Source organism: Polypterus senegalus, chromosome 8 (assembly GCF_016835505.1).
Source record: "Polypterus senegalus isolate Bchr_013 chromosome 8, ASM1683550v1, whole genome shotgun sequence".
In the NCBI taxonomy this organism is placed as follows: domain Eukaryota; kingdom Metazoa; phylum Chordata; class Cladistia; order Polypteriformes; family Polypteridae; genus Polypterus; species Polypterus senegalus.
The window spans coordinates 36,672,359-36,816,537 of NC_053161.1; positions in this window are offsets into that span (position 1 = coordinate 36,672,359).

Below are 144,179 nucleotides of genomic sequence, written 5' to 3' on the forward strand. Positions count from 1 at the left end.
AGAGAACCGTTCTGATCGCCCCGATTTGCAAGCCGCCCAATGACGCTCCGCGATTTTGATTAGAGTATCCATGTCATCGAAGTTATGCTTCTGGACTTGCTGGGGAATATGCTCAGGGAGGTCATGCACAAAGATCTCACACGCAAGAAGCTCGGCCCTGGGTTCTCAGTGGCCTCTTTGGGTTAAACTGCCACTCCCTCCATTCTCTTGCCTGCTGCTCCAGGGATACGCCATAGCGTTTGAATACTTCCAGTTTTAGAGCATCATAATCAGCAGCCTGCTCCTCAGTTAAATTATAATAAGCCCTCTGCGCCGTTCCCTTCAGGTAGGGAGCCAGTTGGTACGCCCACTCCGACCTCGGCCATGCCTTCTGCTTAGCAGTACGCTCGAAGATCAAAAAATAGGTTTCAATGTCATCTGATTCTGTTAATGTCGTCATTGCAATGGGTGGTGACCGAGCAACCTCCGTCCGTACTCTAGCTGCAGCACGAGCCTCCAATTCGGCTAACTGGGTCTCTCCCATTTGAATTTTTAAAGTTTGTAGATCTCCCATTATTATGGAGAGAACAGTGTTCAGGTCTTGTTCCTCAGACATTGTGAACAACGATCCTGCCGGCTATGCCAGTTGTGGTAGAATAAACGTCACAAATAGTAAAAATAAAGTTTTGGGTACCGTTCCCGTATATTGTGGTCCAGACAATAAGATAAAAAATGAAGTGATTCAAAGCCTTGAAAGTACAATGAACGATTTTACTGATATAAAATGATGGTTATATAGCAGAACAAAACATGTGACAGGAAATGGTTGGCATATGGTGACGTTGCAACCGAACCTGGAAACAACATAATTCTGATGAGCTGGAAGTGAGGTGATTTGTGGGTGCCGGAAGTGACGTCATTAAGGTTGGCCAGAAGTGACGCCACCGTGGCCATTTTGGAACCCGGATTGTTTTTCTTCTTGTTTTCTGTTTGTGAAAGAGAGTTCTGGTAAACACCACGTGACAACCCCTTATCTTGCGATGTTTTACTCACCTTTAGGCTCAAAAATCGCACATGTGTGACAATATATATAATGTTTGTGAATAACTTTGAAAAACACCAAATAATCCTTTAAGTAATACTTAAAAAGCAATTAAACTTCTTTCACACAGAAGAACATTTTAGCTTTTTGTTTTTGAGAGGGTTCTCAATTCAGTTTCGAGAGGGTCCTTATGGCCACCTCCTTAATTAGAAGCCAATTACTGCCATAAATGAAACATACTTTGTTATCCTGAGTTTAATTAACTTGATTTTTAAATTTCTGAATCTCCAGATTCTTTATTAACTAACTGCTAGTTAGCAATAAGCACAGAGGTACTCAAGGTCAGAAAAACATTTAGATGATGATTTCAGAAATAGGAAATGAAAAATATTTGCAACGTTTGATATGTCCAAGTGAGTGCACTACTGGCTGAAGAGATTAAATAAAGTATATCATTAACAGCAAGCATTGACTTCTAATTATAAAACTGTTTGTAGTAAAAAGCTGACGCCATTACAACACTTGAGGAAATGAGATTGATACCCCTGGTCTATGATGTGCAAGGCCACAAGAAGACAAATTAGAAATGTATTAATTCAACAGGCTTAATTGCCCATTATTGAGCAATTGTTTTTAAGAATGTTGCCAATTAATTTTGACATACAAGAAAAGTGACTTGCAACATTTTGAACAAAGTGAATAGATTTGATATTTATTCCTTTTTAATAGTTTTATATCTGTTTTAGCAGTTAAGGGAGATTTTCTGGTATACAATATAGTAATAGATGATATACAGTGCAGTACAGTACAATATAGTAATCTTTGATATATATATATATATATATATATCACTATTGTACAAAGTATTGGTTCAAATAAAGGCCCATGTACAATCTATATGTAAGCACTTTGTTCGTCAAGGTATTGCACTGTAGTGTTTTTTCACATTCTAAAGATTTTTAGGTTAGATGGATAGGTAACTCCAAAACTGGCTGCTAATGATTGTGCCCAGTGATGATCTCGTGTTCCATCCTTAATTTGTTTCTAGCTTGTGTCCACTGCTGCTGGGATAGGCTCCATCCTCTGTGACCCTGTACTGGCAAAAGTATGTTAAGAAAATGCATAGATCATTGACAGTACTAATAAAAAATGAAAGTTATTTGCCGCTGTTTTGAACATATCTTTCACCTACAACACTTGATTTGCTTAAGCTCTTGATAGAATAAAAGAGTAATTTTTATTTAGTAATAATGGCATTTCATATTATCATCATCATCTCCTGTTTAAGGACCATTTTTTGTATTTACTCAGAGTAGACAATTGCACCGCAAATCATTCCCCTGAACTCTCCACCTTCCTGACCATCCTTTGAGGTGAGCCAATTCTTTCCTTCTCATCCAACATCACCTCAAACCACAACTTCCGTACCCTCCCTCTTTGACATCATCCTATCCACCTCTATCTTAGTACAACCCTCCACCCAATCAGCCAGTACCTTTCGCTCCACATGGCCAAATCACTTTTGTCTGTTTGTCCTCAACACAACTTGTCATATCCACACCAAGTCTTTCTCTTAACTCAAGACTCATCTGCGTCTTACTTCATAAATTTCCACACAGTCTTTCATAGCACTTTGCGCGATAATAATAAGCCAGGAAGCATATCGTTACAGAATTCAAATAAAAACCACTGAGTAATGTAAGTGAGATGAACACTTTAATAGCTTTTTAAAAATATTTGGATGAGATGTTTGGACAAATTAGTTCTTCACCGAGTAAATTAGCTTCATGAACTGAATGGATAACAGTTCTTGCCTGGTATGGGTTAATGTTATGAACAATCATTTATTGATTAATTTAGTCTTTTCATGATGTCTAGGCATCTTCAAGTTGCCATGTCTCACATTTTCAAATCTGCCCTTGTGAATTTACTCTAAAGATGCTTCCCTACCCATACTACCTCATGGACTCAGTGCTTGCTAAAATGAGTATGCCAAACCAAAGGGAAGGGATTGGTGCCCACCAGGAGTACAAGACTAGATGATGAATTTAGACTGACATTGCATTAAATTTATTTTGTTCTTTTGTTCAAATCTCATATGATATTGTCGTGTTTGTACACCTTTTTATTTTACATAAACACAGCATAAGAGAAAGTGTTGTAATGACTTAGCTTTTTCATTATATATTTGAAATACAGTTTGAAATTTATGAGCATTTCTGAGAGTTGAACAAAATCCTTGAATCTCTAATGAGAAGGTCTAACTGCTCTTCTTAGCAACACTCCATCAATTTAAAGTAGCTATGCACTTATCCTTAACTGACATTCCTAGCATATTTACTTCTGTAAAGTGAGCAATGATGTTGGTTTTGTTATTAAGAAGCTAGGATCAAAGAAGATCAATGTAACACCAGTGAGAATGATGACTGTGCAGAGAATGTTGCGTGACCTCCTGGGCCACATTTTAAAGTGTTTAACGTATTTGTACATTCTGTTGTATTTATTCTAATGCACAGAATAAGCAAAACAATGACTAAAACAGGGTACCTGGTCATTTAGCACATAGAGTGGATTCAGAAAGTATTCAGACCCCTTCACTTTCTGCACACTTACTTACAAACTTTTAAATTAATATATTTGTCATTTTTGCCCATCAATCTAAATTCAATAACCTATAATGACAAGGCGAAAACATGTTTTCGGTAAAATTCAAATTTATTAATAATCAAAAACTGAAATGTAAGTATTCAGACACTCTGCTGTGACATTTCATATTGTGGTCAGGGTCATCCATTTTGTTTTAATAATCCCGGAGACCTGTCTAAAACACAGTTGGAGTCCATCTATTGCAAATTGAATGGATTAAATGTAGTTTAGAAACTCTTTGTAGACCCCCACAATAAAAACGTAATGAAGCATAGATGAGGGCAATGGGCATAACAAAGGTTGTAAAGCTTTGGGTGTTCTCAGCAGCACAGTGGCTTCGATAATTGCTAAATGGAAGAAGTTTGAAACCGCCAGGACTCTTTATAGAGCTGGCCATTTGGCCAAACTGAGTAACCCAGGAGAGAAGTGCCTTAGTCAGAGTGGTGACCAGGAACCCAGTAGTCACTCTTCTGCAGTCAGAAGGATGAAAAGTATCACTTCATCAATCAGGCATGTATGGTACCTAAGCCAAACAGCATTTAAAGGTCTATAAGAGCATTAGGAAAAATGTTCTCTGGTCGGATGAGACAAAATTGAACTCTTTTGGCAGCACTCGGAACTCTGTGTCCGGCAAAGATCAGGTACTCCTCATCACCTGCCTAATACCATCCCTAAGCTGAAGCATGGTGGTTGGAGCATACATGCAAACAATTGTTAATAGTCTGCAACTGTGATTCCTCTTTAGGTGACCCTGCCATTCACCAGAGGAATCTCCAACTGTCATGAGTGTGAATCCTCACACCTAGTATGGGCCACTCCTGTTTACCACCTCCAGATTAGGGCAGACTGATCACTGTTGATTGAGAAATCTGCTTCCTCACTGACAAAGCCACTTCCAGGCCTGACTCATGGAGTGAGTCCTTGTATCCCTGTTTCAGGTGAGGCTTTCATAGATATAATGGGAATGTTGATTAGAAATAATAGGTAGTAAAAAAATGAGGTTTACAGGAAAGGACAAATAGGTCAATTATACAGATAAAAAAGGAAAGTGTGATTTACTAATAACAATCAATAGCAGGTTCAAAAAAGTCTGAAAACTATCACAGAATTTTGTGCAAAGAAAAGGGTGACATTCTAACAGGCAAGAACTACAGGGTCTTTTATTAATGAACTAAATGTCTGTTATTCAAGATTTTAAACCAGTGATTTCAGTGCAGAAAATGAACAAATAAGTGAGGTGGAGGCATTTTGGAAAAATTTCAGAAATGTTTCTGTGATGGGAGTTCACCATGGCTGAGGTGGATGTGTGTACGATCAAAATAAACAGAGCAGTCAGGCTTGATGATAAATCAGGATAGATCCTGAAATAATGTCAAGCAACTGTCTCCAGTTTTTCACTGGTTCTTGAGATGTGGAAACAGTCAATCATTACTCCATTTCCTAAGGTTACCAAGCCAGTTCTTCTGAATGACTATAGGCCAGTAGTGCTCACCTCCATAAAGAGGCAATGTTTTGAACTTATGGTGGGGAACTTCTTAATGCAAGATCTTATCTTCTTTAAATGATAACCAACATTATGCTTACCGTCCAGCCTGACAAACTTTATTAATTGACAAACTGAGTGACATAAATGTTTTTCTACATAATACATCATGGATTGAGGATTTTCCTCTTCAGAGTCTATACCTTGTTTCAAGGGGTGTTAGACCAAACACCATAGCTCTTCGAGGTGGTGTGCCGTGTCCTTTATTATTTACACCAAAATATCAGTGATCTGAAACAGAAGATTAATCTTTGTTTTATTATCAAGTATTCCGGTGATACTATGGTGATAGGATGCAGCTGGAAAGGATGAAACCCATTATTTTAATCAAGTGCACTGTTTAGTTGATGCTGTAATACATATCTTCTCCATCCATCCATCCTCTTCCGCTTATCCGAGGTCGGGTCGCGGCGGCAGCAGCTTAAGCAGAGTGGCCCAGACTTCCCTCTCCCCGGCCACTTCTTCCAGCTCTTCCGGAGAATCCCATGTTCCCGGGCCAGCCGGGAGACATAGTCCCTCCAGCGTGTCCTGGGTCTTCCCCGGGGCCTCCTCCCGGTTGGACGTGCCCGGAACACCTCACCAGGGAGGCGTCCAGGAGGCATCCTGATCAGATGCCCGAGCCACCTCATCTGACTCCTCTCGATGCGGAGGAGCAGCGGCTCTACTCTGAGCCCCTCTTGGATGACTGAGCTTCTCACCTTATCTTTAAGGGAAAGCCCAGACACCCTGCGGAGGAAGCTCATTTCAGCCGCTTGTATTCGCGATCTCGTTCTTTCGGTCACTACCCATAGCTCATGACCATAGGTGAGGGTAGGAGCGTAGATTGACTGGTAAATTGAGAGCTTTGCCTTACGGCTCAGCTCCTTTTTCACCACGACAGACCGATGCAGAGCCCGCATCACTGCGGATGCCGCACCGATCCGCCTGTCGATCTCACGCTCCATTCTTCCCTCACTTGAACAAGACCCCGAGATACTTGAACTCCTCCACTTGGGGCAGGATCTCTCCCCAACCCTGAGAGGGCACTCCACCCTTTTCCGCTGAGGACCATGCTCGGATTTGGAGGTGCTGATTCTCATCCCAGCCGCTTCACACTCAGCTGCGAACCGATCCAGAGAGCTGAAGATCACGGCCTGATGAAGCAAACAGGACAACATCATCTGCAAAAGCAGTGACCCAATCCTGAGTCCACCAAACCGACCCCTTCAACACCCTGGCTGCCCTAGAAATTCTGTCCATAAAAGTTATGAACAGAATGGTGACAAAGGGCAGCCCTGGCGGAGTCCAACTCTCACTGGAAGCGGGCTCGACTTACTGCGGCAATGCGGACCAAGCTCTGACACGGTTGTACAGGACCGAACAGCTCTTATCAGGGGTCCGGTACCCCATACTCCCGAGCACCCCCACAGGATTCCCGAGGGACACGGTCAATGCCTTTTCCAAGTCCACAAAACACATGTAGACCGGTCGGGCAAACTCCCATGCACCCTCCAGGACTCTGCTAAGGGTGAAGAGCTGGTCCACTGTTCCGCGACCAGGGCTAAAACCACACTGTTCCTCCTGAATCCGAGGTTCACTATCCGACGGACCCTCCTCTCCAGAACCCCGAATAGACTTTTCCAGGGAGGCTGAGGAGTGTGATCCCTCTATAGTTGGAACACACCCTCCGGTCCCCTTTTAAAGAGGGGACCACCACCCCGTCTGCCAATCCAGAGGCACTGTCCCGATGTCCATGCGATGTTGCAGAGGCGTGTCAACCAAGACAGTCCTACAACATCCAGAGCCTTAAGGAACTCGGTATCTCATCCACCCCGGGGCCCTGCCACCAAGGAGTTTTTGACCACCTCGGTGACTTCAGTCCCAGAGATGGGAGAGCCCACCTCAGAGTCCCCAGGCTCTGCTTCCTCGTGGAAGGCATGTTAGTGGGATTGAGGAGGTCTTGAAGTACTCCTCCCACCACCCCAACGTCCGAAGTGAGGTCAGCAGCGCACCATCCCCACCATATACGGTGTTGACACTGCACTGCTTCCCCTCCTGAGGCGCCGGACGGTGGACCAGAATCTCCTCGAAGCCGTCCAAAGTCGTTCTCCATGGCCTCTCCAAACTCCTCCCATGCCCGAGTTTTGCCTCAGCAACAACCGGCGCGTTCGCTTGGCCTGCCGGTACCTATCAGCTGCCTCCAGAGACCCACAGGACAAAAAGTTCTATAGGACTCCTTCTTCAGCTTGACGGCATCCCTCACCGCGCGTGTCCACCCGCGGGTTCGGGGATTGCCGCCACGACAGGCACCGACCACCTTGCGGCCACAGCTCCGGTCAGCCGCCTCAACAATAGAGGCACGGAACATGGCCCATTCGGACTCAATGTCCCCACCTCCCTCGGGGCGTGGTTGAAGTTCTGCGGAGGTGGGAGTTGAAGCTACTTCTGACAGGGGACTCTGCCAGCCGTTCCCAGCAGACCCTCACAACACGTTTGGGCCTACCAGGTCTTCCCCACCATCCCCACCAGCCAACTCACCACCAGGTGGTGATCAGTTGACAGCTCCCCCTCTCTCACCCAAGTGTCCAAGACATATGGCCGCAAGTCCACACACGACCACAAAGTCGATCATCGACCTGAGGCCTAGGGTGTCCTGGTGCCAAGTGCACATATGAACACCCTTATGCTTGAACATGGTGTTCGTTATGGACAATCCGTGACGAGCACAGAAGTCCAATAACAAAACACCGCCGGGTTCAGATCGGGGCCATTCCTCCCAATCACGCCCTTCCAGGTCTCACTGTCATTGCCCACGTGAGCATTGAAGTCTCCCAGCAAAACGAGGGAATCCCAGAAGGTATGCCCTCTAGCACCCCTCCAGAGACTCCAAAAAGGATGGATACTCCAAACTGCTGTCAGGACCCTTCCCCTAACCCCAAGGCGGAGGGAGGCCACCCTCTCGTCCACCGGGGTAAATAAGTATAATAATAAGTATGCCCACACCTGCTCGGTGCCTCTCAACGGGGGCAACTCCAGAGTGGTAGAGAGTCCAGCCCCTCTCAAGGAGATTGGTTCCAAAGTCCAAGCTGTGGGTCGAGGTGAGTCCGACTATATCTAGCGGAACCTCTCGACCTCGCCAAGCACTAGCTCAGGCTCCTTCCCCTTCAGAGAGGTGACATTCCACGTCCCAAGAGCCAGTTTCTGTAGCCGAGGATCAGACCGCCAAGGTCCCGCCTCGCCACCACCCAACTCACACTGCACCCAACCTCCTTGGCCCCTCCCATATGTGGTGAGCCCATGGGGAGGAGGACCCACGTTACCTCTTGGGCTGTGCCCGCCAGCCCCATGGGTGCAGGCCCGGCCACCAGGCTTCGCCATCGAGCCCCACCTCCAGGCCTGGCTCCAGAGGGGGGCCCCGGTTACCCGCGTCCGGGCAAGGGAAAACGTCGTCCAAGGTTTTTATTCTTCATCAGAGGTTTTTTGAACCGCTCTTTGTCTCATCCCTCACCTAGGACCACTTTGCCTTTGGTGGGCATAAAGCCCCGGACAACATAGCTCCTAGGATCATTGGGACACGCAAACCCCTCCACCACGATAAGGTGACGGTTCGGTGACGGTTCAAGGAGGGGACATATCTTCTCTTTTTTGACTTTTTTTTACATATCTTCTCTGAAAGTCAAAAAATAAGACAAGATATTTGAATTCTGTAGATGAAAAACTCTTTATTTAACCCACCCAGTATTAATATCTAAGAAATATTTTTAAATCAATAATATTCTAAACTGGAATATTAATATAAAATATCTGTTGCAAATTCGTCAAAAGGTGTGAGGCCTTGAAAACGATCTATAAATGAGGCCAGCACTGGTCCTTTCCTGCTAGAAATAGGCCTGTCCCCCAGCAGCCTGAACAGAAACCCTAGTTACTGGCTTTGGCCTGAAAAGAGTTTTTGCCTTCAGAAATTTAAAAATACCTTAAATTCCAAAATGTATTAAAATGCCTCTGAAAGGAAAAAAAAACCATAAAAATCTACCTTGTGAAACAAGTCAACAAAGAATCTTTATAAAAATGTATTTATTTGAAAATAATCAACGAGAGCAAAACTGGGCAGAAAACAGGAAAAAGAAGCAAAACAACAAGCAATTCCAATCCAAAATCCAGCCATCATAAACTCAAGATTAAAGCAAAATATTCAGAAACCAGATAATCAGTACTTACAAAAATATACACTGCAAATCACAATCAATGAACTACTAAAGGACCTGCTCCTCTGCCTCAAATATAAAGGTTGAGAACTGTCCCAACAGGGGTAACATAAGGGTGATGCCACCCCTAGAGGTTCCACACACAAAACGCAAGGACTTTAACAGAGCAACACAAAACACATAAAAGCTAAATAATAAATAAACAGAACATTAATAAAATTACATAATTAAAGAAATACAAATTTAAAAAATACATCAAAAATAAGAAAATGACAAAAGAAATTGAAATTAACATCCTGGCGGAAGCATAACAGACAACATATTTATGTTGTCATTTCATCTCTGTGTGAACTACTCTGTTGCCTCTTTCACCTTCATCACATACTTCATCAAAATGTAAAAAAGCTCTAAAAACTGGCAACCATATCTATTGGAGCCAATAATGATGACTTGTTCTGTGTGTACTTGGGGCAGAAGAAAGTGGAATTCATCTCAGCTGTCCTTCCATGCATCAGAGAGAATAGTTAACTAAACAACCTACACAAACCGCCTTTCTTCTTAGTTCCATATGAGAATGGATATATATATATGGTAAATGGTAAATGGCCTGTATTTGATATAGCGCCTAACTAGAGTTCAAGAACCCCTAGGCGCTTTACAACACAACAGTCATTCACCCATTCACACACACATTCATACACTGGTGATGATAAGCTACTATGTAGCCACAGCTGCCCTGGGGCACACTGACAGAAGTGAGGCTGCCGAACACTGGCGCCACCAATCCTTCCGACCACCACCAGCAGGCAAGGTAGGTATATATATATGTATATATATATATATTATATATATATATATATATACAGTATATGGTAATATTTATAAACATATATACCATGTTTACCATATACCTTTTGTCAGTAATATCATTTATCATGCTTTTATATTATGTAAATGTGCCTCACTTTTCGTAAAATTTAAACTGTTTTGTTTATTTTTTTTTTATATTTATGTCTTTGCGGATATGTTCTTTTTGTACAAGTGACTGAATAAAAGACCTTAAACTTAGTTTTCATGAAAGTCATTTATAGACTGGTCTTTGTCTAATCCCTTTCTCCTTTTAGACCAGTTTAATGTGAGTATCCCCATCATATCATTTAATATACCGCATATGTAAAGTTGTGCCCCATATTGCTTCTAATGCTTGCATTCATCTTAAATATTACTCTGTAGCTTTCTCTTAGTCTCCAACAGTGGCATTTTAATGTGAAAATTCTAATGAAGCCACACAATATGCACACAAAAAATGATTATGTAATCATACCATGAAATTATTTACTGAACTAAAACACACTCACAGAGTCAATAAACAAAGTAAAAGATTTCAGTACTATTTATGTCATGAGTGGTAAGAAGGCTGTGACCTTGAATGCAGAGATTGTCTAAAGGAGCAACAAATACTTTGAAGGTCCTTTTAACCCAGAGATGTGCTCTCCATGTGGAAGGAACTGCCAGAATTATTGGTTGTGATTTGTTTCATTTTTGTGAGGTCATTGAAAAACCCCATAGAGATAAGGCTACAGAAGTGAATGAGATCCCACAATACAAGCTGAAAAGCTGGATGTTGCTGTTGTTTAAAACTCTTTTTGAGCATTGTGAGATGGTGCTCACCATTTTTTAATAATAGACAAGGGAATCAACCAGAGGAATCATAAACTGAAGCCCTTATGCTGGTCTGGTGTACACAACTGGAGATTACTTTGAATGGTTGAATCTTAGATTTATCCAAAATAATATGAATTCCATCCTGGATATGGAACAGTGGACTAGATCTTTATCTTTGAGGTGTCACCAATCCAAATGTGTTTTGTGATTTTAGAAAATGAACCTACACTTCATAACATTTCTGCGAATGGGGTTTAAGGACCACTGGTACATGTTTTTTGTTTCCTACTGTATATTTATATAGTTGCGTTCAAACCCTTTGCATTGAGTCAAATTAATTTAAAGTACGTTTAGGACTTCAGCAGGAGTATGCCCGTATGCCCTGTTCTGTTTGTCACTTTTACTTACAGATTATTAGGGCACAGACAGCACCTACAGGGTATCTATTCTGGAAACCCCAGTGTTGTATTTCTGCTCACAGCTAAATGAAGCTGGGATGAAAACAACTAGCACTGTCAAATTGGAGGTCATGGCCCTTTCCCAAGAAGAGTGTGTCCTCCTTTTTCTGGGCTAATGGCGAGCAACTACACCAAAATGAGCAAAATATTCACAAACTAGGGAAAAGATGATTGTGATTTCAACCAGACGGTTTTGTAGAATGGTATACCAGACTGTTCTTATAAAGTGAGAGCTAAGTCCTTGGTCAAACCTTTCAGTTTACTAGTCAATCTGCATTCCTATTCCCCACCTAAGATCAAAAGCTTTTAGTAGAGAAGCAGCTGTGGTGAGGTTCCTGGGAGAGGACCTCAGAACAGAAGCACTGTTTTTCACATTGAGGTGGTACGGATATGTAGTCATTGCAATACAGCAATTTAAATGAAACCGAATGGATGTTCTATTCAGTTGAATTGATTTCTTAACCTGCTGTGTGACTTCCAGAGTCACAGTGGGCGGGAGACTATCCTGGCAAAACTGAATGAAGCAACAAAATGAAGTCTGACTGGGATTCCAGTGCCTGAAAGACCAAAAACTCATGATCACCTTTCACCAAATAGGATTTACCTGCATATCTTTGAGATTTGGAAGTAAAGTGGAGCACCTGTGGACGCAGCCTACTGGTACACAATTAGCTTAGTGGAGTTCCTAGTTTCTAAATTTGCTCCCATTTGTTAAATACAAATACATTGACTGTTGGTCTATAAAGAGGGACTGTGGATGTGTGCCTTGGGATGGGAGTTTCTGATAGAATGGGAATAACAATACAAACACAGCACGGACAATGGCCAGGCAGGGAATGAAATTAGTTACTTCAGCATGTTGGCCAGCGATGTACTAAAAGTAGATGATTGAATCAGAATTTACAGATAGGATGCTTGCAGGTTCCTGACATCTCAAAGACGTCGGAGAAAAACCATTTGACTTACATTGCCTCTGCTTCTGTTTCACCATGAAATTACAATACTGTAAATGGCACATTACAAATTATTTAAAAGAAATTATTTTTTCCTGCAGCATACTGTATCATGTCTGACCTGTTTACCAAATCAAGAACATAGAAATAAATTGTTGACAACCTTGAATTACAGATCAATTGTCTTGATTTTAAATGTTCGGGTAGCGCTTAGTGATGCATTATTTTTTTAAAGCTAGTAATAGCTCATTGATAAGGAATGTACTAATCATTCATTAATAGAAAGTGCAAAATGTTAAAGCATGTATAGATTAGGCCCTTTGGTTTTAACCTGCACCTTTTTAATTTTAGCCTAATGTAGTATCGATTCGTTGTTCCCTGTAGACAGCAAAAACAACAGAGTCATTACGGTAGAGCTCTGTATAATTTGGTGATTTGTAGCTGCAGTACTTCCTGTAAAACAGAAACCCTGAGATCCATTTGCAGTTCCTGTTATCACATTTTCTGGTGAAAAAATCACAACAGATGGAGCACAAAAGTTCAAAACAGTATTCTCAGCTGCTGGGCTATAAGTTGAACTCCTGTGTAGATGCCTTATTACAAGATGGTCACTAAATGAAGTTCAGAGACGGATGACTAGTTTTAATTTAATACTGAAAGGTATGAATTAAGAGGGAATTAATAAAGAAGCTGAATCTGGACAGACTGACTGAAGTAATTCAGATGATGCTGATGGATAAATTACTACTCAGAATGCAAAATATGCAGGGGCATTTGGAGAAGCCGGCTCCTGATCAGTTAAAGTAGGTTCAGTCATCAGAAATTAACCGAGAGCTCCTTGGCATTTTGTATGCCCGTCTTCTTGAACCGTGGTGCAACGAGGATACACAAACGACAAGAATGGAATGATGATGAACACAAGCACTTGTCATGGGAAACAAATCAGTTAATAAATAAATTAATCCATACGAGGGTTAAAATCAAATCTAAAACCTTGTGTCTTTCTCTGCTGGTTCTCCTCCAAGCTCAGTGCCTCTCTATTTCTTTCTCCCACTCACTGCTTACCCACTGGGTCTCCACAGTGGGCCCAAGACACTGGTAAGCACAGTCATCCTATAAATAGCTTGTTCCCCAAGTCACCTAAGCTAGTCACCTCTGGGGACACCGAACACCTGGCTCTGGGTCCCACTATTGTCCACAGACATAAAACCACAAAGCCCTTTGGCTGCTCTTGCTCCCTTTATTCTCAGAAGACGTCAGCCGCTTTCGGTACACCGTTCCTTTCACTCAAAATGGGGCCTCTTCCTGAACGCCTTGCCTCCCGTCCACTGCATTGACTTACACGCCTGATCTTTATTCCTTCTTTTATTAACAATCCTTCTCTCTTTATTTTCTCTCCTTCTCTCTCTCATACTCTTTCAATTCTCTTTTCCGCTCTCTATCCTACTTTGGTGCCTTATATCCCCAAACGACCCACGGAACTCAACTGAGGGACAGATGTGCTAACCGCCTTTGTGCAAGTTAGGTTCATTTAGCAAATTCCCTCATCAAAAACACTCCAGTCGTATACCTTGTATCATCACACTTTCACACTCAACAAGCCTGACATGCAACACTGTTTTTATTTAACATTCTTGCACCACCATGGACCCCTAACATGCATACCTTACATGCAAGGAATGCAAAGGCAAAAAAGTTTGCCAATTTATAAAAAGGCCACTGATGCAATTGTCCTCACTGTCAACTCAGTGTAACCAAAATGAAAAGAACTTGTCAGCTTTTTTTCTAATTGCTGTCATTTAAAATATTTTCACAAATAATCCTTTCAAGGAGCTCATCTTCTATGCTGAAAGGCTAAGCCATGGGCATAACTGAAACATGATTAAAAACGAATCATTTATCAAAAGATCAAAACCAATTTTATGCAGCTTGTTTTAACACAAAAGAAATAAATACAAAATACTGCATATGAAGGCAAAGAGGTACAAAGCAGTACCCTAGAGATCTTTTAGTCTATATTGTTTTAGAATCAGTTGGTGAATAACAACTGCTTGGTTATGTTGAGATGAATCACATGTAGTTGTGAACAGATTTTCTCAGGATTTGTGAAGTGGGTTAAGCAGACGAGGTTTGTATGTTAATACAACTTTCAACCAAAGCAGCCGTGAGTAATAGTTTTATATCTGTGTCTCATGGTACAAACACAATAAATGCTAGCACACTGTGGGGAATTTATTAAAATCTAACATACTGTAGCTGTGACAGATTTTATAAGCAAGTAGTGCAGGTCTGATGCTGTAACATTAAAGCAAATTCTAAACCAAACCTTCTATTATATCAATGAGAGGATACAAAATTATGAAACTCTGTGCTGAGCACTAATAGGTTATTTATATTTAGCTTATATACTGTCACTAGGTGTCCATGATTGCTTACTGCAGCACCCCAAGGTTTTATCTTGAAGTGGAACATCCTAGATGAATAAACTGTCACTAGTTGGCATGGTAAAGTAATGGACCCAAAACTGTGGAGACAAATTTTAAGAAAACTAGGGGGGCTTCGCTCGCCAACCCCCGTTTTTGTTTTTCCGGATACACACTTTTAAGATTTTTTTTCTTTGAATTGTTGCTATTTCATTAGTTTCACTTTTATTTCAGAACTTCTTTAAAAACAATATTTGGAATCATTTAAGTCCCAATATGATGAATCTTTTAAATGAGGTCAGTGAGACATGTTTAATGACTTTGTACCATAATTCAGGATAGGTTTCTCTGTTTGGAATTTCAGCACAGACAAAATGATCTACATCATCAGCAGTTAATAATTTATTTTACAAAGTAACCAATAAATGCATGTGAGGTAAACTCTGTTTTTGAAATTGTCTGACTTAAACTTCAAAGCCTTACAATATTTACATATTTCTGACATATCACCTACTGTATGTCCATATATTTGATCTCTATTCGCCTTTTCATTATTTTTCCGAGTAATAATTTCTCTTTGTTTGCGCTAATGTGATGTTTCCTTTCTTTGTTTTGACACTGTCGTTTTTTTTCTGCTTTCATATTCTGTATCTTGCTTTTGCATGTGTTTCGTGCCTACGTTTTTTTTTGAGTCTTTTGAATTCCAGTTTTCATTATCTCTAATCTGCTCTGCTTGTGTTTGGCCCCCTTGTTTTTTAACCTCTTTATGACGTTTTACTTTGTTTTCTACTCTACCTTTTATTTCTGACCTCGCTTTATCCTGCTTTTTTTTCAATGACACCAGGGGCCTCATGTATAATGGCGTGCTTAGAATTCGCACTATAACATGCCGTAAGCACAAAAGCCGAAATGTGCTTACGCACAGAAAAATCCAAATGCAGGAATCTGTGTGTACTCCAACTTCCATGTTCTTCCGCTACATAAATCCCTGTCAGTGTGAAAACTAACGCTCGTTCATGCGCCTTATGTTCCGCCCCAACTCCTCCCAGAACTACGCCTCTTTGAATATGCAAATCAATATAAATCACCCTTAAGCTCAGCCTTCTGTGAAAAGACAATGGGAAAAGCACAGGAGAAAATATAAGAATTTCAGCGAATACCAAGTGGAGGCAAAGGAAAAACTAATTGTTTAATGAAACCGTCGTATAATCAACAAAAGGAAGTTGATCGAGTGACATAGCGTGTTGGAGAAACTTGAAAGCTCACGTTCACAAAATCGCACAGTGCCGGAAATAAAAAAGAAGTCACATATCAAAGTCGCCGTGAAAAGGCGAGTCATAGCCCACGGTCTAAGTGTCATATGAATGCTTATTAGGGTACAGACGAAAAAAAAAATAGGCACACAGTGGGGAAAAAAGCACAAAATGTCAACTTCAATCTCGAAATTTCCACTTTAATCACGTAGTTTATTTTGTCATTAAAGTATAACATCATAAACGTCATCTTAAAATCATTTAATTAACCAGTTTTTCAAATCACATCGTAATTAAAGTAGCACGTTAAATGCTTTGTTTTGTATTTGATCTTCTATGTGCTCTATGTGTGTGAATCACTACTTGTTTCTTAAACCGGCTCTCTTCCTCCGACTGGACACAGAATCTATTACATTCGTGATATTACAGCTCACTGAATAACTAAAATACTGAGATGTATACGTGATATCATTTTCATGATGATAGGAGTTAAAGCACGTTATTAAACATGGGTTTCACGGCGCAGTGATTGTGTGCAACCTTCGATGAAATTATTTATTGCAGCAGTACTTATGGGCAGCTCTAGGCAGAGAAAGAATCGGTGGTCCCTTCGCCCACCAATGTCGATATGGTATCTTATGCACGGTGGATGGCCACGTCCGTTGCGGACACTGCATAGCCGCCTCGTGCTCATGACACAAGTGTTTAGCTGTGTCGTTATTTTGTCTTTCTATTTTGTATTAAAATGAACAAATGCAATATTTTGGAGTGAGGGATAAAGCAATATCACCTCATCTGCCACAAACTACAGTATAACTAAATTAATATCAATTACTATATGTGATATATACAGTAGGTCACATTAATGCCCTTTTTTTAAATATTATAATTTCAACTTGAACGCCATTTTTTATTTCAGTTCCATGTATGTTATTTAGATATTTGTTGAATTAGAATACAACTCTCCATTATTTCAGCACAATATATGAATAAAAATGCATATTTACCATTTTTAATGAACACATTCACAATTCTGGGTTGTTTGCATTGTTCTGCATGTGCACTCTTGGGACTTGGACTTCAGGCTGGCTCCTCATATACCTAAATGGACCTGTGTGATCGCCCATAAATGGGATAAACAATTTTTATTACAGGGAAAAGAAATTGAATTTACAGAAGAATTGTAAATCCTTCTAGCTTAAATGACTGTTGTTAAAAATGGTTATTTAAATAACAAAATAAAACTATTAGTTATTATACTGTGTATTATGGGGAGTTTGTTTTGTCTTTGTATTAAAACAGAATAATTGTTTGATTAACATTAATTTGCCCTAAAAGGGAGGAGACCAACAGTATACAGAGAACTGCTTGGGGAAAGAATGGAGTTTAGTGGGAGGTAACCTTTAATGTTGAGGTATGATAACACTCAAATATAATATATTGCTATATCTTATATAAATATTCTGTTTTGTTTTATTCTGTTCTTGTAAATAGAATGTGTACTCAAGTACTAGATTGACAAGGCCATATTTTTGAGAACTCAACAAAGAAAAATACTTAGGGTTTGGTGATATTACTAATTCTTTTTTCTCAAAATACAGTATGTTGCCATAACAATATGTCCAAACTTCGATGGTTCAACAATGTAACTGGTAAAAAATATTAATTGTTACTGACATTTTCATGGTGATGAATCTTATTCAATGATAGATCTTCAGTTATATCATTAATTAACTGATTTTGATGTAAAACAATGCTGTTATGATAGTACTTTTAATTTCTTTAGTGCCACTTTGTGGTTTTGATACCCCAGAAATTAAAGTCATTTGTTTTTAGTCTCATGGTAGTTTTTAATGCTGTTAAATAAGTTTTGTGTCTTTTCGTTGCCAAGAGGTGTTGGCTTGTTGCTAAGGGGTGTGGTCTTGGAGGCCATGACTTACCAGAGCAGCAGTATAAAAATCAGTGCAGTGTACTTCCTGGCCACCTGACATTTCAGAGAAAACCCTGAGAGTTAGTGAATGCTTTTCTTTTTTTGACATTTAGTGTAGTAATCTTGATCTTCGACTGTTGACAGCAAATGTTGGTTTTAGGTGAAAGTCAGGACAAATCTTTGGTTTAGAATATTGGCTTTTTTTTTCTTTATAGCATTTCATCTTCATGTTCTCATATATAACCACCTTCCTCCTGATTGTTTCTAGACAAGAAAAATACCTAAGTATTTATCTTTAAATTCAGGAAAAACAGAAGTTCTTTTAGTGGATCATAACTCTTTTAATAGCAAAGCAATTCTGAAAACTTTCAATGTATAAATCCTTGTGGTTGAAGCCATCCAAAAGTTTAGTGTTATCATGTAGTGGTTGCGCTAAACTTAGATTATGAAGGCCACAGTGCTCTTGGCAACTTTCAGTGCTGCTGGAAATTTTTTGTAGCCTTCCCCAGATCTGTCTTGACACAATCCTATGTCTAAGCGCCCCAGGTAATTCTTTCTACCACAAGGCTTGGTTTTGGCCCTGACAAGCACTGTCAACTGTTGGACCTTAAATGGACAGATGTCTGTCTTTTCTAATCATGTCCAATCAATTCAATTGACCACAGGTGGATGCTAAATAAGTTTTAGAAACATCTCAACAATGATCGATAGAAGAGTCATGACACAGAGTCAGAATACTTGTGTTAATTTGATATTTCAGTTTTCTATTTTTAATAAACTTTAATAAAAACTTTTTATGGGGTATTGAGTGTTGAATGATCTGGGGAAATGGGTGGCGCAGTGGTAGCGCTGCTGCCTTGCAATTAGGAGACCAGGATTCGTTTCCCAGGTCCTCCCTGTGTGCAGTTTGCATGTTCTCTCCGTGTCTGCGTGGGTTTCCTCCCAGAGTCCAACACGCAGGTTAGGTGCATTGGTGATCCTAAATTGTTCCTAGTATGTGCCCTACGGTGGGCTGGCGCCCTGTCCGGTGATTTGTTCCTGCCTTGAGCCCTCTGTTGGCTGGGATTGGCTCCAGCAGACCCGTGTGACCCTGTGTTAGGATATAATGGGTTGGATAATGACTGACTAACTGATCTGGGGAAGTAACACTAATTTATGATTTTAGTACAAAGGTGCAACATAGCAAAATGTAAAAAAAAAAGTGAAAGGTCTTAATCAACTGTAAATTTCTGTTGATAATGCTCAGATGTATTTTGAGATTATTATCTTACTGCATGACCCATGCTTTGTCAGTAACACATAACCACTGGAGGTTTTGATATGAAGACTTTTACAATTTAATGCCTAACAGCCCATATAACTGCAGGAGAACTTAAATACACAGAAATAAAGAAATTCTGTTAACTTAATGGCAGGTAAGCCATACTACTAATACTAATATATTAACCAAGAGTCTGAGATTTGTGTTTGTCAAACTACAGTAAGAATAACTGTGGAGACACATGAAAAATTCAAATAACTTTAAATCAAATTTTAGATCTGACAAATTACAACATACATCAGTGATTCGACTTGGCATATTCCTCTAAACAAAACTGTAAAAGTGTCCAATCAGCCAAAGTGAGCTGCCAACCATCATAGTACATGTTAGGTTCAGCATATTACAGACTCCACTAAAAAAATTCTAAACACTACCCGGTGTGACAGCATGTCGATCATATTGTCAACACTTTCTACTGAATGCACAGTATGTATATGGCTATATGCAGCAGAATGACTGCAGAATTTAATAAGCACAGTATAAAAGGCACAGAATGTAAAATAAAAGTGCATTGGCCAATTTTCTTTTCTAAATTATGCAATTTGTGTATTGCTAGTCTATGATGATGCATTTCATTTTTTGGAAAAATAAATATGAAGCTAAAAGGTTTTTTAATTTTTCAAATTGATCCTTTCATTAGTTTAAGGTCTCACAGACTACTCCTGTTAACAAGGAATCACTATTATCAGGTGGACACTATTTTTTATAAAGAAGTTTGCCCCACATTCATCACCCCCTCCTTCTTCTGGGTCATCAGTTATGTGATCATTGTCTATCTTCTTCTGGTCTCCAGCGATTGCCAAGTTTACATGTGTAAACTAAATACTCTCACAGAAATGACAGCTTTACATCACCATGCCTCTTGGAAGGAAAGCCAAGCTGTCTGGGCAACCAAAGAAGCATAAACTCTGAGCAGAGTGCAAATTCCATAATGCCCATAATGAAGCAAGCATGTTTAAAGGTAAAATAATTTAGTTAAACAATTCTGCAGTTAAAAAACAGATCGGAAGTCAAACACATATGTAATTTTCCAAAAAGCAGAACCCAAAGACAGGCGGTATCACATTCACGATATAAACTCTCTCTCACCGTGTGAGTTTTAGACACACTCAACAATAAAAATCTTCAGAAGAGAAAAGCATTAAATAGAATAAAACATTGGAAGAGATCATGATAACTGAATGATTAGGTTGTTCCCTTGCAGATACACAGCTGTAGACTGCAACCAGCCAGGAGACCCTGGAACACCTCATCAGGGAGGCAAGACTGGAGACTCCAGAACACCCGAGCTGTCAAGGCCTCAGCTGGAGACCCTAGAATGCCTCCTTCTAGAGAATTAACTGACAGCTCAGTAACTGGGAATTCTGGATCCACTAATCCTGCTGCTCCTTATGGATACAGTACCTTTGCAGCAAGTAGATCAAAAAGAGTAGCAGAGCTTGGCAAAGTACCAAGTTTGATCTTCCTTTACACAATAAAAAGCATTCTTTCTAGCCATTTCTGTAAAATAGCTAGAATGTACCCAGAGTAAACTCCTCACAAATGGAGCCTATGGCCCAGGATTCAAATCCAGTATTCCGTGGCTGTTAGACAGCAGCACTGATGTAGCCCCCTCCAATGCTATTGCCAAGTAAGTCTTCCCAAGTTCCTTCACTTTACACACATTGCACATGAGAGTACGCTGCAGAACAGTACTGAAGCCCAAGGAAATCGTGCTATATACATGAAGATACAGAAATACAGTTACTCCAAAGAACCACAATGTAAAAAAAATCACAGAAACTTTGTTGGACAAAAGCATAAGTAAACTTCAATTTGAAACATTTATAATAAAGACAAAAAAGGAAATGACAGCTCAACTTTGACCCTTTAACATTTCACACATTCTCGAGCCAACCTCCTCCTCTACCTTTCCAACTGCCACTTCTACCCCCATTTCTCTTGTCTCAGGTCATTCAGAGGATGGGCACTAGCAAGTACTGTTTTTTGTTTATATTTTTGATTGGTGAATCATCATACAATGGACACATATCTGGCCATCAAATGGCACATTTGTAGCAGATATTTAAGATACAGACTCCTGATGGGATGATAAACTAAGAGCTTATTGCTTTGCTCAACAGGTACTGTTTCTTGCACTTGTATCCGTCACAGAAACGCACAGTCACAACTTTGAGCTTGCTTTGGGAATCCAGTGGCTCATAAGCATCCACAAAGCTGTGTGTGTCCATGATGGATATGATTCACCAGTCAAAACTTAGTGCCCACTAGAGCCAACCCCCTCAACTTTGACAGGTCAAAATGACAGTTTTCATTTCAATGTATGTTTCAGGTTGTGCCTGGTGTCACTGGGAATTTTTGCCACACATCATCATCACATTTTGTGCAAGGCAATATAAACTAAATTCACTTCTAAATTAATTACAAATAACTAACAAAAAAAATTAAATAACAAATTCTTATAAATCAAAAACCCTAAAAAAGAAGAAGAGATAGGGTTCCAGCCAGAAACCCATTTTAATGATGGTCTTGCAGAATTTGCTTCAGTGAAGCACAAAAAAATGAGTTAGATAGTTGCCTTGTCTTTCTCGGAGCTCTGGAAGAAGCAAACAGTTGTGAGTTGTCTCTCGCCAAATGGTCCCTTGATTTCATGTTCTTTGTCCCTGCGCACTTGTATGAATAAGCTTGCTCTTGACATTTAATAATTATTCACCCTATTTGACAGAGGCACTTTTAGTAGATGTGTCATATAAAGAGAGTGACTGCCAGCTTTTCACTTCTGGAGACATTTTTTTTTTCTTTTATTGCTGAAGCTCCCTCAAGTCGGAAAGAAACAACTGATGGCAAACCATATTTTTGATTCCAACCACATATCACTAGTTTTATTGAGATCCAGGCTCTTCTGTCAGACAGCTAACTAGTTTTGCTTTCGGAAGACAATAAAGTAGTATTAGAAGATCAATCTTTTCCCAGATACCAGTTCTTTTGCAGACTGTGTAATTATTTTCTTTATGGTTTGCTGTCTCCCTCTATCTTCATGTCTTCAAGGCTTGGATAAAACGCCACACTCTTACAGAATGAAGCCAATTCCAACACTACTATGTCTCCCACTGTGGGCCAAAAGTAACACAATAACATCAGTTATAAATTTATTTGACCGTAAAATTCTTTACCATTTGGTCTCCATATGTGTTCTGAGAGAAAGCAGATATCTAGAGAAATGTGTTCAGGTATGGCTTATATTAAGCATTCTGAAGTGAACTTCAGTTTTGGGGAAACACCCAGGCAATACTGCATATTAGTATAATCTGCTGTGGGCCCCCCTCTTGATTTTGCTTTTTGGTTTTATTTTTTTTTTTGCTTTTTGTAGGTTAGTCTGTTCTTTTTTTGTTAAATTAACTTATTGATTATTCATTTATGTCCTTCTGGTATATTGGATTATTCCAGTTTGTCTTGTATTAATTGGATTATGGTGTTTGATAGTGAAGGAGTGACTCTTTGTTAAGTCATTATCATATTATGCAGCTTTTTGTCATGAGGCATGTCAGATTTGCTGATCGAAGATGATGATCTCATCTCTGCACCATGTCAGTTTAAACAGATGAAAATCGCATCCCATGTCACATTTGCTGAACGAGTGCTGACCTCTCAGCACAGCTGTGCTTGCCCCTTTTCTGGCTGCCAATAGCGTGCTGCGTGACAGAGCTAACACTGTGCAAAGGGTTAATAGCTGTTAACTACAGCAGCAATCTCTGCCCTTTAATTTTTTTTCCATTCTCTTTTAATACATAAAGCACAAGACATCAGACAGACAAGCTTGTCTTTTATTTGTGGGGTTCAAAACACGTGCATAAGTTATTCCTCGCCTCTACATTCTATGCATTGTACTTCCAGATTTGCATTGATTGGTTCATTTTCTTGCCAGCTCTCCTGAGTTTACAGTTTACCCTTTCATTAATGAGAAAATGAAACCCATTTGATTTTATCCTAGCCAGTCATTGAGCATATCATATTAGACAATGTTCTTTATTGGGGGATGCCGCCATCTGCCTCCGACTTGCTTAGATTATACTGTATAAATGAAGGCTATGACAGAAAATCGTGGAAAAAGTTGTCTAATGTGATATAGTCTTTAAAACAACAATGACAATTTATTTCTTGTATGCTCAAAATTACACAAGGAATGCCCCAATATGTTTTAACAGGCCCTGGTTTACGTGTAGGCCCTTTAGACACTGCATATTGGCAGCAGCTTTGCTTTTGGTTCCTTACTGTATTCTTCTGCTACTTTTTGCTTTTATGATTCTTCAAAGTTCTTCTGACCATTTCATTTTGCTGTTCTGATTTTAGATTAGTAGCTTTTGGTGTGTTATATTAATTGCAAGTTTTTATTTGCCTTTGCTTTCTTTGATTCTTGAATTTTGCACTTTAAACGTTTGGATTTTTTTTTCTTGGTTCTTGATTTTAATTTGTGATTAAAGCTTTGTTGGTCCTGCTGTTTGATGGTAACCCTTCTCTTTTTGGAATTCATTCTGGGCATTCTACTTAATAATACACATATACCATTTCTTCTTTTTCATCTGTGGAGGGCTGATTACTTAGATGTTATCAGAGACCTCTTGATGGCTACCCTTTTACCAGACCTATCTTAAAAGGACTGAAATTTTACTTTATGTTCCATATTTTTGAGATTGCACTTTACTGTGTTTTGATAGTTTTCTGGGATTTTTTTTATTCTGCTGATCAGTGATGTTATAAACCTTCTTTCTCCCTGATTTGTTTTTACTTAATATGAAGATTTTAGCGGCTGTATTAATCAGCTGTAGGACTCACTCTAGACAGGTATACTAACCTGAACCTTACCTGTGCACAAGTAGACTCCATTCACATAACTGCAAGCACAACTGGTAATAGCAGAGCCTGTTTAGGTGGGTCATGGTAAAGGGATGAGTACTTCTGGACAGAAGAGACATTTCTAGAGTTTCTATGTTGCTTACTTGACACAAAATCTAAATAAAATATTTTACTGCTCAGTATTGTAACAACAAATGGGCTCTAAGCATAAAACATGGAATACCTGGTTGCCCCCTAGGCATCTACTAAATAAAAGTTTAATTCTACAAATGGCTAGATTTTACTTTTATTTTTCTTCAGAATTTTGATCATATGTGTCTTGTTGTTCTATCAGTAACTCTCCTGTCTTAAGGCCCACTAAGATATTGCAAAAAATAAATCATATAAACTTTAGAGTGTATGTCTTTTCTTTTCTTTAGAATACTCTTCTTCTTTCGACTGCTCCCATTACAGGTTGCCACAGTTGATCATCCATCTTCATCTATCCCTGTCTTTTACATCATTTTTTGGTATTCCATCTGCTTTCATGTCCTCCCTCGCCACATCCATAAAACTCCTTTTTGGCCTTCCTCTTTTCTTCTTACCTGGCCATTTCATCCTCAACATTCTTATTCCAAAGTATCCCTCATCGGTGCCCAAACCATCTATAGAATACTTCACTTCTAATTATAAAAGACACCAGCCATAGTTTCATTTTCTAAGAAATGTGAAGGTAGCTAAACATTTTGAGATAAAATATACTTTTTTGAGACTGCATTCAGTTTTGCAAAGTATAAGGGCTGAGTAAAAAGTTTTCAGACTACAGCTGTCATTCCACATCTGAAGATTCCCTTGGAGTTATTGACCTTTTCATATTCAAAGCACCTTCCTTCACACTCTGCACTTTTGGCAGCACTTCAACACTTTCTCAAAGATACACGGCAGTGAATTTATTATCATTGCCCTAAAGGCAGAGACCACAGATTTTTCACTTCTTCATCAGATGAAAATTTCCTTCTCTGAAATCCTTCCACCACCTGTCCCCCTCATCTTCTCAGTTCTTTACTCTAGATTCAAAATTGTAAAAGTTGTAAGCAGTAAATCAGTAAAAGAGTGTAGGTGTAGCAATTCAAGGACTGAACAGAAAATTGTCCTACTACAAATGTGCTGTCCTAAGGCCTTGATCTTGGCTCCATCACCACAACTTCTGCAGTAAAGTAATTTCCAAAACTCTTGAATTGGCACTTACACTAGTGACAGTGAGATAATTACACCCATGTGATACACTAGAACCACACAATTCTTGCCCTTAAGCTTCTATTAAAAATACCTTCTGAAGGTCTTAAGCGCCATTAATCCAGCAGGTTTCCATAGCAGCTTCTTCCCATGTAGGTCTGTGAGGGGTCAGTGTCTATCCAAGCAAAAGATGACACAAGGCAAGAACCAGCCACTGATAGGTTTCCATTCCATTAAGTATTACAAATATACTCATTAATATCGGCAAGTCAGAAGTCACCAGTCCATGTAGTGGTATGTATTTAGAATGTGGAAGAAGACTGCAGTCATGGGAGCAAATCATAAGGAGAATACTCAAACTCTACAAACCCTAGCCCGGAAATGAAACAAATATCCAAACGCACTAAAGTAGCTTCTTTCTCACCTACCATCTTTACAATGTGGAGAGATTCTTCATGGCCAAAAGCTGTGCAGTCTGCTGCCAATATGCTAATGCAATCCTTCTGATCCTCCAAAATGTAATGCACTTGCAAATTTATTTATTTATTTATTTTTTGGTCCTATCAAACTTACCTTATGTAAGTGTGGATTTATTTTTTATGCCTTTTATTTTAATTATTATTATTATTGTTGTTTTACTTTTAACAATTTCTTAGACACTTTATAAAGCACATTGTATATATATGTATATTAGGTGTACTATACAGTACAGTATAAGTAACTGTTGGTGATGCTGTTCCTCCAGTATTTGAAGTTTGAGTAACAGACTTTTTCTTCTGTGTCTATCTGGATTTTCAGAGATCATTCCATGTCCCAAAGATGAGTGAGTAGATTGTTGTTGTTTTTTTGTTTTTAAATTGTCTTAAGATGTACTTGCATCTCCGCTGAGGATGAATCCTGCCTTTACTTGATGCACACAGGAGAGGTTCCGGCTCCTTGCAATTCTGTATTGGACTAAGCAGAATGAGTGTTTCTTAAGAGTCTCAATTCTTATTTCTTGTTTTCTTAAATTCCTGCCTGCCTATTAAAATAAGTGACAAAAATTGTACCCAAAAGTCATGTGGCCTGCTTGGTACCTTTTGCATACATGTTATTATAAAGGATGCATAAATAACATATTTAGAATGTATTGAGTAAAAAAGTGAAGAAATTAAGCTTACTAATCTACAATTTGGTTGAAGCTAACATGTACTTGTGGGGGGGTGGAGGTTTGGATTGAAAGGAGAACAGATTCAAGCCATCTAATTAAATGATGTGTTCTATAATAACAGCAAAAATAAGCTTTTATTAAAAAGTACTTGGGATAAAAACCTGCAGCAACTATAGTTCTTCACGCATACACTTGCCAAGCTCCATACTGCATTCTGCAAAGCAGAGAAAAGTCTACTATAAAGACTCAACTATAGAGAGAAAGAGACAGGCAGCTCCCAGAAATGTGTGGCTGTCTGCTTAGAAGCAAGAAAAAGAAGAAACATTGACAGATTTTCAGAAGGAAGAGCCCTTTTTCCTGAACAGACTCACCTTCCACCTCTCCAGTTTCCTCATTTTGAAGACAAGGAACTTTGTTGCAGGCTGCTCCACGAGCTTTAAAAGGCTGTTTTTCTTAGGACCACAAACCAGAGAATGAAAACGAGTCCCAGGAAGAGGAGGCACTTCTGAGGTGGACTGCTCAGGCTGGTATTAATCGCATACTGATATTTCTAAATGAACTTGCGTGAATGTTTATTGTATTCATACAATGATAAGTTATATACACTTATACAATTATTATTTTCATTTGATCTAGTTTCATGTATTAGAGAATTTAATTTATAGTCATGCTCACAAAGCTCCTTTAAAACTGAACCGAATATCTCTTATGTAAAAAGAGGGTAGTTAAATACATAAGTGCAACTTAAGGCTGAGATGTAGATAACACAAGTTAAAAGCTGTGAACATCCTGTAATAGTCAGCAAACAATGCCACCTTCTGGACAATGCTTCAAATTATAAGCACTGCTGTCGATAAAGCTGTGAATTTCTACATACAACTAAATCAAGTAGAACGTTCATACAATGACTATTTAATAGTGAATGGATCACATGCAAATTATCAAAAAGGTAAAAGACAATACTACAGGGAGCTACATGGAGATAACAAACTATTTCTTGGATTGATATTTTAAAAGCCTATAGATATTCTAGGACCATTTCTAGGTTCCCTTTTCCTTTGCAGTTAATTATTATAACTTCATATGGGTAAAAAAAAATATTTTAGCAATAAATAGCAGCAGATTAGTTGAATTTGGTTGCAATTCAGTTTGATTCATCATGAAGTAGCCAAAACTGATTTTTCAAAAACTGAATGCTGTTTAAATAAGTTTGATTTATAACATTAGTTTTTGCTGAAGCAAAACCACGTAGTGGTGACATTGAAGCAGGTAAAGCGACTTGTGTAGGATGAAGAATTTTTAAAGTTGTAGCCTTGTAGAGATTAAACCACCTGCTTATCAAAATGAACACGTCACTACTTTAAAGGGGTGAACTGTCCTTTTTGACCATGTAACACTTAACCGGGGTTTGTGGCAATACCCAGAACTGGTGTTACGTCTGTTCTTGGATTTTTAGGAAACCTTTAACCAAATTCTTAGCATGGGCTTACGTGAAGAAAAATGTCAGTTATTTATAATGCTATTAATGTTTCAAATGTCAGCAGTAGATTTGAAAAAAGAAAACTACTTGAAATGTCAACTGTTTTTTGTAACAAAGAAAGGCCTGCTTTTTGCCAGCATCTGTATACTATACAGTTTATTCTTCTCCTGCACTTTTCAGTTTAACAGGAGAGTTGAATAATGTGTGGCCTGTAGTGAGCATCGCAGAGCCCCAAACTCCAGACACAGCCACACAGACACAAATATGGGTACAGCCACTGTTTATTTTAAGCAATATATCTTAAACACTTGGCTTCCACAGTTCAAATTAGAATTGCAATTCTTTTCTTTTCTCCTGGGCTCCTCCCTGTTGTCCTTCTCCTCTCCTGACTTCAACTAGCCTCCTTAGGTGGAGCGGCTCCTTTTATGCCAGACCTGGCAATACCTCCAAGAGTGACAACATTGCACCCTTGAAGCGCTCCCAGGTCAGGCAGATCCTCCTTAAAATGGAGATGTTTTCCCCCAGCAAGGACCCAAGGAACCCAGCACAGCTGCAATTTGGGACTACAACTCTCATGCAGCCCTGTGGGTATGCACTTGGGACATCCACCAGAGTGATGCTACCATCTGTTGTGCTGGAGGAAACACATGCCCCCAGTTGGGAGTCTCCTTCCATCCTTCCATTATTTAGGCTTCCTTGTCAAATAAGGAACCACACATCCTTGTCGGGATGACAGCTATCCCTTGTCTTCTATGACAATTGTCACATTGATGTAACATTTTATACAACACTAGCTATGCTAATCATTTAAGACTGGTTGAAATCTACTGTAAGTAGACAGTGTAGGCCACAGCATATTCAGCGTTAATGTTTGTAGTGCATCATTTTTTGGAAAGCATTTTGTAGCGCACGTAGTAATAAAATGCACCGCATTTTTCATTCTAGCTGATGGCGTATCATAAGCATTAACACTGCTTTTACGAATCCGGGCACACTGATACACAGACACGCAGGTGTATTTACAGGAAATGTTAAATATGTCATTATTTAAATATGTCAAATATTGGAGAATATTCTAGATGAAACAGGAGAGGGGCATTTGTTTAATTTATTAAAGTGTATCTTCTTCATCAGGAAAGGAATATAAAAAGGGTGTGAAGTGTTGAGGCTAGTCTGCTGTTATAATAAATCCATATGTTGAAAAGTGCAAATTTCTCCTTTAAATAATGGTGTGGTGTAATTCGGAATTTTGGAGAGTATAACTAAATGAACTATCTACCAACCAGATGAATGAAGGCATATATGGTATGTCTTCAACAGATGGAATTTCTTTAAACCTTGATCTTTCAATTTGTTATAATATTTCTGTATTTTGTAAGCTTCTGTAAAAGCTCAGTTCATCTTGGGACAAATAAAGTTCTATCTATTGTTCCACACATGTGCATGAGAGGCAGTTAAAGGACTTAACACTAGAATTACCAGAGCCTATGAAAAAACTTGTAGATCCGTCCCACCTTAACTGAGGGTAAGATGTCATCTCGAAGGTTGATTTAGTGTACTGACCTCTCGTCATCTTCTTCTACAGATCCACTGTAATAAAGGAACAAAGACAGGTCAAGGTTTGGGTTTTCCGGCCCCATATACTGTAAGGAACAAAACATAACAGAAATATTGCTCATACACATAGGCGTTATGCTTTGACAAAAGGTCATGACATCACACAGACACAGTAGTAGGGGGAAACTTAAATAAGGAGGGACTAGAAATTGAATGGCATGCTGGAAGGGAACTGCAGTGGTGTGTGGGAGGAATGACGTCATCATGATGGAACCAGGAAGGGGTGGAATGCGGAAGTGGCTAGCGTTGCTTTCCAAGTGTCCGGAATTTTATGGCGGCGTTGAATCTGTCTTTCTACGGGGACAAAAGAAAGAAAGGTTAGTGCCTCGACTTGATCCCCTGGCCCGATGTGATACGCGGCTCATCGGGTCTTTCCGCGGCTCCCTATGCGCGCGTGCGTGCGTGACACCACATAAGGGAAACCAGGGTAAATTAGCACCAACTTCTTCTCTCCTGTCCAGACCACGCCCTCCTACTGACCTCACTTCCGCCATCCCCCTCACAGTCCTGCCTTTTCCTACACAGCAACTATAAAAGCCTGCGTCTTTTTCCTCAGTCAATCTATTTGGGACTCGGTCTTTTATGATTACTCGACATAACTGTTTTGTGTTGCCTGTCATTATACATAGTGGATCCCGCAAACTTTTTTCTTTCTGTCTTTTCATTACACTATCTATCTATCTATCTATCTATGACTAAAGTCATAGTAATCCTTGACTGCAACTTTATGGATTGTCTTATAAGCCCCTCACAGAAGATACCACACAGTACTACACAGAAGATGTGGTCTGACGAACAGTGTTACCAACTTAGACATGATGTCTAACATAATGTAATTCTGTCATTTGTAAACATTTCTGTCTAGCATAAGACGTGAGAACCAAGTAATCTTTAGCAGAATACTTTAAGTTCCTGTTAGCAATGGTATTGTGTTGATAATTCAAACTCATTTCTAGTTCTTGTTTGTATGCCAGCGTTTCTCAACCTTTAAGTATTTGCGACCCATGTTTTCATAACTGCTTTAATCGCGCTCCCCTAACGTTTTTTTGAAATGTAAATGCATATTTTATTATCCCTACTTAACTTTTATTGACATTTATCTAACTCTATATTTATTGTTCTAGTATCAGAATGTAGTTTAAGTTCATTTGTTTTGGTTTCAACAGATGTTTTTTTCATATTTTTGATTTTTGATTCTTGGTTTTTTTTTTTCACATCTTCGCACCCCCCTTTTTGTTACTTCGCGCCCCCCTACGGGGGCCTGCCCCACAGGTTGAGAACCATTGCTGTATGCTGTACCAAAATAGGCTTTTACACCCTGAAAGAGTGTAGTGATAAATATGCACCTTACCGTTAAAGCATCTGGTTGTGTATAATTAGAACCTTCTTTTTAGTTTGTCTGTTTTGTAACAGTAACACAAAAGTGAACACAGTGTACACAAAAGCACATATAATATCATCACACCATCCACATTCTGCATGTCTGTTGATCTTCACTATTTTCCAAGCCGGGGTGTGTGTAAAATTTAGTTTACTCTGTCAAAAAGCAAAGGTAGCAGCATCAAAACCAATTCTAAGCTAGCAAGGGACAAATGTTGAACAGACTGGTAAATGTCAAGCCTCCATATACCTCACATCCATAATGACGATGTTAGCTGTCAATATAAACCAAATCTAAAAATATCTCTCTGGCTGGAAAGCCTTTTTCGCTCCTTGATAAAACCTATCATATGAAGCATTGTAAATACAGTATGTATTATTTTTATAATTGCTTAATAATTCTAAATCTGACCTATTTAGATGGTTCTCTTGGGATCATGCATTTTATATAATTGTTGTGAAGTCAACCTTAAGGCATAAATAAAACAGTTTCCACATTTTAAAAAAACAATAAAACATGATATTTTCTGCTCATTTGCAAAACCACCACATTGCGTGACACTCCACCAAAACTCTCCACTTTGCTTCTAGCTGCCAGGCAATAACCTTTACTGTAGTCACAACCAAGCTCTGTTTTTGTCTTTTTTATTAATGTGAGTTGACATATAAGCAAGCTCTGCTTTCTTTTCTTAGTCTCTTATCCCAGAATTTCTTTGGGCTCCTGAATTCTGGCATTGCTTCTTCACTGTGATTCTGCTTTGTTTTTTATTTTTTATTTTTTCTCCTGTACTGTCCCTTGATTGTTTGTCATGTTGCCTTTGTCTGTCCCAGAATTTGCTGATTTTCACCCATCATCACTTCAAAACTATCACTTATTTTTATTCTTGATGTCATTACTCTCAACCCTCAACTGTGCCATGACCTGTTAGTAGAGTCCATATAAAGCTAGCCATTAATTACCTCTACTAGCAGATACCCAGGTAGGCAAATGCAAAAGAAATTGTAAATTTATTACTAGTTACTAAGTAACTTGTTTGGGTGTCTAACTGTACTGCTGGAACTGGTTAAACCTTCTCATTGTTTTAGTATTTTAAAACTAACACTCTTCTTGTTTTACTAGGGCTTCATTTGTTCATCTTCACTGGTACGCTGCTCTCATCATCTGAATTTCTAGTATGGTGGGATAAGACTCCTGTCTGCTCTCATTTTGATTAACCCTACATCTGCGTATAGAAAAGAAGATTTACATTTAGAAGACAGGGCAACACACAGACGGATGGATACTGATGGGTACTATTCTTGTGGACCTTTGTTAGTTTCTTTTTGTCTCCATTAATGGTCAGCCTTTCAGGCTCTCCTAGATAACCTCAAACACTTAAGTTTGTTTGCAAAAATTTGACAAAGTTGCTTCAATGAAAATGGCGGAATGATTAACATCTTTTTATCTCCCACTGCACGCCCAACCTACCTGGAAAGGGGTCTCTCTTTGAACTGCCTTTCCCAAGGTTTCTTCCATTTTTCCCTACAAGGTTTTTTGGGAGTTTTTCCTTGTCTTCTTAGAGAGTCAAGGCTGGGGGGCTGTCAAGAGGCAGGGCCTGTTAAAGCCCATTGCCGCTGTTCCTGTGTGATTTTGGGCAATACAAAAATAAACTGTATTGTATTGTATCTTTTGCTTTATCTTAATGTCATTGACACCTTCTCTTTGAAATAATAAAGCACCATAAGAGAGAGTAACACATAGATGAACAGTGGATTCGGAAAGCTTTCAGATCCCTTCACTTTTTCACATTTTGTTATGCTGCAGCCTTAATTCTGCTAAAATTATTTAAATTCATTTTTTTTATTTATCAATCAATACTCCAAATGACAAAGCAAAAGGATTTTACAAAGTTTTTGAAATTTATTAAAAATAAAAAATTGAAATATCACATTGACTCAAGTATTCAAACCCTGTATTCAGTTTTTCAATGAAGTACTTTAGGGAAGCGATTGCAGCCTGGAATCTTTTTGGATATGACACGACAAACTTCAAGCACCTCGATCTGAGTATTTTGTGCCATTCTTCTCTGCAGAGAGTAGGTATCACGCTCTGTGAGGTTCATTTTAATATGAATATCTGTAAAAACTGTTATCACCCTGTCACTTTGCAGGTGTTGTACTGTTTCTTATGAAGACAAACTATTTATGGAGGTAATTTTAAGCATATTGTCTATTTATGTTATCATTTAATTCAAATGCATCTAGCGGGCAGTTCATTTCTAGCAGTCTTGTGCATCCATTTATGGTTTTCCACAATTTCAGATTAGAAGGTGTGAGGGCTGGATAGGACCTTTGCCAGGCTGGGACACCCTCAATGTGGAAGGACAAAGGGAGACAGCATGCAGAAGAGATGGCAGCCCCCTTGGGTTGTGACAGTGCCACGGTTTCCTACAGGGCATTATGGGAACTAGAATTCTTTGTCTTAGCCCTGTTGAGTTCAGTGGGTGCCGCCAGAGTGTGATCCAGGGACTGGGGAACCCTACTTCGTGGAACCTTTGGAGTCTTTGGAACACCAGAAGTACTTCCGGGGATAATATAAAAGTAGCTGCCGGCCACAACCAGAATCGGTAGGAGGAAGACAAAGTTTGTTTGGAGGAGCAGAGGAGGCAGTGACAGAGAGAGAAAGAGAAGACAGAGTTGCAAACCATTGCTGTGTTCTTTTTGTAACTGTACTTGTGCTGAGCAGGAGTTTTTAGAAGTAATCAGTGACTGTTTTTTAACACAGTATGTTAAAGCACCAGTGTGGGGTGAAGCCTGTATTTTGAAATAATCAGAATAGAATTGAGAGTGAAGAAGAGATTGAACCACTAGGGTCAAGTGGCCATAATAGAATACAATTCTCAGTGTTTTGTAAGAATGTGGATGAAAAGACTAAAATAGTTAAGTTTAACTTTGGTAGGGCAAATTTTGGGCAGATGTGGCAAAGTCTAAGGAGGACAGACTGGGGTAAGCTTTTAAATGTGGAGACAGTCGAGGGGCAGTGGAACAGGTTTAAAAATGTCATGCAGGACAGGTACATAACTAAATTTCGATTTGGGAGGCAAATAAAAAAAACTCTGCTGGGTTAATAAAAAGTTAAAAAAGAAGTTGCAAAGGAACAAACAACTGTACAAGGCATATAAGACTAATAACTTCAATGTGAATTCTAGCGCGTATGAGAACATGAGGGCAACCATTAAGAAGGGTATTAGGGAGGCTAAAAGATAGTCAGAGACGAATATAGCAGATAAGATGAAATTAGACCCAAAGAAATTCTTTCAGTATTTTAGTAGCAAAACAACAGTCAAGGAGGAGGTGAAGTGCATCAGGAATAGTAAAGGGGAATTAAAAAATACAGGCAGTTAAGTAAGAGATGCTCTGAGTTTGCATTTTTCTGAGATCTTCTTATGTGAGAAAGTGAATAACCTCCCAGAGGTAAACAGGACTACTAAGGAGATACTGAGTGATTTGAAAATTATAAAGGGAGAAGTGCTGCTCAGATTAAATAAGCTGAAATCAAACAAATCACCAGGCCCAGATAATATTTACCCTCAAGTTCTTAAGGAGGCTAATGAGTACATACTGTATATAAACCCTTGACACATTTTTTAGAAAGTCACTGCACACTGGAGAAATTCTGAAGGACTGGAAAATGGCAAATATCCCATTATATAAAAGGGTGACTTTTTAGAAAGCATCTGATAAGGTGCCACATAAGAGGCTGGGCATCAAACTAAAAGAAATGAGAGTTCAGGGTGTAGTGTGTAGATGGATGTAGAATTGCCTAAACCACAGGAAGCAAAGGGTGAATGTGCAAAAAACGCTCTCAGAACTGGCAGATGTTAAGAGTGATGTTCTGCTCGGATCAGTGCTGGGGCTGCTGCTGTGTTTAATATATACAAATGATATATTGCAGATGATACCAAGCTAGGGGGAATTGTCAAATAATCCAGAAATCTATTGATTCGTTACAGAGGTAATTGGACAGCATACAGACTTGGGTAGATTTTTGGCAGAAAAAATGTAATTTACATAAATGTAAAGTATTACACATAGGAAGTAAAAATGTTAATTTTGAATACACATTTGAAGGTCTGAAAATTGAAAGTACGCCTTATAAAAAGCATTTTGGAGTCGTAGTGGACTCTAAGCTATCAACTTCCTGACAGTGTTCAGAAGCCATTAAGAAGGCTAACAGAATGTTAGGTTATATAGCACGATGTGTGGAGTACAAGTCCAAGGAGGTTATGCTCAACCTTTATAATGCACTGGTGAGGCCTCATCTTGAGTGCTGTGTGCAGTTTTGGGCTCCAGGCTAGAAAAAGGACATAGCAGCACTAGAAAAGGTCCAGAGAAGAGCGACTAGGCTGATTCCAGGTCTACAGGGGATGAATTATGAGGAAAGATTAAAAGAACTGAGCCTTTACAGTTTAAGCAAAAGAAGATTAAGAGGTGACATGATTGAAGTGTTTAAAATTATGAAGGGCTCAAGACTGTTATTTTAAAATGAGTTCGTCAAGGACACATGACAAAGTCTGAAACTTGTTAAGGTTAAATTTTGCCAAAACATTAGGAGTTTTTCTTTACACAGAGAACCATAGACACATGGAATAAGCTACCAAGTAGTGTGGTAGTGTGGAATGGAAGTTAAAATCTATTGCTAGCTTCTGTATGAAAATCTGCATGTTCTCTGTATGGCTAGGTATTATTATAACAGATAAATAAGCGTGTTTACATAGAGCAGGGCTGCCAGTGTGGAATGCAGTTTTTGGCTACTTCCCGGCTTACCTCAGCAGTGTCTAGGTTATCGTCCAATTAAGATGCCAAACGTATGACAAGTTTTCTGATAAGCTTGATTAAAAATATAAGAAAAGACTAGAATTTCTGCCTTCCGTTGTTATCAACAAATTGTGTAAGAATGTTCTGTGACCTTTAGATGAAACTGAGCTTATTTTTTCTAACTGCTTCTTTGAAGATCTCTGTTATAAAAATGCAACTCACCCCCCTATGATGGGGATGTTTGCACTTAGTCTCTGTAAGGCAAAGACCCTCTACTCACCAAGTATAAAGAAATAAAACAATTCTGCTTGTTTGAATTGGTGTCTGCCTGCTGTTGTCTCGACTTTATCCACAGTAGACAGTAAGACTTTTAGGACTATAAAAACTTAATTAAATGGATAGGACTGGTGAGCTTTGATGGGCTGTATTGTCCATGCTCATCTAGATTGTTCTAATGTTCTAAAAGGTGAACAGAATCTGCCAGGTTGTTACTGGCTAAACGGATTTATGCAGACAAACAAGCAGCACAATAATTGTCACTAATAATGACAATTTAGACTAAACACGTTTTTCAGTGATTACAAACTAAATTCCCATTTGTCCTCGCCTAAAGACTGATTTTAACAATAAGAGAGACAGATGTAAGCTGTTTGTCTGCATGAAAAAATGGGCCCCGGGGGTGGATGAGATACGGCCAGAGTTCCTCAAGGCTCTGGATGTTGTAGGACTGTCTTGGTTGACACGCCTCTGTAACATCGCATGGATATCAGGGACAGTGCCACTGGATTGGCAGGCTGGGGTGGTGGTCCGACTCTTTAAGAAGGGGGACTGGAGGGTGTGTTCCAACTACACAGGGATCACACTCCTCAGCCTCAGCCTATTCGGGAGTCCTGGAGAGGAGGGTCCATCAGATAGTCGAACCTCAGATTCAGGAGGAACAGTGTGGTTTTCGTCCTGGTTGCAGAACAGTGGACCAGCTCTACACCCTTAGCAGGGTCCTGGAGGGTACATGGGAGTTTGCCCAACCAGTCTACATGTGTTTTGTGGACTTGGAAAAGGCGTTCGACTGTGTCCCTCAGAGAATCTTGTGGGGGGTACTCCTAGAGTATGGGGTACCGGACCCCCTGATAAGGGCTGTTCGGTCTCTGTACGATCGGTGTCAGAGCTTGGTCTGCATTGCCAGCAGTAAGTCAAACCCGTTTATGGTGAAAGTTGGACTCCACCAGGGCTACCCTTTGTCACTGATTCTATTCATAACTTTTATGGACAGAATTTCTAGATGCAGCCAGGGTGTTGAGAGGGTCTGGTGTGGTGGACTCAGGATTGGAAAACTGCTTTTTGCAGATGATGTTGTCCTGTTTGCTTCATCAGGGCGTGATCTTCAGCTCTCTCTGGATCGGTTCACAGCCGAGTGTGAAGCGGCTGGGTTGGGAATCAGCACCTCCAAATCCGAGACCATGGTCCTCAGCTGGAAAAGGGTGGAGTGCCCTCTCAGGGCTGAGAGCGAGATCCTGCCCCAAGTGGAGGAGTTTAAGTATCTCAGGTTCTTGTTCACGAGTGAGGGAAGAATGGAGTGTGGGATCGACAGGCAGATCGGTGCGGCGTCCTCATTGATGCGGGCTCTGCATCGGTCTGTCATGGTGAAAAAAGAGCTGAGCCATAAGGCACAGCTCTCAATTTACCAGTTGATCTACGTTCCTACCATCACCTATGGTCATGAGCTATGGGTAGTGACCAAAACGAGATTGCGAATACAAGTGGCTGAAATGAGCTTCCTCCGCAGGGTGTCTAGGCTTTCCCTTAAAGATGGGGTGAGAAGTTCAGTCATCCAGGAGGGGCTCAGAGTAGAGCCGCTGCTCCTCCGCATCGAGAGGAGTCAGATGAGGTGGCTCAGGCATCTGATCACAATGCCTCCTGGACGCCTCCCTGGTGAGGTGTTCCGGGCACGTCTAACCGGGAGGAGGCCTGGGGAAGACCCAGGACACGCTGGAAGGACTATGTCTTTCAGCTGGCCTGGGAACGCCTCAGGATTCCCCCGGAAGAGCTAGAAGAAGTGGCCGGGGAGAGGGAAGTCTGGGTATCTCTTCTCAAGCTGCTGCCCCCACGACCCAATCTCGGATACGCGGAAGAGGATGGATGGATGAAAAAATGATAGCAATGTTCTCACTCCCCAATCAGGCCCTACTGTATAACAATTTAGTGTAATGCGGCTATTGCTTGGTCATTTGGATCCTGTTGTACACCTCTACTGTTAATATTTCTCAGGATAAGTACATTATAATAATAGTGGAAAGGGGAGATGCATAATAATTCATATACACAGTAGAGCTTTGCATTCTCAATAATGACTCTGAGTTTTATTATTCTGCTCAACTTGACTAACAAAGCCTACCTGGAAGAGGACTTAACCTTTTTTTTTTTGCATGTTTATTCAAACATTCTACTATCCAGAACTCAGGCTTCTTTTTAATGTCAGTCACTCAGTTACAGCTCATTAGCCATAATGCCTTGCATCTACCTTTGATCGTTAGTAAATGGAAATGAGCAAGCTGAGGTCATTGAACAGCTCTTCCAACAATAAATTAAATATTCATCTTGCCTACGACGAAAACCTTGAATATAACTCTCTTGACAAAAGTCCTATCCATTTACTAAAAGAGCAATTTATTACTCTTTGCAATACAAGGATATTTTCCACTTGCTCTTTTAACTGTTAATTAGGCTTTTAAAATAATCTAAATGTCTAATTCTCCAGCATTGCCTTTTCTTGTACTTCTTAGCCAACAAAAAACTAATAATGGAGAATGCAAAAAAAGAAGTATTTGCAGGGGCTGCAAAACCCAAATGAGGAAAACATTGGAATTTATAGCAAAACAAAAAAGTTTATCATTTTTTTGTGTATTATAGTAGGCAAAATATTTTATAGCATTTATAGATGACATCACTGTTTAATAATTTAATAACTGTGGCCACAAATAAACTTATTGTATTTTCAAATCACAAACACTCTTTCACCTCTTGTTCTGAAAATTAAACAAATAACTTGCACGACTGCCATAAGTTAACTCCATCTTTATGATTTAGAATTAGATTAATTATTTATAAATATATGATCATAAAACAAAAGGTGACAGATGGGTTGAAAGTCATATTACAAATTCAGTATTTGCTACCAAATTCAAATGTAACTATTAAATAACAAATAAGTTATATGCAAGTAGATATGTTCAAATAACATACAAATATTTTAAGTACAAACTATACATCATATATAATTTATGTATCACTTGAAATTCACAGGTTTATGATTCACGTATCCACTTATTTGCCATTTTGTCATCAATAATTAAATGGAAATTATTTTGTCAGTTTTGTGGAAAACTGCAGACGACGCTGTAGCCCTGCTACTTAAATAGACTGTAAATCACAGCAACCCTCAGTGCACTGCACCATTGGACAGCTTTGGCAGTTGCCACAAGGGCTGCTGGGTAAAAAATGAGGGCACTAGCTTTAAAAGTGAACCATAACAAACCAGCAGGGTCGCAATAAGTGGTGTCTTTTTGTTTCAGCGCTTCACTGCAAAAATGCAATACAATTACACCCATCGGATTACAGTTTTCTCTGGATTTATGTTCTTGTCGTGTGTCCACTTGTTTGTGTGATTTCATCCCAGTTGGAAAGCATCTTCATCTGGAAGTGCTCCCTACTTCTACAAATCTTCACATTCATCACCATCACAGTAGGACAAAACTTTACATAATTTTCAGGAGGCTGTTCACAGGGGATTCCATTACATAACTACGCCAGTGTCATCTGTATCTGCGAAACTGGACTGTGTCATGAGTATTTCTTGTTTTGTGCTGTTTTGTTGGATTTCTTTTGTATCTGTAATATTAACAATTTCCGTCAATTATTGCCATAAATATGCACACAAATGTATTATAAATTTTATAAAAAGTTACTGTTCCATAAAGAACTGCTAAACTACACACTTTGTCTGGGGGATGCCATGCATCTTTGACAGTCTTACACACGTCTTTCGATTGCAATGTCATGATTCTATCTCATGGTGTTTTTTTTTTGCTTCTTATTAGGTGCAATAAAGTTAGAATATACAGTAATCATCGACCCAAGATGTATTTGCACCCTTAACTGACACAAATTGCTAGGAATTACTTTATATTTATGAATTTCCCCTTGGGATTAATAAAGTATCTATCTATCTATCTATCTATCTATCTATCTATCTATCTATCTATCTATCTATCTATCTATCTATCTATCTATATAATCTAGGGCTGTCAAGCACTTAACATTTTTACTCACAATAAACCACAAAATGTCACTGGTTTAATCACAATTAACCATGTGCTTAACCAAGGCGGTCTACTAATGTCCAGCAGTCCCCTGTGACTGCCACTGCTATACAATGTTTTCTGAGATTAGAAGGTGTGAGGGCTGTACAAGAATGTGAATAAATGTCATGCAGTATCTCTAGGCCAGGGGTTTTCAACATTTTTTCTTAGTGTGCCACCTCCAGAAATTCCAATATTTTGAAGTACCACAATATTCTTTAAGTGTTATATTGTTAAGTCCTAAAATCTTACTAAGCACGACTGAAAGTGAGATTTCTTAATTCCCACCACCCCTATTTGGGAATTTTAACAAGTGATAACAGATAGTTTTTTGCGTGGTTGTATAAGTCTTTAGATTTTCCTTATACACAACGTTAACGTTTTTTAAATGAATTATCTTTTTAAAGTAAGAATAGTACCATAGGAGGCATGGTGGCCCAGTGGTAGCACTGCTGTCTCGTAGGAACTTGTATGTTCTCCCCGTGTCTGCGTGGGTTTCCATTGGGTGCTCCAATTTCCTCCCACATTCCAAAGACATTAGGTGCATTGGTGATACTAAACTGGCTGTATTGTGTGGTTGGTGTGAGGGTGTGGTTTCACTTGGCGATGGACTGGCACCATGTCCAAGAGATTGTTCCTACCTTGGACCCTACACTAGCTGGCATAGGCTTCAGGCACCCCTGTGACACTGTTCAGGAATAAGTGGATTAGAAAATGACCAAAAAAGCTGCCAAAAATTTCAGATTTTTTTTTTAAATTACAAAACTAATACAGTTACATACAAATTCAGTTCAAAAGTAGCAAAAAAATTTTACATATAACTACAAGCTGGTCAAAAGGGAAGGGAAAATAACTTTAAGTCAATTGTGAAAGGCTGAGTGTTTTTATGTTTTACAGACTAATTATTGTCAGTGTTGGCTGGTCAGTCTAAGCACAGTTCTGCTTCTAACTAATACGCCATTTATTTTTAAAGGAAGCTTGAAAGTTAGCAAGCATTGGCAGCTCTCTCAGTAACTACACTGTTTCAGTGTTTGACTTAGTTTGTTAGCCACGCTATCATCGTCTTTGACACTGCATTCCCACCTGTTATAAAGCTTCCTCCACTTCTCTCTATCCTGTGCCACTTCCTCCAGGTTTCTTCCTCTGTCTCTTATTTCCTCAATCACCATATCTTTCCACCTCTTTCTTGGCCTTCCAGCTCTACTCCTTTATACTGGAATCCATCTTTCTGCTCTCCTTCTTGCTGTTTTTGAGTTGTTCATGTGCCATACATGTTCTGCCTAATTAATCATGCACAATATGCTTATTTCACTCAGCTGTATTTAACCAATCTGTTCTCTCAAATCCTAATTACTAATGACTGTTGACCATCTTATTCCCACAATCCATCTCGAGCATCTTTGGTCAAACACAGCCAGTCTTCTCTTAATTAATTAGCTAAGTGCCTTGCTTTCAGCTCCATACAAGGCTACCAGCTCTACTAGTGCAATACAGACTCTTAATTTTGTCCACAGTTTGATGTCTCTGCGCCTGCAACATCCTCTTTCTAACGTAACGAATACTACTCCTGTCAAATCTAAACAGTTAATAATACTAAAGGCAATATTAAATGCATGTGTTTTATTATTAATAATTGTTAACATTTACTTTTGTTCTTTATTGTATATTACTCAACCTTTTTCTTTAATTTCTATAACTGTTCTTTAAAATGATGGTACTGTACATATACGTTCACCAAAACTAAAAATCTTGTAACACAAGAGGAAAAGACTTAAGAGAGAGAGAAAACCGGACAAGCTGTGCAGCCTGCTTGTGTCAGTGGGGGGCTGAGTAAGACCGCACTCCCATGAGACCTTCTCTGTTGCAAAAATCTATCCATCTCAGTGGCGGTGGAAGACCTCAATTTGATGTGTCTGATGGACACAGAAGATGAGAATGGAGGAGGGATAGACAAATGGAGTAATGCTGCAGGACAACCATGATATGGAGGAGGAGGAGGTTGGAAGCATGTGCTGATATCACATTCCTGCACCCACCACAGGGTGAACCACAGCTGAAAGTGGATACTTGAGTTCCGTTCAACCTCTGTGTAACCAACAGTCCTTTTAAGCCCCACTTTTCCTCACTTGCCACCAGACAGCTGCTTGTATACTAACCGCTGTTATCATGTAAAGCTGCATTGATATGCAGTTACTTTTAGATAGATAGATAGATAGATAGATAGATACTTTATTAATCCCAAGGGGAAATTCACATAATCAAGCAGCAGTATACTGACACTTGAAGAACATTTTCAGTTACCTAGGCACCTATTTAAAAAAACAAGAAATTTAAAGATAATCTTTAAAATTGGAATCAATTTTATTTTAATACTGTCAACCTCACTCGAGCCATAGCCCCCCATTTGAAAACCATTGATTTGGGTAGCATGGACTGTTGAGTAACAAGCAAAAGATTAAGAAAAAAACCAATAAGGAACCAAAAAAAAAACAAAATTCAAAACAAAAACCCAAAAGTAAAAGTCAAAATCAAGTCTAAAAATACCCAAAAATAACAAAATTTCAAAATATAAAAAGAAATAAGCATTACCAAAGCAAAAACTAATTAATAAAAACAAATCTAAAGCCATAATCTTAAATAATCAGAGCACGCCAAAAGGCAAAACTCCAAAATGACAAGCTGAAAAGGTTAACAGACCACAAACAAAAAAATACAAAGAATAGCTAAGGGAGCAGATGAACAAAAGGAAAGGATCCACTGTCCGTGCAAAGGTATAACTGAGGTCTACACCTATATATAGGTCTCAAGTGCTTGTTGAGTCGTCTAATCACAGCATCCGTTTGTAGTTTGCTTAAGGGTCTCACTCCATCATCCAAAACATTTGAGCATTTAATTACATTATTAACAGACATAAGGGGAGAAACATTTAAATGAACAAAAGAGATTAACAAAAACTAAGAATAAAGAATACACATAGACATTTAACTGAAAGGACACATAATATTAAAGAAATACAATAAAAAATATGATAAAAAATCACATAAAGCCTGTGATCAGGTGATGAAGGAACATGATTTTTGCAATATCTTCAACAAAAATGACAACTGAATTCAAACCTAAGACCACTGATATTCAGTCTACTGGTGATAATTCTAGCACAACTCCCAACCACTGTTGACTTCTTTATGAAAACTCACGAGGAGGTCAAATTTGTACCCAATGTCAAGAAGACATCCATCTTAATCTACAAGACATAAGATGCTCAATCCAGAGAAAAGAGCAAATTCCAAAAAAATAAAAATAAAAACATGGACGGTGCTGCAAATTGTGCAGATATTGTGCCCCAAAGGTTGACATCAATAAAGAAATTAACTCTTGACAGTGTTTGCTCATTGCCAAAAGTTTGGAGATGATTATATCACCAAAATTAATATCAAGCTTATGGATTAAGCGTTGAAAATGTTTCATACCTTACCTTACGGTACACTTAAAGAGAATTAGCAGGGCGTGCCTCACAGCAATCTAGACATTCCATCTACAGGATTTCCAGAATGTCATCTTTATCACGTGGAAAGAGAGTAACACTGGCATCAGTATCAGTTTTACAAACAGGAAGCACAGCCATTGTGCCTATGCTCATCAGGCATCACCTTTGAAGAGTTACAGTCCATTATTGTATCTTTCCATTAAGAATTCAGCATTTGAAAAAATCATTTTTACAAGTGAATTTGGTTGACCAAGATACTATGGGGTCTGTCTTTCAAATGTTTTCATAAAATAAAGTTCATGCTGTCCAGATGCCTTATATTTGAGGTCTCAGGCAAATCTTCTAGCTCATTCAAGGCAAGTAAGGTAGTTTAATGATGTTAAAAGAAAATTCACAGACTTTTGAAGAAACATACAGTATTTTATCATTCTTGTTAATTTTTTGGGTTAGTGATTGAGATGCAATAGGTAAGGTTCATTCGCAGCTGAATTGTGCTAAAATTCCTTTACTGGTAAACATAAGAAAGCTTTTGTCAAAAAAAGAAAAAATCCTAACTTTGATGTATCTTTTTTGATCTCACTTGACCTCAAAACCTTTTCCCCACACTGCTACAGAGTCACTCTCAAGGTTTTTTGGCAAACTAAAGACATACTTTCACGTGACTCTTTTGGGTAATGGCTTTATTGATACCACAGACCATTGTTATGTAGAGCTCTTGATGTGGTTGACCGCTGCACCTTTCCTCCAGTCTCGGTTACTGAACTCTGTAGCTCCTCCAGAGTGCTTGTTGGTCTACAGTTTCTCTCACAGGTCTCTTTCTTGTTTGTTTAAAGGATTTTAAGAGAAAACATTTTTGGGGCAGTGTCTGGGTTTGATGTAGCTTTTACTTCTTAATAACTCAGCTAACAGTATCCTCTGGGTCATCCAAATACATGTTTTTTCCTTATCTATGCATTTGTGTTCATGTATCTCTGACTTCTTTGGAATGTTCTTTAGTATTCATTTTCACAAATATTCTTTAGATTCACATTCTAACCAGCAATCCTTTAACTGATGGGTTTTTATCCACAAAAAGTGTCAGTAATTTTAATTATTAACCTGTGGAAGACAATTGTAAGGCAACTGTGTTTTTAAACTTCAAACTTCCACAGCACAGGAACTGAATACTTTATCTTATGTTACGGCTGGGGTTTTTCCTTGGCTTGTATTTATTTGTTGTTTAATCGTCATTTTTGAGGATTGTTTTTCGTGTTAATATGTAATATATGCTGTTTTTTCTAAGATGTAGTAATTGTGTCTTCTAATTTTAAATGTGCTGCCATTCTATATATTTATTTTGTGGGTGGTGCCCCAGGAGGCGGGGCTACCCTGATGTCATTGCTGCTGGGTCCTCCTTCTGATTTTATACGCTGCCAGGAAATAGAGACTCAGCAGTTTCAGTATCATTTCTTCTTATTTTGGCTGCTCCCGTTAGGGGTTGCCACAGTGGATTATCTTCTTCCATTTCTTTCTGTCTTCTGCATCTTGTTCTGTTAAACTGTCAGTATCACTACTTCTTTGAATTAACTGTATTTTTGTGATTTTGTTTTTTTCTTTTTTTTTTATTCTGCCTATGAATTGTGTATTGGGATTTGTATTGTTTTGTTCTTTTGAACATCTTTGCCTTATTTTCTGTTTTTGTTTATAAATCTTTCAATTTTAAAAGATTACGGTTTGGGATTGACTTTCAAACCAGATTTTAGACAGCTCTATCTCATTCCTAAGGCATTTTTGTATATTCTAGAACTTTTATAGTGACGTGAGTCTCTTCTAGGCTAGCAAGTTATGGTCATTTTGGACTTTTCATACATTGTATAACTTAGCCATGCTGTTTCCACGAGATTGCAGATATGCATAAGCAACTAAAATACAGTCATAGCTAGGCAACCCTGGCCATTTTGATCATCCAAGTAATTATAAGGTCCCAGATATCAAAGTTTTAAATTTGCATACAAATTCAGACTGTTGTTAGAAAATACAGATCCAGCTTTACTACCGTAGATCAAAATAACTCCTGCAAAACTGCTCATTTAGCTCTAGTTGGTATGTTAAATTTAGAACAGAATTTAGATTCTGATTTTTGCAGATGATGTTGTCCTGTTTGCTTCATCAGGCCGTGATCTTCAGCTCTCTCTGGATCGGTTCACAGCTGAGTGTTCCTCGGATGGGAATCAGCACCTCCATATCTGAGACCATGGTCCTCAGCCGGAAAAGGGTGGAGTGCCCTCTCAGGGGTGGGAGCGAGATCCTGCCCCAAGTGGAGGAGTTCAAGTATCTCGGGGTCTTGTTCACGAGTGAGGGAAGAATGGAGCATGAGATCGACAGGTGGATCAGTGTGGCGTCCGCAGTGATGTGGGCTCTGTATTGGTCTGTCGTGGTGAAAAAGGAGCTGAGCCGAAAGGCAAAGTTCTCAATTTACCAGTCGATCTATGTTCCTACACTCACTGATGGTCATGAGCTATGGGTAGTGACAGAAAGAACGAGATTGCAAATACAAGCAGCTGAAATGAGTTTCCGCCGCAGGGTGTCTGGGTTTTCCCTTAAAGATGGCTGAGAACCTCTTTCATCCAGGAGGGGCTCAGAGTAGAGCCGCTGCTCCTCCGCATCAAGAGGAGTCAGATAAGGTGGCTCGGGCATCTGATCAGGATCAAGACCCAGGGCACGCTGCAGGGACTATGTCTCCCGGCTGGCCTGGGAACGCCTCGGGATTCCCCCAGAAGTGGCTGAGGAGACAGAAGTCTGGGCATCTTTACTCAAGCTGCTGCCCCCGCCACCCGATCTCGGATAAGCAAAAGAGGATGGATGGATATATCTTCACTCAAACTGATCCCCAAGGTAGCACAGCTTCTGTAATAAAAATGGCCGCTCCATTTTCCATGTATCATTTCAGAGAGTCATCACACTTAGCAATTACTGAGTACTCACTGGAAATCAAGTGAAGCCAAGTACACAGCAAACAACAGATGCCATCTTAGACCCTCAAATCATCCTTCCCGCCAGGTGTGACTGAATGCACTTTTATCTCAAAACTTTCTTCATAAACTTTTTCTGTTTTAACTTGTTGGTGATTTTGTAGATTTTATATTTGAAATTAATAGAAGAAGTTGACTGGATATGCTGAGGTCATGCAAAGGCAAAACTAAAGCATTTCTCTTCAATGGTTATGAGAACTGTGATGTCAAGATGATAAGTGAAAGTCATACTGCACAGGTTATGGTAAACTTTTATTTTTATCACTGCTCTGGTTTAGGTCTTTTAGCTAAAGATCATGTACCGCAGATACATGCTCAGTATAAAACACAACATATTCGAACATTAGAATAATTTAGGCCATTCAGCCCAGCACAGCTTGTCAGCCCTCTCCACTTAATTCTTCTAAAATGGTTTTGAAAGTCTCTAAAGTCCTACTATCTATCACATAATACAAGACAATGTGTTTTGTCAAGACAATGAAAATAAAGTACAAGATCCAAAGAAAGCTACACCAGAACATGTATTGGCATAACAAACAAAGTCACAGAAGTTGTGTTTTCAAAGTTTAACTCAAGGCGGCAGCTTATCTTGAAAAAAAAAAAGGATCTGTGGCAAGGCAAGTAAAGTTCCAAGTTCTGGTTAACTCTTGTTAAAAGAAGATGTAGAAAAATAAACCTTACAGAACAGGGGTGAAATGGGGTGGTCTTTCAGCCCAGGAGTGGCATGGTATAGACCAATCCACTCCCTTTCAGAGGGTGGGGGGACATTGTTAATTAGTCACCACAATAACTGCCAACAAAAGAAAAGAGATACACAACACTTAAATAGACTGACTCCTTGTGTAGACGTCTGTGTAAGCAGGTGTCATAGTTACTGAGGAGCAACATGTTGCCATGGTCAAGAGTGTTATCCTGTAGAATATACCTGTAGGAAGCCTTAGCTTTGTACTCTTGCTAGTTAAGGCCACACGTTCCATTCACTTTTATCACATCAACAACACACACTGTCCTGGGGATTGTTGGAGGTGATAGCAGAAACACAGACCAATACCTTTGAACTGAATATGTGCAAAGTAATCAAATCTACCTGAACATCTCTTTCTTTACCTTCTTCAGCTATTGTGGACTCTCTCATGTATCCGAGCATGCAACCCTCTCTTGTTTTTGGCATGGATCCTGCAGTTTAACTAACTTCCTTCCCTCCCGCAGGGCCAGCTTCATGTTTAATAACAAATCAATCATGTAATTAACAGGACAACTACTATGAACCATGGCTAATTGTAACTGCAATACATAACACATGATGCCTATATACTGTAGATATATTTTTGCATGTCCTACCATAGATAATTTCTTCATATCCTGCAGTCATAATAATATTGCACACTGGTCTTTTCATTTTCTTTAATACTGAAAAATACCCACAAACCTACATCCTATTTCTTTGCATCAGAGGATTATAAGTACTAAGTGTCCTTCTTAAGAACTTTGTCTGGTGCAGTTTTTTTTTCTGATTTCAGCTTTTTTCATCTAAGCAGAACTTCTCTTTCTCTAATTTCAAAATGAATAAGTACCTCTTCAATAGCACCTGTAAGATCTGTGAGTTTGATTTCTTCAAATGCGAAAGCATGACATTACCCATCAAAACATCATTATATAAGCTTATCAAATGCTGAATAAATAATGCAACTACTCACAAAGTTTTAAGTTTCTCTCCACAATCTTGGATAACCAGAAAGAGAGTGACCCTGATTTTAAACCCTGACTAGAGTGACATTCAGGGTCACGACCTGTGGTTGCCCTGCATAGCAACATAGCTAGAAACAATGTGCAAGCGCAAGCTGAAAGTGGTGTCATGTACATAAAATCAAATAGTGTTGCAATAAGATAAATAATTCAAGGGTTGTTTTTTTTTGCACCTAATCAGCCTTGTTGTTCCAAAACCTCTATAAAGACGCAAAGAATACTAAATAAATGCTAAATTAGTCCATAAAGAATTCAAGAAACAACAAATAATAATAGGGAAGTTGTGACTCGCGTCCCTAAGTCTTCTGCTGCAGAATGGATGTAGGAATGTTGTCAATCAGGGATGTGATACTCACTTTCTCTAGGGTCACAGTGTCTCAAGACTTCCACTTCAGACATTTTTCATCTTTTAGGCCATGTTTTCATTTATTTATTATCACATTCTTTCCTTTCCCTACACTTTAGTGGACGCAAAAATGTTTACCATCATGTCAATTCTACAGATTTTGTAGTAATAGTTCTTGCTAACACCAGTGCTTGCATTCCTGTGGTTGCCTTTATTCTGATTAAATAGTTGAAGAACATCAGCTAATGTGTGATTCATTTCAGATCAAAGACAAATACAGATGGCACCATAGCAGCTCATGCTTTGTCAGCTACACTTGTGTCTATCCATCGGATAGTCTAAAGAACTGTAGTATGTAAACCGAATGAAAGGCATGGCCCCACCAAAAAAACATGTCAAATGAAAAACATGATTAGGGCATAGTTAGAGCTTGTTATGGGAAGGCACAAACTTCATTTGGTAGATATAAAACTTAGAAATCAGATGCCAAGGCAGACCTCCTAAACCACAGACAACAGTGAACTGCAAAACACCTCAGAAACTGCAAAACAGTCGGAAGAAGGAATTCTATATTGCAAGATGCCTACTGAAATATGTGGACGCAACAAGAAAAATGTGAACATGTGTATCAGGAACCAGAAGTGGCTAAATGATTTGCAAAGAATATATATGTTTTTAATACAAAAACTGCTAATACTGACAGACTGTCTTTAAAACTATATGAATGCTGCTATATCTACTTAATGTTTTGGTGTTTTTAAATGAATTGGTCTTGTTGCTATAGTGTCTTCAATTTAATATTTCACAATAACCTATATTTGGATAGCAGTTGATATGCACTAAGTAAACATTCTTTACCAGGTTTTTAGTAATGTATTTTATTAATTTGCTTGTACACTTAATTTCTACCAGATCAAGATCACTATTGTTTGTCATTTCCTGAGCCAGAAATTTGTTTCCAATTTTTTTCATTGCTGGGGATATAATGAAATAATGTAAATGTGTGTTTAATTTAGATCTATCATTTTTAAATGATTAATGAAACGTTTTAGCAGACAAAAAGCGTACAACATAAGTATTTTTTCTGTGTTATGACTTTTATTTTCCAACACACCAAACAGAGCAATTGATGTTTTTGCAGGATATAAAATCTCGACAATGGAAGTGGCTCTTCATAAAAGGTAAACTACACCATTGACTAGTCCTTTAAATCTTTTCACCATGAGTGCTTTGCTGTAACAATATCATTATCAGTGTTTTCATGCCAGCCCATTTGTGAACAACTCCATCAACAACACGACCACCCTAAACCTATAACAGAAAAACAAATGTTGCACACTTGTGCAATAAAGTGTTGTCAAACAGTAAACATACATTTGTGCTGATGGAATCCATAGATTGTGAGTTCTACGATTGTTCTGACATATGTAAACAGAGCTGATGGTTAGAGTACCCAGTGCCCTTAGTGTGCAGCCGCTTTTCTCCTCTGATCCCATGCTGTGATGCCTAAGTTTTTAAAATGCATCATTAATTATTAACTGGAGCTGATAAAAGTGTGTTTACTTTTTATAAATTGTCTGACCCCTCCAGTCACAATTTAGTCCTTGCAAGAATGAACACTTGTTTTAGACTATAAAATCTACTTGTCACATGAATCAAGGTGGTGCTTTTGGTTTTTATTTATTTTTCCATTAACCCTTTAGCTCTGTCAAGTACATTCTGATTCAATGATTGCTTTGCAGCACTCTTCTGATTTGACTGTGTGTGAGTACTACAAGTTTACCAAATACAATTTATTACAGTGTATTAATAATAGACAGCATGATAGGGCCATGGCCATGTTACGACATACTCATAGGAAGTTCACTTGGCACCCTGACCTGCTTATTCTGGATGGGATTGGCAAATTTTCCTCCTGGGGGTTTTGGGAACTCTAATTTCCACATAAAGATGCACAAATTGTTCTGAATTAGCCAAGTATAAAGTATGCCATGTTTCTGGCTGTACATGATCCTTGTTGAACCTTTTCCCAGAAAGGACCCCAAGTTTACTATGTCCTGTCAAGTTGTGCTAATTTTTAAACAGCAATTGCTTGGAAGCAGGGAGGCATGTTCCCTTATTTATGGCCTTGTGCTTTATGTCATCAAACTCTGCCATGTTTAATATTTACTGAAGATCGGGACTGCAAGGGCACCTGGGGCTGCCAAAAGAAGCTATGGGAGTTCTCCAGGTTAGCCCTGACACTGCAAATGGTTCTGAGCTAGGAGTGATCTCATAAGGAACTTTAAAAGTCGCTTCTGATCATCAGTGTTGTGTTCTCAGTCTTGAGAAGCAAGTTATTGACAAAGAATCAACTAATGGGGAAAGGGAGGTGTGAACTGAGAGACAGAGAGACAGGAAGAGGAGATAAAGATTGAGATGGATAGAGTTAGAAGTGATACTGAGAGTAGGCTAACCAGGGAATCATGTTGACATTGCTTTGGCTGGTCTCCACCATTAGTTACTGGTGGCACAGGACAAGATAAGGAGTTTAAAATTCAGCAGACATTCCTGTGGTATGGGAACGTGGGTAAGGAATATAACAGGGAAGCTGATTTGTGTCTTTTGTTAAATAAAATGAAGCTCTGTATGTACATATGACGAGATTACTGCTACTTTTGTTGGGTAAGTGGGCAGCCTTCCTAAATGCCATGAAGGGAGATCTGTTTAGCTGGGCCAGGCCCGCACCTGGGGGGGGCGTTTAAGTGGCGTTTTAAAATATACGCATATATTTGAAACACGAAAAGGGCCCGAACTCTGTCAGCTGCCTGGGGCCCAGAATTTCCTAGGTGCGGGCCTGGCTGGGCCTAGAGAAGCTACTGTTTTTCCCTTTCATGTACTGTAATAGCGTAATTGTTTGTTCACTTTGTTTACCTATCTCTCTCTTTTATACTAACTGAATTGTTATTTTGGACTCTCAAGCAGTTTGAGAGCACCACCTACGGTTCCACACTGTTTAAGTGGCTGGGTGTCTCTGTTAAAGCGTTATGCAATGCATGCACAAATGGTGAAGGGTGTGGCATGTTTTTTGTCGAGATAAACTGCAAATACCCATGACCCAGCAATAACAATGTAGGCTTTGTAAAATAACACAATGAACATAGAAAAAGCGTTGGAGTTCCACATTGGTAGCCCCCTATAACTTGACAGCATTTTTGTGTAAATAAACACAGAATTAGTTGCGGAGATGTCTTTACAGACATGAGTAGGTAGTTTTCCAGATTATGAAGGAAAATGGTAGGAAGGAGTCGGTCCAGGAGGACAGACACCGGAGATGACATCATTGATAGAAGGGCTGTCAATTACCCTAGTCAACAGAGGGAGAAAGGGAGCAAGGATCAGAAAACAGTGCCAACCCCTGGCTTGGAGGGTAATTACATTCTCTAGGGCTCTTAAGCGCATGCACATGACAGCTTATAAAATGGATGAGATATGTTAATATTTGAATTAAAGACTTTAAAGTGCTCATTTTTTTCTTCCAAAATTCTACCCAATAAGGTATTACAGTTACTTAGTTGCATTGCAGTGTTGGGGACCCGAGTTGGATCTTATACTGGCGTGCAGTGATGGAGTTTTTTCTATGAAGGCTTCAGTTTCCTAAACTAGTCCAAAAACTATACTTTCAGCATTTCTGTTTACTGTAAATACCCTAAACTAAGTAGAGTGTGTACATTTGTGTATGCTTGAACACAGGCATTGCTCTTCTATCCACGGTTAGTAGGTTGGCTCCTAAATTGTTAATGCTGCAAGCAGATAAGCTTAAGAAGGGTCATTCAGTGCAAAATGGATGAAACAGATTTAGTCGTGTGTTCATTTTTTCAGTGCATAGCACTGGAAACAAAGTAAAACATTTGTTATCTAAAAAAAGTACATGTATAAAGAGACCAGTACTAGCATGACTGAATTCTTTGGCATGTAACATTGGTTCTTCTTCCCTGATGCAGACATGACACATTGCAAACAATCGCGCTGCCCCTCCAGGCTTTATGTGCCATACAACAAATGCTCCTGGGAAGGTGTCAGTTCCCTATGATGCTAAATTTGGATTGAGTAGATTTGGAAAATAGAGGGGCTGATAGATGTTGCTGGGTTATTAAAGAATAGCCTACCAGCCACCTTACAAAACTACACCTACCTAACTGAAGTAATCACAACAAAAGGGCTAAGTAAGTATGTGAAACAATTTAAATGGAATATGAATGTATGAAGCTAAAATTATGGAGCTCAATAAACGCTAAACAAGCTCTCAGTATGCATGATCTGCCCTGTCCTGAAAATTACACATATTCATTGTGTGTACAAATTATGGCCACAACATAGAAATAGTAAAAGAAAATCTAAATTACTATATTTAGAACACAAAGAATCTTACAAGGAACATCTCTAAAACAAATATCAAGAACACACTGCCCAAACAATGTTCACCTTGCATCTCAATTTTGATTTTTTTCACTTGTATGTGACACAGATCCAAACCTTTTAGAGACGAATGCATCTACTTGGACCCCCGCATACTTGTAGCAGTGCACCACCTCCATGTCCTCACCCTGAACAGTGATCAGACATAGAGACTCTATGGTGCAGCAAAAGTCAAACACCATTTCCTTTGTTGTGGTGCTGTTGAATTGCAGATCATTTTCTTTGCACCAGGAAACACACTTATCCACCTGACTCCAACATTCTGTCTCATCCCCATTATCAATAAATCCCAAGTTGTCCAGAATCACTGAGGAATTTCTGGTGTTATATTTATAGATCGAGGAGTAAAGAGTGAAGAGGATACCAGACAGGGCTGTTCATTGTGGTGTTCCAGTGTTGCTCACATCCATATCAGAAACAAAGCCCTTGAATCTCGCAAACTGCCTTTTCCCTGACAGATAGTCCATTTCAGAACATCATAGGTTCATCTACCTACATAGCGCTGAGTTTACCCCTTAACAAGGATGGCTGAATGGTATTGAAGGCACTGGAAAAATCAAAAAATCATAATTCTCACAGTGCTGCCAGCTTTGTCCAGGAGAGAATTAGCCTTGTAAACCAGATAGTTAATTATATTTTCCACTCCAGTCTTTCTCTCAGACAAGCTGCAGTGGGTCCAAGAGGTGTAGTATAGTCCAGGATCAGATAGTCTTCATGATGTGTGACAAATGGGACATTGCAGCCATTAGGTGAAAAGGTGTCTGCATTCTTTGGAGTTGGAACAATGCAGGATATTTTCCACAGCAGTGCCACTGTCAAGACTGGCAGCCTAAGCAGGTATGAAAGGATACCACAAATTTGGTCAGCACAAGCCTTAGGTACTCAAGGACTCCATCCAACACTATGTTTTTCCTGTATGTAGCCTCCTCAGTTGTCTCCTTAAATTGGTAGTCAGTTATGGACAACCCATCCTGATAGTGAGAGGTGGATTCATCACTGACTATACCATTTGGAAGTTGTTGATGAGATAAAGATGGGGTGGGTGGACTGGCCATCAAAAGAAGATGGTGGGGAGGTACTCTATTAACAAAATTGGTTCAGTGTGTTAGCATGAGTCCAATAATTATGACCAGTCCATTCGAAACATCGTTCTTGTTATCAGGCATTCTTTGCATAAAAAATAACTACTAGAAATCATTGGTGGTCTACACTCAATAGCAATGAAAGCATTTATGTTGAAGGATGTAGTAAATGTAAGTGAAGTAAACATTTAAAATGATTCTCATCTTGTTTGCGTCATTTCTTATGCCCAAAGATGTATCTCTGAACTGGCCTGTCAGGCCCAGACCCAGAGGCCCTCCCAAAAATGTAACCAAATGAGCCTCAGAAGCTGAACCCAGGCACAGTGCTCAGGATTTTGGGCCCACTAAAAGGTTTTTTTGACTAATGAGGCTTACGTTGACCTGCTTGGACTGCTGCCAAACCAACTTTCATCAGTTAAAGCAGTTTCATGAGATGAGATAATAAATTGGAAGGCCATTATGATGAGACAGGTCAATGCTCACATAACAGCCAAGCTTTCGCCCATACTGGATGCTTACCACTGTAAGTGCTCCATTAGTGTTGGCACTGCCACTGCACTCTACCTAAGTCTGGCGCACCTCCGGCCACTTTATTAGATACACATGTTCAGCAGCTTGTTTAGCACAAATATCTAATAAGCCGATTACAAGGCAGCAACTCAATGCATTTAGGGATAAAGACATTGTCAAAACGACTTACTGAAGTTCAAACTGAGCATCAGAATGGGGAAGTAGGTGACTGAAGTGACTTTGAACGTGGCATGGTTGTTGGTTAGTTTCAGAAACTAATAATCTACTGCGATTTTCACACACAACCATCTCTAGGGATTACAGAGAATGGTCTGAAAAAGGCAAAATATCAAGCCAGCAGCAGTTCACTCAAAATGCCTTGTTGATACCAGAGGTCATAGAAGAATAGCAAGAGAAACACCAGAAAAGGCAGAAAGAGGTCAAAAGAAGCATTTGTAAGGGTAAAATACTGAAAGAGAAAATGAAAAAAGAACTGATCTTGATGATAAAACAAACCGAACAATACTTCCAGGACCACTCTGATAAGAAAAAGCAGCAAAAGAGAGATACAGAGAAGAAAAAAATGATCTAAAATGAGCACAAATACCTGGTGAATTAAAGAAATATAACACCTTAAGGTAGAAATAAGTAACCCAAGCAGAAGTCTAAACAAGCTCCAAATATACAGGTTTTAAAATAGAAGGGTCAGATATGCATTCGGCTGTCAATCCTTTGAAGACTAAAAAAAAACCCAGGCCCCGATGGGGTTTTACCAGTTGCACTGAAACAAATGAAACCTGTTATTTATAAACCTTTACTAAGCAAATTCCAGCAATTACTTGATGGCAACAGTGACTGAAAAAGTTGCATGAGTGACTCCAGTGCATGAGAAGGGAAATAAAATGATTGTAATCTGGTAAATCTTTCTTCTATCCTAATCAAAATTATGAAAGCTATCATCACGCATAAACTGACAGCCTGTTTGTATGAAAATAATTGACTAAATAACATCCATCCATCCATCCATCCATTATCCAACCCGCTATATCCTAACTAAAGGGTCATGGGGGTCTGCTGGAGCCAATCCCAGCCAACACAGGGTGCAAGGCAGGAAACAAACCCCAGGCAGGGTGCCAGCAAATAACAGCCAGCATGTATTTCTGAATAGAGGATTAAAAGCCTTTGATACAGTCCTACACTGGAGATTAGTTCTGAAGTTAGGAGCAGTTAGCATCAGAGGTCATGTACAAAATTGGATTTCCAGTACAAATAAGAGAGGAATAGTTGTATACAAAATCTTTAGCAGCATATCTCAGGAATATGTACTTGGGCCATTACTCTTTACTAATTTATATTGATAGCCTAAAAAAAGAACAAGTCTCTGCGGATTTATGTGTCTTTCCAATTGTTATGCCTCTGTCATTCCAAAAGATGGCACATTACAAACATTTGTAACAATAAAGTACATTGCATTTGTCATTCAAACAGATGGTGCAACACAAACATTTATTACTACAAATGCTTGTGATACATCATCTGTTTGAATGACAAATGCAATGCATTCTATTACTACCGGCATTACAAAATACTTTCCATCAGATGGCACATTACAAACATTAGCACTGTATTTATGAATTCCGTACCAAATGGCATATAATAGAGACCAACGCAGTGCTTTTGTCACTCCCACAGATGGTGCATCACCTAAACACATTTATTACTACACATGTTTGTGATGCGCCATCTGCTGAAATGACAGATGCAATGCATTTCACTACTACATGCAGTACAAGGTACATTCCAATAGATGGTGCACCGCAAACCTTAACATTGTACATTGATTACTTAGATTTCACTCCATATTAGACGGGTACCACAGCTATTATAGGCTATAAATGATTTAGTAAACTACACCAAAACTGGTGCAGGGATAGAAGTCACCAAAGATGCAGTAAAAACAATTTGGAAAGACCTCAGTGGACACTTGTAAAATGAAGTTTAACATAGACAAGTAAAAAAAGACTACATATAGGCAAAAGAAGGTAATGCTAGTCTGGAACAAGGTGCCAAGTTATATAGTTGAAGCAGAAACCTTGACAACCTTTTAAAAATGAGCTGGATGAGATTCTGAGACAAACTAACTCTTAACTAACCGAACATGATTAATGGACTGAACGTCTGTCAAACATCTTGCGTACATATAGTCTAACTTTACAAGACAGATAAGGAGACATTTCTCCAGTGATTAAAAAATAGTTGCAAAAGTACAGAATTTATGAGCCTGAGTAAATTTCTTCTCTATGTTTTTAAAATCTATGATATCCTAAGGTAAACTTTATGTGCTGTAGGTGCCATGGAAGAGAACAGTTTATCCCCCCACAAGACAGGTGGCAGTGATTCCTCAGGGCTGAACCCATCTGGGACACCCACAGGGTGGCAAGGGAATTCGGAGTCCAGAAACACAGCCACATCTGGGTGTTTGGGTGCCGCCAGGACTGTATTTCTCTTAATTATATATCTGTCTGATGTAAGTTGATACTATTTATTTTTGTATACTAATTATGCATTGTTTTTCTTATCTGATTTTAATTTGATTTTCTTAGCATGTGACTACTTCTTTGACGTCTTGCAAAGCAATCTCAGTTACATTGTACAAAAATGTGCTATAGAAATAAATGTTTTTGTAGTTATGACCTTTTGAAATTATGAAAAAATATAAACAAACCATGGAAACATCAGTTAAAGATTAGCCAAACACAAAGAAGTGAAACTAAACTTCATCTAAGGTTTACTTTTGTGCTTTGCATTTGTCAGAATTAGTACGCATGTACCATTTTTGTAAGGATATTACAGAGTAAGTGTGAAGTCAACTGTTTTGCCTAAATGTGTACAAGTCACATTTCGTTATGTTTTTACATTTTCATTTATTTAGTTTTATCCAAAATACTCCTCCATAGTAGCAACTGTATGCATAGCACAAACAGTTAAATGTTTTCCTTAATAATTTATTGTCACCATGACAATGTTTTATTATATTTTTTAATGGGTCCTGCCGCTTAGAGATTTTGTTTTCATGGGCACCACCATTTTGTCACTAGGATCGTACATGACTGTAGAGCACATGTGTGCAAGTAGCAAAATGCCTGTGACATCATGGCAGCCACCTTTGTAAATGATGACAATACTCTTAAGGCCAAGTTACATTACAGGACTTTTCCGGAGACGTTCAAATAGTTGTATAATGTGACACACCCTACGACTCACTCGTGATGCTTACTGTGCATTTTTCTCTGCTTCTTCTCTTTTTGCAAACTACCATAATTTGGAGAATTACATTATGTAAAATGGGTGGCAGAGTTGTTCAGTTGTGCTGCAGTACTGATCGAGCACCTCAGGTTCAGTAACCCTTCTTGTAGTTGTCTATGTGAAATTTGCATGTTCTCCCCTTACCTGTGTATGTTTTCTTCTGGACACTCTTAACTTTCAGCCCCCATTCCCAAAGATGTGCTTACTAAGGTCTAATAACAATTCCAACTTTGACTTTTGTTTGTGTGTGTGTGTGTGTGTGTGTGTGTGTGTGTGTGTGAGGGTGTGCCCTGCAATTGGCATGGCATTCCATCCAGGGTTGCACATAATGGTGCTCATATAATATGTGGTTTCTCCTTCCCTCACTGGATTGAAAAGGTTTAAATGTCATGCTATGAAGAGGTTACATGTTATGTTTTTTATTGCTGCATGTCGGTGCCTTTTTGCAGCCTTATCAACACTCTATATTTTTGTGAACACTAAAACAGCCATGGCTTGATTAAACAATCTTGAACATTAACATTGTAGGCTTTTACTAATTACCCAATAAAAATAAGCACTGTGCACTATAAGTGTTAGGTCTGTAAAAGGTTACTGAAATAGTCTGATCTGCTTTAAGGCACATAGGGTGGAGTTTGTGCTGTGTAACACCTCGATGGCAAAATCAAAAGTCCTAAAACAAGCTCATGCAGCTTTGCTGCTTTTGGCATCTGATCAAATGTGTACCTACAGCCAAATGTTATTTTTCCATTTAAACAATAGATTATGAAATGAGCATTCTTGTTTCAAGGCAGAGCCAGATAAACAAGTCATGGCCACTGAATAGGAGAGGGTTTTTTTTTTTCCATTTGAACGAGTGAAGCTAAAAACAGACATTAATAAAATGAATTCAGTTAATGTTAGACAGTGCCAGTCTCAGAAAATAAGACCTAAATCTCTGATCAAATTTCAAGACCTATGAAGAGAATTCACTGATAGATGTGATTGTATCCTAATGTTTTCTCCATTGCTGTGGGACGTTGGTTAAAAGGTGCATTACACTGTAACTTTTAATGTGGTGGTAAGTTTAAAGATGAGACGCTTTACTGAGTGATTCAATACACGAAGGATCAAGAGACCCTTTTTAGGGGCTGTCTTATGAATTAACTAGATGGGGACAGCCTGAGTTTTGACGTGCAGACAGGCAGTGTGGCATAGTGATTAACCCAACCTGAGGTTGTGGGTTTAACTCCTGCTGCTGACAATGTGTGACCCTTAGCAAGTCACTCCACCTGCACTTGGAAAAACAAAAGAAACGGAACCAGTTGTATCTCGAATGTTGTAAATCTCCTCACCCTAAGGCATCAGTCAAATAATAAGTAATAATAATACAAGCATATAAATGGAACGATTATGGATAAAAAGGCAGTACAAGTAGGTGTCTGCAAGTAATTGTACATTTAATTAGAATACAGGTCAAATCCTGTTATAGTGAAAACAAAAGTAACAAAATTTTCAGAATAACGGATACTTGTTGTTGGCAAGGACAAACCTTCATACAGCATAAGGTTTAGCTGATTTAATTACAACAAAATGTACATTTCAGTATAACAAATGTTTTTACAATCAAAAATGGCCACCCAGAATAGATAATGCAATGCCAAAAAGATGTAATGCCACGCCTACACTTTCCACACCAAATCTCAGGAACACTGCCACTGTCTATCTCTTTCTTGTTACACCAAAAGAAAGTGTCAGTCTGTTGCAAAATTTCTGGTCTTGGGCAGACTGGGTGAGGCTCAGCAAGAGTTTAGGTCTGACATCATACACCTATAGCCGAATTCTGAGTCAGTGCTCCACTGAGCATCCATGTGAGTAGTTGTGTCATATGCGGATACTGTACTGTTTCAATTTCATTGCACTTCTCAAACTTTTCTTTGCAATGAACAAAAAAAGTGAGAAACTGTACCACTTACAAGGGGAGCTGTCCTGATTCCGTTGCTGATAGAGATGGCAAATTGCCGGCACCCTGGTCACAATAAGTATATGTATTTTCCTCATATTTGTTTTAACAAAATTTCCATTTTAACAAAATATTTTTATGGTCCAATGAATTTCGTTACAATGGGATTCCACCTGTATATGCTTTAGTACAGCACATGCTAATCAATCTCTCTTAGTATAGTTCACACAGAATGTAAAAGATGACCCACTCTGAAAACTCAGAACTTTGCTGAAAATACAAAAATACAATCACACCTTAAGAGAGCTTTAGTAGTGGTAATCATCCAGAAAGATGGAGTGGGAATTGAAAGGTCTCAAGAACATAAGAATATTAGAAAATAAGGAATGTTAAAAATTAGACCATTCAGTCCTCCTGAAAATTTACATAATGTCTCATTCAGATATTTTTAAAAACTGACAAGGTATCCCCTGCAACTATTGTAAGTGTTGTAGTAGTTTATTCCTGATTCCCACTACTGCTTAAGTGAAAAACTGCTTCAAAAGCACATCCCCATAATTTCTACCAGTGTCCTTAAAGATTTCTATAGGACCAATTTTATCAATACATTACAGAATTCTGAAGTTCTGGATTAAGTGTCCACATGACACAATTATCTGCTCAGTACTAAAGAGAATTAATTCTCCAAGCCTGTCTGAAAAGGACGTGCCATTTTGTCCAGGGTTCAACTATGCTGCTCTTTTCTGCACAGCTTCTAGGATTGCTATGTATGTTTTGCAGCATGGTGACCAGAACTACAAATAGTAGCCCCTTGATATACACTTTATGGCCAAACATATGTGGACACACCTTCAAATGTCCAGGGGTCTCATCTATACCGAGTGTTAACAGGTGCATAAACCAGGTGATCTCCGTTGATAAAGAGTGGAGTAGAATGAGTCGTAATGATGAGCTCAATGACTTTAAATGTAGTACTGTCATAAGATCCCACCTTTGCCACAAGTCAGTATGTGAAACTTCTGCTCTGTTAGATCTGCCCTGGTCAACTGTAAGTGTTATAATTGTGTAGTGGAAGTACTGTATCTAGGAGCAAGAACAGCTCAGGCATGATGAAGTAAATAAAGCAAACTCACAGATCGGAGCTGCTGAGTACTGAAACACATAGCGTGTCTTCTCCTTCTTCTTTCTCTTCATCTTTTCCCACTTCAATGTGGCGTTGATGTGTTTATATATTTTGTCATTTCAGTGAGATTTCAGCATGATTTTTATGGCCGGATGCCTTTCCTGATGTCAACCTTTAGGGAACGGTTCCAAAATGGAGGTTGGGTTTCAGTTGGCTCTGACTCTGCATTGAAAAATGTTTTTAATGAAGGAATGAAAGGGCTAACCCAAAATTTTTGCAATGTGGAAAATGTAAATGTTGACTGGCTGTTGAGTCTTAAAAATCCCCATATACTGTATTGTTTTGTTTTTTTTTTTTTTGTTTACATCATTTGTCTTGTGTTTAAGTTCCTGCCTATATGGAATCCCAATCCTTTGTTACATCACTCACAACAGAGTTCTAAATTCTATCTGTCCAAATTGCCTCTGGAAGCAACATCAGCACAAGAACTGTGCATTGAAAGCTTCATGAAAAGAGCTCCCATAGTTGAGCAACCGCACACAAGCGTAAGATCACAACAAGATCAATACCAAGTGTCGGCTAAAGTGGTGTAAGGATGCTTTCATTTGACTCCAGAACAGTGGAAATGTATTCTCTATAGTGACAATTCATGTGACTAGTGACTATTTGGCAGTCTAATGGGTGAATCAGGGTTTGGCGAATGCTAGAAGAACACTACCTTCTGGACGAAATAGTGCTATAATATAAGTTTGGTGGAGTAGGAACAATGGTCTGGGGCTGATTTTCAGGTTTGGGAAAGACACATTGGTTCCAGTGAAGGTTACTATTAATTTTAAAGTGCTTCCAAATTGGTGGGAACAGATTGGGACATGGTTTGATGGTTTTGGAGGAACTCAAGTGGGCTGCACAGAATCCTGACCTTAACCCTCGAACATCTTTGGGATGAACTGGAGTTTGAATCCTCAAACACACTGATAAAGTAGATCCAGCAACATTCTTTTGGCTTAAGGGTGAATTGCGTACTCATTCAATGAAAATTAAGGAGAGGTGCAATTAAAACTGAAGGTAGGAAGCATATCTTTACTCAAAGAGTTGTGGGACTCTGAAAGCTACTGAAATGTAGTCGAAGCACAAACCTTAACAACCTTTAAGAAAAATCTAAAATTACATATTTGGACAGTTTAGCTATTCGCTAAACAAATGGGCTTGATGGACTGAATGGTTTCCTCTTGTTTTCCAAATTTCTTATGCTGATTGTAAGCCAGGCATTCTCATCCAATATCAGTACGTGACCTCACAAATGCACTTTTGACTGACAGACACATTCCAAATGTTGTGAAAAACCTTCCCAGAAGAGTGGAGATGGTTTTAGCCACAAAGGAAAGTCAAGTCCATATTAACACCAATGGTTTTGGAATGGGATGTCCAACAAGCTCATATAGGTGTGATGATTAGGTCGTTTGGTCAGATAATCTGTATTCAGCACAGTTTTAACAATATTAGACTTTGGAAAGTTGGGACATTTCTGGCCCAGTTCAGCAAGTTTGCAAATGTTACTTCTGAGGCAAGTGTCTTAAAACTGTGATAATGACATGTGAAGTGATGTCTTAAAGCTGGGATGTCTAAAAACCCAGATTTTATAATGTATGGTCAGGCCATGTTCTATAGCTTGAAGAAGGCTGAATTATTACCAAGAGATCAAAAAAAATCAAACGTAGTATACTATGCACACTATGTTATATCTAAAACTCTAATAATACTATAAATAAAAAAACTATAAAGCTATAATAATGGAGAAGATTTAGTAAAAAATTAACAGACAATAATGGACAATGCTCTACTATGTTTGTTTGTGTGTTTGTTCAATGTTTTCTATTTCACATTATCATTCTTACAAACTTGTAATTAGAACTAGTAGTAGCAAAAATCAATATGAGAAATAATATATTAGTTTGTGGGTTGAGTTGACAAATCTATTGAGTCAGGCAGCACTTTGGCCAGAGCAGCATTTTCTTACACGATTTTAGTTTAATAACATTCCATTAAGAAAAAATAACATCGAGTCAAGATCTGAAGGCCCCTAACATGCTATTCTCCATTACTTGGTAATTTATTCCATATGTCTGTAGTTCGATGCACACTAGGAACCATCTCAAGAGAAAGCATACAATTTAAACAAGGAACACACACTCATACTTCAGTTTAATGTCGCTGAATAACCAATTTGTGATATGGGAGGACTGCTGGTGTACTAGTAAAGAAACCCAACCCAGACATGGGGAGAACACTGTGTGGCAACTAGATTAGGGTTTAAACCCAGTTGGCTACAGAATTGAGGCAGCAGTGTTAAGTAACACGTCACCACACTAGCTATATGATTCAGCTTGTACTTCAAAACTGGTTTTATGTTTAATGTTATGAGTCACATAATATGAAAATGAAAAATAGATCATTAATGCTGTCCTGTTCAGACAATTTGCCCTTCATTCCTCTTCATTATACTATATTTTATATTATATACAGTAACTACTAAAAAGCTGAAGTGTTCTTCAAACAAGAATATTTGAACCAGCAGTCACATATATTTGAACTGTCTGTGTTTTGTCACATGTTTAGACTTTGTAAGAACGTGAACATTCTAAAATGACAAGACAAAAATAAATGCCTTGTGTTTTATTGCCTGTATTTCTTTCAGTGATGTGACGGTGTTTCTGATCTCCTTGACAGAAGGCTTCCCATTATCACTTCTAGCGATCTTAAACATCTCAGTGAGGATCAACTCAATGTGATGCCAGACATGTAAAACAGGACAGATTTGTGAGTATTTGTTTACACGTATCAGTAGCAGGCCTTCTGTGACACTGTCAAAGGGAACATACGAACTTTGTGGGGCACACTAAACACCTCTAGCTGACTGTATAAATAGTTCCTGCATTTGTGTGAAGTGGTGAGATGCTGGCCTCTGGCAAGAATGATGCAGAGTGTTTAACTTCGCTTCAGGCACAAACACGTTATAAATGATTACAGCTGTGAAAACACTGCGACTGAATTTGGGATTAGGACGTTTACAGTATTTATTAATGTAGCATTCTCACTTTGTTTAATTTTCATTTTTTCAACAGGTACATGTTCTAGAAATTATTTATTGTAAGAAAACATATTAGCTTTTTGACATGTTGTTTAATCATAACTTCTGCATTAATACCATTTACTGTTATGCTAAAAATGACTTTGGCATGCATACCTGTTATGGAAAAGCCGACTCAGTGATATGCCTCAATGGCCACTAATTCCTGCATCTCTATACAAACAAAACTGAATTACTTCTCATCAAACAATTCCAAAAGTTGATGTAGCTTCTTTGTAAACCTGGGTTCTTGCAAAAAACACACAGATCCTTTTTATTTGGCTTGATGGTAGCCTGACCTTTGAATCCTAAATGTATGTAATGCAGTACCATTGAAAATTCATGAGTAATGAACTACTTATGAGTGACTTCAATTTCTGGTGCTGTCAGAGTTTCTTGAATTTTAACTACATCTTCGGGTCTTTTTATAATGCTTGCACAAGGCAACAGCACTTTATAGAGAAAACAGAATTGAGAGATTGCACAGAGAAGTCAAAATGCATGCATGGGTTGTGAATGGGAAGACAACAATTAAATAACAAAGCTCAATACACATAGCCAGAATCGTAGTTGGAAGACAGAGTGGGAAATCATAAGTAAAAAAGGGTACCTGTAACCAGAGCCAAAAAACACGAGATATAAACCATAATGGAAGGACAATACAAAATGTTGTAACCAGCAGATTTAAAACTAAGTATACAGAATGACACAAAAGCTTTTCTTTCAAGAATCCAATCTTAAAGAAATGAAACATTGAGGTAGTTGCATTGTGATGTGCAATTTCCTAGAACCGTCTTCCAGCAATACAGCCTTCCATCCTCACATTAAGTCTCAAGCATGGCAACGTCTGTAAGTAAAGCAAGATGGCATTGCAGAAGTATGTGTATCATTTTTAACAACATTTAAAACACACGAGAAAAAGATGAATACAACCACAAAATATTTTGGCCTCAGAAATCTTGACAACACTTGACAATCACAACACTTAATAATTAAGGGCAAAATTTTTTTTAAATTTGGCGGTCTGGATCGTGTAATGGGGGACCTAGTGGGAATTGGGCTTTACTGGTGGTTTCAGTTCAGATGTTAAATTAAAAGTTAACCCAGACAAGATTGCACATATAACAGTTATTGATATGGTTGTGCCAGTGTGATTAAGTCATCACCACAATGGCACACTGTACTCTGTGTTTATGAAAGGAGCACTGGAATTAGACACAAGTGGGGTTAACTAGGTAATGGAGCAGGAGTTTCCCAAAAAAAGATGGCCTGATATGTAACATGTGGCTCCCTGCTATCAATTATAATGAACAGGAGACTCTACTGTTGCCTGTCCCTTTGAAGGAAACCTATACTGGCGGGATGGTCTTTTGAGTTCCATGGCTCAGCCCGGATCCCTCCAGTTTATACACCAGTTGTTCCTGGTGTATACATCCCTACCAACCATGACCATGTTGAACTTGGAGGTCATAGTTGTTCCAGAAAATAAGTAATGGTTAGACAAAGATCTCATCAGAATTGTATTATGCACTTAACTGGTGGAGTAAAAGAGGCCAGCGCATTAACAATGGAGATGGTATCTAATTCTGAATAGGGTATCTTATTGGCGGTAAGCAGGAAGTGTTATTTGAATGTATAATAAACTGTGCCAGCCACTCCTCATGATAGTCAAAGACCATGATGTGTATAGATAGACCATAGGAACACCTAGGCTTTTTTGTTTTGTACTTTTGTGTGTAGTTTTATGTTGTCCTTGTGCCATTACTTACTTTGATAACCCACTTTCATTTATACTTGGTCATTATTTGAATTCAGGGATAACTCTTTTTATGATCACTTTACAGAGTAGTAACCAAACCAGAAGAATCAATAAATCAAATCCATCGATTAATTAATCAAGCAGAGTAAGTGTCATGCTTAGAAAATAAGGATCAAGAAAAATCTAGTCACAGCCAGGGTGTTGAAGGGGTCCGGTTGGGTGGACTCAGGATTGGGTCACTGCTTTTTGCAGATGATGTTGTCCTGTTTGCTTCATCAGGCCGTGATCTTCAGCTCTCTCTGGATTGGTTCGCAGCTGAGTGTGAAGCGGCTGGGATGAGAATCAGCACCTCCAAATCCGAGACCATGGTCCTCAGCCGGAAAAGGGTGGAGTGCCCTCTCAGGGTTAGGAGCAAGATCCTGCCCCAAGTGGAGGAGTTTAAGTATCTCGGGGTCTTGTTCACGAGTGAGGGAAGAATGGACCGTGAAATCGACAGGTGGATCGGTGCGGCATCCGCAGTGATGCGGGCTCTGCATCAGTCTGTCGTGTTGAAAAAGGATCTGAGCCGTAAGGCAAAGCTCTCAATTTACCAGTCGATCTACATTCCTACCCTCACCTATGGTCATGAGCTATGGGTAGTGACTGAAAGAACGAGATTGCGAATACAAGTGGCTGAAATGAGTTTCCTCCGCAGGGTGTCTGGGCTTTCCCTTAAAGATAGGGTGAGAAGCTCAGTCATCCGGGAGGTGCTCAGAGTAGAGCTGCTGCTCCTCCGCATCGAGAGGAGTCAGATGAGGTGGCTTGGGCATCTGATCAGGATGCCTCCTGGACGCCTCCCTGGTGAGGTGTTCGGCACGCCCAACTGGGAGGAGGCCCGGGAAGACCAGGACACGCTGGAGGGACTATGTCTCCTGGCTGGCCTGGGAACACCTTGGGATTCTCACGGAAGAGCAGGAAGAAGTGGCCGGGGAGAGGGAAGTCTGGGCCTCTCTGCTTGAACTGCTGCCCCCGTGACCCAACCTCAGAAAAGCGGAAGAGGATGGATGGATGGATGGATGGATGGATGGATGGATCAAGAAAAATCACACCTCCAAAACACACCTGCAAATGTAACACGGGACTAGAACCCCGTGTTCTACTAATCTCCTTGTATGTTGACAAATCTCACCTGAATGGAGAGAAATGTAACTCATTCTTTGGTACAATGGTCTTCCCAATCTGCTAATAATAAAACACTAAGGTCTCTGTGTCCAATCCCTCTGAGCAATCTGATTGGTCAGTTTGGCTTTGGTGATGCAACAAAAGAGGAATTGTTAGTGTGAGATGCATGAGGAGGAGTAAAGGACTCTGAGCCACACGGGGAGAGTCATCTTCAAAGACGGAAAGTATATAACTGGACAGGAGATGAGTAAGGTGCCTCAAAAATAATGACAGAGTCTGAGAGGCAAGCTTTACAAGAACATACTCAAGAGAGGGAGCACTGGTTAAGAGACGGTCACACACTTAGTGTAAGAGTTAGCAAAGATTTTGTTGTAGTTGTAAACAAAAGACAAAGATAAGATCATGCCTAAAGAACTACAATATAGTCTGGATGTTTGGGAGTCTTTATTTGATTTCTTCATACTTCTCTTAGCACACTAGAATTGAACAGTTGACAGGATGGCAGTGCTGTCCAAATATACTCTCCAAAGCCGTGACCAGACAGAACTGTCATAAAGGACTCCTCGTACAATTAAGAAATGGAGGAGATCTACCTCTTTATCTTTTAAGGGAAAACCAAAGGCTTGTCAGATGAAGCAGAGGTTGGTACGCAAATCTTAGATCGGATATCAAAGTTCTTACCACAAAACTAAACTCAATCAAAAATCAGAATGATGCTAGAAACACTAAAGTCACAGTAAAGTCTTTTGTAAAATTCTTAATTTTAAATAAAGATCTGACACTATGCACCTAGAATTCACATAGCATTACAGCAACAAAACACATAAAAAGGCAGTGCCCATGAAAACGTAAAGCAAACAATGGTATCACACATACAAACAAACACTCAAAGCCAATGAAAAAATAATCTTATGCAATGGTAACAAAAAGTCAACAAAACAATAGAAAAAAATTAATTATCAGACAAAACATTATTTCAGCAAACTTGGATTCTCAGATAAGGAAATAGGAGATAGAAAGTTCCATTGACTTTTAGCAGATGTCATGATAAGGACAACCTGAATGTATCTCCTAACCATTGGAGAGCCTGAACTGACAAAACTCACAAAGCTCAGTCTTGAAGCATGAGGTCAACACACCTAAGGGACTTTAAAAGCTCAACTTGATGATATTTTGAATTGGTAAGCTTTGTCAGGCTGATCAAAATTCTTCTTAAGTTGTAATCTAAAGGAATTTAGAAGTACCAGTTAATCTTTACACACTCATTGCATGTTTGGTTTGATGGGTACAGTAGCAGAGGCTTTGACTGGCTCAGGCATGAACATGCCTACAGTCTCCAAGAGAAAGAATGGCAAACTCAGCTGTTTTTAGATTATCAGGCACTCAGGTATGACAGGTGATTCAAGAAAAATGTCTGATGGCAATGAATCTGCTTACCTGAAGGGTGGTTTGCTGTGAACAGATGTGTGCCTACCAACAAATTTCCAGGGGCACGTGCAGCTGAAGGTTGGCATAGGGGCACGAGTCAGATAGTTTCCAGGCCTGAGATACAACAGGGGTCACAAGGGAGTGGTAAAGACTGCATGCATCATATATTGAAGAGAAAGAGGAGTGGAAGTAGAAGTCAAATATCGTTAGCCATGTAAGGGAAGAAATCAATATTACCTGCCAGATCATCAATGTCATGCTAAGTTTGTAATGACGTCTTAAAAAAATTCATCAACGGAATCCAGTTTATGTAAAAGATTGTTAAACATACTAAGAAATGAATACAATATTAGACAATGCTTAACTAGAAGTTAGTCGAAAGTACCTCCTTAGCAAAATAATATCCTACTGCCAAATTTACCAGCTATCTACATTAACCGGTTCTTATTTACAGATTATATGATGCTCTATACAGACAGTCTAAACAACTGAAGAAATAACTTTTGAGTGCCAATTCACAGCGGTTGTCACCCTATATAAGAAGAAAACACTAAGTAAGCTGTGTCACAAGGTTACATCTCCTAGGAAATTGAGAATTGTCAGAGGGTGCATCACTGCTATACACCTCAGGATACACAACTCCGTACTGGACTGAGACATGTTAGTGTGGAGGCCTGACTTCCTTTTACAGTATGTTGTGTATTTCAAGGTGAGTGAGGAGCTGCATTTATGCATAGGAAAACTAGGCATATGCTTATGCATGCACGACCCCAGGGGATCAATTATTGAATGTCAGTGACGTCAACCAACACAGCAAGACAAATGTTTATTGGTATTGCTTATTAAAATTTTTTTAAATAGTGTCCATACTTATTGTACTGCTCTATCTGGTTCTGGGAGGTCATTTAATTGTTTGTTTGTAAGTAACGTTCTACTTGTATTAAACAAAATGACTGCAACTTCTGGAGCTACTAAAAGACAGAAGAGAAAAGAAGAACAAAACTGAATAAAACAAAGAGAGGTGATTTAGTTCCACGCTGAGCAAATTTAGGCTAACAACAATGATGAGGAGCCATAGCACACAGATTCATCCATCTGAAGTATCAAAACTGGCTGAAATCATTCAAGACCAAAAGCAAACAAGCATAACAATGTCAAAGTCAAGTGCATGTGAACATTTTGCAAGCTATTCCTATGATCCAGCAGAGTGGCCAACACATGAAAGTGTTAGGAACTACTTCAGCATTAACAAACCCAGCCATATTATTGGCAATTTGAAAACAAGTAGTTTTGTGAAGAATAAATCTTTTATTTATAAAAAATCTGTGTTTGCTCTATTAATATCCAGGGTTTTAGCATGATATCCCCCTCTTTTGGGCATTTTTGGAAGTGTTTTGCAGGCAACGTGCTTAGGGCTTCCTAGTTCACGACACCAAGATCTTGACTATGGTCATAAAAGATCTCTACAGGGTGGTCCAGATCTAATTATGCAGATCCAGATTGTCTGGATGACTTTGATTTATGCAGGGATGGTTCCAGTTCAGCGCAAAGACAATTTATCATGTCATCAGTTCTCAAACTTCTTGATGGTTTGGGATTTTTCAGGTGACTTTCTATGTAATAAACTTAACCAGTAAACCCCTGATTCTCTAAAGAATCGCAAATCTAGCAATGGCAATCACTTTCTGTTCCCTCCAATCTTTGGAGGAATGAAAAATTATGGAGGGTGGGAGCGTCCTAGGAAAGTTTTCATTTAATTAAATAATTATATTTGTACTAAAATTAACTAATTTATTAAAACTACAGTGGTGTGAAAAACTATTTGCCCCTTCCTGATTTCTTATTCTTTTGCATGTTTGTCACACAAAATGTTTCTGATCATCAAACACATTTAACCATTAGTCAAATATAACACAAGTAAACACAAAATGCAGTTTTAAATGATGGTTTTATTATTTAGGGAGAAAAAATCCAAACCTACATGGCCCTGTGTGAAAAAGTAATTGCCCCTGAACCTAATAACTGGTTGGGCCACCCTTAGCAGCAATAACTGCAATCAAGCGTTTGCGATAACTTGCAATGAGTCTTTTACAGCTCTGGAGGAATTTTGGCCCACTCATCTTTGCAGAATTGTTGTAATTCAGCTTTATTTGAGGGTTTTCTAGCATGAACCGCCTTTTTAAGGTCATGCCATAGCATCTCAATTGGATTCAGGTCAGGACTTTGACTAGGCCACTCCAAAGTCTTCATTTTGTTTTCTTCAGCCATTCAGAGGTGGATTTGCTGGTGTGTTTTGGGTCATTGTCCTGTTGCAGCACCCAAGATCGCTTCAGCTTGAGTTGACGAACAGATGGCGGACATTCTCCTTCAGGATTTTTGGTAGACAGTAGAATTCATGGTTCCATCTATCACAGCAAGCCTTCCAGGTCCTGAAGCAGCAAAACAACCCCAGACCATCACACTACCACCACCATATTTTACTGTTGGTATGATGTTCTTTTTCTGAAATGCTGTGTTCCTTTTCGCCAGATGTAACGGGACATTTGCCTTCCAAAAGTTCAACTTTTGTCTCATCAGTCCACAAGGTATTTTCCCAAAAGTCTTGGCAATCATTGAGATGTTTCTTAGCAAAATTGAGACGAGCCCTAATGTTCTTTTTGCTTAACAGTGGTTTTGCGTCTTGGAAATCTGCCATGCAGGCCGTTTTGCCCAGTCTCTTTCTTATGGTGGAGTCGTGAACACTGACCTTAATTGAGGCAAGTGAGGCCTGCAGTTCTTTAGATGTTGTCCTGGGGTCTTTGTGACCTCTCGGATGAGTCGTCTCTGCACTCTTGGGGTAATTTTGGTGGCCGGCCACTCCTGGGAAGGTTCACCACTGTTCCATGTTTTTGCCATTTGTGGATAATGGCTCTCACTGTGGTTCGCTGGAGTCCCAAAGCTTTAGAAATGGCTTTATAACCTTTACCAGACTGATAGATCTCAATTACTTCTGTTCTCATTTGTTCCTGAATTTCTTTGGATCTTGGCATGATGTCTAGCTTTTGAGGTGCTTTTGGTCTACTTCTCTGTGTCAGGCAGCTCCTATTTAAGTGATTTCTTGATTGAAACAGGTGTGGCAGTAATCAGGCCTGGGGTGGCTATGGAAATTGAACTCAGGTGTGATACACCACAGTTAGGTTATTTTTAACAAGGGGCAATTACTTTTTCACACAGGGCCATGTAGGTTTGGATTTTTTTCTCCCTAAATAATAAAACCATCATTTAAAAACTGCATTTTGTGTTTACTTGTGTTATATTTGACTAATGGTTAAATGTGTTTGATGATCAGAAACATTTTGTGTGACAAACATGCAAAAGAATAAGAAATCAGGAAGGGGCAAATAGTTTTTCACACCACTGTAAATTGAAATTTAATTGTTATATCATTTAAGTCCAAAATGTCTTTGAGTTGTTGAACTCATAAGTAAAAAAAATATCAGAGTGCAAAGGTTTAAATGAAATAAATTGGAAACAAAAAATTCATAACATGGTAAATTCAAAATAGTTAATCAAAAATTTCATTATAAACAACAATTTTGGTAAAGATGGTTTCCTGTCATTGAATCAGTTCTCCCTGGTATATAGTATAGTAGTTAAAACCTTCACTTTAACGTCACATGAAGACGAACTCTTGAAAAGGCAACATAAAGTTGTCCATGTCCAAATACAGGCTCAGATAGGTAAATCCCTACTTTGTCCATGGTTTGTCCTAGGGATTTGTTGATCGTCATGGCAAATGTAGCCTTAATAGGAAATTTGCGTCATTTAAGTTTAAAAGGTAATTCCAGGTCAGAACTTGTAAGGTCAATTCTGGGAATCAAAACAGTATTGCTAGTATGGGATCCCAAAAGCACTTGTGCCTCAATAACATTTTCTGTCATGCTTTTCATGACCAACAAGGGAAACCGAGCACAGTGTGGAATACAAGCAGGAAATACCAGCAACGTAACTCCCCAGACAGCAGTGCTATTGCTCGCCACCGTCACCCCCATGTGTGTAATTATTAACAGTATTCATTATTTAAATGAAATTATATGTAAATGTAACATACACACTTTAATGCATTTCATCATGAAAGTGATATCAAGTATGAATCTAAAGATTCTAAATGTGCAGAGAGTTGGAATATCATACATTTAATTTGTTCTGTGTGGTGATCTTTGCTGCTTGCCGCAGCTGTCAGGTCCAAGAAGCTTGTAGCGATTAAAAACTGGGATGACGTTTACGGTCTGCTTTAATGATAAAGTAAACTACGAGGTTAAAGTGGACATTTCGAGATTAAAGTCGAAATTTCCACTTTAATCACAAAATACACGTTTTCACCGTGTCCTTTATTTTTTCTCAGTGGTTCAAATATAACACTATACATTATGTTGCTGTTGTTAAGTTGCAAAAATAAAAAATTAAAAAGACGACACAAAAGATGGTATGTGAGACTTTTAAAATGTATCGTGTCTTTACATTCGAACTATCTACATGTGACAGAAAGCCTCTATGCCGATCCTACGGGATGGATGCTTCAATGTGGTGAAGCAAAATGCCATATACAAATGCATTGTGGTGCTTTTATATTCAAGCGATATTCCCGATCGTAATGACATGATACATTTTAAAAGTCTCAGTGCCGCCTATTTTTTTGCAACTTCACATCGGCAAATATAATGTATAGCGCTGTATTTGAGCCACTGAGAAAAATAAAAGACACGGTGAAAACGTATTTTGTGATTAAAGTGGAAATTTCGCTTTAATCTCAAATGTCCACTTTAACCTCGTAGTTTACTTTATTATTAAAGCAGACCATCGTAAACGTCATCCCAGTTTTTAATCGCTACGAGCTTCTTGGACGTGACAGCAGGTAAAGTAAAAAAATAAAAAATAGACGGCACAAAAGATGGTATGTGAGACTTTTAAAATGTATCGTGTCATTACGATCGGGAATATGCGACGTTTGAATATAAAAGCACCACGAATGCATCTGTATGTCGGCATTTTGCTTCAACACTTTGAACCATTCATCAAACAGCAAGGCGCACATCGATCCTCGGGATCTCCATAGAGGCTTGCTGTCACATGTAGATAGTAAACAGAGACTTTGACGTCACGTTCCGACTTTTAGCACACTCGCCCCGACTTTTGCTGGTACTGCAACTCGCGCACGCTGCGCTTAATTTCTGAGGACCTGCTCAGAGGACGCGGAAATGAACGCTGGGAACGCGTGGCAGCCATGATGCGGACGCGTACGCGTTCTGAGCGTGAAGTATAAATGAGCCCTTAATGGGAAATTGGTGTCGTTTAAGTTTAAAAGGTAATTCCAGGTCAGAACTTGTAAGGTCAATTCTGGGAATCAAAACAGTATTGCTAGTATGGGATCCCAAAAGCACTTGTGCCTCAATAACATTTTCTGTCATGCTTTTCATGACCAACCGTGTACCGTTGCATAATCCTTGTTTAGTAGTAAGGTTTCTTAATAGCATGACTATTGTCCCTACTTTTAAGGTTAAGGTTTGTAGAGTTTTATGTCCCCAGAAGGGGACTATGTAAGGTTAAGACTGTGTTGTGGTAATCCGGCCGGGTTAATAGTGTTTAAATATTCTAAATATATGGGAAATTAAGATGCTCAGTTTCATGTTCAGAATCAACACTGTCAGTTCTTAGAAAGATGTGGCTTTCTCCAGGAAGCAATCCCATCACTTGGTTATCTGGTCAACATCAATAGGTTGTATATGAGGTGGTGTGCGCGTTCGCGTTTGGGCGGCGGTTGTATTGTGCACGGCTTGCTTCTGGCCTCTGATTCCGGCTTGGAGATCTACATTACTAAACGGAGGCTGCATATGCAGTGGTGTGCACATTTGTGTTCGGGCAGCGGTTGTATTGTGCACGGCTTGCTTCTGGCCTCAGTCTTCTGTGTATATATAGAAACATTAGTAAACAAAGGTTGTATATGCGATGGTGTGCGTGTTTGCATTCGGGCGGAGGTTGTATTGTGACTTGTAGTTTAGTTTACAGGTTGTGTTATTTGGGCGCCACTAGTGACTCTGGGAAGCCACTGGGTTTGACTCTGGGGTGCTGAGGCGCTGTGCGTATGCGGTTTCGGTGCGTTTGGCCTCTGGTATTATGTGCATATATACAACCTTCGTTTAGTAATATAGATAAGTTATGGCGTAATGAAAATTGCACAATTAGATCTGGACCACCCTATAAATATCTTTTGAAAAGAGTAGGGTGTACCTTGATGCCTTAAATTGCCACCACAGCCTTTTCTATTCTGTCTCTTATTGGCTATTTCTCTCATCCCTTCACCACCTAGTAACTAATGTGTGGTGAGCATGATGGCACAAGAATGGCTGCTCTTGAATTATCCAGGTGGATGCTACACATTGCAGGTAGTTGAATTAGCTCCAAACTGTCTATGTAAAGTGCTTTGAGTAGTTAGAAAAGTGCTTCACAAATGTAATTAATTAAATTTTATTATAATTACTGACAGCCACTGTCTATCCAAACAGTGATACCACGACAAGAAGGCAACTTACTCTAGAAAGAATAGCATTCTATTAAAGGACTTTCAGTCAATGAAGAGTCGTAGTGTTCAGGTAACACACATGTCTTGTGGAGGGACCTGGAGAAATTCCATACAGACGTGGGAAGAGCCTTCAAACTGCACTCACATAGTGGAACTAAAGGCAGCTCCTTGGAGGTGTGAGGCTGAAAAACTGACCACTGTCAAAACCCTCTCCCAATGACTTTCAAAAATATTTATTTGTACATTCTGAGCCTGTGACCTGATAGCTTCAAGTCTAATTTCTTGGCAGCTAGACCACCCTGTGTCCTCTGGAAATAGCAGTTTGCCAGGTTACAGTTCAGGACCTGTGACCTAAAGGGTATGTTTTCTTAACCTCAGATTCTGTGTAAGTGTGCATATACAACTTTGTAAATATCCAGACTCCCAAAGAAACTTGGGGCATTTATAGGGAAACTGAAATGAAGAGCTGGAGGATTTCATTATTACTATCTAATTAATTACTAATTACAGCTACCCATCAAATACAACTCTTTGTTTGCTTGCTGAGCAGTGAGAACAGTTTCCTTTATTTTGCGAATTCAGTATGGCAGTATAGAGCAGACTTGAAAGCCAAGTTGCTCTTTTTGTCACCCCTATTCACTGGCCTAATGAGACAAAGAAGCAGCATTATGTTCAGTTACAGCTATATTTACCACTTGAGCTTTACCGTTTAGTACGCCTACAATGGAGAAAGTTCCTTTGCTTGCATTAACAGGCAGGATGGAGCTCCGAAGTACTCCGAAGCAACAGGCCTGATTTGTTTGTAGTTTGCCTTAAGAGCATCAAAGCCAGTGCAGCTGTCCCTTGCGGGTTCGCAGCCAAAATTACCAGCTTGCAATGATCAGGATTCCGTCACATGCTTCAGTCTTGCATGCTTCTGCAGAGTCTCCCAATGACTCACTGGGACTCGGATAATTTAATAGACCATCAATCAGTATTTTTGTTTATTTGGCACATCCTGTAACCAAGGATACCTTAAAGACCTTCACTTTATATTATTACTGTGGTAGTTCCTAGTCATATAAAAGTAAATACAACAAAGGCTCCAGTGAATCTGATTTTTTTTTTCTTTTAAAGAATTCCTTACTCTATGTTTAAATTTATGAAGGGTGCAAGTGGCGGTAATTAAATGCTTTGATAACCATGGTAACCATGCCAGTTCATTTTTATTTAAGTCTATTATTAAGATTATAATGCTTTAATTAAAAGTACAATAGTTCACAACTGCCTTTCACCTAATCCTTCAAGCATTAAGGTATTTAGCCTTCTTAACTCTGCACTCCTTTATACCTGTGTTTTGTTTTTGCTGAACCTAACAATTTTTTATCATTGATAGCACACTTCTTTTTTGGTTCATTTACTCTTTTATGTTTGCTACAGTAGCTGGCTCTGCAGTTTTTTAATGTGCCATTTCCTATTAGCAGATGGGTGGTGAAATCTGAAAAACATGGCTGATACTAATGTCTCAGTTAATGAACAGTACCACTTGACAGGGTCCCTTAAACTGAAGATTTTTTTTATTATAAAAGTACAGAAAAGCTCATCTGTTGTAATGGCACTTTTCTAATTTATTATCTGTTGTACTGTTATATTTTACTATTGTACAACACAACACAATCACATTGGATTTAATTTTGCTTTTTTGACATCAGATCAGAACAGAAAAACAGAAAAAGACTCTTTAATGTCAAAGTAAAAACAGATCTCTGCAAAGTTGTCTAAATTACTTACAATATAAAATACAAATTGCAGTGGGCTGGCGACCTGCCCGAGGTTTGTTTTCTGCCTTGCGCCCTGTGTTGGCTGGGATTGGCTCCAGCAGACCCCCATGACCCTGTAGTGAGGATATAGCGGGCTGGATAATGGATGGATGGATGGATGGATAAAATACAAAATAATTAATTGCAAAAACATTCACCCGCCTCAAGTATTTAGTAGTATGGTCGATGGAAAGAATTGCATGTCCACAAGGTGAAATATTGGGGAGCCAGTTTAATTGAAACAAATGAATAAACAGAAAGTGCACCCAATGACAGCAAACCAAACAAACAAATCACAGTCCTTGGTTTAGAAACCTCTCTTGGCTGATAAAACACCCTTAAAGTCTCAGTGGGAAAGACCTCTAACCAGCAGTGTGTTCTCTTAATGAGTGCCGCCTCCTTCCGTGAACCATGGGATATGTAGAGGTGGGACCGGAAGGGGTGGGGTCAATTGTCCTTACTGGGCATCTTCTTAGCAACTGTGGAAGGATTACAAGAGCCACCAGTCTGCCCACTTGAAGAACATACCTCAGAAGAACACAGGGCATGACCCATTGATGCACATGTGTGACAGTAGATACACATTCGGCAGACATGGCAGCCTACATACACAGTCTGTGTGTTCAGGTTTCTCTCTATCTGCTTTCCACATCTCGACACTGCAAATTTTCCCCTTTCTTCTTTGTAAAACTGCTTAAGCTGTGTCAGGTGGCATGAGGATGAGTGAGTGATCAGCCTCTTTCAAGTCCATCCACTAATTCTCAAATGGACTGAGGCTGCCACACACAGCTACACTCACTACTTCACACTCATGCCTGTTAATGTCTATGAAATGTGGAAAGTAGAATGTTATTTTAATTTGTTTTTATACAGAGCAAGGTCACAGCAGCGAGGCAGCAATACCAACCTCTACAATGCCATGTCATGCCAGTTCTAAACATTAATACCCTGTACAAATAAGCCAAAATATTTCTCAATGGTAAAATTACAGTTCAGCAGTAAAGTTCAATTTTAAGTTTGATTGTAAAGATTTCTATACTTAGTGTCCATTTAATCCAGAGAAAAAATGTTAAAATATCACCGTAGTAAGCAGAAGTAATAATTAGTTAATATTGTAAAACATAAGCAAACACACAAGTTGTGACCAGTTGACATCAGGAAAGAGGAAATCTCTCAATCTGGACTACATTGTTCCTTGAGGAAATAAAACCCCAGATGGAGTCCTCTGTATTTTAGAATGAAGCACATATAAAGAATGGCTGATATCTTATAATATCGTGCAGCACGAACTGAGATTCATAACTGTAATGTGATCATGTGACACCAATCTGTTGTGTCTACCACCATTTGATGTCAAAGGTCCTGTACTCCTCTGACATTTACCTCCAATGTCAGCAGTAATAATGTGAAGAACATCATGTCACAAAAGGACACAAATGAGAGATGTTGAGGGTTTAGAAAAAGCTGGTCATGATGCCTGGGACAATTTCATTTTAGACCTACAAAAGGGGACCCAAAAATAACAAGTTTTTTTTCTGGAGGCTGGAGGGGTGGTAGTTCTGGCGTTTTCCCGGATAGGTGCGTGTACTAGACCAGGAGTCACCAACTCCGGTCCTGGAGGACCGCAGGTTTTCATTCTAACCCTTATGTTAATGAGTGACCTGTTTTTGCTGCTAATTAACTTCTTTTGAATTGATTTTAATTGACATGCTCTTAAAGACTCAGACCCTTTATTTTAAGGCAGTACTTCGCTGCTGCGAAGCGCGGGTATTTTGCTAGTATTATATAAAAGGGAGTGAGGTTGAATTATTCTGATGTGCAGCAAGTGACTGACAAACGCATACAAGAAATGATTAGTTCAGGTAGTATCTGCTGAGGTCATTCTTTAGGTTACTGATTCATGCAGTGCAGTTACTTTTTCACAAATGTGAAATAGTTATGTTCTTAATGCTGTTTTATTTTTTTGTCCAATATATAATCTCAAACATATATATATTTATCTAATTTTAGATGATTATTACATATGCCAACATATTTAAAGCACATCATTGTGTTTTTGACTTCAAATAATTGTTCTTGTGTTCCTCATACATACATATGGTTCCACATATACAAGGAGTAGGTCCCTATGACTAATCTGCACAAATGTGTGGAAGAATCATGGTATCTGTATCTGTGTGTGAACCTCTTAGGCAGAACTAAGATCAGCAGCTCTGAAAAGGTAGGTGGAGATGCACAGAACCCATAAAACATTTAGAATTCAAGCAGAAGACATCTTTTAAGAAGGACACAGTGTAGAATGAGAGAAAACAAAACAATATTTAAATCAGAGCCTGTCCTTTCCTATACCCAGATCATGCACTGTGCATGGGGCCTGTGATTGGAGGAGCAATGTGTGTTTGAAAGAGTGGGAGGCTTTGTGGGTGTTGCACTAGCTGAAGGTGTGTTTAAAAATCAAACTTGTCCAGCCTACAGTAAGGTGGCTAATGTTTCATCAGTCACCACTACACTAGAGCTACCTGTTTACTGGAGTAACAATGCGGAATAGTTTTGATATTGATTGCTAAACAGATGTTATCTGATGTTACAGTACCTAGCTGACGTTTGGTTTAGTTATTACTGCCTTATAAACCTTTAGAGCAATACATGTCGTTAAAAGTTGCTAATGTTTGTCTGCAAATGAAATGCTCTGAGTGTTGTTACATTGAGGACACATTTAAATTTCACCAACACACAGACTCTCTTGCTTATTAGTTAGCTGTTAGCTGAATTGTGGAAAAGCACAATGTAAGCTACTTTAACATATAGAAAGAAAATATTAGCTCAGGTTAACTTTATTGGCATATTGGCATAATGATTTAGTTAATGCTATATTGCTATGTGCTGTTGTTGGAAGGACAAAATGAAGTTTAGATAAAATTATAAGTGTAGGTGATACATTTAAATGTTAATTTTCTAAATATTTCAATACTCAGCTTCATTTTTGACCTTTAATGCACTAAGTAACTTTATTAAATCATATTCAATGGTAATATTAGTAGTTTTTAGTTTATCATTAGTAGTAGTAGAAGTGGGCATTTTTTATTATTATTTAGTAGTAGTAGTAGTAGTGTTAGTGGTAGTGGTAGTATTAAGATTGCTGCTTTTGTTGTATCAAGTCAGAAGCAATACTATTGACTATATTAGTTAACAAAGAATAACAGCACACTGATATCCTGGACCATTATTATTATTTATTATTATTACTAATTAGGCCTTCATTTATAAAGGAAAGAAATCAATTGGTATAAATGGTATAATAATCAAATGGTATAATGTGTTGGTATCCAGAAGGTTACTGGTTTGAAACCCCGTCACTGCCAAAACAGATCCTACTCTGCTGGGCCCTTGAGCAAGACCCTTAACCTGTAATTGCTCCAGGGGCGCTGTACAATGGCTGACCCTGTGTTCTGACCCCAAGTGGTATGCGAAAACTAACAAAGTCATAATACAAGAAATTGTATAAAGCGAAATAAAAGAACAAAACAAAAAAATATATGGCTATTAAATACCACTGAAGTTCAAATCTATGGGTTGCCCTCTGGATTTCAGCAACCCTACCAGTTTTTTGTTTTAATTCAGCTCAACAAGACATACTTGAAGTCATCCGTGGCACATTCAAGAACTTATATGAAGCTTGGCTATCATCAGCATCAACTTGGACGTTGCTCAGAAGTTGCCATGTAATGACCTCATAGATGACTTTGCCTTTAGGAAAAATAGATGTGTTCTGTTATGATATGCAACAAATGGACTGAATATTACCCCTAAATATTCACTTTCAAGTTTTAAAAAAATGTATATGACATTAAAAGTTACAGTTAAATTTGTGAAATGAGCTTTTTGTTTATTTATTGTTCACTTACTATACATATTTATTGTTCAAGTTAAAACAATTATAAGAAATAGCAATGTAGTGGATTCAGCCAGGGGTGGGGTGGGGTGTATTTGGATCCAACACAATTCCACTTGGGGCCCCAGTTTGGCCAGGGGCGGCACTGAGTTAAATATAAATTCATACCGCCCAGTTATCATTACAGCATGCTTCATTTTTACTGTTATTCGTTACATACATCACACAAATCTTGTAAAGACATGCAGCCTTCAGAGAGGAGCAATCCTATGTGCAGCCATGTAATCTGAGATATGTTTTGTTTTACATTTTCTCACCAAGAAATGCTTACAAAAAAAAAAAGATCAAAATATTTATTTTCTGTCAAAAGTGATATGTCCTTGGGCTTACTACCTTGCATACAGATTCCTTCTTGCACAAATATGTAATTAAAAGTCAAAATTCTCCAAGAGGCCCTCTATAATATATATAGCAGCTGGAAAAGTGTGTTGACTGCTCTGATTATAAGCCACAAGGGCAGGTTATGAGGTTCAACCAATGTAGTTACTTGTGCCCAGGAGCTACCATTACATCAGAATTGACAAATATACCATCAGACAAATACTATATATCACTGTCTAGAATGAGCCTTTGCAGTGGAGGTGTGCATCAACCAGTTTGGCTAGAGGCAGGAGTAAAAGATAAAAGATCTGTATGGATAACATTAAATCAAAAGTCATACCACTTTTCAATTGAAAATTACCTCAGCTTCTTGGTAAAATTCCAGCGATATTTCTTTTATAATCAGCTTCATAAATAATGGGTATTTGATGAAGCAGCCAAAATGTATAGCCTAGCAATGCATGCAAGTCTTTATATAGGTATAATGGTTGACAACTCCAAATGACTTTGTCTTTATAAAATGACTAATTTTTTTTTTTTTTTTTGGAAATGTAGTATGGCCGTACATCTTTACTTTCAGTAAAAATCGCTGAAGCTTTCTAAAGATATATGAAAGTGTCTCCATTATTTTTCCTGAACTTGCTCAATGACCTGTGCCATTACTTTGTCACAGAATGTTGGATCTTGAGTTGAAATCTAAACTAAGTGTGTGTCCAATGTGTTGTTTACGTTCTCATCATATTTCCTTGAATAACTCCTGTTTGCCACAAAACCCAAAAAAGTTTATTGTCAGCTATAAATAGATTTTGGACAGGGTGAAAACCCTCAAGTAATGCCCATTCCCAAAAGCACTATTGTCAGGACCAAATGCAGCTTTCCATGGCATTTTGGTTATTTTAAAACTTAAACAAATGATGTAGTTAAATAAAAGTTATGATGTCCATACACCTGATATTCTCTGCATACATTCCCTCCAATTTATTTGCCTTTCCTCATGTATTTTTTGAAAATATCCAATCAAATGAAATTATTTGTCACATACAGTACAATATGCAGTAAAAAGCTTAGTTGCCCAAATCATATGACTGTGCCTTGAGACGAATATAAAGGGATAATAATAAAACATAACTTTAGAAATTTAAAAACCATTAACTGATTTATAAATAAGTAATAAAAATAATAATAATAAATAAATAAATACCTAAATAAATCAATACTAATAACTAAATAGATGACTTAACCTAAGTAACTTTAAGTAAAAAAGTTAGGAATGGGGTCTCATTAATTTCTGGACACTTTCCCGATTTGAGATGCGGCTACATTGTGGAGAGGAAGCTCTTCCTCAGTCTCTCTAAGCTGACATTAGGCAGCAGTAGTGTTTACCTGACCGCAGTACAGAAAATATGCCAATATTATGATGACTAGTGTCACATATAATTTTCATCGCTTGGTTTTAGAAGTGTTGCAAGTTTGACAGAGCAGATGAATTCAGCTGTCCACAGCACTCTTTTCAAAGCTTTGTGGCCCTGCTGTGTTCTTTTCCAAAACCATGCAGTAATACCCTCGACCTGAGTGCTGTTAATATTGAGGGAGTCGTAGTGCCTCTGCTGTTTTTCTTCCTATGTCCGCAATCATTTACTTTGTCCTGATTACATTCAGTTGAAGACTGGTAGCCTGACACCAGTGTAGCAGCCTCTCTGCTCATTGTTGTTACATATCAGGCCTACCACAGCTATGTCATAAGTAAACTTTACAATGATGTTAGGATCATGTGCAGCTGTGTAGTCATTTGTGTATAGGGACTACAGCAGAGGAGTCAGAACACAGCCCTGTGGAGCCTCTGTTTTGAGAGTGAGGAATGGTGAGGTGTGGCCATCCACTTGAACCATCTGGGGTCTACCTGTCAGGAAGATAAAAATCCAACTGCGAAATGAAGTACTCAGATGCAGGTCCTTGAGCTTGGTAATGAGCTGAGTGGGGATTATTGTGTTAAATGCAGTTATAGCCTATATATAGCATTCATAGTCCCCTCTCATGTTGTCCAGGTGGGCCAGTGTTGTATAAAGAATCAACAAGATGGCATCCTCTGTGGATCTACTAGAGAGATATGTGAACTGGAATGGATCCAGTTCTTTTGGCAGAAAAGAGCATAGGTGATTTTTGACTAGCCTCTTGAAACACTTCACTGTGATAGGGCGATAGTAAATAGGCAGCTTAATAATACCATTACATTTCTACAGTTGTGCCAGTTGTTTAGCATCACATTGCTGAGCACACACCACCACTTTTCAATTTGCAGGACATCACTATTCTGTCCATATGGTAAATGGAGAATGATTAAGCAGGTCAAAATCGCATGGTCTGGTAGCATCAGAGTCAGCCATATTTCTGTGAGGCAAAAGATGCTACAGTTCCAAATGTTCTTGCTGGAACTTTATCCTTGCTTTGATATCATCCAGCATGTTCTCCAGTGACTGAATATTGGCTAGTTGGACACTGGGCAAAGGTGTTTAGTCAGCTCTGTTCCTATTCCTGAGCATTTCCTTCCCTGTTTTTTTTGGGGGGGCGTCTGACATTGTTTTTATGAAGGATCTAACTTGGCCAAGCTGACTCAGCAAATATGGACACAGATCGCTAGTAATTAACCCATGAGCATATGTTTATCAGTGTCTGGGGCCTCATGTATAATGGTGTTCATAGAATTCATGCTAAAACATGGCGTATGGACAAAAGTGGAAATTTTCGTATGCACAAAAAAATCCAAATGCATGCGAATGGCAACTTCCATGTTCTTCTGCTTCATAAATCCCGGTCAGCGTAAAAGTATTGCATGTGCACGCACCTGCTGCCACTCCCCAAACTCCTCCCAGAATTACACCTCTTTGAATATGCAAATCAATATAAACAGCCCTTAAGCTCAGCATTCTGTGAAAAGGCAATGGCAAAAGCATGGGGAGAATAGAAGAATTACAGTAAATACCAAGTGGAGTCAAAGAAAAACGTACTATTTGTTGGTTTAAACAGTGGTATAAACAGCAAAAGGAAGTTGATCAAGTGACATAGAGTGTCGGAGAAACTTTAAAAGCTTAAGTTCACAAAGTCGCACAGTGCCCGAAATAAAAAAGAAGTTGTCAGATATCATAATCGCTGTGAAAAAACAAGTCGTAGCCCACCGTCTGAGTGTCATATGACAGCTTATTAGGGTACAGAGAAAATAAAAAAGGGACACAGTGGTAAAAAAGCTTGAAATTTAATATTAAAATTTCCCCTTTAATCACGTAGTTTATTTTGTCATTAAAGTAGAACATAATAAACTTCATCTTAAAATTGTTTAATTTACTAGTTTCTCAAATTCCATTGTAACTAAAGTAGCATGTTAAATGCTTTGTTTTGTATGTGTTCTTCTATGTGCTCTATGTGTGTGAATCACTACGTGCTTCTTAAACGGGCTTTCTCTTCCTCCAACAGGACACAGAATCCTTTACATTCATGATATTACAGATCTCTGAATTATTTAAATACTGAGATGTATAATGGATATCATTTTCATGATGATAGGAATTACAGCATTTATTAAACATGGGAACATGGTGGTGCAGTGACAGTGATGAACTGGCACCCCGTCCAGAGATTGTTTTTGACTCACTCAAGATGCTTGGTGCGCCGTGCGCAACCTTCGATGAAATAATTTATTTTAGCAGTATTGTCTCTTTCAAACATACTAACCCCCGATTCCTGTCCTACCTTTTCTTTCTCCAAATGCCCAATCGCCACACAATCAACTCTGTAATAGAGGTAAAGCCATCTGTAAGCTGAGAACACAGATTCTTCAAAACATTTAAGGAACACTGACATATCTTCATAGTATATGTTTAATTATTCTATCCATCTATCCTTCCAGTGTCGCACCAGCCCCAGCAAGAATACAGCGTGAGACAGGAACAATCCCTGCGCTAGCTAGCACTGTGACACCGTGTCCTCACATGTTTAATTATTAATATAGATTATTTAAATGAAGTTAAAGTTTTATCTGTATAATATAATGAACATATTTTGCTGCATTTCATCTTAAGAATGATATCATCATCATATGTAAATATGCGCTAGAGTGCCACAGGCTGTCCAATATAACTCAGCGCAATTTGCACAAAGAACATCTGTATGGCAGGGTGATGAGAAAGAAGCCCTTTCTGCACTCACACCACAAACAGAGTCACTTGTATGTAAATGCTCACTTAGACAAACCAGATTCATTTTGGAATAAAATTCTTTGAAGTAATGAGACAAAAATTGAATTATTTGGTCATAACAAAAAGCGGTTTGCATGGTGGTGGAAGAAGAACACCACATTCCAAGAAAAACACCTGCTATCTACTGTCAAATTTGGTGGAAGTTCCATCATGCTGTGGGGCTGTGTGGCTAGTTCAAGGACTGGGGCCCTTGTTAAAGTTGAGGGTCGGATGAATTCAACCCAATATCAACAAATGCTTCAGGATAATGTTCAAGCATCAGTCACAAAGTTGAAGTTATGCAGGGGTTGGATATTCCAACAAGACAATGACCCAAAACACAGTTTGAAATCTATAAAGGCATTCATGCAGAGGCAGAAGTACAATGTTCTGGAATGGCCCTCACAGTCCCCTGACTTGAATATAAACGAAAATCTATGGGGTGATTTGAAGCAGGTTGTCTATGCTCGGCAGCCATCAAATTTAACTGAACTGGAGAGATTTTGTATGGAAGAATGGTCAAAAATACCTCCATCCAGAATCCAGACACTCATCAAAGGCTATAGGAGGCATCTAGAGGCTGTTATATTTGCGAAAGGATGCTCAACTAAGTATTGATGTGCCCAAATTTATGCACCTGTCTAATTTTGTTATAATGCATATTTTCTGTTAATCCAATAAACTTAATGTGACTGCTGAAATACTACCATTTCCATAAGGCATGTCATATATTAAAAGGAAGTTGCTACTTTGAAAGCTCAGCCAATAGTAAACAAAAATCCAAAGAATTAAGAGGGGTTCCCAAACTTTTTCATATGACTGTATATGCATTTTGCCAAGGATTCTGAATTTGTCTTTAGTTGCATCCAAAAAGTATTGATAAAATGCTGAATTATTTATGTTTTTTCATGACTCCATATTATTTATCACAGACACTATCATTTTAAATAGCACTTGTTGCTTTTGTTGCTAATCGACACAGAGGTAAATGGTTGGTAACATCATGGAGTCATGGCGATAAAGGTCATAACAAACACTTCCCATTAAACCATGTGTTTATCTAGTTAATATTCCAGATATAGTGACCACTTCTCTATGTATTTTGATATTGATTTTGGGTTTTGATTTTAGGCTGAATAATAGTATATATTTGACCTCAGGTTATAAGTCTTGCTTCTCTTGGCACTTCTTCTTGTTCATTATATAAATCATTTTCTGTGAAAGAATAAGAACTATGACTTTAGCAGCAAAAAATTGTGGACTTATGCATAAAGTATTCACAGTTTTTTCTGACACAATTTTTATTTTTCATGGATGCCACCAGTTTATATATTCTGTATAGTGTTGCTAGAGTGGAGTGTAGTTTGGGACCTTTGATACAATCACGACAGCAGTATGCAGGTCATTACCACACACTTCCTGGTCATCGGACACTTCAGATTCCACTAAAGAGTCTTTGTTTTCAGGTTAAGATCCTTTTGCTTTGTTTTCTATACAATATTTTGACCTTTGCATTGTGGCTTTGTTATTTGATTTACCGTATATACTTACGTTTAAGTTGGGTCTTGAAACCCAAAAACTCAATCATAAAATCAGGCCCCGACTTATACACCCATTCAAAAATGCGACACATTTTTTTTTTTTTTACATCTTCTTGCCTCCTCAAATCTCACATGTTTTTTTCAGGTCGGAATAGTCTGGGTATTACCGTTTGGTCACGTAGGCACAATAGAGAGAGAGAGAGAGGTTAGGAGCATGGGCTGATATAGCGCATTGCCACACCCACATAGGAAAAAAGTCAGTGGTTACTCTTTCAAATGGGCGTTAACATATCATAATCTCTTGGACTAATAGCATGAGTTTTCCGCATTTGACTTATATGACTGACATTATAAAATACTAGAAATTATACAGTAAAATCAAGTCCCGACTTATCTGTCGAAGAACCTATCTGCGAGTATATATGGTAATTGACTTCCGGCTTTACCTTTTGTCTTGTTTTGTGACAACTTTTCATCATTTTGTGTTTTATTTTGTGTTCATTTTAGAGTTTCAACAGTCCCTGTTGATCATTGGGACTGTACTAACACTTCCACTCTATGGTAATAAAACATTGTTACGTGTAGGTTTTGTATATACTTTTTTATATTTTGAAGAGCTGATATTTAGGGGTTTCTAACTGTTTTTATTGGTTTTACCAATGTTTGTTTTTTATTGTGGCTAATCTTATTTCTCTGTTTATATGTACCTAGGAGATGTGTCATGCATGTTATGATTTGGTATGATTTTGGGTCCTCAGAGGTCACCAAAGTTTATTTCCATCTTTACTTCCGCTTCTAGTGTTGCTAGGGTTATGGCCTCTGAGGTCGGGACCCACATGTAATCGACACAACAGGATAAAAGGATGGCTATGAATGCAAATCCTTATCTGTGGATACCACATCTGTGAATTATTCCAAGTTTATCATTGTGCTCTTTTCTCGTATTTACTGTCAATTTTGACCCAGTTGTTCTCTCGATCACAATTATTGTCTCTTGCAGGGGGCTTCGGTTTCAATTTGTTTTATATCTTTTTTTGTCTTGTTTTCTTTTTTACATGCATCTTCTGTTTTCTTCTGCCATTTCACTGACACCACAACAGGACCACGATTATCACATTTATGACATAAGCAGAAGTTACAGTATAAATGTGGTGGTCCAGATCTAATTATGCAATTTTCATTACACTATAACTTATTAAGATTATTACATAGAAAATCACCTGAAAAATCCCGGAACATCGAGAAGTATGCGAATTGACGACATGAAGAATCATCTTCACGCCGAACTGGAATTGTCCCCGCATAAATCAAAGTCTGTGACCCAACATTTGCGCGATAGACATATGAGCGCCGACAAAATAGCGGCAATTAAAACGCTGCGTCAAAATCGTGCCGACAAAATCTCGCAGACAAAATCGCGCCGACAAAAACGCGAAAGTTTCATTAAATATGAATATCTAGTTTAAAGCATATATAATAATGTTTATTTTAGAAGTCAATATTATGAGACGCGGCATGCCATCAGCACGGCACGCAGATAGTCCTTAAGATCATGCCTTACATATGTAGGAAGAATTGCAGCAAGACTTCTTGATAGTTGAGAGTATTTAGACTTGCTGGCTGCCTGACTGCTGGTAATTCCACTTTGTATACGACGCGTTATGCCAACCCTCGACTGAGTTATTTGTTCGCGGCATGCCATCAGCAGTTATAGCAGTTATAACCTAGCACATAATGTGTACATAATGCGCGCACGCCCCCACTCTCTTGGCCTCTCGCGATTTTGTCTTGGCGATTTTGTTGGCGCGCATTTGCCAAAAACCAGTTAGGGGGTTTGTTGGCGTTCATTTGTCCGTCGCGGTTTTGTCGGGGCTCATATGTCTATCGCGCTTTTGTCGGTGAACAATCAAAGTCATCCAGACGATCTGGATCTGCATAATTAGATCTGGATGATCCAGAATAACGACAGTTGCATTATACATTATCCCTTGGTTGGATAAAAATATTTGTGTAGTTAGTCTTTTTTTCAAGTAGGCCAAGTTGCTAGGCTGCATTATAGTGTAGTTTTGAACTTTCTGTTGTGATTCCTGGTTTTGTCCTTGTGCTATGATTGCTTGAAAACACAGTCTTTCCAGTTTTATCCAGGCCTGCCACCTTACTACAATTCCTGTCTCAGGTGTTATCTCTTTGTCAAAATCTCCCACTCACAATATTCTTTAAGATGGTGTCTCACAACACCCTCTGATCATCATGCTCAAATAAACTGCATCTTTGTAAAGCTGTAACAAAAAATGTTCAGTTCTACAATACTGCATATCACTGTATTGTGTGATTTCTATAACTATATTCTGGGAATACTTCCTGGCTGTTCTAGGTATCTGTCAGGACTGAACATTTACTGTTCTGTTCCTTTATTTGCTGTCCTGTCTTTGAAAATGAGTATGAAGCACAAAACATGTCCTGTACCATAATTTTATTCAATGCTCTGAATTTCATTTTATCTGAAACGACTTCAGCACATCAAGTCAAATCAAGTTTTTTGTTATGTGTACATAGCACACTGAAATTCTTACTTGAACGTCTTCTTAGAACATTTGGTAGCATGGACAGGTATATTAATGGAAAGCACATGTTTATATCACTAAGAAAAAAAGGACAACAGAGCATCAGAGGTAATGTAAAATTCTTTAACAGATTGTCAATCAATTGCATGAGTGAAAAACATGCAGGAGCATATCATAAGTGAAGGCAAAACAGATGTAATACTGTATATCAAATGCTGCTGCAAATCAATTTTTAAATGATGTATTTAACATCAAAAGGACTGTCACAAAATGGCCCACTATTGCAGTTTCAGCACACAATAAATTGAAGTGTCACATGTGCATAAGCCTGTCATCAGTCTGAAATTTCACTAGACACATACTCTTCCCCTTCCTATTGGTGATCCCACATGGCATTTTCACATTGTTGCTTCAGACTAAAGATACCAGGTTATGTAGGTCACCTGATCACAAAGCGCTCACCAGTGAATGCCAGTCTTAGGTGTCTCTCCAGGAATGAGCCTATGAGGTGTTCATTATTTTCATTATGCTGTAACTGATTTATGGTAGGTTAACATTTGGCTTACATTCTTGTTAAGTTAACTCAAATGGGAGTACAAGACTCAATGTCACAATTCTGTATATGTATAGGAAGCAGTCATCTTCATGTAATTAGTATGGTTTCGACTTATGACATAAGAGGTGTACCTGGCATGGCCCAGCTGGGGAGACCTCTCAAAGCAGGCTTAGGAATTGTCTAAGAATTTCCCTGAGATTCACAGAACTATTGCTTGGAACAGTTTGGCTTGGACTGTTAGCGCGACCCTCATCAGGAAAAGCAGATAGAGCATGAATGAACGAGTAATTATGTAGGAAAGTGAGGGAGTGAGAAAGTGAAAAGGTGAGGCTAAAAATGGAAAGTAGGATAGATGGATACACTATTAATTTTTGGCAAAGAAGAGGAACAAAATTCATCTTCGAGAATGAGCTATGGCAAACAAACGGAGACAGGTGCTTTAAAAAGTAAGTAATCTGCTGGATTTATTTTTATGTTTCCGATTTCAATTCATAACAAGTCCAGGTTTCAAGACTGGAATTAGTAAGAGTTTGGAAGCACTCCCTGCTTTGGCAAAGTATACGAAATGGCATATAGCCATGTTCCCTGGTCGTCTAAAAGATCACCTCAATCCATAGAACAAACAAGCCAAAGATGGCATTCATTGAGTGGCATGCATTTCCATTTCACCCAACACGTCTAGAAAAGGAATTAGCACAATGCAATGCTGTAACAAAGTGCACATCAAAACAGCTTCGCTTGCTGTCACAAAGAACTCTTTAACAAGCCAACATAAATTGAGACAAAGTTAAAGGAAAGCACAAAAGAATGTAGGATTAACATGCTGTTCTGACAGGATATTAAACAGCAGATTTTGCAGTCTGAATATGGATCAACAGAAGAAATGTACTTCAAAAGTCAAAATGAGCTGTGCTCAAAAGCCAGAAAGATAAAAAGAAAACCAAAAATCTTCTTCCACTCACAAAAAAGTCCTGATAACCTGAAGTCTTCAAAAAAATAGCTATTGCATGAACTATTTAAATTAAAATTTAAAAATTTAAATTTAAAAAATGAATTTTATCAGCATGCCCATGTCGATCAAACGCAGGAAGCTCTGCAGTTTACTTGTGACTTTACTCTGTAGGAAGATAAGTAAATAAATATAGATAAACAACATTCAATGTGGGTTTTATATAAGTAACATATAAATGTTTTTTTATATATAAAAACCATCAAAAAACATAATCACAAACAGGACTTTGCATGATACGATGGCAAGCTCTGTAAGCCGTGCTGTTTTGTATGAAGGAACAGGAGTGGGGAAGGATGACGGTGGATCTCTAACTGCATCAAAAAGGTGCCATCTTTCACATTTATGCCTGGTGCACTGGAGTTGTTCTCATATGTGAGTGGACATTTCTTGTGTGGTGGGGGTGGGTGTGGCAGTGCTTCTGTTCTCTTTCTCCACATCTTTATTTGAAAGCAGCAGTGTCAGATCGGGGGAAGCATGAACGTGACTGAGAGAATAAAAGTGAATAATAAAACAAAACGCTAACTTTTACAAGAACCATAAATTTACACCAGCTGTAACAGACTCAAATCAAATGTATTTTTTTTTCTATAATAGTAATAAAAGCAGCTCAGAATGGTAAATCTAGGAAGAGTCTAGAATCAAACCCACAACCTCTTGATTTTGAAACAGCTTTTCTTACCTCTGCACAAGCCAAGTGGACGTATCAGCATTTTATCCTAAACCATTTTCTGTTTCTTCAGTTAAATTCCTAGATAAAAGTGCACTTGTATTGTTATTCCTGTACCTTTTGTGAAAGTGCTTGATATTTAGGCTTCAGTCTTCACACATTACACACTTCAGGTCAGCATTTTGCCAATTATTAGTAGAACATGAAAAAGGTTTCTGTCTTAGTTGTGTGTTCAACATTTCTTGCCTCACATTTCCTGTCATCCTACATTTACCAAGATCGCTGTATACACATGAAATGTATGTATTCCAAATAACAATACATTATTTATTCTATACGACCCCAGGCACCTCACACGCAGATAAACAGACTTGAGCTGGGAGAATTTCAGCTGCATCGGTGGGGGATAAGATAGCAGGCTGCTTGCTGCTTGTGCTGCTTGACACATTTGCAAAACAAAGAGTGAGAGGTGCAAAGGAATTTAAGGTAGCCCGGGATTACGACTTTTTTGGTAGGCTTCAGAGATTCTACTGTTAATGATGCTATATAACATAAACATTTTTTTTTCTTTTTTGTTTAGTGCAGTTGGCATGGTGTTATATTGCTGAGTTCGTTTAATATCTGTGTGAATGTCTGAGTTTATGAGAGTGTGTCCTGTGAAAAGATGGCTACTTATTAAAGGGTGGTTCATAATTTAGGCGTGTGCTATGTCATAATTTAGAATGATAGACAATTGTTTGTGTACCTTAGATATAAACTAATTTTGAAAACCTATTTCTTCTGTTCAGTTTTACAGAAAGCTGACCAAATCATAACAATAGTGGACTCAATGCAAATTGAGCTTGTCTGGGCCATTACGTGGCAGGGAATGAAGCCTTGTGGCTATGGCATTTAAATAAAAATACAAGGTTGCTTGTTCAATTTTTTTCCTTATTGTTTTCTGTTGCATGGTGTTAAGTAAAATAATATACTATATAAATTAAGGTTGACATTTTCATCAATAAATCAAAAAAAAAACTATGAAGAAACCTAAATACTAGAAGAAATCCATAGAAAATGTAAGCAGAATATCAGGTCCAGAGGACAGAAACCAGACAAGAACAGGGCTTAAGTTTTGTGAGTTTTGAGCCCTACTCACCATGCAATTGTTGTGAAAAGTCAATCTCAGAATTATTGTGAGATAAAAAATCAACCAGGAGATGCAGAACACACAAAAATTGTGTTTAAAAAATAGGCAGCAGTCATAACCGGGATGACAAAAGAATCAAAATGCCAAACCCAGAGGGTAATGCAAAAATCAGAGTTATGGACAAAAGAAGTTCAAAAACCTGACACTATGCCCTACTTGAATTGAAAAATAACTCTAAATGATTCAGAGATTCAATATGTATATCCACTGAGAGATAGCGAGAGAAGCGATCACTTCCATGTTTATATGGTTGAAGTCACAAGTATGACAGAATTGCTCATGTGACTGTACTTAAAGTCACATAAATAATCAAAACAAAATGTTATAAAAATAAAACTTTTTCAAATGATGTCAGAACAAAAAACACAGCATAAAATTTGAATCCTCAACCCAAAAATTACTTAAACTAAAATTATACATATAAAAAGCCCAGAATATATTTAAGCTATCTTTTCACATTTTAATTGCTGTCATTTTTTCATACTCTTCTTTCTTTGTCTGTTCTATTATAATTTGTTTTATGTAAATAGACTTTTTATGCTATTAAATGTTGATTACAAGATTTTAATGCTTACTGTAAAGAAAAAAGATCATGTTACAGTACATATATAATAAGATAGGTTATGTGTTTGCTTTAAACTCTTTGTACAATAATGCATTCGTGAAGTTATTGACAAAATCATCTTTAAAAACTTGCATATAAAAATAACATTACTACTGCTGTATGCTGTTGAATTTTTATCATTAATGAATAAGTAGGTCCCTATTTTTGTTGGAATTGTTGACTGTTACTTGTTCTGCATTTTATTCACTGATGACTGAATATGCCTTAGTCAATCAATTTACAATTGCAAGAATTTAACAGAGCTTACAAGATTTTTTAAGAGAGCTTGACAACACCAGATTGCATGAATGCGGAGGAACCATAAGTAGCAGAGGCATAAAAGACACCCACACATATATGCTATTGTCAAATTGAAAATGAAGAGGCCCGCCACCATTAGAGGTGCAAATGCATTTTAAATATTACTCTCTACTATCGTGTTAAAGAATTAATCAGACTTACGTAAATGGTAATTTGACACATTTTAAATGTAAAATCCTCAGCAGGCATTACTTGGGGAATTGTCTGTCATCCAACTGAAAAGACCACCTCCATAAAAGAAGTTGAATGAGATTCTGAGGGTATTGGAACTCATATTTTTTCTTCGAAGAGTCATCCTTTTGTAAAAAGGCTATCTGGTTTCAGTTTTTCAGACATGACTCTTTGCTTTCCCTATCCTCAATTATCTTTGCACTAATTCATTCAGTTTTTTCAGCATGAGCTCTGTAAAATTTGCTGATGCTCAGAGATTTCCAAGAAAACAAATGGAAGAAAGTATGAATGCCATTCAGACTTCTGGAGTCATAGCCATATACAAAGTAGTTGTCCCACAGATGTAACTCTTGTTCGATTATACATTTACTGATTCAAAGAAAAGAAGTATATGTTTTATGAAAATGACTAGGAGATGTCAAAAAACTAGCCAATGTCAAAACCGACAGTCACCAAAACTATCAACAATGCCCAAACATCATCCATCAGGGACAAGAGTAAGAGATTGAACAATCTCAAAATCAAAACTAAAGGTTTTGAATGTTGCAAGAAAAGATAAAAGTTTGTTGTCCACAAACTTAGATACAAAATGGTTGTTAAGATGACTTTTTAACCTCAGACCAATTGAACACTTATAGTCATGACTCTAAAACAGGAGTTCTATCATAACAAACATATCAACAAAAAGGAAGCGCTCAAGAAAAACAAAATATTATCATTGCAAAACATGAATTATAAGTTCCTCAAAAATGCCTTAAACCTAAAATCTGAATCTTTGACTTTCAAAACTCGAGAAGAGACACATAATTATTTAGAATCCATTTGGGATAAACAATGAAAAATGCCAATCAAAATACTCATACAAAAAAAAAATATATAATAACTGGATAAACAGTGACTAACTTTCCAGTGAGGGTATTGCATCATCCAAAAATATATTAAAATGTTGAATATCATATTCCGCAGGGCTCTGCCAATCAAAACGGAAGCAGGAAATTTTCTTGGGAATAATTTAAGTGCTGTTGCCACTCTAAATTAGATAACATTGGCTTGTTAAAAAATTAATTGATTTTTTTAAGATGGGAAATTTTAATTTAGCAAGCTAAAGCTAATCAATAACTTAATGTACTACTAAGAACAAAGGAAAAGAACATTTTATATTATAAAGGAGGAACCAAATGGTTACCCTTACATTTCTGACAAAAATGAAGCTAAATTGATTAATGATAGTTACCTTTTTCCAGTTTGTGGAAGGATAATCCATAATCCCACATTTATTATCGATTTTCATTTTTCCACTGAGAGAAAACTGATGGAGGGGATCAGTTCATTCAAGACATGTGCTTAATTTCAAGGAACAGCTGCTGTCTGTTGGCTACAAGTACTCTGTCATGGATTTGAGTCTAGTGGTCTGCTCTGTGCTCTGAGCCATGTCATAATAGGAGGAACGGGCCTGCTTTTCTCTCCTTAAAATCTGGTTGGTGGTATACTAATTGCTTCAAAAAGACCACAGCCTCATTAGGCAAGAAGACAAGCATTTCAGGTATTGACACCTTTTTGGCCTTAGGGTTATCAGTTGGGGGTTGTACAAAAATACACTTATTCATTTATTAAAACTCTGTTAGTGTCATGATGAAACTGCAAAGTGTTTCAAGGCAGTTTGTTTTTCACACTTTAACTTTTCTGAACAGTAAGAAAAATCAGAGCCTGTACAGAAAACATATGAGATTATTGAGAGCACAACACTTAAAAACAGGGCCATACAAATAGTATTGATTTTTATCCTAAGGAAAAAAAAACTAAGACAATCAGAGAGAGGATGAGCCCCAAGTTGTGGAGGCAGTTGTCACTATGGCTGGGAAATCCTGTTGTGGAGCTTCAGGGAGGTGTCATCCAGAGAGCCTAGCTTAAGGTACAGAAGGGAGATGGCAATGTCTGGACCACACAAGATGCTGATCTGGGATATATAGAGCAAACTAATATTGTTGGATTGCAATCAACTCAGCCTTCTGACTGCAAGTATAGAAGTATGGTCAGTGATTCCTAACTGCTTCCTGGTTCTTTTATGCCTTTGGAAACTTATCACTGTGGCTACGCCTTGTAGCAACTGTGGCTTGTACCTGTCCCATGTTCCTTACAATGTGTTTATTAATTTTGTAAGAGAGCAAATTCATATACTATATGAAGGTATGTGTATGTACAGTAAATGTACATGTATGCGTGTGCATGTGTATACATACTACACATTCACACTTTCACTTGGATATCTCCTTTATAATTGCATTAATCAGCAACTTTGTATAAAGTTTTTTCTATTTTTAAATTAGGTTATTTATGTTATTCATATGTGATGTTGTGATATGTCATAAGCAGTTCCAAATCTACCAAGTCAAATTCCTGCATATTAAGTACTGTTGAATAAAAGTGATTCTGAAATCCCATGAGCAAGGTGAAATTATTCAGTGGAATGCAGAAGCAAGCAGCATCAATGTCCAAAATATATAATAATGAAAGGACAGGAAGAAACCTCCCTCACTGACTATAATATGCCCAGATAACATGTGCTGCATGTAGTTCCTGGTATATTTAGCATACAATGGATTTTGTTTAGCCATCATTGTGCCATTTAATCATTTTTAAATATTGCTCCACATGCCTACCTGGATGGGCTGCCTCCGATTGGGACCCGAGTGCTGCCATAAAGCGCCTCAGCACCACACTACCTTAGGCCTGACCCCACTGGCTCTCTGATGGTTTTGACACTACCAGGGGTAGAGGCTCCCGAGGGCTTTCCCCCATCCCCTTCATAATTCGAGCAACCTTCATATGGGCGGCTGCAGCAGAGACACACCCAGAGAGAGCAGAAAGGAGTCCTGTCTATCATCTCAGAACTGCTGAAGTTTTTTTTTACGGTGGCTGGAGTGCCAATCCTGCCACCAAGCCTCATGATTTCCCTGCAAGTTGGACAACCGGATGTAGATTAACATCATATCCAGGACATGGATACTGCTGATTTGACTTTGTGTTAAATAAGTGATTGCTCATGGAGTCCCTAATGATGCACATTACTTGCATTATGATTCCCTGAGGGTGATTCGACTTGCAGGATCCTAACTGTTGAGGGCTAGAGCAACTGCATCAGGCTAAGGCGACACCCATGTAACACATGGCTGCAGCAGATGGATGGTCATTCCAGAGGGTGGGACTGGACAGCGTGTCTGCCTTTGGGGTTTCCAACTAGGATCTCAAGCTGTTTTGTCATGTGGTGTGTGCGGCAACATGCTGTACCACCAGTGCACGTTCCCCAGCCTGACCTGACCAGACCTGAAATATTGTTACCATATTGGCCTGTAATCACCTGGGACCTCATGTATAAATGGTGCGTACGCGCAAAAATGTTGTGTACGCCTGTTTCCATGCTCACATCGCAATGGATAAAACCTAAACTTGGCGTAAAGCCACATACATTTTCACGCTACCTCAAACCCTGGTGTACACAAGTTCTCCACTTGGTTTTTCAAACTGGCGGCACCCAGCATCAAAGCAGTGCTTTTGTTCCGCCGTGGCTTCCCTTTCTTTTTCAGATCCACATCCCAGATGCGGCTTTATGATATACACTGAAATTAACTGCATATTGTTTATTGGTTTAAGGCATCTGATTGTGATTAATCTGTAACAATATAATGGCCTACGGAATGGCCAAACTATTCTAAATACCATAACTGCTTTAGCGTTGTTACTGTCACTGCACTGCTTCCATTAGGGATTGCCACAGCGCATCATCTTTTTCCATATTACTCTCACTGCACCACTTGGAGTATTTATATCACTGTATCTGAGTGTGAATCACAGCTATACAGCAATTGATCGGAAAGAGAATTATCAGTATACAGCATTAAGCACATGCTGCCTCAGCCATGTGCTATTTGAACTGCTATTATACAGCAAGCGCTTCAGAGCCTTTCCTGTACTGACCTCGCAATTCAGAAACACTATCATCACAAGAACTATAAACATACTCAATCAGTCCATCAAGTGCTCCTTTTAGAACTGTTTGTACTTATTAGTACAATTACCTCACTGTAAACTTGCGATATACTTATAATATTGCACAACCTGCGCCACTTTATAAAGCGCGTATTTACATATGACGACGATATCATTTTTAAGATGAAATGCAGAAAAATATGTTTATTACATTATACAGATAAAATGTTAACATCATTTAAATAATCTATAATTTTAATAATTAAACGTGAGGACACAGTGTCACAGTGCTAGGGATTGTTCCTGTCTCGCGCTGTATTCTTGCTGGGACTGGTGCAAAACTGGAAGGATAGATGGATAGTTTAATTAAACATGTACTATGAAGATATTTTAATGTTCCTTACAAGTTTTGAAGAATCAGAGTTCTACACTTACAGATGGCTTAATGAACTATTACTGAGCTGATTGTGTGGTGATTGGGTACTTGGAGAAAGACAAGGAAGGACAGGAATTGGAGGTTAGTACGTTTGAAAGAGACAGTACTACTGCAATAAATTATTTCATCTAAGGTCGCGCACGGTGCAGCAAGCATCTTGCGGGAGGCAGGAACAATCTCTGGACAGGGCACCAGCTTGTTGCTATCACTGTGCCACTGTGTTACCATGTTTAATACATGCTTTAATTCCTGTCATCATGAAAATTATATCAAGTATACATCTCAGTATAGTGGAACCTCGGTTCACAAATGTCTCGGTACACGTACAATTCGATTTACGACCAAAAAGTTCGCCAAACGTTTGCCTCAGTTCATGACCACACACTCGGTATACGAACAAGCCAGTTTCCCTTTCGGTTTATACATGTTACGTCTCTCCCTGTGCATTTCCTGTGCAGCGAGCAAGAGAGAGAGAGCGAGAGCGCAACACACACACACACACACACACACACAGACAGCACGAGAGTGACAGAGGCACACACACAGGCAGCGCGCACACACACACACAGGCAGTGCAAGAGAGAGCGCGACACACACACAGGCAGCACGAGATGCAGACACAGGCAGCACGAGAGAGCGCAACACACACACACACAGAGGCAGCGCGAGAGAGAGCTGGATGCATTAAGGTAGGAAGGCAGTTAAAGAATGCACTGGGCTTGATTTTGTTTTCACTTCTGTTTCCAGCGATTGGTTCATAGCGTGCATTGTTGCAATGTTATTTTTGTTGGTGGTTTATTAAATTACAGATTTTTTCAAATGTTCATTTTTTTCCCTGTGCTTAAAACTCATTAAAAAAAGTGCTTTAGCCAGCAGTTGGTAGCGCTATAGCGCGAACTATTGCAGTGTTAGTTTTCTCTGTTGTTCAAGGTTTTCTCAGTGTTATTCAATGTTTTTACATTTAGTTTACGATTACGCTGTGCATTCTATGGTTTGATTAACTATATTTGTGCTTAAAAACTTAAAAAATATATATATATTTACATACAGTTCATATGGTCTGGAACGGATTAATTGTATTTACATACAATCCTATGGGGGAAATTGCTTTGGTTTATGACCAAATCGGTTTACGACTAGAGTTTTGGAACGAATTATGGTTGTGAACTGAGGTTCTACTGTATTTTAATTATTCAGACAGCTGTAATATCATGAATGAAATGGATTCTGTCTCCTGTCGTTGGAAAAGAAAGCCTGTTTAAGAAGCACGTAGTGAGTCACACACATAGAGCACATAGAAGATCAAATACAAAACAAAGCATTTAACATGTTACTTTAGTTATGATTGGATTTGAGAAACTAGTAAATTAAACGATCATCTCAGAACTGCTGAAGTTTTTTTTACGGTGAATTCGCTGAAATTATTATATTTTTCTCCATGCTTTTGCCATTGCCTTTTCACAGAATGCTGAGCTTAAGGGCTATTTATATTGATTTGCATATTCAAAGAGGTGTAATTCTGGGAGGAGTTGGGGTGAGGTAGCAGGCGCGTGCACATGCGTTACTTTTTATGCTAACCAGAATTTATGGAGCGGAAGAACGTGGAAGTTGGCGAACGCACTGATTTATGCATCTGAATTTTTTTGTGTGTACGAATATTTCCACTTTTGTCCATACGCCTTGTTTTAGTGTGAATTCTACGCACGACGTTATACATGAGGCCCCTGGGTTCCTCTCATTAGGACAGTAAAAGGTACTTAAAGGGAAATGTCTCTCGAGACTCAGACAGCAATCATACCAAACACCTCAGAGAACCACTTTGAAAATGTTTCATCATTGGTCATACAGTTTTGACAAATTACTGAAAAGAAAGCCTTGTGTGGATTATTGCAAACAAATGAGCCCTGGAAGGCAGCAGCGCTTCCGCTTCTCCACCATGCGACCCACTTTTGAACATGCTACATACAATTCCAGTGAGTAAAACATTACTGCTTTCCCTAGTGACTTTGCTTTTGATGATGGTCAGTACATAAAACAATGGTAGAAGAAACTATTCTTTTGAATTCCAACAGGTAATTAGTAGAAATAATTGGAATTTTCAGCATCACTATAATTTCACCCTGTAGCAGATCCTGCAAAAGTGGTAACACTTTGATCTGTAATTGTGTACTACTACAACATTTTGGAGGGTTTAGATCAAAAGCAGTGTACACTGAATCATGGTTTACATGTACAGTACTTATTCCATTCAGAATGTGTACACAAGTCCATACACAAAGACATCACCTTTAAGACATTATTACACCAACGTAAGGCATCAATATACTGACAAAAAGTCACATTTCCTCTTTCCCTATATAACATATAACATGCTTTATGTTTAAAAGTATTCAAAAGTTCTTCAAAAGAAACATGAATCTACAAGGCACAAAGCTTAAAGCTAATAATAATAATACTAGCAATAGTGGATTAGAGTAGATTAGATTAGAAAAACTTTATTAATCCCATGGGGGAATTCAGAATCATAGAGCAGCAGAAACATTAAAAAAACAAGAATTCATACTCACAGGACAAATAATGTAGCCAATCAATCAATCAATCAATTAATAAATAAAAATAAACAGTACATTAGGTGGAAGCATTGATTTACCTGATAACAGTAGACAGAAAACACCCTCAGATGCACTTCTCAGCATACCATGGTAGAATGAGCCTGTGGCTAAATGTGCTCCAAGAGAAAGCCCCCTGGAGGGGACAAAGGGGATTTTTCATGATGGCATTCAATTTTTCCACCATCCTCTTTTCCACAACAGCTTCCAGGGTGTGCAGAGTTCGCCCTGTGGTAGAACAGGCTTTCTGATAAGTTTGTTTAGAAATTGTATGCTAATGTGTAAGGCATTTGTAGTTTTTGTAAATTGTAAATTAAATTCATGGTAGTGGTTTCTAATATTGTAACCCTATCACTTGTCTTGACCACTATTTGCCCTTCAGTACATGGCATTAACAGGTTTTGTATGCTTTCCAGTTGGGCATTGATTCTTTTCATTTTAAGCTACATTTCAGACTAGGAAACCTGTACAGGCATTCAGGATTTGGAACTCTTGCTTAATCTCTTCAATGATCAAATCCTTATTTTCCATCCTGTGTTCTGTATTATTATTTGTATTATGATTTGATGGTGTATTTTATCCATTTGATACAACTGAAATTTGGGAATATTGGGAATTCTGTGCAGTGATGTATCACAGCTATCCAAAGGACTAAAGGCCTGGATAAAGCCAGAAGTCATGTATGTTGCTTGGGTCTCTTCTGCTACTGTAGCACCAGGCTCATTCAAGCCTTATGTCAAGGCCTGCTTTTTTAGTAAATATTTGATCTCTACCAAATGGTTTTCTTCTATAGGTACTAAAAAAATTAGAAAAAAATGCAAATAAATGAATGTCATGACAGAGGTGGTCTCAAGTGCTTGTGCCCAAGCCTGACATTCACACAAGACCTAGCACAGCACAGCCTGGAAAACAAAACAAAAAATGGATTCAAGCACTGTGAAGCATCACCACTATCATAAAGATCTGCCATCATTTATTTTATTAACAAATAGAATCTATACAAAATGTTAATTTTCATTGATAATTAATAATCTCATTTCATATCAATCAAGGCTTTTACTATTCTATTTATCAACTAGGCAAGCTATATTTTAAAAATAGGTATAACTGAAATGGAGTAATGCTAAACTTGAATACAAATTTTTAAGATTTCTACACAATTAGGTTTTCAGTAGGTTACTGACAATTAAAACACAGTATGCATGATAAGATATTGGCTCCAGTTTCTGTGTAAAAGAAGCATCAAAGAGTTCCCATATCAAAGAGTGATTGGTGCACTAAATAGGCTATGAGAGGTAACCAAATCATTTCCAGTGTCACTTTGGTACTAGTCATAAAGTATAATAGTCCTTACCACTTTTGAGCACCAAAGGCAGACTTCAAAACAGGAGCAAACATATCTCAGACAACAGTGTGCTCCGCTCCAGTGGCCAGATGTAATTTTTATGGAAAGTGATGCATCATGCATCTAATAGCAGATCATAATCAGTATTTTAAAGGAAGCAGCTTTTCATGATAGATGCAGGCTGGTGTAAGTATTTATGTGTTGCTTCACTGTACCTGACAGAACTTATCTTCAGATTTGGGACTGATTTATGATGGCTATGAGGTGGTCCTGAAATGCCTGTGCTGCTGCTAATGGCAGATCAATTCATTTCTGGTGTCATTTGTAAATGACTTGTTACCCGCTGTGAATACAGTAAATCCAACCTATGGATGTACAAAATAATAACCTGGAGCTCCCACTGACTGAAAAAGCTATTCTTTTGAGAAAATGTATTTATTTGTTTAGTTTAACACTCTATTTAGGGAGCACCTTTTTAAATGTCATTTCTTTTTACATAATTGTTTTACAGTATACAATATTTTAGATGTGGTTTATTATTTTCAATAAAAGGCACAGTGTAATCAGGATTTATTGGCTAAGCTGCTGTGAACAAACCATTCAACTGTACAGTAAAACTCATTAAGGAAATTAGCTAAGTAAACCATAGTTTCAGTTAAAGCAATTGCAATTGCATTTGCAGTCATGTTTCTAATATGCACTGTCATCATTAAAAGCATCTTCTTTATATTTGTTTTCTCTTTCCTAATACCGTGGTGTATATAGTAATACAATTACTATGCATTTTAGTTACATTTTATTTAAGGCACTTTTTTTTGACACTCAAGTTGATATTCATTTGAATTATACATAATTTTGGTACCCACTAACAATATATCTTTTTCATTCATTTAATTAAAAAATTAGAGAATTAACAAAATTATTTAAAGAAAATATTGGTAACACATCATCTTAATATTAACAAAAGTAATAGAATAATTTCTGTTCTTTTGCATTTTTTTTCATGAACGGCTAGGAAATCATTCTGAATAAATGCAATTCTGAATATTCGCAAGCTATGCAAACAATTACACAAAAGTAGTCTTGGGATATTTTACTAAAGAAAGGCACTATATATACATATTACACTTTACTTATGTTATTTGTGTTATTTAAGTATTATGTCTAATGTCTAAAACTGTTTCCAGCTCAGTGCAAATGGTAAACCAAAGCCAACAGCAGTCCTTGGCTTTATCTAAAATGATTACAATAATCGTATTAATTCAGACTGCAACACAAAGTAAACCCAAATCTAGCTCTACAATTGATGAAAACTACACATGCTAGTTGATGGTACTGAAAATGTGAGGCTGTGTACCAGTGTAGTGCCCCAGCAGTTATGCAGGGAGGTGTGGGGCTTCTGTTCTACAACAAAGGATTTTTCAAAAGAAATGTTTCACATATACAACATGCCAAAAATTAAAAGGAATATGGGTTATAACATTTCAGATCCAGTGATCCACTGTAGTCCATCAAAGGTACCTGATGATGCTTTTCATTCTTTTCTAAGTGGTTTTCAGAATCCTTTTCATTCCTTTATTACAGTCCATTCTCCTACTCCCAGTCATTCTTTGATGTCATCAATCCATCTCCTTGCTGGTCTTCCTACTCACTTGCTACTTGTATCATCATTCTGATTAACCTCTCCTCTCCCATCCTGCATATGTGCCCAAAGAGACCTCACTTCTATTCCTTAATAACTAATCTCATAGTAATTCATCATGTCAGTATAATTATAAATGCTCCAGCTTCATATTTATATTTTACTAAAATATCCTGATAGATTAATTTTACCTTTTAACTGAAGTAAAAATACCAGTATTGTGTGGAGTATTCTTTTAAAAATACAACTCATATTTGACACTGAACATGCTACTCACAGTGCCAGTTAACACTCCTCACTGGTATTGTACAAGCACAGCAGATTCTTACAACATGGCACAACAAATTTTAGTCTTTATGGATAGGAGAAGTACGTAATAAATAACCTAAAAATAGTGGCATGCGGCTTTTGACTACATTTCCTGGACTGTTACAGGCCTTACGTAAAAATCTTACATTTTATAGAACTGCTTAAAGTTCTCCTATTTAGCAGATTAATAATAATAATAATAATACATTTTATTAATATATTAAATAGGTTTCTTGAAAATTAGTAGCAATGTGTTGTTTGAAGTTGCAGTTTTATTGTAGGCACACTAAACAAAGAATTCATTTTGATGGAACATCCGTTCAGATCTCAGCAGGTTCCACATTTCTTTGTAAGGGGCTTGCTTAAGTTAAGTTTTTGAGTATTTTCAGTCAACTGAGCAGGACCAGGGGTTGAAGAATGAAATAAACTTTAATGTGTAGCCGCAATGTAAAACTGTACCCAGACAGAAAAAAATCTGTTACATTGAGAGGGAAATGATCCCACATTTATTGTGCATTATAAGAGAATATATTCATCTGCAGTATCCTGATCATCCTGCATTTAATGCTGTAACAAGGAGACACATTCAGTTCAGTTCAATTCAGTTCTATTCATTCTTATTAAATGCAAATCATCATGTTGAAATATAACAACATACAACACATATGCAGGAAAAAAAAGTGTATATATATATATATATATATATACAGGGTGGCCCATGAAAAAATGGGCCGCCTCCACCGAGTCGACTCCTGTCCTGTCTGCTGTCGAACAGGCGGTTACGGTTATGTCTTCTGCCTTATTTCCTTGCTGTGTGACCCCTGGAAACCACAACTGTAAATGCGAGTACCAAATTTGATCATTTTTCTGTTTTCACTGTGCAGTGCAGTCGTCTAGCTGGAGGAGTGCCATTTTTTTGTGGCCCGCCAAACTGTCCCCAGTTGCTCCACCCACATAGTACTGAAACAGGAAAAACTTTAAAAACCAATTAAAAACAAAATGTAATTCTGGCTAAGTGGAAGGTAGGTACACTCCAATGTCAAACGTTGGCACTGTATCTGATTGTGTTCAGCTCTGATAGGAGTGTGTTCCCTGCGTGGGGAGAAAAGCATGTGGCTGTGATATCTCTAGAGAGCAGGTACCCTCTAAAACACAAGTAGCTCTGATCGTTATCTCAAAAACATCAAACATTACTCCTTAATAATATCTAGATGATACTGTCTACTGAACAAATAGGTATCGAAAGGTAAATGGGGGTAAGATACACTGCAACATGTGGCGAGAGGTAGGCCAACTTGAACGAAGGCTGGGGTCTTGTAATTCATTTTTTTAGAATACATATATACTGTATAGAGTCCAATGTGTTTTGAATTTGATTACTCTGTAGGAAATGACAACAGTTTAGGCTGAATGTTAAACATCTAAGAATACATTAAGTCCATTATTGTGAAGACAAATCTTTAGGAAGCCAGACTAAAAGCCACCATGGACATCAAGAAGAAAAGGAAAATAAGATAGACTTAAGACAGTCCAATCAAAACAAATAAAGAGCAACTAAAGAAAGCAATGTGAGGAGTCTCGACAACAGCTCAGTGACTAGGAATCTGGAAGGCCCTGCAAGGAGGGAGCTGTTGTAATGCAGCTGAAAGATGACCAGTGCTTGGACAGAACTTGAAATATAACAACCAACCAATGTGGATTTTCCGTAACATTTGCCACAGTGTGTCTAAGTGGTGATACATGTATATAACAGCTACACCATTTTCTTCATCACTTTTGTAGTTATCACATTTTTGTTTGCTTTATTCAAATAATAACATATGCAGGGCCATATGTAGCATCTCTCATTACTGTTATTTTTTCTTTAAATCAGCCTTTCTTCCTGATGATCATTATTATTATTCTTTGTAGCTGGAGACAAGGAAGTCTGGGCTGACCTGCTTGGAATACTGACACCACAACCCTCACCAGGAAAAGCAGTTGTCATCTTGATTTTCTCTATTTATGCAAATTGTTCTGGAAGCATTACTTGAATGTGGTCATCACTCCAGTGATGCTATAAATATGGCAGGGGTCATACCAAGTGTTAGCCCACAGTGGATGCACAACTTTCCAAATTCTGTGTTAATGTAGTTGCCTTCCTTTTTAAGTAGGCCATTTCTTTCTTGTCAGTTTATCTTCCATATATCATCTCCTGGACTTTTTGTCTCACACAATAATTCTCACACACTTCTCGTGTCTCATAATAAAGATGAGCTAAAGAGAGAAACTCCCACCCAGGCACCTGCTGACAATGCTTGTGACAAAGCTGCCTGCTGAGTGACAATATTATACAATGACCATTCCTCTCTGCTTTACTGCACAAGTGCCACCAGTTGCATTTGCCCCTTCTTTGAGCAAAGCTGGGTCACAGTACCATTTAGCTCTGCTTAGTAATCACAGTCTACCTGAGATCACATTGATGGGACACAAACCTACAACATAAAAAATTACAAGTAGCAAGTTCTATTGCTGAGTCAAATGAGATCTCAGCAAGGCAGTGAATGTAAGAGGCGTCATAAGCAGTGAGACTGAAAGAGCTAATGCACAGGAGAGCTACGTTAGAAAGTTAAGAGCCAGACTTGCAGCTGGTTAATAGATATCTCCCTTTGCTGAATGGTAAAACTGTGATTCCAGCAAACCATATTCGATTCCTATTGTCAACAATACCAAAAAGTGATGATATGTAGCAGCTAAGAGGGACGTCCCCCTGAGCGGAGGTTTCACTGGCAACGTTGTTGTTGTCTATGTGGTAGAAAATGTTGTCCAAGGTGACTTACAATATCAGGTTACATTAAAACTTTATATGTGTGCATTTTTTTACAAATGGTGTTATTTCACAAATGCAGATAGCAGCACGTATAGAAGGAGACACAGTAATGCAGTAAATAGAACCAGGAGAAGACCGTAGTGAAAAGGAAAAATCAAAAACTTGATTAATAACCAAACAAAATTCAAGGTCAAAATGCAAAGCATCATGTTGTAATATACAGTTAGGTCCATAAATATTTGGACAGAGACAACTTTTTTCTAATTTTGGTTCTATACATTACCACAATGAATTTTAAATGAAACAACTCAGATGCAGTTGAAGTGCAGACTTTCAGCTTTAATTCAGTGGAGTGAACAAAACGATTGCATAAAAATGTGAGGTAACTAAAGCATTTTCTAACACAATCCCTTCATTTCAGGGGCTCAAAAGTAATTTGACAAATTAAATAACTGGAAATAAAATGTTGATTTCTAATACTTGGTTGAAAACTCTTTGCTGGCAATGACAGCCTGAAGTCTTGAACTCATGGACATCACCAGATGCTGGGTTTCCTCCTTTTTAATGCTCTGCCAGGCCTTTACTACAGCGGCTTTCAGTTGCTGTTTATTTGTGGGCCTTTCCGTCTGAAGTTTAGTCTTCAACAAGTGAAATGCATGCTCAATTGGGTTTAGATCAGGTGACTGACTTGGCCATTCAAGAATTTTCCACTTCTTTGCTTTAATAAACTCCTGGGTTGCTTTGGCTGTATGTTTTGTGTCATTGTCCATCTGTATCATGAAACACCACCCAATCAATTTGACTGCATTTAGCTGGATTTGAGCAGACAGTATGTCTCTGAACACCTCAGAATTCATTCTGCTGCTTCTGTCCTGTGTCACATCGTCAATAGACACTAGTGTCCCAGTGCCACTGGCAGCCGTGCACGCCGAAGCCATCACACTGCCTCCACCGTGTTTTACAGATGACGTGGTATGCTTTGGATAATGAGCTGTTCCACGTCTTCTCCATACTTTTTTCTTGCCATCATTCTGGTAGAGGTTGATCTTGGTTTCATCTGTCCAAAGAATGTTTTTTCCAGAACTGTGCTGGCTTTTTCAGATGTTCTTTAGCAATCCGCCCTTTCTATTCTTGAGGCTTATGAGTGGCTTACACCTTGCAGTGCACCCTCTGTATTTACTTTCATGCAGTCTTCGCTTTATGGTAGACTTGGATATCGATACGCCTACCCCCTGGAGAGTGTTGTTCACTTGGTTGGCTGTTGTGAAAGGGTTTCTCTTCACCATGGAAATGATTCTGCGATCATCCACCACTGTTGTCTTCAGGTCTTTTTGCGTTGCTGAGTTCACCAGTGCTTGCTTTCTTTCTCAGGATGTACCAAACTGTAGATTTTGCCACTCGTAATATTATAGCAATTTCTCATATGGGTTTTTTCTGTTTTCGCAGCTTAAGGATGGCTTCTTTCACCTGCATGGAGAGCTCCTTTGACCGCATGTTGTCAGTTCACAGCAAAATCTTCCACATGCAAGCACCACACCTCAAATCAACTCCAGGCCTTTTATCTACTTAATTGATAATGACATAACGATGGACTTGCCCACACCTGCCCATGAAATAGCCTTTGAGTCAATTGTCCAATTACTTTTGAGCCCCTGAAATGAAGGGATTGTGTTAAAAAATGCTTTAGTTGCCTCACATTTTCATGCAATTGTTTTGTTCACCCCACTGAATTAAAGCTGAAAGTCTACACTTCAACTACATCTGAGTTGTTTCATTTAAAATTCATTGTGGTAATGTACAGAACCAAAATTAGAAAAAAGTTGTCTGTCCAAATATTTATATACACACACAGGAAGGTCCATGAAAAAGTGGCCAACCCCAATCCAAGACTTAAAGTAGCAATTCAATAAAGTAAAAAATAAAAATGAACTTGTGAGAACAACTACCAAAAGGTAACTGACAGCACCACCATATTCCTCATGGTGAAAAAACCCTTAGTGACATTAACAAAAGTGGATAGGAAAATTTATATGAACAGAAATAAAGTTTTAGAATAACTTTTATCATGAAAATAGCTAGACACTTTTACAGAATCATGCAGTGAATTTTTTGAAGGGATTTATCGTCCAGTAGTTGAGCTACCAATTCTCACTTCTTACCTTGACTGTCAACTAATGCCGCCAGGACACCAATTAATGGTGACTTCTTCTTTTCCCACATCAATGTGGGGTCCATGTTTCATACGTTCTGTATGAAGCTTTCACATTCTATCTGTGTCTGGTAGTGTTTTTCTTGTATTGCAGCTCCTTCTAAACCACAAAGACAGACAGCATAGGTTAAATGGTGACCCATTAATGTCATATTGTCAGTGTGTGTGTGTGTGTTAATGTCCCCTTCAGTGGACTGGCGTGAGGTACAGGGCTGGCAATGTGTTTAACTTGATTCTGTTGCCATAACCCATGGCTTCCTGCATCTCTGTAATGGATTAAACAGACTGTAAAAACAAATAGATTAAAAAGGATCATTGGTCACTGGTCACTGTAAAAAGCATTACTCTTTTGATCTCACTATTTTTTTTTCTGAACTCATATTTTCAAGCTCTTTTTTTTTTTGGTACTTCACGATGTGCTGGGGGTTTCCACCAAACCATATGAAGAAACATAAGGCTCACATCAATTAATCTCTTCTTCATAGCCGCTAGGAGCTCAGCAAAAGAATCACCCTGCTTCTTGTACTGGTTGGCTTTCTTAAGTCTTATATCAACAGGGTTATATGCATCCACATGCGTTAGAGAAAAAAACTCCAGGCTGTCACAACTCTGTCAACAAAATATGGTCAAGCATTTATTAGGCAAAATGTGAAAAGAAAGTGAATTAAAGAATACGTGCCCCGCACTCTAAGCCTGCAAATCCCTTGGCTCAGAACATGATAGCTCTGTGAGCGTTGCACAGTACCGACTCCCTGTGGCTTACACAGCAGGGCTTCTGTACGGATTTGCATACCACATTGTTTCAGATGTGGAATTGGCAAACTGACAGCCTTTCCATAAGCTCTGGTCCCCTGAGTCTGCTCTTAGAGTTTCTGTCATCTGAAGCTTAATCAATATACACAGACATGAACTCTAGTGTGCCTTCACACTCCCAATTTTTAAGCTCATTAACAGAAAGAAGACTACAGACATTAGGGGCGGGATTTTAACATTACGTGTAATGTTGCTTGAAAAGGCTCCCTTGGGATGTTAAAAAAGGAAAGAGACGCACGCAGTGTAATTCTGTACACAACGTACACCTGTTGCAATGAAATGAAATAAGAGGGATGCTTGCAAAGATTAACCCATATAAAAAGCAGGGAACGGTGAAAACCTGCGCTCAAACAAAAATGATCTTTGATAATGTCACTATGTAAATAAACATTTTTCAGTATGTTTATTAGACAGTATTCAACTTTTCCAGAGGATGAAATTTGCTCTAATAAATTCAAAGCAAAAGTGTGTGCTTTCGCCCTTATAAACTCACTTATGAAAATAGTTACATTTTTGTCGTTTGTTTTTCATCCTTTTTAACCATACACACAACATTATAATTCAATTGTATATGTGTTTGGAAGTAAATTAATTTGTGGAGAATGTAATATGTGTGAGTGCTGAAGTCAAAAAACAACGAGATAAACACCAATTTAAGCTTAAAAGCAATTTCTTTAATATTTATTCTTGGTGAGTTTAAAAGAAAAACTGCGAGACTGCCCCCCCAGCACCCAGAGTTCGGGAAGACTAGCCTAAAAGAAAAAAATGTTCTCTCTTCTATCACCTAGCTTGTTCATTAGCCAAAAGAGAGAACAGAAAAAAACATAACAGTTCATTTTGAGGTCATACATAGATTTAGGGTTGCATCTTAATTTATGACATACAGGAGTATGGAAAAACAAAGCAGTACCAGGAACTTGCATTTTCTAAAAGAATGTGTCCTTCAAGTAGACACACACAAACCCAATTTAAGCAGTTTTCTTAAAGTTCATTGCATTAGTTATAAAGAGATTACGTTCTTATAGCTAGCTTTAATATCTTCATTAGATTATATTTGTTTGGTTAGATTAATAATCCTTATTTATTCATTCATAAATTACATTTTTGTCTTATATTTTTAAGCAAGAGTGAAGAAAACGATCACATTGATTTATAATATCACAGGGTATTCTGTTAATATCAAGAGATTAGAATGTAAGGCAGTCTCATATTCTGTGCATAAACATAATTCCTTTCCCACCTAAATGAAGATCAAATCATATAGAAGTATAAAATCATATAGTTCTCTGCAGCATGATTAATACAAAATACAGTCGTTGGTATTTTGTGAGTTAAATACTTATAATCATCTGCAGTGGGCTGGTACCCTGCCTGGGGTCTGCTTCCAGCCTTGTGCCCTGTGTTGATTGGGATTGGCTCCAGCAGACCCCCGCAACCCTGCAGTTAGGATATAGCAGGTTGGATAATGAATGGATACATGGATACTTATAATCATTACAGTTAATAATGTTTTTTCTGCTTTCTCATATGCAAAATTGCAGAAACCATACAAATATTTTTCTATTAAAGACAAACAGGTGACGTGCTGTCATAGTGCACCTGCACTTTGTGATGGTTCATCCTTAAATTGGATGGATATTTGAACTATTTAGGTTAATGATAACAAATCACGTTACTTAACATTCATTGTTTTACTTTACACTCAAATGAAAAATAAAAAAAAGCAATAGGGCTATTCACTTTATCTAATTTAAGTTAATATAACACATAATCATATCTGTTGAGATTACATGGATTTTTCTAGTTGCATAATTCTCTTAAATGTCATATTACTTTAACGCAATTAAGCGTGTTGAAGCAAAGCCATTAAATTATTTTCTTTTGACAGAAGTGTAATCGGCCTCAGAGATTGTTCAGTTTACTCACCTATTTTAAGTTAATCTTACTCAAAAATATCCATCCATCCATCCATTTTCTAACCCGCTGAATCCGAATACAGGGTCACGGGGGTCTGCTGGAGCCAATCCCAGCCAACACAGGGCACAAGGCAGGAACCAATCCTGGGCAGGGTGCCAACCCACCGCAGTACTCAAAAATAACACTTTTATAATACCCATAATATGGTATGCCCAATTTCACTTTACACAGTTGAATTAAGTTGATTTAACTTAAAATAAACAAGTTTTATGCACTGTATGTGAATCTCCCACATTTGCATAAAGATCCAACTCTTTTGTTGCACTGTGGTCCAAGAGATTCCCACCATTTTATAAATTTGGAAACCAAGTTAAACTCTGATGTAAACTGGTTTTTTTTTTTTTCCAAATTCTCTGGGTTTTGTGTGGTAGCAGAAGCTGGTTTATGAAATTTTTGTTTTTTAAACATATACTGGCAAATTTGCTATCTACTGTATTTCACAAAAGCATATTTTTTGGGTTTAATTTTACAGAGTTAGAAATGTTACGAGTACGCAAAAAGTGCAATCATATTTTTAAATGTTTGTATTAATGCAGTATAAATACCCTTTTGAGTATGATTGACTAGCATAATTAATATATTCAATGATATATTTTTTGAGTGTATTATGATTTATGTAAATCTTTTTTATAAACTTACATATATAAAGAATTTCAATTGTATAAATCTGAGAAAAAAATGTATTGTTAGATTATACAATGCACTTTAACGGATATTTGACGTACAACTGAAACAACTGGGGGAAATGACACAGCCCAGAGATGCAAAAAGTTGGGAAACCTGTTGGGTCATCCTATTTAATTCTAACAAAATTTAAAACAAAAAGCAACACTTGATGGCCTGATGAAAACAGTGCATACTAAACACAAAGAAAACTGCCTTGGAAGGCAAGATCTACCCATCTTTCGGCAGGTTTGCTGTTCAGGAGGAGGGTCACCAGGTGCATAAAATTTTATAGCCCAAAGACAGCTAACAAATAGCAATTTTACCCAAAAAACAGCCCAATACCTGAGGTAGACAAAATGACACCCTGGAAAGTGGGTGGTGGTGTCAGAGTGAGTTGGTTAAACACATACCATTAAAGCCAAGGAGGTGTTGTCCCCTCAGAACTATTTCAGAGTGATAGAGTGAGTATATGCCATCACATAATGGTTGCTCCCAAGGAAGACTTTACAACAGTAAAAACATATAGCAGGAGATGGGGTGTCAAATTGATGCAAAAAGGCAGTGGAAGAGGGGGTGAAAAAGAGCCAAAAACACCCGTGTTGTTTTTAAAAAAAAAGTAGCCCAAAAAGCCACAACTCACGAAAGCCAATTTTGTTTGGCCGCAGATGATAATCAAAAATAGCCCAGTTGGACAAGAAAACCATTGACCCAACAACACTGTTTCAGAGAGAGCTCCTACCATCTGTCAGCTTGGTCCGGCAATAGACAGAAGGGTCGGAGTCAGTTGTCCTCACAGGGTGTCCTCTATACTGATTTAGGGAAAGGGGGACGACATGGTTATCAGCAGCTCCCCCTTATGTCCTGGGGTGGTATGACATACCTGAGTCTGGAAGGAGCTCCTCTGACACACTTGCATGACAATGCAAATTTTACAAAATGACCCAAATATTTCTTTAAATGCAGAAACTGTAATAAAATGATCATGTCGGATCCTTGTAAACTAAATGAAAACAAAATCACATTAAGTACATCCAGCCCAAGGTGTTATGCCTTATATGACTTTTTTCTTAATCTTTAGTATCTAAATAATTTCAATTGTATAAATCTAACATACTTTATTGTCATACAATTAAAATGTATACATTTTAAAAATTGGACCCCAAAATTATTTTCAGTGGGCATAGACAATACTAAAAAAAAGTGCAGTTTTTCAGTAATTGCATACTTTTACTTTGGTTTATATTCCCCGTGTGCATCTCCTGTGAAATTTTCTGAGACAAACTGGTGAAATTCACAAACAGTGAACATAAAGGTTGGGGTGTGAGAATGATGAAACTTATTTTGCCAATTATCGTTTTTGTTTTAATATGGTCATGCATGTTTTACTTCATTTCATAGGCAGGTGCAATAAGCATGACTTCAGAAGTTAGTATCAGTCCTTCAGTTCAGAAGTGGTTTTACTCCTATGTGAGGTGCCTTCCGTCAGGAGATTGAATGTTATTCCGCTTCCCCTGTGGACTGTGATTATCTCCATAGTGCTGTTTGGGCTATAGATTTATTTCAATTCAATTTATTTTTAGCAGATGTCTTCAACGACTGCAGAGAAAGTACAAAGCTCACGTCAGCAGTGCTTCAGGAGAAAATAAACCTCTGGAGAATCCACAGGCAGTTATAACACAAACTCAAAAACAAAGTCACATTGCCTACCACATGCTGGGCATTCTACAGTATAAGTTTGTATTGGGCAGACTAATAAGGTGACAAAACCGTTTCAAGCATGGATTCCAAGGCATCTGGTATCTCTGGATCTCTTACCCATGGGCATGAAAACAGTTCACAAGTAGATCAATGTCAGCAAGTGTCACAGCAGGATACTGAGAAGAGAAAAAAAATAGCAAAATTATTGTATTACTTACATTTATATACTAACAAACACAGGTTGCCATGTGCAAAGCTAATCAGCAGCTCTAGTCAGGGTATGCTAGACTAATGCAGCAAGTATTCAGCCTGGATTTAAAAGCTGAGACAAAAGGGCCATTTCATATACAATATATGCAGATGATTGTTTCACAACTTTTGGGGCACTGCTATGTTATTAATCTGAGCTATTAAGATCTTAAAGAATATCCTGCTTTGTAAATAGTCAAGTAGGTATAGTGCCTATAAAAAAAGTATTAACTCCCTTGGATTTCATTAACTTACAAAATTGAATTACAATGAAATTAATTTGGCTTTTTTGACACTTGATCAACATGTTTAATGTTGACATGAAAACAAATCTCTGCAAAGTGGTCAAAATGAATTACAAATAGAAAACTCCAAATAATTGATAACATAAGTATTCACCCCCTTTAAATTACACACCTAAATGAACACTGCTCAGGCAATTGGTTTTAGAAATCCCATGTGCATCTTGCCTTTGTGAAAGCCTCAAGTCTAGTTTAGTGTTTTTGCGATATTTTTTATGTTTTTTAGTTCTTTTGATGTTTTCTCTGGTGTTGGATGTTTTTGGCTGAGTTTGGATTCTGCTTTTGCATTACATTTTTAGTATCTTTACATGTTTGCTACAATTCTTTGCTACATGTGTGTGAACCCTTGCCTGCTTTAGCAGTCTCTAATAACTTTTGCTGGATTATTTTGTCTTTATACTGACCATTTGTCAGTTTTTTGATTATTATTTCTAAGATGAACTTGATAATACACAACCTTGTTTTGCTTATTCATCATGGATCTGTGGAAGTTAGCACCTTTTCTGTCTGAACACTAAGCAGGAACTGGGCTGCCAGCCAGGCTTTACAGCATCGACGTCCTCGACCAGCATGTCATTCAGAGGGTCTTTCTGACTTGCACCTGTTGACATCACAGTAGACTATGGCTCTCTGTCATCTTATTTAGGGAAATTGGGTTCTACATAATTTCTTTGCTTTCCACACTTTGTTTAAAATCATATTTAGGATATGAATATGGTATTAATAAGCTGTTTATGAAACACTTTGTTAATGAATTCTGGACACTGCTGCACATATCAGCAACTGAATGCCAATGTTGTGTAGTGCAGTAATGAATGGTGACAGATGAATGGTATTTCACCAGATTGAGAAGGTGAAATTGGAAGCACTGATTTGAACTGAAATAGTCAGAAATATACTAGACACTGACTCATCATCAGTGAATGGAAATAAACACTGGAAAAGAAATAAAGGTTTGTCGAATTTAAAAGAGAAATGAGCAGTTGTATATTTTTTAATAAATATACAGGGTGAGTCAAACTTATGTTAACACTAATGGTACTGCTATGTATATACTTACTAGCTGAAATACGCAGCGTTGCCCGGGAGGAAAATAAAGTGTTTTTTTTGTTATTGTTTCAGAAAAATATAACTAAAAAAAACCACTTTAAAAATAAAACTAAATTAACAAACAATAAAGCCTGTGGTCTTGTATGTATGTTATCATCCCGTTGACGCTCAGAACCGGCCAACTCTATTTAATTTCAAAAGCTCAAACATAAAGAATGCTTGCAGTCGCCTCCAGTTCGCCCTCTGGTGGTTGTTCCGAGTGTCAACCGGATGATAACATGCATACAAGACTGCAAGATCACAGGAGGGGGTGGGTTAGGGTTGATTTCAGCCTACAGTATTTTTAATCAACCAATGAGAAATGTGTACCAAGTTTTATGAAAATCGCTCCAGCCATTCTGAAATGATGCTGGAACATACAGTACATACATATATATACACACACGTACATTGACTTTTATTGACATACCTGTAAATCATCTTGCACATATGAAGTATGTTTGTTTCCATCATTCAAATGTTAACATAATTTTGACTAACCTTCTGTGTATATATATCTAATAAAGTGAATAAGTAGCTACATTTGTTGCTTGCCTAATATCAAGTGAACAGTAAAGGAATTGACAGACATATGATCAATAATGCTTAATCTATTCTGGCAAAATATTGACAGTAGGAATCTCAATTCAACAAGTCTATCAGAAAGTTCTATCTCCACTCTCCAGTCACCCAAAGCTGTTACAAGTTTATAAAACAAATGTATGAAAATGAAAAAAAAAATAATGAAGATCAGGTTAACAACGTTTTAATCATCTTGGTCATATTTTATTAGTGGAATCTATTCTGTTTTTAGAGTGGTTTAACTGCAAACCTCAGAATGTGTGAGTATTTAATGTCTATCATTTGTATTCTAAAAAGCGTTGACAGTTACAGTGTAAGTTAAAAATGTAGAATCATTACATTTATGGCATAATTCCATACTACTGTATACTTTATCTTGTGGTGTGATCTGACTATAACATTTATCCTTCCATTTACTGAACCACATCAGTCTAATCCTAGGATTGCGGGCAGACAATCCTGACTGCACTGAGGAAAGACAGGAAACAAAACTATGGCCACCAGACTATTGAAGGGCCCACTAACACAATAACACAATCTGTCATAATGGGACAATTTACATTCATCTGTTAGCTAACATGCATGTCTGAACCAAAGTGCACAAAGAGAATATGTGAACTCCCCACAAAACTCACTTTTCCAGGCTTATGAGACTGCAGTCATAATCAATGTGCCAAGACATTATTTCATGACTACAACACAAATTTGTAAAAGTAGGGGCATTTTGAGTGTAAGTTACATAAAAGGAAGGTGTCTTTTTAAGCCCTCCCCACACCAACTGTATGGTATGGTTGCCATAATCTTCCCCTGAATGCGCCTTATTCTCAGAACTGCTGCTTGAAGAAATAGAGAACATTGGGATGTTTATTATATTTCAGCCTTTCTGAGGGGAAAGGTGCATACAAATGACATATAGCCATATTGGTCTTCATTCAATAGTTCTAATGCTTAGTCCTGATCAACCACGGTTGCTTAAGCTTTTTATTCATAACCAGTTTTACAGTTAGTGCAATGTTCTTCCTTTTAAATGATTCCATCAGTTAGTGAGCTATCTTTTTCTGTACTCTTTTATTCTCCTGTTCTACAATATTTGCATTTTGCCAAAACTTTCAATGCTTAAGTTTTCATTACTGTTTTTTTTATTTACCATCATCTATAGCTGCTTTCCCCTTAATTGTATCCACATGCTGACAACATAAAATGCTTAAAGGGGAGCCATTACTTCTGTGCCATATTTGACTGTCTAATTGTTAGTATACCAGTAAAACATTCATAGTTTAGCAGACAAATGAAAATGGCAGTGAAGTTTTGGCTCGCCATAACTTCAATATTGTTTGTGACTGTGTCTACACTGCTTATTGCAAGTCAGCAGTTCTTGAAGACAAGTAAGAGAGCAAACACTGCCGAAAAGGGTCAATTAAAAGGGGAATGGCTAGTGAAATGTAAGCATTTCAAGTTATGAAAAATAATACACATTTCTGAATTTCCTTGTAATAATAATAATAATAATAATAAATTTTATTTATATTGCACTTCATATTTTAGAAAGTGCTACATAGTAAAAACAAACATAATAAAACAAGAAAATCTATGTATGCTTTAACAAAATATCTTTCTAAAAAGATGAGTTTTTAGATTCCGTTTAAAAACATCAGTCGACTGTGGGGCTCTCAGGTAGTCAGGGAGGGCGTTCCACAGTCTCGGCGCCACAGATGAAAAAGCCCTATCACCCATACTGCGAAGCTTGGTTTTAGGGACTTGGAGAGTGTTAGTGTGTACAGAGCGGAGAGTGCGTGAGGAGGTATGAGGGGTAAGGAGTTCCTGTAAGTAAAGGGGGGCATGTCCATGGATGCACTGATGGGTGAGGAGAACGACCTTGAACTCAATTCTGAGTGGAACAGGGAGCCAGTGAAGGGTTTTCAGGATTGGGGTGATATGGTCATGCTTTCGCACCCTCATCAGGATCCTGGCAGCGCAATTCTGAATATACTGGAGTCTCTGAATACTCTTGCCAGGAATCCCGATGAGGAGCGCATTACAGTAATCCAACCTGGAGGAGACAAAGGCATGGACGAGCTTCTCTGCATCTGCCAGGGTGAGAGTTGGGCGGAGTTTAGCAATATTCTTGAGGTGGTAGAAGGAAGACTTACAGAGGTGTTTGATGTGGGCGTCAAAGGTGAGTTGAGGGTCCATTTTAACACAAAGATTGGTGACAGATGTGGAAAGGGGAATGTTTTGGCCAGCGAAAGTGATACTGGTGATGGTAGAAGAGTGGAGATGGTGTGATGTGCCAACTAAGATGGCTTCTGTTTTGGATCTGTTTAGCTGAAGAAAATTGAGCCTCATCCACGCCTCTATCTCCTCCAGGCAGGTAGTCAATGTAGAGATTGGCAGAGGAGCAGTAGAGGAGGTGGGGGTAGTCCTGAGGTAAAGCTATTGACCAGATAACTAAACCATGAAATCAAATCAATTAAAATTAAGAATGACACACTGATTGTTAAATTGGTTAGAACAAAAACCTATAGCCATACGAGACCCCCATGTCAGAACCTGAAAAACAGACGGGTATTATAAATGCAACTGAAGCGCAATCAATGCAAAGTATTTTTCAATTAGTTTTTTCTGTTCTTCAATTCACTTTATTAGACAAATGGAGTTCAAAACGGAAAGGATTATTTTAGGATAAGCTCTAAGCAGGATTTTGCTGGTAGCTTTTTATTATGTTACACTTTTATGTTCTAGGTGCTTGCAATGGTGGCATATGATTTCACTTAATGTTAAAAATAAAGCTAATTAGGGTTAAAAAAAATCAATGCAGCTCTTCTACTGAGGGGACTCCAGGCAAGCATTAGTTGTGTTAATTATATTTTAAAATATACCATCCAGTGTCTCCCACGAGAATTAAATATTAGAATGTTCTTGGTCATTTATCATCAAGGTCATCTGGTATACCTGCACACTAAAATAATAAAATGAAAAGAGTTACTGCTGTTTCTCGATTCATATACTATAACCTTGGCATATATGTAAAAGAACAGCTCATGAATTATTTTTTAAATTTGCTTTTACCAGTTTTCCATTTTTTCTGTTTAGCCTTTTCACTTCATAGAGAATTCATGTGCAAACCATCAAAACTCTTGTTAATTCTCTTCAGCAAAGAAGAAAAAGTGTTTTTGTGCTGTGGTCCATTCTTTTATAATATAATCAACATTGAGGTAAATTCATTATTAATTAGACTCTTTCAGACGTATTGTTTTTGCAAGCTTTTGATATAATTAATATTCTTTTATCATGATACTGACTGTCAATAACATTCAGTGATTTGGTCCCCGCCAGCCCTGAATCAGACTAAGCCAAATTGAGAATGTCATTGTTGAGAAATGAGATTTTCATGTGTTGGACAATTCATGTGCTAGGATATGTAACTTGCTGGAAATTTAAAGTGACAAATAGCATCTGTATAATGTTTTTGCTAATGTCTCCATTAATTAAGTTTTAAAAACTAAGCATGCCGAAAGTCTCCACATCTTTGCAGTCACACCTATCGCCCTGGGCCTGCGTGTGATTCTTCAGTCGTGCCCTGTATTTAGTTCTCTGTCTGCATATTTCTGTGCATTTCCCTGAATCAGAGAAAAGATCTAAGTCTAAGACATTAAAAAGTAGTTCTGAGCATTTCTTTTCAGTACATAGTATGTCTGCTGGTCTCCTTGGATTCTTAACACAGTCTTGATTTTAATAAAAATGTATTGAAGATGACAGACATATCTGATTTAAAACAAAATGAAATTATATTTGTGTAGTAGAAAAGGTTTTTACTATTTCCCCTGTTTCATTTAACTAAGTTTGTCTGCTCACCTCATCTGTCTTCTCCATTGCCATGCTATTAGCAGTTTGGTCTTGAAGAATCTTTATTCTCATCCTTTTATATACTAATCCTCTGGCCTTTGTTGGTTTATGATGTACCCATTACATCTATGGAGGCAATCGAGAGGAGAATCACTGGATATCTCCACAGGTGGCTTGACTTACCACAATGCCTGAGTAATACAGCTCTGTTAAGTTAGAATAACATTCTTTGGCTTCCTTTCAACAGCATCACAGAGGAGTTTAAGGTTCCCCATACTATGGAAACACTGCAGTACAGAGACCCCTATGTCTCAGGGGCAGTCCTTGAGGAAATGGAGTGCTGCTAGGGAGCTGGAGACGGCCAAAGTGATGCTGTGTTTTTTTTTTAGGGCAGTGGCAACGGGAAGATCAGGAATGGGTAGCTTTCCAATGCCTCAATACAACAAGGTCCATGGCAAGAAGAGGTGACTGCTTGTCCAGGAAAAAGTGAAAGCATCAATAGAGGAGGAAATAACCAGCAGGATGGCAGGCATGAGGCAGCAGGGAGGTTGGATGGGATGGGAGAGTGCAACGGAATAAAGGCTTACTTGGAAGGCCATCTGGCGAGCAGAGCCCCAGTGCATTAAATTCCTAATCCAAGCTGTATATGTTATCTTTCCTAGCCCTGCACACTTCCAGATGTGAAGCAAGGCTGACACACCTTCCTGTCCACTCTGCTGTGGGAGAGGGACACTCAGAGACATTCTGAACAGCTGTCCAAAGGTGCTAGGTGAGGGTCACTACGGGTACATCATGACCAGGTGCTGAGAGTGTCTCCTCAGCCATAACAATAAGCAGGCCCTACTGTCCCCCCAGTAAGGAGATAACATTTGGCAAGGCAAGAGAGCAGCTGAAACCGCAAACAACTTAAGTTTACAGCACATACCATAGCAACATCTTTGTGACCAGACATTTTCATTTTCTAAATGGCTTGCCCTAATAGAATTGACTGTGCCTTGGGACGATCATATAGAAAAGGCTTTTGAGAGGAATCTGGCCAAGTACCCAGGGGCTTCTGGACGATTGCCGGAGACAGGGGTGGTGAACATACTGCCATCCAGGTAAAGTAGGCTGCAGAGACTTCGACGACTGCTCTTTCTACAGAGTCTACACCCTGCTGGGCATGAGTAGGCGGCTCAGAAGGACAGCCATCAGGACTGCAATGGAGGCTACAGAAAGAGCTTCCAAGTGGCTGTGGAAAGAGGGGTGAGCCGTGGCTTATGCTACTGAGATGCCAGTCGGGGTTAGATCAACCCTAGCTGAGTCACCTGAGCAAGGATGTATGATGTTGTGAGACCCAAAACACCCTAAGAATCTTGGAAACATCACAAATGATGAACCCCAGTGCATCTGCAGAATGTTTCTTTCACCAAAGCCTGCATTGTTTGTACATTTTTTGGTCTCAAAAATCAGTTAAAGGAAAAAAAAAATTAAATGACTCTGTTATGCAAAATAAATCTCTTTACTATATTAAAAAATCCTGGGGTGAGACAAGACTTTTTTCAAGAGACAAGACTTTGGCCATGAGATTTTTTCAAGTCACTCCCTCCTCTCAATCATATTCAACCATGCACATGGTCTTCTCACCTCTCATTTGTGTAAATGCTTTTGTCAGACACACTTCCTGCTCTTATAAATTTTAACATTTTCCTCACTTTAAGTTCCCAATTAAAGAAGATGTATTATGTCCAAATGTTATTGAAGAATTTCATCAAGAAGGGTTATCAACAGTAAAAATGAGTACACGGCCAATCCTAGCATAGAGAAACGATGAAGTCAAATGAATTAATGGCAAAAATGTTGATCGGTTACATGGCAAATTGGTTGAATGCATATCTATAGACTATGCTGAAACAGTTGGTGGTGATCGTACGGAAGATGACAACATCAACTTACACTATCCTGAAGAATATCTACAACTATGAACACCGTCTGGTATTCCTCCGCACAAATTACTGTAGAAAGAAGGATGTATCCAAGAAAGGTAATGTAGTACATCTTCAAGGGATAACATTAGACAACAAAGGAGATTTTGATATGCCATTCGTATTAAAATGTTAACAGTTTCCCATTAGAATAGCTTTTGCAAAGACAATTAAAAAATCTCAGAGCCAAACATTCAAAAAAGTCATTTTATTTAATAGAGAGAAAGAAAAGATATTCACTCATGGGCAGTTATATGTTGCGTTGTCACAATGAAAGTCCAAACAAAGAATCAAAATTCAATGTGATATTGATGAAATTTTAATTCAAAAAATTGATTTTACTGAAGTTTTACAGTCAAGTATTTACGTGTTAATTTCAAAGCCAAACAGAAAAAAATCGTATTAAGCAAAGAATAATTCTAGCGTAACATGAAACATAATTTACTTTCAAATTATTATTTTTTACTATTTTTTAATATGGTTAATTACTTGCTGTAATGTAAAATAGTTAGTTCTCTTATGCATATGTACCAGTTCCCCATATGCGAGCGACAGAATCGGAAAAAAGCTAGCCCGTAGTGCAGGCCCAGGGGTTGAAGAGCGAAGCGAGCAGGGGGCAAGCTCCCTAGTATTGTAATATAATTTAAACTTTCATTTAACAATCAGTCACTATATTATAAAATGTATTTGCTCAATAATATATTTCTTTAAATAAATTTAAAATATAGTAAAGGACAAATTTCCAGCAATATATTTTGTAAAGTTTATAGTATGTTTTTTGTACAATGTAATCTCCAAATTAATGTAATTTTTACTTTTTCTGAGGTTACTGCATATATCATTTGAACAGGTCAAGTTAAGATAAAATATTTAAGCAAAAGCAGCACATTTTGGGGAGGTTTCATATTTATTGAGTTCTATTTTAGTTTTTACATTAAAAATAAACATTTATTCTTGTCTTTTAAAATGATATATTATGATTATGAAATAAATTCAAACCTCTATATTTCCTCAGGATATTACACATTTACAGTAATCCCTTGCTATATCGCGCTTCGACTTTCGCGGCTTCACTCTATCGCGGATTTTAAATGTAAGCACATCTAAATATATATCACAGATTTTTGCTGGTTCGCGCTTTCTGCGGACAATGGGTCTTTTAATTTAGGTTACATGCTTCCTCAGTTTGATTGCCCAGTTGATTTCATACAAGGGATGCTATTGGCGGTTGGCTTAGAAACTACCCAATCAGAGCATGTATTACATATTAACTAAAACTCCTCAATGCTATAAGATATGCTTCCTGCGCGGTGCTTGTTTGCTTCTCTCTATCTTTCTCACTCTCTCTCTGCCTTACGGAGGGGGTGTGAGCAGAGGGGCTGTTTGCACAGAGGACACGGACGCTCCTCTACAAAATGGCGCTTTATCGCGGTGCTTCTGTGTACTTAAAAGCACGTATTGATTTTTTAATTGTTTGCTTTTCTTTGCGAGCGCTCTCTCTGACATTCTCTGCTCCTGATGGCGCTCCTTTATGACGCCGCTCCTTTGAAGATGATATGTTTGCTTTCTTTTAATTGTGAGAAAGAACTGTCATCTCTGTCTTGTAATGGAGCACAGTTTAAACGTTTGACTAAAGGGTGTTATTTCATGTCTAGAGGGCTCTAATAATGTTAACAGGGTGGGAGAGTTTATAAGGGCTTAAAATATATAAAAATAACTATACAAACATATGGTTTCTACTTCGCGGATTTTCACCTATCGCGGGGGTCTGGAACGCAACCCCCGCGATCGAGGAAGGATTACTGTACTATTATATATTCATCAGACAATACAGATCAAATTACACTGTCATTGGAAAATCCATTGGTTTGTCGCTTCAATATTTTCATTTTCGAAACTATTATTGTTTAAAAATGTTGGTTATCATTTGTCTTTATTTTATCATTTACTTTACAAGATGCTGAAATTTAAATATGGGTACATAATCTGCTACCACTGCAAAGATTTGGTGTCCTGGGGCCTCATGTATAATGCTTTGCATAGATGTTACACTAAAACATGGCATACGGTCAAAAGTGAAAATGTGTGTATGCGCAAAAAATCCAGATGAACAAAACTGCGCATAAGCCAACTTCCACACACTTTAACTCCATAAATCCCGTGTCAGCATGAAAAGTAACTAATGTGCGTGTGCCTGCTGCCCCGCCCCAACTCCTCCCAGAATTTTGCATATTTTAATATGCAAATCAATATAAATAGCGCCTTCTATTCAGTGTTCGGTTAAAAGATAATGTCAAAAGCATGTGAAAAAAAAGAATTTCAGCAAATGCAAAGTGGAGGCAAGGAAAAACTTACTATTTGTTGGTTTACGCAGTGGTATAAGTAACAAAAGCGTGGTGGAGACACTCGAAAGTTCAAGTTCAGAAAGTTACACATGCCTGAAATGAAGGAAAAGTGGTCAGATATTAAAGTCAATGTGAAAAGGTGAGTTGCAGCCCATCATCTGTTTATTCTGTTTCAGACAGTATTACAAAAGTTGACTCCCGTGCCAATGACATGATAGTGCTGCTGTACCAAGTACGTCTTTGGGCGCTGGCTACACAAACAACTCTGCCTCAGAAACCACCTGGTGACCATCTGGCTGTGTGCAGACTGACTATTCTGGAGTCACCAAATGCAATAGTGGATGCTGTAAGAGTTGGGGCCAATGAAATAAATAATATAAAGGCTGTACTATGTGATATTGACCACAATATATGAATCGGTTAAAAAGTAAATGCTACATCTGATGACCTGTTTTTACATTCTGCTAATTACATTCAAACAAAGTTGTAACACTTTCTGATTTGGGTGATCATTTGGTGGGTCAGTTCATTGTAGCGTGTCTCTTCAGGTACATGCCTGCACAATGTGATATACTTTCTGTGGACTATTGAGTAGCACATTCATAGAGTGGAAATGCATTCTGTTTTCATAAGCAAATTAATTCTCGGAAGGTGCCTTTATAGTATAGCGACAAAACGGATCGATTCTCTGCTCTTTACATGGCTATTTCAGATGACTTGCTATCTTCTAAAGAACTGATTGCCTTTTACCACACTAGTTAGAAAAAGCACCTGCAACTGTTTTCTGCCCACATCAGGCGATTTAGTGCTTCCTTAGGCTCGTTAACTTCATTTTGAAATATCTGCACAGTATGCATTTATTTATTTATTGATTGACTGATTGATTGATTGACTGGCTGTATTATTTGTCCTGTGAGTCTGTATCCTTGTGTTTTAAATTTCTGCTGCTGTATGCCCGTGAATTTCCACATAGCATTAATAAAGTTTAATCTGATCTAGTCAATTTTCCTCTGGATACTCCAGCTTTCATTCCTCATTTCCAAAGACATTTTCGTCAGATTAACTGGCAGTCCCTGTGTAGGTGTGAATGTGAATGGTGTGCTGCCTAGGGCTCTTGCCTGCCTTTCACCAAGAATGGTTGGGATGGATTTAAGCTCCATGTGACTCTGAATTAGACTAAGTGGGTTTAAGAATGTTAGGCTAGGTTATGCTATATATTAAAAATTGAAATTTATATATTTTGAAAAGTAGATTTCTGTATAATAAAAAGTTATATTGTGAGAAAACACAATATAACAAGTAAAATGAAGTTTATAATGTGATTACTGGCATAAAATTGGTGTTATACACACCATATATTACACAGGAATGGAAGATTAGATGCTCTACACTTCACGTCATACATGATACATTATACGGTAACCATGCTAACAGAACAGGCTCCAAGATATACCAAAAAATCTCCAGATTTTGAGAAATGTTTTGAGAAATGAAAGGTCTTATTTATTGTCTCAAGAGTGGGAACAGGTTCTCACTCTCTCTTACTCTCTGATCCTTATCTGGAGCCCATACACTGCTCTAGGTGCTGGATTATACATATAACGCCTTCCTGTGCTATTTGGTCCATGGCTATGGCTTTGGCATCATTGAGGCTGAGTCACTGGTTTCTAAGATCCTCCTCAATATTTTTGGACCATGTCTTTTTAGGTACCACTCTTTGAATCTTCCAGTCCTCAGGGCATTTCCACCAGAGTACCTTGTAAGGAATCCAGCAGGTGTTCATTCTGAAGATGTGGCCGAACCATCTCAGCCTTTTCAGTTGTATTTCCTCTTCAGCTGTTGGTTGCTCCAGTTTCCAGGATTTGCCATAGGCATCATGTTTGGAAGACCTTGAGCTTGTTCATGTCTTGTCTGAGCAGGGTCCACGCTTCAGATCTACAGAAGAGAATAACCAGGATTAATGTTCAGAAGAGGTGGGACTTTAGTCTTAAAGGAGATTATAGGGCTTCCTCCATAGACACCACATGAGCGAGGCGAATGCCATTGTTCTCTGGCCGATCCGGCTGTGAACTTCAGTGATGGATGTCACTTTCATCTCTTGGATAAGTGAACCCAAGTACTTGAATTTTTGTACTTGTTCAGTTTGGAACCCATTGAGGTGAATATTGGCCTGTGATCCATTCATTGTCAGAGCTTTGGTCTTTAGGCCATATGACTGGGTGGCATGGGTGACATCGTGGCCTCAGTGTCATTATCATTGAATCAGTTAGTCAGATTATCTTATTAAGAATACAATTGGCATTCAAAGCTTTGCAAAGGGCTGACCAGTGGACAGGGTCAAACATAGACTTGAAGTCAATGAAGACGATGAACTGTTCGACATCTACACCTGATTCTTTCTTCCATCAGCTGGCAAATAGCGAATGTTTGATCACAGCAGCCTTGATTTGGCCAGAATCCTCATTGCTCTTCTTGGCTGGTTTGTTCGCGATATTTCTGCAATCTGGATTGGATGATCTTCACAAAGACCTTATGAACGATGCAAAGGAGGCTGATGCCACAATAGTCCTTGCACTTGCAATTTTCACCTTTCTTCAGAATTGGCACAATGATGGCTTTTTTCCATGCAATTGGTACACATTGCAACTGCCAACTCAATGCCAGAAGTGTGCGTAGTTGATGCAGTAGGGTGTCCCCTCCAGCTGTGATTGCTTCAGTGGTGACTTGATCCATTCCAGGTGCCTTTCCATTCTTCAATGATCGTATGGTGGTCTTCACCTCATCAGTTGTTCATTTGCCATTGAGGAATGGATTCTCTGGTGGATTGATAGGTGGTGGCTCTGCTGATGGTCCCTGAGGTGGATTGTGGTTGCATAATTCTTGGAAGAAGTCTTTCGACCTATGTTGGCATTCATTGGCTGACGTCACAAAAGTCCCATCCACTTTTTTTTGATGTTGTCATTAGTTTACTTAGTTTTACACTGAATCTCTTGATGGTTTGATTCAGCGTTCAGTATTCATGCCTGCATGCTGCTTCTTCGAGATCAGTGGCTACAATGTTCCACTAGGTTTCCCGCTTTGCTTTCATCTTCTGGCAGACTTCTCTGTTAAACTCCTGGCATTTCATGAAGTTGATTAGTTTGAGTCATTTTCATTTGTCCACCAGGTAATGACACTCATCCGTGATCCACAGTTGCGTCTGGAGGCAGATGGGTGGACACAGGGAGGCAGCACATTCCAGGATGGATTCTCATATCTGATTTTGTTCTTTGTCCATATCATTGGACTGATTAAGCGCTACAAATTTGTTGGATAGGGCAATTTTGAATTGTTGCTTGATTGCTGGATCCCTCAGATGCGTCCAGTTCAGTTTGGCTGATAGATATTGGTTGGAAAGCGATTAACCTTCTGTCCGCCCAGCTATAAATCCAATGCCTGCTTCTTGTTTTCCACTGCCAGAGTAGTACTAAGTCATTACTTCTTCAACTGTCGGTGCATTGCATTTGCATTTCAACAATTCCTTGGCTATGATTTATTTTTGGCCAACATGGTGACCAGTTCATACATTCCACATGGCAATGCAGGTTCCCAATTTTGGCATAATGAGTTTCCTATAGCCAGTAGTCCACTTCTCACCAGCACCCTGGATCCGCAATGCTTGTCCCATATTCCATTGTTTTCATACCAAGGTTTTATGGCCCCATGGAAGGGGAACAATCATCCATCTTTTACAGCCAAGCTTGGGACTATCTATGGTGGAATTGGAAACAGTTTAGCAGCCACTCAAGGTAATACTTGAATCAAGCTATAGAAATGTACCACTCTGGGATTTTTCTTTATCATGTATGCTGCATGGCATAGGTAATTTATCCCAATGGTTGTTCAAATTAGGGGTCAGAAAAAAACAATTCCATTGTAAAGTCTTTCTTTATATTGCCAAACACAGTTTTTTAAATAAAGTAAATCAAAATGATCCTGAATTGTTGCATAAAAGTAGACCTATTTCAATGTAGTTATAGCTTGCAGCGTTAGTCCTCAACCTGTGTGGTACATTGGCAGCTGCCAGGTGCTATATTAGAAAAGACAAAAAAAAATTTTTATGAAAATGTGGGCCATAAAAGGATTGTTGGTTACACGTCAGTTCCACTGCTCTTTCTCAGAGTACTTCTATTGCTTGACTCAACTCCTATCTAGCCTCATTCTCCTCTTCTATGTCCACCACTCATACTATTTCAAAGTGTCCCACTGTTCACAATGGGGTCCAAGGTAACACCACCCTCTTACTGCCCAATTCCTTGAACAGATCTATGGTAGAATGGATACTTCCCAGAAACCATGTGCCAAGGTGAATTTTTGTAATCTCTTTTTTCATCCTGAAGTTGTTTGTAATTTGAGTTATTTTGTTTGGCACTGAATTTATATCTAACAGAACAAGTATTTAAATGTTGTCCTTTGAAAATGTTATGCTATAGCAAGCCACATTACTTATCTTAAAATTAAAAATAATTTATTAATAAAACTTCTAGCATACAAAAGAACAGACCTACAAAAAAAGCATTCAGTACTTAACAAAATTTAAGACCTAGAAAATAGTGGTACTTCAAAACTCATAACACAAAATTTGATCACATATGCTTCGGTAGTCTGCTGTGCTTAAACATCTGCTTTGATTATGTTTAATCTGGAATGAATTGTGGAAATGCATGATTCCAGAATTATGCTGTGTTACTACTATCAGCAGACAGCAAGATTCAAGATCATGCTCCGCTTTTAAGCATTTAGTTTATTTTAGCTTGGAGCAAAAGTTTGGGACGCCCCTGTTTTAGTCAACCATGCTTGCCCGTTTTTTTGTTTCCTATCACCTTTTCCTAGTCCAAGTGAGCACATCCTTAATGATGGTGTGGCATGTACGAAGTGGGGTTGCACATCATGCTAGTGGTGCCTTTTATATAAGGAGTGACTTGAAAGTGTAGGAAACCAGAAGTTTCCTGAGCCACTTACAGTCCAAGAGAGCCTTCATTACCGCTAAAAGTTTTTGTGTGTCTTCTTGTTGAACATTTTGATCATTTTCATTTAAATGAGGTATTTTTGCCTGCTTTAGTTCTTTGTTTGTGTGTGTGTGTGTGTGTGTGTGTGTGTGTGTGTGTGTGTGTGTCTGTGTCTGTATGTGCGAGCATGCGTATCTTACATTTGTTCCTGTCTTTATTTTGATTTCCTACATTTGGCTGGTTCGTTGGTGGAGCGTTATCTTATAGAATAAGAAGAAATTAGTCAGACAGAGCTGGCTGGCCTCACAGAAGCTGGTCGGGCTGCAGTTGGATTCATTTTTTTCAGGTTAGCACAAGGTTCTACTAGAACTTATCACGACTTGTAATTTTTTTTTTAACATTTCCCTTTCTTATCAAGCTTGTGTGGCAGCAGAGTTCTGACAGTTAATGAATTTTGGATCTTTTCTGTCAGCGGTATAAATATCACTGCATAATACTAACATTTGGGCACTAACAATTACCTGGAAATGTATAAGGTAGAGCTGTTTACTGCCTTGTGCACAGTGCTTCTGAGACTGGCATTGGCCCAACATGACCCTACATTGGATTAAAAGTGTTTGAAAATGTTTTGTTTAGATTAATTTTTGTAATGTCTAAAGTAAAATGAATCAGAATGCTGCTGTCACTTCACCATACCTAGACTACACCTGACTCTACTAGCATTTAATTTGACAGGAAAATGTAGCACTTCAAAAGAATCATATAAACAGTACTAACAACTTCTTTTTGTTCACTCAGAGAAAGGAATGCTGACATGGTCTGGAGGCCCACAGAAGTGCGTTGAGTTCACCCGGCTGCTTGACAAACAGCTGCAGGTGCAAGTGTCTGCCTCAGCCAGAAGCTAGAAGGTCAACGCCAATGTGTCTAATATCATATGACAAGTGTTAAGTGTACATTGATAGAGATATATTTCTTTTCTGCATCACATAAAATGAAAGGATAGCAGGAATTATAAGTGGCCATTTTTTTAAATCCGAGATCATGTTCTCTTCTTTAAATGAGAGTTTGGAGATGCAGTCCTTTCCTTAAAAACACAGGTTAAAAATAATACTGCTAAATACATTTGCAAATGTGAAAATGACATGAGTCACATGATTGTGAGTATGTGCTATCTAAAGCACAGCCACAGAGCTCCAGCTTTTTGATGTCTCACATCATTGCTGCGGTCCCATGGCCTCAGTTCTATTTCTATGCAGCCGCTGTTCATTACAAGCAGTTAAGCCTAAACAAGACTTTTGACCTTTGTGTTTGCAAACAGTAATCGCTGTTGTCTGGGATTTTTATTCTGAGAGCTAACCTCAATGGAGCAAAATGAAAGAGTATACAAATGCATTTATTTATATTTATGCATTTATTCTGGATTGTCTGTTGCCTAATGTCAAAATATTCATTGAAATACCAATAACTACTTACTTGTAAGCCTCCCAAGTTCATACAGCACATGTAGGCAGGACTAGCTAACTAGTATGACACCTAAATATCATTAGAAGGAGAAAGAGCAATTGGTTTAATGTTCCACATCCAGGGTAGAGTCTACATTGTGCTGAGTTTAAAATATCAGATGAAGTCTCCTTTCCTGTACACCTTCACAGGCCTTTCCAGAGAGGTGTGATCTCTCTATGCAACTAGAACACATCCTCTTTGCTCCTTTTAAAAAATAAAAATCAGGAGCCATCTCCCTTGTCTGCTAGGCTCAGTGTACTTACTTTTACTTTCCATGCAGCATCGAAGATGTGTGTTAGCAAATACCTCCCCACAGCATTATCAGCAGCATCTAACCCACCCTGGGAGCCTCCTCTCTGCAAGCTCATTCCTAGGAGTGGCCCCATCTCCAGCCACAGTTTCAACATCTAGTCATCATGAAATGGAAAGTAGCATAGTGTTGACGCAGAGTATATGTGTGTTTCATTTTAATTTTAGTAAGGCAAGTTGGAGAATCTGCAATGTCTTTAAAAAACAAATATGTATAACATTCTGTATATGGAGACAGTCAGGTAGTGTTATGATTAGTGTCATTTATTCATTTTTTATGCCTTTTATTATTGATGGATGGAATTCAATTCTGAGGTTTAACCTTTTTCTAGCTGTTGTCCTGACAGACTTGTTTGTTTACTGAAAACACACGGGTAGTCATATCAGTCAAAAAGCAGTTTCAATAAATTGATCTAATGAGGGCAAGTTCAAACAGCTTTCTGTTGTTTCCCAAAAACTTTAATAATTATGCCAGGAAGTTAAAATATAACTCCCTTTTACAGGAGTGACTACTTTGACAAGCCCATCATCAAAAGGTAAGATTCAATTTTGCACGAGGTGTGACATCTTCAGCATGACTGTAAAAAAGGTTGATGCATGTTTTTAGGTAAAACTCTTCTGGTAATGACTCCTGTTTGTATTTCTGACCATGTTTCATCTCCTGATCCTTTTTACTTATAATGTTTAACTGCCTCTTTCTGAGACAGAACAAGCAGCCATGGGAACAGTTTAACACTACACTTCATACAATGCAGGTTACATTTACTCCAAATCTGAAAAGCAAAAATAGTTTCTCTATTGATTTTTTTAAGTTGAGAAAGAAATTACACAAGAACAAAGTTTTATAATGAGTACAAGTGCTAACATTAGAGTATTAGAACAATCTAGATGAGAACAGGCTATTCAGCCCAACAAAGCTTGTCAGTCTTATCCATTGAATTCTTCTAAAATAACATCTAGTAAAAAGACAATATTACACATTACAAAAAGGTTGCAAACGTTAGAGAGCAATGTAGCAGAAATGCAAAAAAAAAAAATAATCCCAAGAGATTTTTTAAAATAAAATGTTGGTGCTAAGGTGGATGGACTGGCATCCTACGACCAAGAGGGAGGTCCCTTACCCAAGGGGGAAGCCATAAGGGAAGGCTCTGGATAGACAGGCATCCTGGGCGGGTTGGTTCCTGGTACCTTTCCTGGCTGGGAAAATATAATGAAAAGACAAGGAAGGGTTCTTTCCTGGGATCATATAATTCCTCAGTATGCCAGGTGGCAGCATCTTTCTGGTGGAGCTATCCATTTGTACACCTGCAGGACACCTTGGGAGTTGTAGTCCTGATTGAAAGAGCTTTCAGGATACTTGGATGCTGCCAGAGCAAGCTGTAGGTAGAGATCTTCCATAATTTAAAGGAAGTTCCACCTGACCCGGAGGTGCTTCCTATGTGTAATTGTGTGACTCCGGAAGTACTCCCAGGTTTGGGATAAAAGAAGCCGTTCAACCTCATCCAGGCAAGTCGGAGTAGAGGAGTAAGACAGAGCTCACCTCTAAGGAGTAGAAGTAGCAGAATTATATTGTGCTATTGAAAAGAAGAAGCCTGTACAAAGTTGGTGAATAAAAACTGTTGTATTTTGAACCTGTAACTGTGGTCATGGAATTGTGTCAGGGTTTGGAGTTGACATTGTTGGTCACATTGTAAAATAAGCAAAACATTGTATGATGAGTTGGGGTTCCATCAGGGAAACCCTGTTTAAACACCAGCCTGTTAAGGCAAGGAAATGAAAGTAAAGCGAGGCAATTGCTGGGTTTAAGAATGATAGTCACAGGAGGGATGTTCTCTAGTTTTAGTCAGCTCTTGGTTGATTGACACTCACTTTCTATAATGAGGCTTTTTTATACTTCCTGGCCTGAAGGGGAGGAGGCTGAAGCAGGCTGGAGGTAACACCTGGTTACTTTATTGGGATTGTGTAGCTCCCTTCTAGAGATGGAATTGAAGACTGCAAATTTCTCTTCCAGACGTCTTCCCTTCCCCTGTCCATCCTTAAATTAGTCCCAGTAAAAGATTTTCCTTAGTGGATATTATAAGAACAGTCAAAGAAGAGGTGAAAAACCATTAGTGTGGAAAAAAAAACATACAGAAAAGGAAACAGCAAATTCTCTCAGGGTTTATTTTTTTAATTTTTTTAACAATATTCCAGTAAGTTCAGACAGTGATAAAATACTCAGAGACTGAGATCATTGAAAGAGAAGTAGGTCTACTGTTAAAGTTAAAGTTAAAAAAACCTTAAATAGAATTAATGACTGAGGGCATTTAAATAATAATTCTTAAAGGAGCAAGTAATTGTATGTATAATACTTAACACATATTTTTTTGAATGTCATTTCATTCTCGGAACATTCCTGAAGAGTGGAGGTTAGCAAATTCTTGGAAATTTAAGCCACATAGTTTATCCTTGTATAGTAAGAAAATAATTGTAGCATTTATTAAAGACAAAATTGAGAAACAGATGTGAAGTATTATCTTCAGTGATTTTAGCACTGCCTCCTCCACTAGGCATAGAAGCTTCTTCCAGCCATTGACAATATCTCATTTTAGGTGCATATTTTCCTACTCACATCTTATCTATTTTCAGTGAGCCTCAAATTGTTCACTAAACATATATGAGGCAATCTGAAAATAATTATGCCTGGACTTACTACATCCACACTTCAGCCTTCACTTTAGTCTTTGTTGGAGCTCACTACTTTTCACTTCCAGGGACTTCTCACTTAAACCTGGAACTCCCTGCATAAGAGACTTCTTTCTTGAACTTGACATTACTGCCAGTGTGATGGGTTCTAAAGTTGGTGTCCTCTGAGGATTTGCAAGTTTTATTTAGACTCCATATCTCAGACCCCTCCCAAAATGAAAAGAAAGCTCTTCTGGAAATGAGAGTTGAAGTTATCTTGAACTGAGGCATCTGTCACTTATGTCCACAACACTCTCATGTCAGATCTTGAAGATCTGCCCAGTTGATGCCCTGCCAGTATGAGTCATCTTACCAGAAAGTGGTGTTCATTTGACAGCACATCTCTTTACTTGATCAGTCGCAAAATGCAGTCTCAAAGTAGATAAAGCAACTACAACTCTCTCTGTCACACATATCTGGTACCAGTTAATGTTTAAAGCAGCTTTAAGTTCATACATGGTGTTTAAGTGTATTCCATGAATATCCTTATCTCCGCCTTGGGTGTCTCCTTTACTATATATAACTCCAGAGTTTAGGAGAGAAGCCACTCTTGATTAAGAGGTCTGGCATCAAAACCTTTGATGCTTATAGAGGTATTTACAACTATGTCTAGCCAGTATTCTTCAACCTCCTTTACTACTTTAGCTGCCTTTATGCTACAGAAGTTGCTTTTCAAGCCACAAGACCCAGATACGGCTGAAGGTCTACTATGCTTGCATCTATACTATATCTATTTTCTTGGAGGGAATAAATGGATAGGACTGGTGAGCTTTGTTGGGCTGAATAGCCTATTCTCGTCTAGAGTGTTCTAATGTTCTAATGTTCTATACCACTCTTAGATGTAGCAATCAACCCCAACCATTCACCTTGTGACTGTCTGTCCACTCACTTGATGCCGTCATTGCTATGTAGATCATCCAGCCACTATACTTCTAAACATTATCTCCAGGACTGACTCTTGAAATGAATTTTGATATTACTGTTTGACAGGAGATTCAGTTTGGTTTATTTAAAACATCATGAATGAGTTTTAACAAATTTTCAAGAACACAGAACCCCAGACATCAAAGCTTCAAGGATCATGGTGGCATACAAGTTCCCCCACCACTCTCAGGTCACAATTCTAAGACAGATCAAACAGAAAAAAATGGAAACAAACTGTATTTTTGTTCTGAATACTTTTTACACAGAGACAAGCCACCACATTTTGGAATTGTTACTCTTATATACATATCATTTTCAAGAAGGGCAATATCAACTAATAACTTCATTATCTTTAGATTATATCCTGAGAAAAAGATCACAAATGGAGATGTAAAAAATAAGTGGGACATGCAAGGTGGGCTCCTTTAGTCAGATTCAATTTGCAAAACACTAGTATACCTTCCATACTATTAGGTCTTAACTGATGTCATGTTGGTGGTTCTGCATGTTTATAAGGTATGGTGACCCAAAGAAGTGGCAATGAAGGTGTTTTTCTTTTGGGTCATTGCCTTCTTGGTTGGGGAGAAGAAGAACAAATCAGTGCAAACTCAAAATTAGTCCCCTCTGTCCCCTGTAAATTTGTGTCTATAAAGCTGCTCAGATACTCACATACAGTATATGCCATTACATACACATACTTATGCATCACCTTTAAAGTTTCCATGTAGCACCTTAAAATGATAACATGCAACAAACACTGTGTAGAATGAAAACACAATCAACTAATCAATCAGCAAACAATGCACTACATCCTGACAGTTACTGAACAAGATAAGTAAGCAGTTATAGAAAATTTATGGATGCTACTGTTTAAGAAAATATATTTTACAAAATTAAAAAGCTTACCTGTCTTATACATTTATTGTCACTGGTTTTATGCCCTAAAGCATAGATTTAAAACTGCTGAATTATAGCTATAACCTACCTATACATAAAACTATACCTCAAGGTCATTGGATAATGAAATATAAATCCATGGAGATTATAAAGCATGCTTCAGCATAGGCATAGGAAATATTTTTACTGTAATGAATCTCGGCAAAATGAAATATTTTAATATAAACAGCATGGTTATTAAATCCAAAAATATTTTAATTGGTTCTGTATATTGGTACTATGGCATATTCCTCAGAATTGTATTAGGAATAATATTATATTAAATGAGAGGTGTTACTCTTAGTGTCAACAAACCCATCAATGATAATAACAAATTGACAATATCTTATATGGTAGCATGATAACTGAAAAACGATCACAGAAAACTTTCTTGAAAAACAAATAATGAACAGATTCTCCATTGGAAGAAGTAAAGTTGCAAATACAGCCAAGTCAAGTCAGGTTTAGGGGCATGTACTGGTAACAGTGCGTTGCTGCACCCACTACACAACAAAACAACTTGGGATCCCGGTTTGCAACCCCCCAGGCAGACACACGGTCCAGTCCCAGCCTCTGGAAATGACCCTCTATCTGCCGCAGCCAAGTGTTATGTGGGTGACCCCTTGGCCTAGTCCAACCACTCGGGTCCCTAACATGGATCCTATGAGCCGGATCACCCTCGAGGAAACGCGCCACATGGCCATAGTGCCGTAACTGATGCTCCCTTACAATGCAGGTAATGCGCCTCATTCAGGACTCCATGAGCAACCACTCATTCAACACAAAGTCAAACACAGTACAGGAGTCCAGTCTTCGTGACAGGTCACTGGATAGCATCCATGTCCCGCAACCATATAGCAAAACAGGAAGTCACCAGGGGCCTCATGTATAAACGGTGCATACGCACAAAAATGTTGCGTAAGAACGTTTCCACATTCAAATCGCAAAATATAAAACCTAAACTTGGCGTAAAGCCACGCACATTTCCACGGTAGCTCATACCCTGTCGTACGCAAGTTCTGCACTTGGTTTTGCAAATTTGCGGCACCTAGCGTCAAAGCAGTGCTACTGTACCTGTGTGGTCACCCTTTCTTTTTCAGATCCACATCCCTGACGCAGTTTTATAAATACACTGAAATTAACTGCATATCGTCATTTAGTTTAATGCATCTGATTGTAATTAACCTAGAACAATATAATGGTCCACAGAATGGTCAAACTATTCTAAATACAATAGCTGCTTTAGCGTTGTTCCTCTCACTGCACCTTCTTCTTCTTCTTTCAGCTGCTCCTGTTAGGGGTTGCCACATCGGATCGTCTTTTTCCATATTACTCTCACTGCACCACTCAAAGTATTTATATCACTGTATCTGAGTGTGAATCAGAGCAGCAGCTGATTTGAAAGAGAATTATCGGTATACAGCATCAAGCCATTCTGCCTCAGCCATTCGCTATTTGAACTGGTCTCAACCGACCAACGCTTCAGAGTCTTTCCTGTTCGGTCCTTGCTGTTCACAAACAGTTTCATCCCAAGAACTATACACGCACTCCATCAGTCCATCAAGTGCTCCTTGTAGAACTGTCTGTACAGTACTTGCAAGTTTACAGTGAGGTAATTGTGTAATTGTACTTATGATAGTTATAATATTGCACAACCTGAGCCACTTTATAAAGCGCGTATTTACATATGATGACAATATCATTTTTAAGATAAAATGCAGCAAAATATATTTATTATATTATACAGATAAAACTTTAACTTTAACTACACAGTGCCGCAGCGCTAGCGAGCTTGAGCTTCATTCACGGATTGTTCCTGCCTCGTGCTGTATTCTTGCTGTGGCTGGCGTGACACTGGAAGAATAGATGGATAGAATAATTAAACATTACGAATATATTTCAATGTTTCTTAAAACTTTTGAAGAATCTGCATTCTAAGCTTACAGATGGCTTAACGTCTATTACAGACCTGATTGTGTGGCAATTGGGTATTTGAAGGAAGAAAAGTAAGGACAGGAATTGGGGGTTAGTACATATGAAAAGGACAGTACTTCTGTAATAAAGCATTTCATCAAAGGTCGCGCATGGCGCAGCAAGCAGCTTACGTAAGACATGAACAATCACTGCGCCACCATGTTCCCATGTTTAATAACATGCTTTAACTCCTATCATCATGAAAATGATATCACATATATTTCTCAGTATTTTAATTATTCAGAGAGCTGTAATATCACAAATGTAATGGATTCTGTGTCCTGATGGCGGAAAAGAAAGCCCGTTTAAGAATCACATAGTGATTCACACACATAGAGCACATAGAAGATCAAATACAAAACAAAGCATTTAACGTGTTACTTTAGTTATGATGGGATTTGAGAAACTACTAAATTAAATGATTTTAAGATGAAGTTTATGATGTTCTACTTTAATGGCAAAATAAACTACGTGATTAAAGTGGAAATTTAGAGATTAAATTTGACATTTCCTTCTTTTTTCACACTGTATGTCTCTTTTTTCCTCTGTACCCTAATAAGCTTTCATATGACACTCAGACGGTGGGCTACGATTTGACTTTTCACGGCGACTTTGATATGTGACAACTTTTTATTTCTGCCACGTGCAACTTTGTGAACTTGAGCTTTCGAGTTTCTCTGACACTTTATATCACTTGATCAGCTTCCTTTTGTTGTTTATACCACTGTTTAAACCATCAAATAGTACATTTTTCTTTGCCTCCACTTGGTATTCGCTGAAATTCTTCTATTTTTCCTTGTATTTTTGCCATTGTCTTTTCACAGAATGCCGAGCTTAAGGGCTATTTATATTGATTTGCATATTCAAAGAGGCGTAATTCTGGAAGGAGACGGGGCGGGACAGCAGGCGCGTGCATATGTGTTACTTTTCACGCTGACCAGGATTTATGTAGTGGAAGAACGTAGAAGTAGACAAATGCACAGATTTATGCATTTGGATTTTATTGTGCGTAAATACATGATAGATTGAATAAATACAAGTTGTAAGAGAATGATCTTTCCTTTGGAGTGATACCTGATCTGTTTTTAATATGTTGCTCATAGTTCATTGAAACCATTCAAGTCTACTTGCTTCATGCTTGTTTCCCTGCAGTGATGAATTGACAGATTAATCTTGCATTTTTTTGTCATTTCTTGAAAATGTGAGCAAGTTGCCAAAAATCGAGAATAAGGCTGGGCATTTCAAGACTGTTACATATTTGCATTTCAGAATTAGGTCCACATTTATATTCAGACTTAACCTCACATCAAATTCATATTGTGAAAGGTAAATATTTTTGGAAACTGCAGTTAAAGTAGTTCTGCATGGTATTTCAGATGTCTTCATTATTGATTTTTTTTTACAATGGTTTGATTCATCATTCAAGCTTGTGTCCAGACTAAATTGTCAGCCTCGTATCCAAACTTCATACAGACTGCTGCATATGAGACTTTTTTTAGGAATTTCCCTGCTTTGTAAAACCCTGGGGCTAGAGCAGTATAAAAAGAATGGCAGTATTACAGCATCTTGTAATGATATATACAGTGATGTCTGCATATTTAAGGCCAAGGGCAGCATGCTCCCCATTACCTAAGCAGATGGCAGAGTTGTGGAAAAATCAAGTAAGTAGTAAACTGACCCCAATTTCTAACATTTTGTTAAACTATTTGTAGTAAACTTAGCTTAGTCATCAAAATTTCCAACTTTCTATAAAATTATTATCTATGAAAATATTTCTTGTTGGAGTCTGTTACATTTTCTTTGTTCCTGGTACCACTAGTCTGCAGTCTTCTCGACATACCTTTTGTTCATGTACTGTATATGCATCTGCTGCCTTCTCAGTTATGCATTGGGTACAGTTAGCCAATCCATTAGGCAAAGTAGGTGGCCGCTCAGGGCACATAATTTGAGGGGATCCATTTAATGAAAGTTAAAGGGTTTCTTTTCCCAACACTGAGGGGGACACTGCCCAATTGTAGGAGTATAATCATAATGTCTACACTATGTACATAGATGGGTGGGATTTTTTGTTTCTGAAGGTGTGTATGCACCAGACACTGAGAGGGAACCCCACCCTGATTGTCAAACTGTGATGTTACTGAGTGGGCTTTTAAGGAACATTGAAATATCTTCGTAGTACTTGTTTAATTATTCTATCCTTGAGGTGTCGCACCAGCCCCAGCAAGCATACAGTGCGAGGCAGGAACAATCCGTGAATGGAGCGCCAGCTCCTTGCTAGCACAGTGACACCGTGTCCTCACATGTTTAATTATTAACAATATAGATTATTTAAAGTGAAGTTAAAGTTTTATCTGTATAATATAATAAACATATTTTGCTGCATTTCGTCTTAAAAATGATATCGTCATCATATGTTAATATGCGCTTTATAAAGTGGCTCAGGTTGTGCAATATTATAACTGTATCGCAAGTTTACAGTGAGGTGATTGTACTTATAAGTACAAACAGTTCTACAAGGAGCACTTGATGGACTGATTGATTGTGTTTATAGTTCTTGGGATGAAACTGTTTCAGAACCGCGAGGTCCATACAGGAAAGGCTCTGAAGCGTTTGCCATATGAGAGTACAGTAATCCCCCCGCGATAGATGAAAATCCGCGAAGTAGAAACCATATGTTTGTATGGTTATTTTTATATACTGTATTTTAAGCCCTTATAAACTCTCCCACACTGTTAACATTATTACAGCCCTCTAGACATGAAATAACACCCTTTAGTCAAAAGTTTAAACTGTGCTCCATGACAAGACAGAGATGACAGTTCCTTCTCACAATTAAAAGAATGCAAACATATCTTCTCTTCAGGAGCAGAGAATTTCAGAGAGAGAGAGAGAGCGGCTCGCAAAGAAAAGCAAACAATCGAAAAATCAATACGTGTGCTTTTAAGTTTAAGCGGCATTTTTTAGAGGAGCGTCAGTATCTTCTAAGCAAACAGCCCCTCTGCTCACATCTCCTCCGTCAGGCGCAGAGAACGTCAGAGAGAGAGAGAGAGAGAGAGAGAGAGCGAGATTAAAGCAAACAATCAAAAAATCAATACGTGTGCTTTTGGAAGCACCGGGATAAAGCGGCATTCTTAGAGGTGCATCCGTATCCAATCCGTGATATTTATTTAGACATGCTTACATTTAAAATCCGCGATAGAGGGAAGCCGCGGAAGTTGAAGCGCCATATAGCGAGGGATTACTGTAGTTCAATAGATAGCATGGCTGAGACAGTGTGTGCTTGATGCTCTATACCAGGCATGTCAAACATGCGGCCCGCATGACAGATCCTAGTTAGCATTAAACTTGTACAAAATGATTACTATCGTTTGTGATTGAATCATTCTGCATCTTCGGCGTAACTTATTGACTTTTCTTATTTCTGCCTTCTTACAAAAGCACGCTTTCCCATGGCATTACGGTACCGGAAACGTCATCTGCTAGTATAGTTGTAGCCGCGAAGTTGCAACTGAAGTGCTAGGCTGCGGTCCGCGGCCCACTACCGAGCCGCGAGAGAACTGCCAGCAACAGAGACTCACTCAGTGAAGGGCTACAGCAAAAAGGCTGCCCGCTTCACTGAGGACACTTTTCAGAATGCTAGGCGGGCGGGGCTTTGCAGCGGCGCAGAGAGAGGAGAGACCGCGATGACAGAGTATTACAACAAAGTATTTTTATGTTTCTGACAGTTTCCCCATATGACACAAGTCCACAGAAATCTCGTTACTATGAAGTGCATTCAGCAGCAGATACTTTCATTACAACAAAGTGACCCTGAAATGGTTGAATGAGTCATCCACAGAGCAGTTAGTTCTGTGGTCACAGCTCAGTTGTGGACGTTTGCACAACGATCCCCAAACAGAAACATTGTAAAAAATTTTCTTTCTTCGAACATTCCTTGTACTGTTTTTTTGCTGTTTTTGTTTTGTGTGGTTTGAAGTCATACATTTTCCTTATTGCTCGTCAACATTTGAAAAACATCCATTGGAATTTAACTTATTGTCACCCTTCTATAGAAACGGCATACTTGCTATATGCAAAAAAGAAGAAAAATCTCGGGTTGCAAACGTATGTGAACTGCTGCATTTGAAGACGCCGAAAAAGCCATTTTTATGTTGTTGCAGTGATGCTTGTTCAAGAAACATTCCTATTAATGCGGCACTCATTCAAGAAAATATGTGGTTTTTAAACTCACTTGGGACCTGGACAAACAATCTAGCGCTTCGGGACGCACTTCAGCGTGTCGTTCCCGTTGGGAGGGGGAAGGATCCCAGATCCCAAAAGAGTTCAGAAACCTCACAATATGAAGAAGAAGAAAAGGATAACTGTGCTGACCACAACATGCTTCTGCATTTAGATAATGTTCACTTTGAATTCCTCCAACCCAATTGCACAGCAGTGCTTCAGCCATTGGATTTGTCTCGTTAGCATAACTTGTAGATAGGACAAGATTAAACTAACACGAAAGAAGCTATTGAAGCTGCTTTCATTTCCAACATCCTATCTTTGTGATGCACGTTTTCTGCAGTGACAGCAACCAAAACAAGATTACAGAGTAGACTGAACATAAGCAACACACTTCGCGTGTCACTGTCTTCCATCATCCCCAGATGTGATCATCTGGTTGCAGAAAAACAAGCTCAGGGCTCTCACTGATTCTGCATTATGCTAAGCTGTATAATTTCTATTACTATATTATAACTTAATAATAATAGAAATGTAATGTAAATTGTGTATAAAACTGCCCTACGAACCCTCCCATAATCATCCCACAAACTCCAAATTTGCTTCTAGTAAAGCATTCCTTGATGTCAAAAAGGTTGCGGACCACTGGGCTACACTACTGGCTGGGCTGCTGAGACTGGCCACTGGGCAGAACTGACCATCACGAGCAGTAATAGTTCGCATATTTTCACTTTTTTTTGCTCTAGTTTTATGTAATTTTGTGCTAGTATTGTAACGAACAGTTAGTGCAGACTACAGCTGAAGACCTGAAGTGGGCGCGAGAAGTTGGGGAGTTGTTTATTAACAGATTTTTCTGATTTTGAGTTTGTATAATTAGTGTGGGTCAGGAGGCTTTTTGCATATCGGCTTATTTTACAGTATTAACTTTGAAGTAAACTTAGTGAAGTAAAATTAGATTTTTGGAGGATTTGTTTTCCAACATGTATTACTGAGCAATGAATTCAGTGAGCGTTTTCGCGATTTCAGTTCACACGAACAGGACTTTGTGCTGTTTACGTCACCATACTCTTACAACGTTGAGAATGCGGCTGAGAATATCCAAATGGAATTGATTGAACTGCACTCAGATTCTATCCTGATGGCAAAATACAACAAAGTTGGTGTGCCAGGCTTGTATGCTTACCTTACACCCTCGTATGTGCAAATCCATAAGTTGGAAGCAATTACCTTTGTGAGCAATTGTTTTCGTTAATGAAAGCTACCAAAACCCCACATTGCTCAAGATTTACTGTCGAGCACCTTTCATCGCTAATAAAAGTTGCACAAGATTTCAAGCCTGATATTGACAAACTGGTTACTAACAAGAGAAATAAATCTCACACTGTAAGACTCCTGTATAAGCAATGAATATAATATAATGAATATAATATAATAATATAAGGACTTAGCTAAGAGGCTGTTGTACGGAGATTGTATGGAAATAAATTGCTTTTCTTTAAACTTTAAG